The sequence below is a fragment of the Urtica dioica genome, chromosome 8 (assembly GCF_054948205.1).
Source record: "Urtica dioica subsp. dioica isolate 48M chromosome 8, U.dioica_male_clone48M_v1_H2, whole genome shotgun sequence".
NCBI classification, from domain to species: domain Eukaryota; kingdom Viridiplantae; phylum Streptophyta; class Magnoliopsida; order Rosales; family Urticaceae; genus Urtica; species Urtica dioica.
Genome location: NC_142763.1, coordinates 10,842,852 through 10,980,377, shown reverse-complemented (window position 1 = coordinate 10,980,377; position 137,526 = coordinate 10,842,852). Strand labels below are relative to the sequence as shown.

The following is a 137,526-nucleotide window of genomic DNA, read 5'->3' as shown; positions in this document are numbered from 1 at the left end:
AACTACATCAGGTTTCGCTATTATATACCCAAAATCAAGAACCGAGCCCCAAAGCTATACAAAATCGAATACGACAACCAGTAACATCGCGGATTGAAATTAGACCTCAAAAAGTTATCTACAGACTTAAGTCGTTCATCAAAATCAATACACTATTCATTGACAATCAAAATTCATGGTCTCTTTTGCTTGTTCAAAAACGATAGAAGGAAATGGATGTACCTATTGTCGGACGAACCACCCTTCTGGCTGAGGAATGATCGGAAGAGAGGTGAGTTAACGTCGTATCATTGTCGCTCGTTGTCACCGATTCTCAAAACCCTAACCCTAATTCTCTGAGTGCTTTCGACGCAACTATGGAAATCTCTCTCAACTTCTTTGACGTGGTGATGGTGAACTGTTGAAGAACATTTTCGCTAATTTTTATAGCATATATGGGCTTAAAGATAAGCCCAATAGTTATTACACGCAGTGCAGACCATGGGTAAAATATGGGCTTCTGAATATATGATCAAGACCAAAGGCCCAATCTAATAAAAAAGAGTGACTGGGGTGGTGAATTCAGAGTTTTCAAACCTTATTTTTAACTGCTCATGGCATTCATATGCAACACCCTTGTTGTCCTCGTGTGCATGGCCTAAATGGCAGAGCTGAAAGAAAACATAGACACATTGTTGAACTTGGTCTGCCATGCTAGCTCAAGCTTCAATATCTTTAATGTTATGATGGGATTCTTTCATCACTGCTACCTATGTGATAAACACCCTGCCCACTAATGTGCTACATGGTCTCAGTCCATACCAAAAACTCTTTCACAACCAACTTGACTATTCCTTTCTTAAAGTGTTTGGCACCTCTGTTTTTCACACCTTAAGTCTTACAATAGACATAATTAAGTTATAATATAGATCAGCAAAATGTCTCTTCTTGGGGTACAACACATCTCATAAAGGATACAAATGTCTTTATTCTTCTTGTCGTGTTTATATCACAAAAAATGTCATATTTAATAAATCTGAGTTTGCCTACCCAAGTTTGTTTGGTGCCAAGACAAATCCAAAAATTGATGTCACTCCAAATGTTACCAACCTCCCCATTTACCCCTACTTCATAATGTAGCAGTGCATGTAATGACAACAATATAGAGAATCAAGTCAATGACTCTTAGAGGTATCTTCTTTTGTGAATATAGATTCACCTAACATCACATCACCTACATCTCACAACTTTGATAACCTCAAGACCATACCAAACACATCCAACACTCCAAGCATATCAAATCACTTTCCACAAACCCCAACATCTAACTCAAACACATCTTCATCACCTTCAACGAACTCATTATCAGTGTCCAACCCCTCAACGACCAATCATATAGGGCCACAACCCTTGAACACTCATCTTATGACCACTAGAGCCAAAGTTGAAACTTTTAAACCAAAACTTCTCTAAGCCACACAACACCATTTCCCCATATCATATGGCCCAGTTGAACCGATAGATGTGTATCAAACTCTTGCCAATTCTAACCGTAAGGGAGCTATGCAGGAGGAGATCTTGGCCCTTGGTAGGAATGAGACATGGGATCTTGTGTCACATTTGAGCAACTACAAACGTGGTAGGGAACAAATGGGTATTTAAGCTGAAGTTCAAGCCAGATGAATTTCTACACAGTTACAAGGGCAGACTAGTGGAAAAAGGGTATGCTCAAAACCCATGGTGTTGACTTCACTGAGACTTTCAATCCAGTAATCAAGTCATGCAATGCGAGAATTGTCTTTGCAATTGATGTGCACTATGGTTCGGATGTGAAGCAACTAGATGTCAATAATGCATTTGTAAATATAATGCTGGAATATGAGGTGTTTATGAGGCAACTATAAGGCTTTGTGGATGAGGCAAAGCCCAATCATGTGAGGGTCTAATACGGGATAAAGCAAGCTCCATTTGCTTGGATGGGGTTTTCAGAACTCAAAAGCATATGTCTCTTTGTTTATTTTCTCATAATGAAAGGTGTTCATCCTAGTACTAGTATGTTTTGACGAGATACTAGTTACAAGAAATAAAAAAAAAACTGTGGTTGCAAGAATGATTAAGGATATGAACAAACAGTGTCGTCTGTCAAACAACTTGGATCACTACACTGCTATCTTAGAATAGAAGCTTGTAGAGATGGAACATGATTGTATTTGTCACAAGCTTAATATGTAGTTGATATTCTCAACAAAACCAAGATGGTTGAAGCCAAAGCCTATTCTAGTCCATGTACTCCTGGCCACACCCTATCAAAGCATGATGGTGAAGCTATGGCAAATCCCTTAGAATATCGAAGTGTGATTGGTGCTTTACAGTATTTGGGCATTACAAGACCAGACATAGCTTACATTGTAAACAAGATAAGTCAATTCTTTTAGTGCACCACTGACATACACTGACTTGCATGCAAGAGAATGTTGAGATATCTAAAGGGTACAACCAATCGTGGAATAAGCTTCAAACTAGCACCGACTCTTTAACTGACAGGTTTTGCAGATGCAGACTGGACTAGTTGCCCTGATGACAGACTAATGTGTCTATTTAGGTGGTTGTTTAGTGTCATGGAGTTCAAGAAAGCGAAATTTGGTAGCTAGATCAAGCACCGAAGCTGAATACAAGGAACTAGCATACTCAGCTGCAGAGATCACATGGATAAAGTCATTGTTGTGTGAGCTTGAAGTTCAACTACCAGCAACACCAGTGATATGACGTGACAACCTAGATGCAGCGGCCATAGTTGCGATTCCGACGTACCATGCTCGAACTGAACACATTGAGATTGACACTCACTTTGTTCGAGACATGGTATTGAGAAAATAAATTGAGATAAAATATGTGCCAACCTATGATCAGACAACATACATTCTTACAAAGAATTTGCTAATAGCTACATTCGTGAAACTGAAGGACACGTTGCACGTGAGAGCCTCACCGTTTCACTTGAGGGAGAATGTTGAGATGAATGAAGACTAATCATCAACAGTCAAGCAAGAAGGCAGCTAGAAGTAGCTAAGTCAATTAGTCAAAGGAGTTAGCTATAAACTCTAGTTAATTATGTAATTAGATTTACACATTTGTATAATTAGGTTGTAACTTAAGTTCATCATTAACAAAAAATCAATTACACAAATTCTCTATCTCTCTCTCTCTCTCATTATTTCATTATGTTAGATTGAGATTTTCTCTTGTTCATCTTTTGCGAATCTCAACTATGACTTTTAAAATATGCTATAAATTATTAAAACAAAAATTGTATAAATACGCGTGTAACATGTACCTATAACTAGTATACATAGAAGGTGTAACATTTCAATAGATTAGAACACCTATTATAGTGAAATAAAAAGTCTTATTTATAAAATAAACTGAATAAAAATAAGTATTTATAATAAAATAAATACACATTATATGTTTAAATTTTCAATTATACCTTAAAAAATAACCTCATACGTATAGCCACAACTATATTATAAATGCGGACCCCTCCGAAGGTGAAAGTTTTCGCGTGGAGAGCTTTAAATGATTGTCTACCTACGTTCGAGGCCCTATCACGCCGAGGTATTGATTGCGCCACATAGTGTCGTACTTGTGGAAAACCGGAGACAGCGGCGCACATGTTCTTGGAGTGCTGGAAAACACGGAAGATGTGGAGAACATCGATTTTTCGGAATCGCCTCCCGGCTGGTTTCCGTGACAGCGTGGAACACTTTTGGCAAAATTTATCACGGGAAGAACGCGAGAATTTTAGCAATCTGCTTCCTGCTTTGGCGCGCCCGAAACAACTTGGTCCACAGGTCAGAGTACACTCTGCGGGAGAACTTTCCGGCCGCTGCAAGTGAGTGGCTTGCAGACTTCAACGGAGCGCCTGGCCGAAAAGGGCAGAAGGGCGGAAGAAGTGACAGGGAGAAGATGAGATGGCATCCCCCCATACTCGGGGAACTCAAGCTCAACATCGACGCTTCAATCCCTCGATCAGGAGACGGGATAAGATATGGAGGCGTGGTTCGGAGCAGTGAAGTGGCGGTGGTCGGGGCTTCCTGCAAAAAAAGTCTCCAACATCTACAAGGCGGAGCCACGTAGGGACCAGCGGGTGCACGGGTCCCCACTGACTCGGGACAATTAGTAGGCTTAGTTATAATTATTAAAAAAAATTAAATAATGCATATTAATAAATAGAACAAGTACACTAATAATGTCACAAAGCTTTGGCAGCTCAAATGGTCAACCACTTAAGGCAAACGTGGGTTTGGAGTTGTAGCTCAGGAGTTTGAATCCTACTGGGCTTAAATTTGCCTTTTTTTTAAATAAAACCAGTTGAGCGTTTTTAAAAGGAAAGTCCAAAAAAAATTCATTCTTTATATCCATCATCTTCTATATTTAAAAAAACTCCAAATACCAATCATACTATTTTTCTTCTAGTTTCTCATTTCAAGTCCTCTCTCTTTTTTTTTTTTTTTTTTTTTACCATTAACAAGGTAAGTGTTTAATATTATGAACATATGTGCATTGCTCATTATGTATTTTTGTTGTTGGAGTTCTCTAATCTTTTAATGCATACTATGTGTTTGATGAAAGTCCAAAATAGATTTTTTTTTTCTCTAATTATTTGGTGTTGATTTTTTTGATGAGTATAGATATGGAGAGATATTTCAAAAGAAAAGTAGACTCAACAACAACATTAATAGAAGAACACGCTAAAAGTGGAAAGAAGAGAAATGAAGATTTGGAGGTCAATATAGAAGAGCTCCCTACCGATCCGGGGTTGAGGATTCCAATGTTGAATTATCATCCTAATGTCAAAGATGACGTGCGTAGAAAGTATATGCTAAAATGTCATTGCCAACCACACAATCATGATTTTCCAAAAACTCTTTTTGGAACGAAAATTAGAAAATTCAACCCATCAAGATTTCAAGACTATCCTACTTGGTTGGAGTATAACATAGCAAAAGATGTACTCTTTTGTTTATGTTGGGTATTTTTATTATATAATTTGTATCTTTAATTTTGTTTAACTTTTGTTTGGGTCCCCTTGAATTAAATTCCTGGCTCCGTCACAAGCCTTTCATTGCGGAGCTGATCGTCATCAGGGAGGGGTTGAGGTTCGCAATGCAACAGGACCTCCACATAGTTTAGTGGAGAGTGATTGCCTTATTGCGGCCTCGGCCATCGCCAAGGAGAGCCAATACCCGGCTGTTGCAGAGTCGGTAGTCGCGGAGATTCAGCGTCTCCTTAACAATGTCGACGTATACTCCGCGAGGGGGATCTTGTAGCTCATGCTCTGACTGCTAAGTCTTTTCAATTACAATCCACTATTGTCTAGATGTACGAGTGTCCATATTGTATTTATGAGAGCCTCAACATTTTAATGAGAATGGTCATTCCGGTGTATAAAAAAAAAAAAAAAAAAAGCAAAAACAAAAAAATAAATAAATTATTTTCTAAGTCCCCTTCAATATACCATACCATACATGTCCCATATTTAATTTGTTTCGTGTAAATAAAAATGAAAAAAATAAATTAATAACTAAAGTTCCTGAACATAGCCATTCCCCTAATTCCCTCCCAAATCATCATACACGTCGTGTGTGAATTATACATACGAAGCCTCGAATTCACAAAATCGAAATCCGATATTCACAATCGAAGCCCCAGCTAATCGAGCCCTAATCCATCTCCGATCGACCACGGCGGAGCTTCGATGTCAGGTCCAGGCGGCGGCGACGTGGAGGCGGGGTTCGCGAAGCTCCAGGGCGAGGACTTCGAGTACTACATGCAAACCTACTCCATAGTCCTCGGCCGAAACTCCAAGAAGTCCAACGTCGATGTTGACCTCTCCAGCCTCGGCGGAGGGATGAACATCTCCCGCCACCACGCGCGCATCTTCTACGACTTCACGCGCCGCCGCTTCGCCCTCGAAGTCCTCGGCAAAAACGGCTGCCTCGTCGAGGGCGTCCTTCACCTCCCGGGAAACCCCCCGGTCAAGCTCGACTCCCAGGACCTCCTTCAGATCGGCGATAAGGAGTTTTACTTTCTGCTTCCCGTTCGGAGCATCCTCGCCGCCGCCTCCGCCGCGCCACGTCACTATCCTCCGGCGCTGTCTCAGGCTCCGTACGGATACCCCGCCGGCGCGGCCTCCTCCGGTGCCGCTGCGGCCGCGGCGGTTCCTAAGAAGGCGCGTGGGCGAGAGTACTACGATGAGGGTTATGACGATGACAACAACGATGGCGAGAATGATAATGGTATTGGGAAGAAGGTGAGGAGAGAGGGGTATGATGGTTATGGCTATGGCGGTGCTGGAGGGTCTGGTGGTGGTGGCAAGCCTGGTGGAGGATTGGGTTAGTCTTCGATATTATATATTTTGGTTCGATGTTCAATTTACTTCATATACTTGTGCTTTTGTGTTATAGAGTCCTGTTTCTGTAGATGGTGGGACTAATTACAATTGGATTTTGATATATGAAGATCTTTGCTGTGTTTGATGCTTGTACTTCTATTCTATTCCAAATTCCAATTATCAGAGTAAATTGTCATTCATTAGACTGTATCCAGTTTGGTGATTGTAGAGTTGTATCCTGTGTTCCGTGGCTGTGGTTTTGGTGACAAGTTGAGAACTTTGGGATTACGTCTCGACTTGAATAAATGTCTTTATTGATGAGGATAAATTTCGTTTCTGTTTACTGATCTACGATCTATCGGTCTATCCTGAATTTTCACAGTTATGGTCTTTATTGTGCACTGGGTTGTGTAACGATCGAGGTTAAGAGGAGTTTGTTAGTGATTAGAACCTGGTGAAAAACAATTAGGTCATTCTTTAAAACCTGTCCCTGGTGCCAATCTCGTGGTTTAAGATCTTCTACGGTTCTAAGACCTCGTGTCCCCTCACCTTTGTTGTCAACAACACAGTTTATCCAACTCAGAATATTTTTGGCGTTCCTTTGTTTGGTGTTCTTGTTGAATTTAGCCTCTATAGACGAGCTTACAGCCTTGAAAATCGAGACTTGTTCCCAAACGGCATGATCTTTCATTTGTGTCATGTTAACCGTGCAGAGAAAAAGGGAGAGGGAAGGTCTAGAGGGGATCGAGAAGCTGATAACCAACAACTGCTTCAGCTCGAGGAGAAGGACGTGGTTTCTTCTGTTGCGAATGTTCTTTCTGATGTCTGCGGTCCCGGAGAGTGGATGCCGATGGAGAAACTTCATGCCGAGGTTAGTCTCGTGACCATCCAATGCTAGCTTTCACTTCCGTGGGACCTTTGTTTGCGAGAGTTCGTCTGTGAGTTGGATAGTTAAATAGTGAAGTAAAATTGGTTTGTTAACGGATCATAGTCTATTTCGAATTGCTCGTCTTGGTTTTCTTTAGGCATATGCAAAGACCCACCATGCTTTCCTGTTCATCAACGGATCACAGTCTATGCCCGTGTGGGTGATCCATTTGTTTTAGCCTCAGGCCTTCAGATTCTTCTTAAATTGTACTTTTTTTATTTTATTTTATTAATGTGCAGTTGGTAGAGAATTTCGGAAGCGTTTGGCATCACAGCCGAGTGAGGAGATATTTGACATCCGAGGACTGGCCCGGCCCAGAAGCAAAGGGAAAACCATGGTATGGCTTGCTAATGCTGCTCAGAAAGTACCCCGAGCACTTCGTCATCAATACGAGATCCAAGGGTAGGATTACTCTCGAGTTCGTCTCTCTTGTTTCTCTCATCTCGTAGAAGCATGGGACAAAGCTTTAACGCTTGACGCAATTGATCTGTCCGATCTCCATTTGGACCCCAAAAAAAAAAAAAAATCAGCGCACTCTTCTGAGATTAGCCTCTTTGTTTGTACCTGTTTCTATTTTGACGTGTTTGTTTGTGGTATTTAACCTTAGGTACTTTGGCAATCGACTAATTATCGAACATGATCTCAGTGTAGCCGAGTTTTTAAAAAATCACCATAGAAATCGAGCAGGCTCTGAAGAGCTAAGAGGAGTACTTGATCACCAAGCCTTTATTTCAGATCAATATTATAGAAGAATGATTTTTTGCAAGGAAAATGAGTATAGCGAAGTAAAGCTGTTACACAAATAACATTAGCGCAATATATAATGAGATTCAATTATTAGCTATAAAATTTTTGTTACTTTTTTCCTCGAACCAAATGAGACTTGAAAAATACTTTGATCTTTAAAAAAATAATTTTTTTTACTTTTAGTATTCCAAGTTCCAATCGGGCCAACAAAATGGGCAAAACATAGCTCTTTCCAACTTTGTATCCACAGAGAGATTTCTCAATGTGCAAGTTAGATTTCCAAATTTTAAGTGTTTATTCTTTCAGACCCCTCAAATCTCGTTACAATGTAAGAACATAGTTCATCCCAAAAACAAAACAAAAAATTGGTCGATCGAAGCACCTAACACCGAAGGACTTTCGCGGCCTAATCCTCTGACAGCTTCAATGCCAGCTTTCCGGAGTTTGAACTGTCCGTAACAAAAATGACAAAAGACTTCGCAAACAAAGTAAACAAAGTACATCAGTGTTATGACTCCTTTTTGTTTAGGTCACCGAATCTCTGTGCATAGAGCTTCTTTTCCCGAGCCTCTTTGGCAGCAAGCTGTTCATCATCAAGGACTTGGATCGGAGACCAGTCCGGCAGCTTGAAAAAACTCTCGCTCTTCTCTTCTGTCATCGACTCAGTGTATTCCCTCAAACTAGCTCTTACTTTCTGATAGGAGAAATCCAATGCAGTCCCCGCGACAGCAAAGACCGCGGCGTATTTGGCAGCGCCGACCCGACCACCTACATGGCCAATGAGGAGCAATTTTTCAGATGACAGAGATACCATCTTTCATATGAACAATTTTGGTATATTCACTAGGCTAATAACAAAACCCAATAAATATGTTGAAACATTCGAGGATGATATATATATATATATATATATATATATATATATATATATTAAGGATATGATGAAACAACAATCATGCATGTCGAGACCATGAAAATTAGAGGTACGAGTCCATGAGTTAAGAATGGCAGTGGATCTTTGGATCCAAAGCAATCCGGAGTTTTTGGTCTCACAAAAGCTGTTCAATTTAGCAATAGATATGACTGTACCGCGGAAGGGTTTACAATGCCATAACGGCAATACTGCAATATTATTTCACTTTGAACTACTTGGTTAAGCCAATTTCTGATATAATTAAGTGCTTCTTTCATATTGAGTGTTATGGGCCATTTTTCCTTCACAAGAAACGCTACGGCCCAACCCAAAAAGGTGTACACCAGATCCGGCCCAAAGAGAATCGTGACAAGGCAATTGGCCACGTCACCAGTAGTTTTATGTCTGGTGACCCCCTTGGTGAGTATGGCGACCCCCCCGACCGGTCCCGAGACCCTTGGGCACGTCCAGCGACCCCCTTGGCAAGTCTGGCGACCCCCCGACAGGTCCCGAGACCCTTGGGCACGCCCGGCGACCCCCTGGCGGGTCCCATGACCAATGGGTACGTCTGGCGACCCCCCTGACAGGTCCTGAGACCCTTGGGCACGTCCGGCGACCCCCTGGCAGGTCCCGTGACCAATGGGTACGACTGGCGACTCCCCAGACAGGTCCTGAGACCCTTGGGCACGTCCGGTGACCCCCTGGCAGGTCCCATGACCAATGGGTACGTCTGGCGACCCCCCTGACAGGTCCTGAGACCCTTGGGCACGTCCAGTGACCCCCTTGGTGAGTCTGGCGACCCCCCGACCGGTCCCGAGACCCTTGGGCACGTCCGGTGACCCCCTGGCAGGTCCCATGACCAATGGGTACGTCTGGCGACCCCCCTGGCAGGTCCCATGACCAGCGGGTACGTCCAGCGACCCCCTTGGCAAGTCTGGCGACCCCCCGACAGGTCCTGAGACCCTTGGGCACGTCCAGTGACCCCCTTGGTGAGTCTGGCGACCCCCCGACTGGTCCCGAGACCCTTGGGCACGTCCGGTGACCCCCTGGCAGGTCCCATGACCAATGGGTACGTCTGGCGACCCCCCTGGCAGGTCCCATGACCAATGGGTACGTCTGGCGACCCCCCCCTGACAGGTCCCGTGACCCTTGGGCACGTCCAGCGACCCCTTGGCGAATCTGGCGACCCCCCCTGAAAGGTCCCATGACCAGCGGGTACGTCCGGCGACCCCCCGGCAGGTCCTATGACCCGTGGATACGTCTGGTGACCCTCTTGGCGGGTCTCAAGACCCCCGGCAGGTCCCATGACCCGTGGGTGCGTCCAGTGACTCCCATGGCGAGTCCCATGGCCCCGACAGGTCCCGTAACCCCTTGGTAGGTCTCGTCCATCCCCTTCTAAACAGGACCGTCCCTCCAATAATAGCCAAATGACGAGACTACCCCGACCCTCATAACTCTACTATAAATACCCAAGACAAACTCATGTCAAGGGTTGGCTTTTTCTCTCTCTAACTAGACTCTGTGAAAACTCATATTCAGCTATTTCTCTCACTAGAAACACCTTTGAGACCGAAATCAAGAACGAAGAGAATCAAAGCCACTCCACTCACACATTTTCACACAAAAACGATGAACGATCTCCTTCCATTCTCTCTAGAGTGGGAGAGATAAGTTCACTCTCTCTCAAAACCCGAGGCTCCCAAGCCAAATTATATTCCCTCTACGATCGTGTCCGAGAGCTTGAGAAACCAATTCTCTCGTTCTTAATTCGATAAGAGGAATATCCATTTATTAATCTCACAGATTCGAAGACACGTGGCCAAGTCCGCTCACGTCACGTGTCCATACGTGTTGAACCTAAAAAACGGCTTAACATTTTGGCGCTAGAAGGAGGGGATCCCGAGAACAACCACGTACGGGCTCTCCACCAGCAAAAACACTCATTTCTTAGGTACCGAGGAACTCCCACTGCATCAAGAAGTCACCATGTCAAACCGCGCGGCCGTCTCCGAGAGTGGCGCTCCCCGACGAACGGAGAGCGTGGCGCTCCACACGCGAGCGCGGACGCAGGCAAGACAGGGACACGCCCAGGAAGCCCCCCAGGCGGGAGCCGGTCCATCGACGGGCGCAATGCCGACGGCCGACCCGAATGCCGCCAACGCAGCGAACCCCGCCGAATCGGTGTTCATCGAGCGAGACGACCGGATGGAACGCCTCGAGAACAGTCTATTCTTACTGGCGGGTGAATTCGCAAGAGACAGGGAGGAGCGGACCATGAGGCGTCATGCCCGGGAGAGAAACGGACAGGGGCGAGATGTCCACTCGGGGAGTCACGACGAAGGCGGCCAGGACGACGTGCCCGACCCGAGCATACGGGACATCGGACACAACCACCGGGAGGAGCGACGGATGGCCCACGAACAGGTACCGCAGCGCTCGGAGGCTCGCCGCGACGAGGGACGAAGAGACCCGCGAGCGCAGCCTCGAGCCCCCTTACCCCAGGCGTCCCGCTCCACGGCCGGAGTAGGAACCGAATCGCGAAGGTCCGCCTTCGAACGCCTGGGGCTAGGGGAGGAGGTCGCCGACAGCGGGGACGCAAGGAGGTTCTCACCGCCGCGACGTGTCAGGTCGCCGGGGCGCCTAGAGCCAAACGTGGACTTGAGACGCCACCTCAATGCCAGATGGGAGATCCCAAGGCACCAGCCCGCCCCGGGGACCCATGAGCAGCAGGAGGTTGCTCCCCCGGCAACGGCGACCCCGACGCCTCCCGCCCCGCACGCCACCCAGGCATCGAACGAGAGAGGGCGCACCACCAGGTTCGCGCCGGCCGCTACGCAGGTCGGGAACGACGAGTTGACCAACCTGGTCAACGTGCTAAGGGAGGAAGTCCGAGAGTTGCGAGCGGCGCAGACGAGAACCCCCTTGGTAAGGAGCATGATCGAGGGCGTGGCTTCACCGTTCGCGGCACACGTGCTCGCTGACGACGCCGGGGGGAACTTCCGCCCGCCCGCCATGCCGCTCTACGACGGAAGTACGGACCCCCTCTACCACATCCACCAGTACCAGACCAATATGAGGATGGCGGGACAATCCCCGTCGACGATGTGCCAGGCATTTTGCCTGACCCTCACCGGGACCGCGTTCGAGTGGTTCCAAAGACTTGGGCGGGGGACCGTCCAGTCATTTGAGGACCTCCAAGAGAGGTTCCTTACCCGCTTCTCCGCCTCACGAGTCCGGAGAAAGGAAAAATCATACCTCCTGACGATCAAACAGGGCGGCTCCGAGACGCTCCAACACTACCTCAACCGGTTCATCGAGGAGTCCAACAAGGTGGACGATTACGAGGACGGCGACGCTGTCTACGCCTTCATTGACGGCCTACGGGCTGGCGACCTTCTAACGTCACTGGTGAAACAGCGACCCGCTACGATGACGGAGCTCATCTCCCAAGCTACCCAGCATATCTCCGTCGAGGAGTACTACGAGAGTCGGAGGATCCGCGAGAGGGGAAACCGGCGCAGGGACGAGGACGAAGCCGACGACGATCAACGAAGAAAGAAGAGCCGGGGCGCCAGCGCCGCGGCCTCGAACGTCCGACCCCCGCCGAGACAGAGACCCCTACTAGTCGAGAGATTCCAGAGGAACGCCGACTTCACGCCGCTCAAGGCTACGCCGGATCGAATTCTGGCCTTGCACGGGGACATGTTCACCGAGCCCCGACCCATGGCGAAGGACCCATCGAAACGCAACAAGAACAAGTACTGCCATTTCCACAAAGACCACGGTCACCTCACCGCCGAATGCATCGAGCTCAGGAGGCAGATCGAAAGTCACATCCAGAATGGCGAGCTGAAGGAGTTCGTGATGGCCATGGTTGCCAATCCGGACCCCGCGCCAAGGAGACAGGTTCCCCAAAACGACAGGAGACAGGAACGTGGGAAGGAAGTTGTCACGGGTGGAAGCAACAACAACAACAGCAGAGGCAACGTGGCCAACGCCCCACTCAACTTGGTGACCACTATCTTTGGAGGGCCAGAAGCGGGAGATACCGCGCACGAACGAAGAAACTACGCGCGGGCGGCGGCTGGAGAAGGCCCCTCCCACCATATCAATCTCACCCAGGGTACATGCCCAGCTACGCCATACGAAACAATCCACTTCACCGAGGAAGAGGCCCGCCAGGTGATGCACCCGCACAACGACGCCATCGTTGTCAAGGCGCAGATAGCGAACAATATGGTGAAGAGGATTCTCATCGACAACGGGAGTTCGGCCGACATCCTGTTCAAAGCCGCCCTCGACCGGATGGACCTTGGCGAAGTCCGCCCGACCCCAGTCAAGACCCCGCTCTTCGGGTTCGCGGGAGAGTGCGTTTACACGGAAGGTTCCATAAGCCTCCCAGTCACATTCGGACAGGAGGGGGGAGCCCAGGTCACGCGCCTGGTGGACTTCCTAATTGTGGACCGACCTTCCGCTCACAATGTCATCATAGGGCGACCAACGCTCAACAGGCTGCGCGCGGTCACCTCAACATACCACCTCCTCGTGAAATTCCCAACGCCAAAGGGAGTAGGGTTGATGCGAGGAAGCCAAGCCGACTCCAGGGCATGCCACGTCCAGGGGTCTCGCATCAGGAAAGACGACGCCACGGTAGGAGTCATATGCCAGGTCGGAGACGACCTCCCAGGCGAGATCAGCAAGACGCGAGCACTCGAGGATCTGGACCCGCGAGAGGAAGCCGACACCAAGAAAGTGGAGGCGTCGAGCGATCTCGTGCCTGTGATACTCGACGATGCCAACCCCGAGCAGGTCGTCATGATAGGAGCACACCTGTCGTCCGAGTTAAAAGACCGACTCGGAACATTCCTCCGGGAGCACAAAGACGTTTTCGCATGGACGCACGCGGACATGCCGGGGATCGACCCAGAGATCATCTCTCATCGGCTCAACGTGCTCCCCGGAGAGAAAGGGAAAATCCAGAAGAGAAGGTCATTCAACCCGGAAAGATACCTCGCAATTAGCGAGGAAGTGGATAAGTTAATCACCGCCAAGTTCGTCCGCGAGGCTAAATTCCCGAGTTGGATCTCCAATGTGGTCATGGTGAAGAAGTCGAACGGGAAATGGCGAATCTGCATCGACTACACCGATCTCAACAAGGCGTGCCCGAAAGACTGCTTTCCCCTGCCAAGGATTGACCAGCTGGTCGACTCCACCGCAGGACACGAGCTCATGAGTTTCATGGACGCGTACTCGGGGTACAATCAGATCAGAATGTACGGACCGGACGAGCTGAAGACCACTTTCACCACCGATCGAGGCTTATTCTGTTACCAGGTGATGCCGTTCGGACTGAAGAACGCCGGAGCCACTTATCAGCGCTTGGTAAACCAAATGTTCGCCAAGCAAATTGGGAAGACGATGGAGGTCTATGTCGACGACATGCTCGTCAAGAGCCTCAAGGCGCCAGATCATGTCAAGGACCTGGAGGAGACCTTCACCCTTCTCCGAAAATACAAGATGAAGCTGAACCCAAACAAGTGCGCGTTCGGCGTAGAGTCAGGGAAATTCTTGGGGTTCATCGTCAACCAGCGAGGCATCGAAGCCAATCCCGAAAAAATACAGGCACTCCTGGATATGAGGTCCCCAACCAAGGCGAAGGAAGTCCAAAGCCTCACTGGGCGCGTGGCAGCGCTAAGTCGGTTCGTCTCCAAGGCCACCGACCGATGCCAGCCTTTCTTCCAAGCCATCAAAGGAGGAGCCGACTTTAAGTGGACCGACGAGTGCGAAACCGCATTCCAGGACTTAAAGACATACTTCGCCACGCCACCGCTCCTAGCGAAGCCCAGAGACGGCGAAACCCTCTACCTGTACCTCTCTGTGTCAACGAGGGCGGTCAGCGCGGTCCTCGTCCGAGAAGAAGAGAAGATACAATGGCCCGTTTACTACGTAAGCAAAGCGCTCTTAGACGCTGAAACGCGATACCCGGAGATAGAGAAGCTGTCACTCGCTCTGGCTATGTCTGCGAGGAAGCTCCGGCCATATTTTCAAGCACATCAAGTTATAGTAAGGACCGAGTACCCAATCAAGAAAGCTTTGCAGAAGGGCACTTCGACAAGGATGGCCGTCTGGTCCCAGGAACTAGGTGAATATGGGGTGGAGTTCCAGCCGAGAACAGCAATCAAGGGACAAGCTGTCGCTGACTTTATCGCCGAATTCACCTACGATGTGAATCTATACCAAGAAGAGGAAGACAAGCAGAACAAAGGAGTCGCGGAAGACAAGGACGCATGCAAGAAGAGGAAGGCTGCCCCCGACGGGCCAGTCTGGAGCCTGCATGTGGACGGAGCGTCTAACGTCCGTGGATCGGGGGCAGGAATCGTCTTCGTCAATCCGGATGGGGAAAAGCTCAAATACGCCATCAATTTCCAGTTCAAAGCTTCGAATAATGAGGCCGAATACGAGGCCCTCCTGGCGGGACTCGACTTGGCCAGGAAGCTCGGGGCTGAAAATCTCAAGATCCACTGCGACTCGCTCCTCATCGTCAACCAAGTAAATGGAGAATACCAAGCCAAGGAGGAAAACATGGCGGCATACCTGGAAGAAACCAAGCTCCGACTGGGGTCGATCCCCTGGTACGAAATCATACAGGTCCCCAGAGGCTCGAACGCCGAAGCCGACGCCTTGGCTCGAATGGCATCAGGATGCGACAGCGAAGAGCTCGGAAAGGTGCCCGTCGAAACTTTGAAGCTTCCGTCCATCAACAAGGGGGAGGTGAATCTAATCGACGAAGAACCCCAGACGAACTGGATGACCCCGATCACTAGGTACCTCCGCGACAATATCCTCCCCGCTGATCAAGCCGAAGCCAAGAGGGTAAAGTACCACGCGCATAAGTACGTCTTGCGAGGATCCACGCTGTACAAAAGAGGGTATTCGCAGCCGCTTCTTCGATGCTTGGACAGCGCTGAAGCAGACTACGTCTTGAGGGAAATCCACGAAGGAATTTGTGGGAATCACTCTGCGGGCCAGTCCTTGACCCTGAAGACGCTCAAGCAAGGCTACTTCTGGCCGACAATGAAGAAAGACGCGTTTGACTTGGCACGGAAATGCGATAAGTGTCAGAGGTTCTCGCATGTCCCAAGACAGGCCCCGGCTCCGCTATGTCCGATCATCGTGGCGCGACCATTCGCGAAATGGGGAGTGGACCTCATCGGGAAACTCCCCATGGCGTCAGGCCAGCGAGTCTGGGCAATAGTTGCCATCGACTACTTCACCAAGTGGGTGGAAGCGGAACCCCTGGCTACGGTAACGGAAGCAAACACTACCAATTTTATGTGGAAATCGATCATATGCCGCCATGGCATCCCCGCCTCGATCGTCACTGACAATGGTAGCCAGTTCGACAACGCGAAGGTCCGAAGAATATGCGAGCAGTTGAAGATCAGCAAGACTTTCTCGTCGCCACGCCACCCACAAGCGAACGGTCAAGTCGAGGCCGTGAACAAGACGATCAAGGAAACTTTGAAGAAAAAGCTGGAAGAGAAGAAAGGTGCATGGGCCGATGAGCTCCCTCTCGTCCTCTGGGCCTACCGAACAACGGCGCGAACCGCCACCGGCGAGACGCCTTTCTCCCTGACCTACGGGGTCGAAGCCGTCATCCCCGTCGAGATCGGTGCCCCATCATTCCGGACAGAGAGCTTCGACGAAGAGAGCAACAATGAAGCCCTCCGGATGGAACTCGATGTGATCGAGGAGAAGAGAGCCGAAGCCCTTACCCGTCTGGCCGCGCAGAAGAGGATCGTCGAGAAGCATTATAACTCGAAGGTCAAGGCCCGCCGTTTTGCCGAAGGAAGCCTCGTCCTGAGGAGGGTGTTCCAAAACACCCAGGTTCGCGGGGCAGGAGTGCTCGGGCCGAACTGGGAAGGGCCGTACCGAGTCCGGAAGGTGATACACGACGGGACCTATCACCTCGACAAGATGGACGGCACGGAGATCAGGCACCCATGGAACGCGGAGCACCTCCGTCAGTACTATCAATAGGCGACGACATCGAGAAACCCGAAGAATGGAGAACAACAGAGCAAGAGTTAGCATTTACTTTCCAAAAGCGGCTTTCGGCCCAAGTGTAATTTACTTTTCCAAAAGCGGCCACCGGCCCAAATGTACTTTGAATTTCTCAAAAGCAGGCGACGCGCCAAAGCAATGAATGAAGTCGGAACTCGCGTTCAGTTTGCAATACTCAGCTCCTAATTTTTCATACAATTTAACTCAAATTGCATAAAAAACTGGGGGGTTAACAGAGTAGGACGAACACCGAGCACAAAACGCAACGACAAAATAAAAAAGCAAATAAGAAATTTTTTTTTTTTTGTATGGGGGCCTCGCGGTGTCGAGCCCCAAACGCACCTCAAAGCGTCCACGGAACCCCGAGCGTGTCTCAAAGAGTTCTGTGCGACCCGAGATGAGGGGACTTGCGCCATCAAGTCCCCGACCAACCTCAAAGCGTCCACGGAACCCCGAGCGTGTCTCAAAGAGTTCTGTGCGACCCGAGATGAGGGGACTTGCGCCATCAAGTCCCCGACCAACCTCAAAGCGTCCACGGAATCCCGAGCATGCCTCAGAGAGTTCCGTGCGACCCGAGATGAGGGGACTTGCGCCATCAAGTCCCCGACCAACCTCAAAGCGTCCACGGAATCCCGAGCGTGTCTCAAAGAGTTCCGTGCGACCCGAGATGAGGGGACTTGCGCCACCAAGTCCCCGATCGACCTCAAAGCGTCCACGGAATCCCGAGCGTGTCTCAAAGAGTTCCGTGCGACCCGAGATGAGGGGACTTGCGCCACCAAGTCCCCGATCGACCTCAAAACGTCCACGGAACCCCGAGCGTGCCTCAAAGAGTTCCGTGCGACCCGAGATGAGGGGGCTTGCGCCATCAAGTCCCCGACCAACCTTAAAACGTCCATGGAACCCCGAGCGTGTCTCAAAGAGTTCTGTGCGACCCGAGATGAGGGGACTTGCGCCATCAAGTCCCCGACCAACCTCAAAGCGTCCACGGAATCCCGAGTATGCCTCAGAGAGTTCCGTGCGACCCGAGATGAGGGGGCTTGCGCCATCAAGTCCCCGACCGACCTCGAAGCATCCACGAAATCCGAGAAAGGGGTTCCCACGCACCGGAACCCCGAGCGTATCTCAAAGAGTTCCGTGCGATCCGAGATGAGGGGGCTCGCGCCATCGAGTCCCCGACCAATCTTAAAGCCTTTACAAGATCCGAGAAGAAAATAAACTCGCCACTCCGAGACCAGAAACACAATTCGAAGAATCCTATGAAGCCCGAGATAAGGGGCCTCACACCATCGAGGACCCGACCCACCTCAAAACACAAGAAGGGGAAAAATTGCACAAATAATCAAAGACTCGAAGGGTCAACGCAATCACGAAAGAAAGGAAATCTAAAGGCAGCTTGCATTCCATCACCCGAACACCACAAGAGAGTTTAGATAAATATCTAACTGGGTGCACAACCGACCGCACCGAACAAAACCCAAAAGCCATAAACCAACCAGGTGCACAACATACCGCACCATACAACAACAACAAAAAGAAAAACTAGCTAAAAAGTCTCAAAGGCAATGTCAATCCTCGTCGTCAGAATCGCCATCACGACCGCCTTCCTCGTCTCGACCGTCCCCCAAGTCCACGTGCGCCTCGTCGCCTGAGGGGCAATCCCGGCAATCCCCTGGGACAGCGGCGGCAGACAGCTCAGTCGGATCCCCGAAGGTCACGTGAGGCGGGCTAGGAGGGTCGACCGCAGCACCGAGTTCCCCGACCGCGGCGCCAAGGTCATCCACCGCGGCAGCAGGATCGGCGACCACGGGCTGGGCCGCGCGAAGCTCGGCGGGAGCACCGTCAACGTCAAGAAACGAGAAAGTGAGCGGAAGCCCCGCATTCTCCTCAAGAAAGCCACGGTGACACATCAGGGCCCCATTCCAGTACATCTCGGCGGAAGCCTTGGTCCACGCCTCCTCCGTCGCCACCAAATCCTCCTCGGCCAACCTCTCGAGCCGGGCGATGGTCCCGTTCGCCTCCGCCAGGCTATCGCGAAGGGATGCGATCAACTCCTCGCCATCCTTGAGCTTGGCATTCACGGAATCGAGGCGTTCAGCACAGAGTTTCGCCTCGCCTCGGAGGGAGGTCACCTGCACTTCAAGGTCAGAAATCTCATGACGAGCGCACGTCACCTCAACGGACTGCTCTCCGTGCTTCAACATCAACGCCCTCAACTCCGAAGTGCGCTCGTCCAAGTCCTTCCTCAAACGCTCGACTTCGGCGCGGGAAGCCTCCTGACCCTCCTGGAAGCCGACCCTTCGCGCGGCCTCGACCTCCGACTTCAGCCGGTCCACCTCCGCGCGAAGAGAATTCCGCTCCATCGAAACCTCTCCCTTAGCATCCCCGAGATCCTTGATGAAGCCACGCGCGGTACGGAGCAACTGCGCATTGTACGTACACGCGATGAAAAGCTGCGAAACGGGACAATACAGAGAACACAGTTAAAGACAACTACTACGAACCGAACGGAGAAAGTAAGAATATTTACCGAGCGAGAGATGTCCGCCGCATTATCCATAGACTCAAGATCACCATTCGCAATCACCGACTTGAGCTCGCCGCGCTTGGTCGCTTGAAGGTCGGCGACGCAACGGTCGGCGAGATCGTCCACGAGCTCGGAGAGAGTCGGGCGGGTTGGGCCGCGCAGTTTCTTCGCTGGAGGGGGATCGACATCGGAGACACGACTCCCCGAACCACCGTCACCCCCCGAGCGAATGGGAACGCGAGCATCGAGAACGGGAGCGGCCGCTGAGGCACCGACACTCGACGCGCCGCGAAACGCGGCCGGCGGATCCAGCGAGGGTATGAACCTCCTCCTCTCGTCCCTGGCATGGGAGACAGGGGCCGCTCTCGGGCCACGAGCCCCCGACGTGTCACGATCACCGACGGGCGGAGGCGGCAGAGACGTGAATTTTCTCTTCTCACGCGGCCCTCGGGAACCCGAATCCGCACCGGAATCGCGGCCCCCTGGCGTGGCGCGCGCCCCGACAGGCGCCCCAACAGGAGGGTCCAACGAGGGCGTAAACCTCCTCCTCTCACGCTGGTCCCTGGGAGCCATACCTACAAAAGATAACAAGGGAACAATCAGTAATAAGACGTATGTATAAATAACTCAACAAGTGCAAGCAACGAGAGAAAAGTCTCATCGGAGGAATGCTTCTACCATCCCGCGCCCCCGGCGAGGCCGGCGGAGACAGAGTCTCCGAGAAGTCTTCGGGGGGTGGTCGAACGCGCGGGGAAGACAAGGGAGTAGACCCCGACGAACCCAAAGGAGAAGTGTCTCCTGATGACACGAAGATCGGAGACGCGCGAACCGGGGACGCGACCAGAGGATCCTGAGACCCCGCGACGGGCGAAGGCGAGGCCAAAGGTGTCGAGACCCCCGACTGCAGGTCGGACTCCGCCAAAGTAGTGGGAGGAGACGCGAGCTCGCCTACGGAAGCGCCTACGCGACCCCCTGACGGTCCTCCCTGGTCGAGCCCCTAACAAAATCAACGAACGCGCTTATCCGTCGAGTGGCGTCTCCGGGCGGGAAATCCTTCATCACACCAAAGGTCCGGGGGGCAATCCCAACCATCTCAGTCGACGTCCACACCCAGTAAGACTTCCACGGCTTACTTATCTTCGAAGGAAGGTCCGCGAAAATCGACCTACCAGCACGGTCTCGTGGAGAGTACGACCCCGGCGCGCTCCTGTTAGGATAAAACGAGAACAAGGCGCGAAGCTCGTCAAGCGTCATCGCCCGACCGCGACGCTCATGCCAGATGACATGACTCGCAGCAATGTAACAATAGCAGGTCGGACTCAACTGCGCCGCATGTACCCCGAGGGACACGAGGAGATCCTGAATGACCGGCTGCAGAGGAAGACCCATGCCGCTCCGCATGCTATCGAGATGGACGGCGACCAGACCCTTCGGCGGACGGCTCGGAACCTCGCCTCTCCGAGGAAGGCGGAGCATCACGTCAGAAGAAAGGCCTAGCTCGGCGCGGACACTCGCGAGCTTAGCAGGAGTAACCGTGCTCGGGATATCGAGGCCAGAGTAGTCAAAGGGCCCCGGCTCGGGACCCCCACCTCGGATCTGAATGACTTTCGGATGAGGCACGGCCGTGACTGCTGCCGCCTCACCCGAGACCGATTCCTCCTCCCCGGCTGAAATGCTCGCTTTATCCCTACTCTGTTTTCTTCTCTCAAGAGGACGACGTGGCTCTCCCCCCGACCCTCGGTCCTTCCTTTTCCTTTTCTTCTTCATTTTTCCCCTCGCCTCCCTGTCCTCTCTCATTCTCCCCTTCTCCTCGGGCGAAGGACGGTAATCGGGATCACCTCGGCGAGTCGGGGAAAGCGTCGCCCCCGTTGGAGGAGCCCGAGGCACCAATGGCGGGCGTCCATCCGGCTTCGGGACGGGCAGGGACGACACCCTCCGATTCAAGATGAACTTGAGTACGCGAGAACGCGAGGAAGCTGCGCGATCCGACCTGGTAACATCCAAATTTCTATCCAAACAGGGTTCGGAGATAGACGACTTACCCTCTTGACCATGACCCGCGCCCGTCACGCAACTCCGGGGAGCAGTCAAAGAGAATCGGGCCGCGTCCTTAGGAATCCCGAGGCGCGGAGTGGGAGCACATGTCGTCTTCAAGCTTGCGACAACCCTCGCCGGACCTGGGTCGTGTGAAGGGACGGCCGGAGCGCCATGCGAGACGACGTCCAACTCTGTTGGTCTGGGTAACCCCCGAGACTGAGCCATGCGGTGGGGGAACTGGCCCACAGCCCCACTCGCACTTTCGAGTCCTGTCGGGGCTTCGTCCCGGGCCGACGCGACACCAGCGTGGTGTGCAACCGAGGGCGTCGGCACCATGGATCCTGGCGAGAGCTCGGGCTCGGGCGAGATCTGCTCTGGTTGGGAGAATCGCGCAAGGCAAGGCCCCGGGCTGGAAGAAGTTTGGCCCGACGAAGCTCCATCCTCAGCCGGCCCACCATGGACGCCGGCGGAAAAATCAGCCCCCACCGGCGCCGTAGATCCGAGCAACCCCGGCGCCCACGAACTAGATCCAGCGCGGGCTGAAGCTCCAGCCGACGCGCGTTGGACGCTATGAACGCCGACCGACTGGTTTTCTCGGGCGAGGTCGTCGTCAAGCGCTGGAGATCCACACGGCCCCGACACCAGCGAATCAGATCCGGCCGACGCGCGACGAGCTGGGTCCGGCGCTACCATGGAGAGAGGGCGCTGGTCGACTCCCCGGCGCAGATCCGGCTCGGGCAGCAAGGACGGGAGCTCCTGGGTTCGCGATCTGAGGGAGGCGCCCGGGTTGTATCGCGCGCGATGACAGACGACGACGCCCGGCGTTGCAGATTCAAGTAACCCCGGCGTCCGCCGAGCATCCCCAGCGCTCGCGGGACCTCCAGCCACTGCGCGCGACGGCTCCAACGCCGTGGAGGGAAGACAGAGCTCGGCCACCGGGTGCAGACCTGGCCCAAGCGCGCGAGAAGGAAGAACCTCCACGCAGGGTTGGTAAAAATCCTTTCTTTCAGATCTGGAAAAAAGTGGGTTTTCAAGAATGGGTTGTGGCGAATAGGTGTCCAGACCAAGTGGGTGTTGACCTTCATCGGCCGACCCAAGATTTGTATGCGTCTCTCTCACGTCCGGGACGTCCGAAACCATTGCCGGAGGAATATTTTCTCCACCCTCCTCGAACACTTTCGCGGCAGCCTCTATAATACTCTCAAAGTCGTGCTCGAACTCAAAGAAATCGTCTTGAGGTGTGGAAGGGGGAGCAAGACCGACGTTCGAGAAAGTAGGTGAATCGAACGTTACGTCAAGTTCGTCAATCCCGAGGCCATGGGCTCCACCCTCACATGGGTGGTTGGGAATCATCAATGAAAAAAAAAAAAGGGAGAGTGCAAGTGGGAGTGACAAGTGGTGAAAGTCACATGACAAATAGTAAAAAAAAAAAAAAAAAAAAAAAAACAATAAATAAATAAATAATAAGAAATAGTGAAAATGAAGACCCACCTTGTTGAGACAAGCAATGAGAGAAGTTCTCTCAAGTTCTCTCCTCAAAAGCCCCTCAACCTGATGCCTCCAAAAAGACCAAAGGAAGATAAAAATGAGGAATTTATAGTCGTTTGAAGGCGACAGCAGAGGAGGAGTACTGCGAACAGGCCTCTCACCCGACAGCTAATGTGCTCAGAAGATTAGCGACACAGACAACGAAGCGTTGGGAAACCTTAGAGTTTCTCGAACAAACAAGTTCTCCGAGAAACTCGGGGGGTTAATGTTATGGGCCATTTTTCCTTCACAAGAAACGCTACGGCCCAACCCAAAAAGGTGTACACCAGATCCGGCCCAAAGAGAATCGTGACAAGGCAATTGGCCACGTCACCAGTAGTTTTATGTCTGGTGACCCCCTTGGTGAGTATGGCGACCCCCCCGACCGGTCCCGAGACCCTTGGGCACGTCCAGCGACCCCCTTGGCAAGTCTGGCGACCCCCCGACAGGTCCCGAGACCCTTGGGCACGCCCGGCGACCCCCTGGCGGGTCCCATGACCAATGGGTACGTCTGGCGACCCCCCTGACAGGTCCTGAGACCCTTGGGCACGTCCGGCGACCCCCTGGCAGGTCCCGTGACCAATGGGTACGACTGGCGACTCCCCAGACAGGTCCTGAGACCCTTGGGCACGTCCGGTGACCCCCTGGCAGGTCCCATGACCAATGGGTACGTCTGGCGACCCCCCTGACAGGTCCTGAGACCCTTGGGCACGTCCAGTGACCCCCTTGGTGAGTCTGGCGACCCCCCGACCGGTCCCGAGACCCTTGGGCACGTCCGGTGACCCCCTGGCAGGTCCCATGACCAATGGGTACGTCTGGCGACCCCCCTGGCAGGTCCCATGACCAGCGGGTACGTCCAGCGACCCCCTTGGCAAGTCTGGCGACCCCCCGACAGGTCCTGAGACCCTTGGGCACGTCCAGTGACCCCCTTGGTGAGTCTGGCGACCCCCCGACTGGTCCCGAGACCCTTGGGCACGTCCGGTGACCCCCTGGCAGGTCCCATGACCAATGGGTACGTCTGGCGACCCCCCTGGCAGGTCCCATGACCAATGGGTACGTCTGGCGACCCCCCCCTGACAGGTCCCGTGACCCTTGGGCACGTCCAGCGACCCCTTGGCGAATCTGGCGACCCCCCCTGAAAGGTCCCATGACCAGCGGGTACGTCCGGCGACCCCCCGGCAGGTCCTATGACCCGTGGATACGTCTGGTGACCCTCTTGGCGGGTCTCAAGACCCCCGGCAGGTCCCATGACCCGTGGGTGCGTCCAGTGACTCCCATGGCGAGTCCCATGGCCCCGACAGGTCCCGTAACCCCTTGGTAGGTCTCGTCCATCCCCTTCTAAACAGGACCGTCCCTCCAATAATAGCCAAATGACGAGACTACCCCGACCCTCATAACTCTACTATAAATACCCAAGACAAACTCATGTCAAGGGTTGGCTTTTTCTCTCTCTAACTAGACTCTGTGAAAACTCATATTCAGCTATTTCTCTCACTAGAAACACCTTTGAGACCGAAATCAAGAACGAAGAGAATCAAAGCCACTCCACTCACACATTTTCACACAAAAACGATGAACGATCTCCTTCCATTCTCTCTAGAGTGGGAGAGATAAGTTCACTCTCTCTCAAAACCCGAGGCTCCCAAGCCAAATTATATTCCCTCTACGATCGTGTCCGAGAGCTTGAGAAACCAATTCTCTCGTTCTTAATTCGATAAGAGGAATATCCATTTATTAATCTCACAGATTCGAAGACACGTGGCCAAGTCCGCTCACGTCACGTGTCCATACGTGTTGAACCTAAAAAACGGCTTAACATTGAGTAAACACACATATGCCCTTATCGATGATAGTACGAAAACACTGTTATTTCCTTGGTATAGAAGGAATTGCTTTATATAGACCCACCATTCTAGCTATTGACAAAACCAGTGATACTTAAACACAAGTCTAAGCTAATCCATACCTCATCTTGCTCATCGTCATTCTAACGTAAAACATGTTGCAAAAGGAAAGGATTTAATCCAAATTTCTTTCACTCCAAAATTCTAAGCCGGGTTTGTTAAAGATCACGAGCAAGACGAGCAGAAAAGAGAGAGTAGAACCTAACCCTGAAGACGGCCGAGAACAGCACCACTTAACAAGCCGGCTATGCCTGAGTTCAGAAGATCATCTGGCTCTGCTTTTCGAGACGATATAACAAACTCACGAGCGACTGTCAAAGCCAAATGAACAAACCATGCCACTTATAAGGCATTAATTTCAACCAATTCAATTTATTCTCCAAACCAAAAGAACTTCCACAAAACCAAGAGAGAAATCAAACGAAAACCAAACACCGAAACTACTAAACATGGCTATTTGAATACAATTACAAGAATACTTTATTGGAAAAAAAAGTATTTTCTTTTTATTTACCGCAATAGCAACCAGTGACAATGGCGAAATTGGTGGCGTAAGTGGCTGAAATATTGGAAACGCCGTGAACTTTTCGGTGCCTCGACGCCAATCCAACTCCGCCGCCAATAATCCCTGAATTCGTCGCATCAATCGAAGACGAATTAAATGAGCAATGATCACAATCCGATCACAATCCATGAGCGGATCAAATTTCAGCAAAAATCAGAGACAATCGAAGTACCAGCGAGAATGGTGGGGATGAAGACTCGCTCCTTCCAAGTGCCAGAAGAAGACGATGACGACGATGGTCGGTCCTCTGGTTCTAGGGCTTTTGATTCATTCAGCGTCATTTTTGGATTACGACTGAGAAACGCTTTGAGATTGAGATGTTAATTCGTGTCGGGGGTTTTGTGAGTTGACAAAGAATTATGAAGAAGATCCCTGAAAGCTTCATTTCATTTGTGTGTAGGATGTAAACGACATGTCGTGTGACTTGCAAAGAAGCTTGAGAAAATACGTTCAAGAAAAAATGGCATTAATTGCCTTTGTGTGTGTGTTTTTTTTTTTTTTTTTTTTTCCCGAATGGTATATATAGACCCACAGTTTAATCATTTTAACTTACAGTTCCAATTATTGTATTTTTACTCTCCTCAATTCTCCATAAAAAGACATCCTAAGCAAATCGATTATGGTTACTTTGCTATATAAACGAAACGTTTGCTATATAAATACAATAATTGTATGCTTGCATTTTTGTAAAAATGAAACCATCATGTCATTTTAATGATTGGTATCAATCTTAATTCTCATTTACTTTTCATCGTTTTTGGAGATGACTCAACTACTCAAGCTTTTTTTTTAAAAAAAAGTACAAAAGGGATCAAACAAAAAATTTCTAGCAAAAATAGAACAGCAAATGAAGTGTAGTGAAGACGATAATGACACGCATAACATTTCAAAGAAAATAAATAAATGCCTTAACGTGGCATAATGACATGCATAACATTTAAAAGAAAAATAAATAAATGCCTTACCGCGGCGTCCTTGGCTTAGGGGACGAAAGAACAAAGAAATGCCATGTAAAATCAAATTTGTATCAGATTAATTATGAATAATCAGTTAGAACAATTATCAAATACGTCGGGAAGAATGTCCTTCTCCAAAATGAATGTTAATAATAAAAAATAATAATAATAATTGTGGAGAAAATTCTCAGCTACCCCGAAGCCGAAATAATGGTGAGAAAATATTACCAAATCTAAATCATCGGTAGCCGATCGGCAAAAAATACAAAACTAAGATGTGAAAACCAAGACGTCACGATTCTCTCAAGAGTCCGAGATCTCTGGCTCCGATCCAGAGAGATCATTGTCCTCCGAGTCCTCGTTCTCTAAAGCGGAAGGCTCGGACTTCTTCCAGGACCCTTTTCGTCCCTCTGCAAGAAAAGTAAAAAAATATATATATAGAGAGAGCAAAAACAAAAGACAAGCTTATAGGTTTTTTTTTTATTTTCCTTGTTTTGGAGTGAAATGACATACTCTTATGATTTATGGCACGCCGAGTCATGGCCAAGAAGTCGTCCCAGCTGTAGTTTCGAAGCTCTCTTTGCTCGCTCTCCGACAGTTCGAAATTCGGTTCCCTCCCACACATGAACGCAGCCCTGAAAATACAACGAATAATATCGGTGATTTACCTTTCTTGGTAAGCAACAAAAGAAAACTTTCTTTACACTTCAAGGAATTTAAATATTTCCTGAAAAGACGCTGAAATGAATATTATAATATGATTAAGCCTATTATAGCAATCTACCCATTTTGAAACTAGAGTCTTTTTTTGTTACAGAAGATTCAATACTTGGTACTTATGATCATAAATACAAGTGTTTTAATAATAATGATGATAATAATAATACCTGTCGTACAAGCGAGCGGCCTCTTCTTGAGAGCCGACGGTGCCCAAGTGGATCTGCTTCTTCTCGACTTTAATGGCGGCTTGCCATTTCATGTTCTTGAAATACACGCCTCTCATCAAACAAGCCTCTTCGTTTTGGACGCTCTTCCTCTTGTGCCTCTTCCTGCGCTTCACCGGCGACTCTGCCATATATTATAAAAATAAATTTAAAAAAAAAACGGGCAAAAACGCAAGTTAAAACGCCACCGTGAAACCCTAACAAAGTCATAAATGGAATTTAGATATTTCATTAAGCATATAACTATTATGGTCTTAAAATAGATATGCATTGCAATGCCCAAAAACAGATTAAAAAACAAAATATTAAGTAACTAAGGCACTAAAATTTAGAGATTTGCGAAATAGCCAGTTTTTTTTTGTAAATTTTATGTAAATAGACATTACGATGATGTGGCATTGTTTGGGCATTTTAAGCATTCCATTTACGCCTTTGGAGTCTAATGATTTATTTACAATTATTAACGATTATTTACAATTATTAATCTTTTTTTGGAGTTGTTAATAAAGTCTCGTGGCTATTTACTTAAATTTACCGAAGATCGACTATATGACAAATTTTGAGTTTTCATATGGCTATATATCTACAGAACCCATGGCATTTTATCCATTAACTAAGTCATTTTCTATACGCTGAAAATTAATCGACATGGCCTGAGTTGATATTATACATACCTTGAACCATTGGAACATCAGCTTTCTGGTTTTTCTGCTTTTCTTTAGCTTCCAAGTCCTGATAAAGCCACATGATTACATCAAGATATAAGCCCCAAAACAATCACACCAGAAAATTGCATCACAGATTCGCAATGGCTATAACAAGTACCGAAGAATAACAAAAGCCAATATATTTTTTTTTACCTCCTTGTTCTGTTTTGACTCGACTAAATCCATAGGATGAACGGTGCTTGATCTGTACTTGTTGTAGTGTGAATAACTCGGCACTAGAGTTCCATCCTCGGCATAGGCCGATAAGGGAAGAAGGACATTTGTCCCTTCAAACATGGCCCCGAAAATCGAATACAAACTTAAGCTGATTGTTGGATTAAATATATTTTTTAAGAAACAAATATAGATATAACTATGACATACCATAACTATCTATATGGATTTGGGACCGTGTTAAATAGTACGCACCGGCTAATAATCTATAAATAGTACTCACCGGCTAATAATCTGTAAAGCTTACTCCTTCTCAAGCTCACCATCGACGACGCAACACAAGACCCTTTACTCTCTCTCTCTATCTCTCTATACGCCACGAATCGAATCGAATTTCAGAACACTGAAAGAATAAGAGACATAATAAAATTAGCCCGTGATCATCCAGAGACATATTTGTTGCATCGATGAATGTGAATGTTTTGATACAAGAGATCTTTATAATAGCATCGAAAACAAGCAACAAACTTCACTTTTGAATCATGTTACGATACATATCTGTATATGTTGGATCGGCATTGATTGTCATCCATAGATATGTTGGAAATCGTAGAATATATTTTTTCTTCCTTTCTAGCGCAAATATTAGGTCTTTTTTTATTATTCATTACTATGACTTGAATGCTATTAGCAACGCAAAAAAGACGGGCTTAAGGAACTGCGAAAGAAGTTGCTCAAGAGGTAAAATCACGTATTAAACAGCCCATCAGATCGCTAGAAATACGTTGAATCTCATAGAAAGGAATGAAAAAAGAAACAAACTTAAGAAATTTCCAGTTATGGGTTTCTCTTTACACTGCCATTATTAGTTAAACATCAGAGTACTATTAAACAATTACAGTGTCAGGGTCAACAAGCAGAATCACATCTTATAATGGGAAAGAAAAAAAAAATCCATAAAGACTTGCAGAAAGAATGACATTGATTCATATACTACTAGTGATCAATCACATCATTGCATATATAGACAACAATTGTTACAGGCAAATCCAAGATCAAGACCAAGACCATCATTTCGTGAAGGATAAAATTTTGTCTAATTACTCATCAGTAATAAGTGTTCACTGAAACTTCAGAGCGATTGAAGAAATGAGAATAATTTTATACTTGAGAAAAAATAATTAATGGCAAACAGAACATAATACTTGCATGTTCATGCTTTGTTGAAAGCTCAACAACACAGAGAACAGCCAAATTTCCCTTTCATGGTGGTAACAATAGAAGTAAAGTACTTCCACAATGTATTGTATATAATCAACTCAACTCTAATGCCATGAAAAAAGTACTTCCACAATAATCAACTCAAATCAAATGCCATGAAAAAAAAAAAAAAAAAAAAAAACTGGTTTTACAAAACCTCAATATGCTCGGAAAAGTTGAAAAGTCAACCATATGATGAACTACCAACCTACCACCTTTCTAATAATCCCCCAAAAATAATTTTTTTTTAAAACCCCGATGTCCTAAAAATCAAAAATGAAAAGCCAGATAACCAATAACCAAAGAACGCCTCATGATAGCCAAGAAATTGATGTGCAGAAAGAGAAAGAGCAAAGTCGTCAACGCAAGTACAGAAGAAATGGAAAAGCCCATTATTAGTCTATTACGATGAAGCTAACAAGTCGCGTGAAAATTATTAATAAATAAACAAGTCATTGTTTATACCTTCAAGTAAATCAGCCAAGTTGACGACCCAGAAGAAGAGAGAGAGAACGAGAAGGCTCGGATTTTTGGGTTTCGAGAGACAAGGTGACGAGTTATGGTTTGTATCTGCTCATGCATATATAAATATATATGAATGAATATTCACACGCATAAATAAATATGTATGTATATATACAATGTATTGTATATAAATATCTCTCTCTTTTATTTTTCCATATTTTTGTGTCTTTTGTTTAAGGGTGGTCGACGATTGGTTATGGTATTATAGGTTTAGAGAGAGAGAGAGAGAGAGAGAGACTGAGAGAGAGAGTCTTAAAACAAAATTTGATAATTGAGAAAGTTTAATTGAAGAAAAGAAAGAAAGGCCAACAAACAATAACAACAACAACGCAACAACGTATTCTTTTACTCGCTTCTTCGATTCAGTGAACTTTTTTATTTTTATTTTTATTTTTGTTAGGATTTGTTATTGTGTGTAGATGATAATATAGTGGTTGAAATTTCAGCGCTGCCCTTTAATTTGTGCCCATCAAAATTGTCTCTTCGACTCTTTGTAACATTTAATACTTCACCGAATTGCCCTGCCTAGTCATTAATCCAAGATCACCATTTTCTTAGTATATTGTTATTTGATTTTGAAACTATTGTTATCGGACAATGATTATGAAAGCCTCAATTCCCAACTAAACTTCACCGATTATTCGATTTTTAAGTACATGAATATTAACTGTTACGAAGCTCTATCTTTAGCTCGTAAATACTTATCGAATATGCCTCTTCAAGACGATGCCTCTTCGCATGCATTATTTTAGCTCGAATCTCAAACATCAACGGATGTCCGTTAGGACTTGTTGCGTCGGTGATACTTAATGATACTAAAGAAGAAACGATTGAGAAAATGATAGTAAGCATAACACGGGTCATACATGATATAATCGGGAAAGTCCCTTCATCCTCTTTCTACCATTTCAATTTAAAGACATCAAGATTTTTAGTGTCCATTGTTGCCTATTGAGTTGAATCACATGGATTCTCGATGGGAGATATAAGAAAAAAATTGTGGAAAAGGACATTGCCAACGAAGATTGTTGAGTTTGGAAAAGGAGGTAGGGGTGGTAGGCACTTATTAAAGGTGTAAGTCCCTATCAAATAAATTTTAAACGGCGTTAGGCCATATTAAAATAGGTGATTAGTTTTAATTCATTTCAATTATTGATTGATTCTTCAACACTTTGTTCGCAAATATAACACGTGCAGTAATTAAACTGTGAATATAAGTGTGCAGCTAATAATTTTTTTTTGTTATGGAGTATCTCAAATTATGTTGTCAGAGTTAGCGGCGTGCACCTTCCGATTTGGTCTAAAACAAATCTCCATACCATAATAGACTATTTTAAAAGATTTGAAAAAATTGAGACCGGACCGGAATCAAACCATACCAAACCGTTTTAGATCGATCCGGTCAGGTTCAGACCATTTTAAATTGTCTAAAAAAATTAAATATCAAAATATAGTAAGAGATTAGCTAAAATAAGTATTTGTTTTTGCTAAATCCATAATATTTACATAATTTTTTATATTAACTAAGATGTTAAAACTCAAATTAATATGTTTAAATATCTTAGAATTTTATAAAACAAAGAAATTAAAATTTATAACTTTAGGACTAGTCCGGTCCAGCTTGGCAGTTTAAAAAATTAGTGGTACGATTCGGTTTATGATTTTTCAATTTTTGCACACATCTAGGTAGAATCAACTAAAAAAAATAGAGTTAGTAAAGTAACATTCATAAATACGAATAAAACGCGAAAGCTCTTCACGTATTTAAGCGTTTTATTGATCTCGTTGTCATTCCTTTAAAAACTTTTAGAATAATTTACTCTATATAAGAGCGTCAATTAGATTTATAGTTGACCGTTACGATGTTCATGTGATCTTGCCCTTGACCAGTTTTTCGAGGGAGCCGAGCTTTTTTTGTTGTTCCGCATGCTTGAAATGAGCGAAGCGTTAGGCTTTTTGGCAATGCACTCGTTTAGCCACATTGTCTTCATCTTAGATATCATCAAATACGCAGAGCCATTGAAAATTCTTGGAGGTTGGACGGTCTAGATCATTGATGTCTTAGACATGGGGAAGCCCAACAGTTGAGGTGACATTGGTGCGTGTGCGGGTTTGCGTTGGTTCCTTGTGCGGGTTGACGGTTGATGTCAAGTGTAAAAGCTCGTCCTCCAGCATCGGACAATATACTTAAACGTTTGCGTCGTTGGCTCGACCAAGCACAAAGGGAGATAAAATTAAATTTACAAATTAGGTCCCTTGAACTCTTTTTTCGCATATTAGTCCCCCCTCCCCCTAATTTACATCCATGACCATGTCCATGTGCTCGACCAGTAGTGTTTGATCATTGCTCGGTTATCAATGTCGTACGCTGCTTAGCCTTTCAACACTTGCTTAACTCGATAACTTTGTCTCCTTCTACTGCGTTTCCTTGTCGAGATGGGAGGCGTTGCTTGACATTCAAGAATTTTTGTAAAGGACGATGGCGGTGAGTATATGAGGAGTTGTTTGATGGTGAAAAAACATGTTTTTATGTGTCCACGCCATGTTGCGTTGCAGAGTTGTCTTTGGTGCAGTTCATCTCGCTTTAGAGTTTTTCTTTGGATGATGCTTCATCAACGTCGAGCCTATGGATCTCCACGGTCACGACATAAGCGGGGATGATTTTCCTTGAAGTAGTTGCAGAAGCCTCGGTTCGTGGCTTCGGGAACTAGTTCTAACTCGAAATGTTGCCTTCGTGGGATTTTGAGCCATGATAATTAATGATGACGTGTAGAACATAATTTTGTTGAGAGAGACGTCTCAAGTGCTTGTCAAGTGAATCTCATATTGTTCGTGAGAACTTCTTCCTTCTAGCGGGCTTTGTATTATCTACAAATATGAGATTAATTGACTTCAAATCATCGTAAATATTGTTTGTAAAGAGAATATGATCATACAATGTATATATGTATCACATATATAATTAAATTACTAATTTACAATGTGTAATGTGTAGAGTTGTAATGGAGAAAATGTAGGTTTTGCAACACAACAGTTAGAGCCGATCGGAGAGTCCATTTTGCCGCTACTATAGTTTCCTTCCCATAAAGTAAAAAACGAAGTATTTTGACCGTGTGGCTTTTTGCATGGGAAAAGCCGTGTTTTCTGTTTGGGACATAAATTATCGAGCTACAATGAGGGGCAAAATCGTATAGAAGAAAAAACAGAGGAGGGCGTGTACATTTATGTAGAAATGAGCAGGCAAAAGCTATAAATAAGGCAAGTTGGTTGGTATTGAGCGCGTGAAAGACCACCGACGAAATGTTTGATTTGATTGGATGGACGATTTGCCATCTAAGCTTCACATATATTGTCTCATTCCCCCAAAATATACATGTTTTCAATATTATAATCCCATTAGGAATATATATATATATATATATATATATATATATATATATATATATATATAATACGCTACTTTACCTTATTGCTTACCCAATGGCTATCTAATCATATGAAACGTTAGAAATTTTGAAATAATCAACGTTTCGTTAATTTTTTGTAAATATCCACGTAAATCTATTTACGCTATCAAAATAATAAAAAACGCAGAGTAAATTTCTAGTAAATACGGCTATTTGCGAAATATTTACAATAGTTTTTGGCTATCTACAAAAAAATTTAAAAAACGTTGGCTAAAACGCAAACGCTTATGTTTACGTGGCTTATATCGCTAAATTTGTAACGTTACGAATTTATTGTATTAAAATATATTTTTTTATTAACATTTTTTTAAATTTTATCCTTATAAATTAAATAATATAGCCACTAAAATTCAAACAAAGCCAGTGAGTACATATGTTCTACTAAACTCCAAACATATTAAGGTATTAAAATAGATTATAAAGTACATTTACAATGCTGTTTAACTCTATGTTAATAAGTCTCATATAATAATTATTTTAAAATTTTGTAATAAATTCTTTTAGTTTTTTGTTACAAGAAATGGAATTGAATAAAAACTTCTCTAATAAAAACAATTTACATTATCAAGAAAATTTTCTTTATTTTATTACGACTTTCATGTTGTTATGCTTCTCCGTTTATAACAATTCAGATATAACGCAATATATTATATATATAACATAAATAAACATAAATTAGTTTTATCACGTTAGATTTTTTTGGGTATATTTCAAACATATTTGAAACATTAGCTAAATAGCAATGTTAATGTTTTAGTTGATCTAATTTGTTATACTTTTCTATATATCATTTGCGTATCTGTATTATATTTAGTTTTGAGCTCTGTCCGTAAACTTGTATAAAATTTATTCACTTTTAAAGCTAAAAGTAAGCTAAAGATAGATTAATTGGTCAAAGACATATAAAGTCCATTCAAGTATACCAAATAAAGTAATAAAAATGTGCTCAACAACGAAAAAACTAATAAAACAAAATTGAAACATAATTATAAATGGAAGACTTTCTAATCCAATGATTACTGGCCCATCAAGCCAAGTGACACCTCAAATATTAATCTAAATGTGACTTCTAGTTCCGTGTCTTCTTTTAGCACTTATTATATTTTGGGCTTCTTCTTTTTATGTGTCAACTTAGTTTTTTTTTTTTTTTTTTTTTAATAATAAGGTCAGAGTAGTAGGAAATTGCAAATCTGCCCAAACGTGTTATTGTACATCCGGAAGCAAAATCGAGTTCAACGAGACACCACTCGCAATTAAAGAGCTCTATGATACACCACTTACAAAATCGAGTTCACTAATACATCACTCGAAGTCGAAACCAATTAGCTTTTTTTCTAAAGGTTCTTAAATAGCATGGTTTTAAACGAAAGAAATTCAAATGTTTTAAGGTCGGTTAAACTGGGCTAGGAGGCTGTCTTTGGTCGATGAGACCAATCTCAATATTGGTATTTTGATCTCGAGCTTAAAACCCAATGATTTTATATTTAACTGGTGAGGTCTATTCCTATATCAACAACTATTCTAAAAGTTGGATGTTTGAACAAGTCTATTTACTCATTTTTATTCAATAATGAGCTCATAATATTTGACTTCAACTAGTCAAATTCCGTCTCTTCATTAATGGCTCTTCAATAATAAGCTCATATAATTGAATTCAATTAGTCAAGTACCGCATGTTCATCGATGAACTTAAATAGTTGAGATTTGGTACAAATCTGCAGGTATTCAGACACAAGACATAGTTTCTTCAATGATAATTTAGATCGTTTAAGTTATATAGTCAAGTGTTTCCTTCTCATTGATGAGCTTAAATAGACAAGCTTGTATAGTCAAGCGAGCCTCTTCATCAAGGCCGGCCCAAACTCACCGGGGGCTCTAGGCGATTCAATATTTTGGAGCCCTATAATACTAATAAAAATTTAAATTTTCAGGATAAAAAATGTAAATTTTTTAGAAATTTGGTCAAAAGTGTAAATTTTTAAGTTAAAAAATGTAAATTTTCTTAAAAATAGGCAAAAAGTATAAATTTTTTGGGACCCATCCACATATGAGGCCTTAGACCTGGGCCTAGCCCGCCTTAGCCCAAGACAGGCAGTGCTCTTCATTTATGAGCTCAAATCATTGCGATCAAGTAGTAGAGCTATGTGTTTACATTGATGAGCTCAAACGCTGAGATTGGATAGTCGAGTGTAACTCTTTATCGTTTAGCTCAAATAGTTAAAATCAAACAGCTGAGTACCACCTCTTTATCAATGAGCTAAAATTGTTGAAATCAAGTAGTTAAATGTCACTTCTTAATTGACGAGCTCAAATATTTAAGTTCCGGTATACTAGTTAAATAATCTAGTTTGCATAGCCGAGCAAAATCATGAATTTAATTAGTAATTTGGTGCTGAATTAATCAAACATCTTCTCTTCAAGATGAACTCAACTAGATGTAGTCTTGCTCATGTAGTTAAGCATCTTTGATATATAGGCATCTAGTTTTTGGGGCCTCCTATTTATTGGCCATCGTTAAAGCCTTCATGTGTTATTTACAGGTGTCTAATTGAAGACATGATCCTGTAACCAAGTTTAAAATCGGCTATTTTTTTTAAAAAAATAATTGGTACAAGATTTGAAATATTTAACAAATGAGTAGCTGTTAGGTGTGTTACACTCTCTAATTTTTTATTTATTTATTAGATTGGGCCTTTTGTCTTGATCATATATTAAGAAGCCCATATTTTGCCCATGGTCTGCATTGTGTGGTATAACTATTGGGCCTATCTTTAAGCCCATATATGCTATAAAAATTAGCGAAAAGGTTCTTAAACAGTTCACCACGTCAAAGAAGCTGTGAGAGATTTCCATAGTTGCGTCAAAACTCAAAAGCACTCAGAGAATTAGGGTTAGGTTTTTTAGACTCGGTGACTAACGAGCGACAATGATATACGACGTTAACTCACCTCTCTTCCGATCATTCCTCAGCCAGAAGGGTGGTTCGTCCGACAAGAGGTACATCCATTTCCTCCTATCGTTTTTGAACAAGCAAAAGAGAACATGAATTTTGATTGTCAATGAATAGCGTATTGATTTTGATGAACGAATTAAGTCTGTAGATAACTTTTTGAGGTCTAATTTCAATCCGCGATGTTACTGGTTCTCGTATTCGATTTTGTATATATTTGGGGCTCGGCTCTTGATTTTGGCTTATAATAGCGAAACCTGATATAGTTTTGGTTTCTGTTGTTGGAATTTCATTTTTATGATACATTTGTGTATTTGTACCGAATACCAGTGGACGATGTGTGTAATTTTGGTTTAATTGAATGAGTGAATAAACGTAGGTTGTTCTTTGCTCTTCCTGGATTGTTAAACAAGAATCTGATTGAAGTCGAAGTTTAATGGCGCTATAATGTGAATATATTCCTTTTGTGCATTGAATGTATATGATTTAAATCCAGAATCGTTCAATTTGGGTTTGGTTTAGTTACTTTTGTCATCAAGGGATTGGAAATTCAAGCATATGGCTGTATAGAAAACCAGATCAATATCAGTGATGATTTAATGTCTTTGATGTAATTGTTGTGCTCTCTTAAGAGAAATTTTCAAGTACTAAAGTGCTTAGTCGAGACCGCTAGGATCTGGTTGAAAACCAATTTTCGTATTTCTGATCTTATAATGCTGTTATGGTATTTTATTTTTCATTCATTCTCGCTCCTGATGAGTAGAGTCTCATGCTGGCTCAGTTGTTTATGGACAAAGCCTCATTGATGGGTTTGTACTTTCTATTCTAAATCGTGCACTTCATAGGATTCTTTGAATAATGAAAGATGTTTTTACTATCCCAGTAAATATGCTTTTGTTGGTTTTTGAGGGGTCCATTGTTACTGCTTATATTCACGGTGATGTTTTTGACACGTGTTTGCACCTTTCTCTCTCAGGAGAATGGAAGAGCAGAAGCCAAAGGAACAGAGACCCAAAGCAAACGAGAACAAGCCTGTAATGAACGAGTGACAATGTGATATCAAGAAAAGTTATGGATTGATAGTGTTGTTCGAGTCTCAGTTTTTTTTTTTTTTAAAAAGCATATGAACGCTTTAGCTAAAGTGAAAACTGGTACTGTATCTTGTTTGTGCTGGTAATCATTGTCTATTATCTTCTTTTGTTATGATTACTTAGAAAGCTTGAAATGACCAAATTATACCAAGGGTAACAGAAGAAAATCATAAAAGTAATTTTCTTGGGGGTGGTTCAACCACCGTGGTTGTGTATTTATCCGATCTAGGCTGTCTTGTATCTTTCGTCATTATAAGGTTTTATTTTTCTGGAGGAAAATCTTTAAGAATAAATACCACTATTCTTGTATATGCCATTTTTCTCAACAATTGAACCTCCACTTTCGAAACTAGCTGTTACGAATGCTAAGAATCCTCTCAAGTCGCTGAATCGTCTCATCGACTAAGTAAATCTCTTGAAACAATCCCTATTTCTCTTTTGTGATGGTCAATCTGCTTTCTTGACCCTCTTTAACCTTGTTGGTGGGTAAAAAGAAAAAGCTAAAGGCGCAGTAAAAAATGTAAGAATGAAAAAGTATTCCTTCCTCTCTCTAGTGGTTAGAGAAGGGACAGTGGTTTTCTTTTAGGCACTCACTGGTCGGAGCAACAATCGTTGATATTTGAAGCCTTTTTCTTTCTCGTCTTTTTGTGGGACATGTTTTAATTTGTCAACACTGACCCCCTAATCATACTTAAGCCATTGGTCCAAATTATTCTATCACCCATTCATGCAATGAAATGACAACACCATTAATTTGCGTTGTCGCACAAAGGTTTATAAATCAACGCAGAAGTGTCACGGTCACAATATACTGGGATCAATTTTGGTTGCGCCACTAATACACTAACCTATGTTTGGTAAGGATGGAGAATGTGAGGAAATTGATTGTATTAAGAAATTTTGGTGAAAATTATCATTTTACTTGTTTGGTGGTGGAAGGTAGGGTGTTCGTGAAAAAACGTTGAACCGAACAATCTGTTCATTCAAATTAAACCATATCATTTTTTAAACCGTCCTATTAAAACTCGAAGAACTTAGGGTTGTTATTAATCCAAACCGCAAGTTTTTCGGGTGGTTTGGTTTTTAATGATCGCTTGATCGGGTTGAACCAAACCAATCCGATGACATTAATCTTTAATTTTTTTACTATTCCAAATATTTATATGAGCTATTATTTATTGCAGGAAAAGAAACAATATCTATCTTTTTTTAATAATATTAATGTTGCATAATCAAATTAAATAATATTCACTATACGTTATTGATTGAGAGTATATGTAGATTAAGTTATTAAAAGTATGGATAATTTTATTTTAATATGTAGATATTCTAACGATAAACAAAATTTTGATTTTACTTAACATAATGTATTAGATATAGTATATATGCATCATCATGTGAGTTACAAAGTAATATGTCAAGAAAAATAATCCGAAAAACGAAACTAAACGAATCCTATTATTTTGGTTTAGTTTGGTTTGAGTTTATCTTTCAATCGGATTGGTTTGAGTTTTAAAAATAAATAAAAAATTGTCGTACCGATTTGAGTTGAATCTGATAGGAAATGAAAAACCCGATTAATCCAACACGATTACACCCCTAAACATGAAGGGAAATATGAAAGGAAAATAAAATAAGAATGAACATGTAGGAGAATCTCTAATCATTTTAATATTTTTTTCTCATCTAATTTATTATTGAATTAGCAACTTACAAAAATTAAAAATGGCGAGTACTTGAGGTATGCTTCATTGTTCTATTTTATTTTTATAGATATATTAAAAAGAAAGAAAGAAAAAGAGATAGGCATTGGTGCTCTTGTATGTCACTGATGCCCAATTATATTAGCAGACTCGAATTCTCTACATTAACAAAAACAACTTTATGACGACTCCTTTTGGAGAGACCTATTGTTTTTCATTTCTATAAAATGGAAGCAAAAGTAGTATTTCATATTTTTAATTTGGAATTCTTATTTTTAAAAAAAAAAAAAAATCATTTTACATTAATCAATTATATTGCACATATAAACATTTTTTTTTCAAATGAGAACAATTTTTACATTTGATTTGAACATTTGCTCTCTCACATGAGGTCACTACTCACTAGGGTAATTATCTTTTATAATAAAAAATAAGGTTTCAACTTTCAACCCTCAATATATATATATATATATATATATATATATATATATATATACAATCTCTCTTATCAAATCCCAGTTTGGTATCTTACTGCTGTTCCCCTGATAAAATTATTCAGCAGATTCATTCGGTAGTTTTTAGACATTAATTGTTTTCCTTCCTCTGAAATTGATTAGGTGGAAGTGTGGAACATTTAAAAAAAAATATATTATTATTGGTGGATGGAACAGTTCATATTACATAGTGATATAAAGCTCATCTATCCTCCCTCAAAAAAAAAAAAAAAAAGCTCATCTATCCGTTTCTAATAATATTAAAAAAAGCTTATCTATCCGTATGAGTGAGATGAAAAGATTTGCATGTTGAAATGACACTGAGAAACTTTGCCCAATTTTTTTTTTTTTTTTGCCTCTTGGGTGCCAGTGGTATTTAATAAATAATGTAATTATATTTTAAAATGTGTAGCACTAAATTCATTTGATGAGGCCTGTGTGATGTTGATGTGTAAACGGCAATGTGTAATTAAGTTCCTTCGATAGTATAAGTACATGACACGTAATACGTTTGCCCATTCTTTCATTAGTATAAATTTTGTGCTGTTTATGAGAAATTATGTGTCCCCATTCCAATCCCCAAAAGGAAAAGGGAAAACATAATAATAAATAAAGCTTGGTGGGGTATTCAATAAATTTAGTTAGGTGCTATAGTCTATGATTAATTTAACGAACTACTCATTTTAGTGATAAGTTATGCTCCCAAATAACGTCATGAAGACTTTTTAATCGTTTCTATCATTACTTCTACTAGTCATGAACAGTCAATTAGTACCTTGCTCTCAATTTTCTTTCTAATTTGTAAAAAAAATATGTATAGGTTGAGAAGCTCTCTTACGTGTAGTAAAAATAAAATGTCAGATAGTCATTCTCACTTAAAGATATGAAGTTCATTGAAAGTTTCATAATTTAATGGACTAGTGAAAATAATTTGTCATCTAGTCATTCTCACTTATAGAAATAAAGAACATTGAAAGTTTCAAAATTAATATGAGTCAAAATTTTCATGGCATTGTAATGTGAACAACTCTCACAGTGAGTTTATGATTCCACAACGACCTTGATCAAGAAAATCAGGATGATGATGGTTTTGCTTCATCCCAAATAAATAAAAAAAAGAAGGATATATGCTTTATGGATAGTCAAACATGGAGAAAATAATCCACCGATCGAATTTCCATTGATCCAGTATTTTTAATGATCAAAACGAGTAACGACAAACATTAGGGTCCCACGGTAAGGTAAGAAAATAAAATAAAAATAAAAATAAAAATAATAGAAGGAGAAGAAGAAGAATAAAAAAGAAGGGTTTAAGGGACAAAAAGGCGACATTGCATATGCATGGTAAGCACTTGAATGAGCATGCTTGAGTGGCTTCACATGTGAATTGTGATGTCTAATACGAAAACACCTAACCTCTCAATCAACTCTTGCCTTTCTAAAATTTATATATAGAAATAAATAAATAAATGCTATTTTTCTATTTACATATCATAGACTATGCCAATGATAATGGTGTTATGATTTAGTGATATATGGATTATCGACGAGTGGACAAAACAACTGTTTGAAGTACCAATCGATTTAACGATCAAAATAGAGTGAGCTAGTGAGTTCCAACAATTCTTCTGTAAAAAAAATATTTATCATGACTTTAAAGTTTAACATAAATATATAGAATTTTATCAACAAATATATAATTTTTCAGATATATTTATTAAATTAAAAAAATATTTATAGCTTAACGTAAGTTGAAAATATTATTTATATATTGCTTAAATATTGTAATTGCTGATTACTTTTACCAAAAAAAAAAAAGAGTAAATTTCAACCTGATAGGAGTAGAAACTAAAAGATATGGACTAAATTTTGAACCTTTGACCATGCATCATATACAAATATAATTTATGAAAATAAAATCGCACATAACAATTAAGCAAGTAACAAATAACATATTGATACCATACAATGATTGTCGGTGATCGACAAGCTATATTATTATTTTATAACCTTGTCAATACACGAAGAAAGAAAAATAGTGGCATGCATTTTCACGACCCGTCTTTTTTATCTCTAAAATTCATTATACATAGACTAGAAATATTATAAAAGCCGCGGGTTAAATGTGCTATGTAGTTTAGGGTCTGTTAGCTAATTAAGATTTTAGGGAAAATATCAACAGTATCCTCTTTGTTTGAATCAAAATGTACGATTTATATTTTCAGTCTTCTAAAATATCAGATATATTTTGTCAATTCAATATAAATGACATATATCTCCATAAAAATATGATATATTGTAAATATCACCCTAAAAATATGTTAAAAATAAATGAAAAATGTGATATTTTCAATATAATATATTTTTAGGGGAGATATATATAAGTCATTTAAACTGAATGTATATGTCTGATATTTTTTAAAATAAAAATATAAATCACGTATTTCAATTAAATAGAAGAGATACTGTTGATATTTTCCCAAAATTTTAAGCTCGTCATAAAGCTTATGAAATTAGGTTGACAAAAAGTACATATCTTAAGGTATTAAATCGTAATAATAATGCATAGTTAAAAACTACTCTGCTACACTAACACCAGTGAGGTGAGTGATTCACTAAGATCCATATTCATATGATATATATATAAATAAATTAAAAAAAAAAATCACTTGTTAATATACACATTTTGTTTCCCACCCCACCCTGTCCTTCTAGTTAATGTATGTCATATAATCACATTTTGATATGTTTTTAATATATATATATATATATATATATATATATATATATAATTTCGATAATTCTTTGTAAAAGTAATGATATTATCGATCATTGTTTGACTATGATATCGTAAAAGTAATTATTTGATCTATTCTAGTAAGGTCACTCAAGAAGAGTAGAAGACACAAAAAAAAAAAAAAGAATAGAGGATCTAGATCCATTTTAAAAATAAAATAGTAATAATAAAACCGTTACCCTACTAAAGGGCACTAGCAATGTAAATTATCCCAAAAAAAAGTTTATTCTTTATATATTTATTTATTGTCGAAGTAATTAGTTTCTCTTTTCATCTCAATCTGTTTCCTTTATTCACGCCACGCTTGTTCTATTTCATCTTAATTTCACTACTTTCCCTCTCTCTCTCTCTCTCTCTCACAGCAAAAACCTTGGCTAGAATTACACTTCTGCAACAACAACAGCAATGTCAGAATTAATGTCTTCTTCTTCTTCATCTCCGACAGACGCCATGATCTCATCAACGGCGAAGCAGAAACCAGAAGGACTGGTAAGCGTGTTATGGTTTCCTCTCTCAAACCCGCTCTACTTCTCATACCTCATCTTCTTCTCTCCATACCTCTTCAAGCTCTTCTCTTTCCTCTCTCCCCTCTTCGCCACCACAGCCCTCCTCATCCTCTCTCTCCTCACCACCACCGCCAATCTCATCGCCGACGAAGAAGACCACCAACACTTCCGCTACTTCCAATTCGACGAGTCCGAGGTCTACAAGATCGTGTTCGACACCGCCGTCCATGATACTCCGACAATCTCGCCGGAGTCCGATGATCTCTCGGACGAGGAGGTCGTGAAAGAGATGACGAGCTCAGCTCCGGAGTCACAGACTCAGATTCAGGAGAAGGAAAGCATCATAAAGGAAGATCATCATCAGAGTGCAGATACGAAAGTGGTGATAATGGATGGGCACGAAGAAGATGTAATGATAATAAGCGAATTATTATTATCACCGGTCACAGCCACACCCAAGGCATTGTTATCACCATCGCTGACCGACCACGACCAGCCTGGTTTCGCTTCCCCGGAGTGGGACGACGACTTCGAGGAACCGGTGGAAAAGTCAACCGGAGTCAACGATTCTCCGGCGAGAGAGAATCTCGGCGGTTCGATGAGGAAGGAGAAGGAGAAAGAGTGGAGGAGAACCTTGGCGTGCAAGCTATTCGAGGAGCGACACAACGGCGGCGGCGGAGAAGGAATGGACTCTCTGTGGGAGACCTACGAGGCCGAAAACGACAACCGCAACCAGAGAAACGACAACAGCGCGACCCCGAAAAACGACAACAAAAAGAAGCCGAGCAAGATGAGGAGGAACAGCACGAAGAGCAGCAGTATGAGCAGCATCAGCGGAAGTGTCGACGGTGGGGGTAAAAAGGGAATTACCGAGAATGGTGACCAGCTCAGCAATAATAATAATAATGATAATGGTGATTATTTGTATGGTGGTGGTGGTGGTGACGTGGATGATGACGAGGATTGGGATGAGGATGGTACAAATGGGAAGCTGTGTTGTTTACAGGCGCTGAAGTTCTCGGCGGGGAAGATGGGAAAACCGAATCTTCTAAAGTTCTCAAAAGCCTTCAAAGGGATTGGCTGGTTTCACACTGTTGCTAAGCATGCCAAGAAGCGTTACCATTGATTCTTTTTTTTTTTTTAATATGTGTTTGTTTTTGTTATGTATTATGTAAAATTAGTTAGATCAGTCGCACCCATGTGTAATTTTTTTTTGTTTTATGAGTAAATACAAGAAAAATGTGTTTTTTTTAAGATGGTTCGAACAAATTGTTTTATACCACCTACTTATTTTTCTTTTTACGGTAATCAACGAAAGATAGTTTTCTCCTGAAAATGAAAATAAAAAAACGGACGATGCTTTTTTGTTTTTTTTTTTTTTTTTTTTTTGTTTAAGTCGTCAAAAATTTGTTGATTTTATTGCGAAGAAGACGACGAAAGACTAGAGAACGGAATATTTTTCTTCAAAGACTTGCAGGCAGAATTGCCAATCAATCGTATGTACAAGAAAAAGATCATGTGGTTATTACTGTAAAATTGGATAAAGACAAGGTTCTTCACAGCCTTTTGACAGACGGGTCTAAATAATTATTGATTTTGTCTTTGGAGGGTAAATTGATTTTATGTAATATGCTAAAATGAATAATTTGAACATCATTTTTTTTTTTGTTGAGAAAATGGTCAATCTATGCCATTAATATATAGTAATTTTTCTGACTGAATGTAAGCGTTAACTATTCAACAAATTAACTGATTTTGAGCAGCATATGTTCCAACTTCCAAGTATTATGGAATTATAGATTTGATTGACCGTTTCAATTGTATACATTATACAATATGTTTATAGTCAACCTGGCTTGTTGGAGACGGAAATGCGGCTTCCGTCCTTCCTTCTGCGCGTGGCTCGGCTTATCGGCATAGCGGCTTCCGCTTATACGGAAATTCGGCTTTCGCGGAGCCGTTTACACGGAAAGTCGGCTTCCGCGGCTTCCGTGAGAGCCGTTGGTGGTATTTGACCGTTGACTGCGTTTTAATCTCGGCCATTGACTTTATTACCGTTTTTTCATTAATGGTAAAAAAAAAAGGGAAAATAACACATTTATACCCTGTGTTTTAGTGAAATGTCGAGTTTAACCCTCGGTTTTCAAAAATGTCGAGTTCATACCCACTGTTTAACTAAAATGACGAAATTATACCCCATGTTTAACTAAAATGACGAAATTATACCCTGAAATAGACAACAGTGTCACGAATATTCTTTTTATTGACTTTTCATTGACGTTGACTATAATCTGTATATATAAACACCAATTATCTTTATTCATTCGCGCTATATATGTAATTTATTTAAAAACTAAAAAATAAACAACGATCTCTTAATCGTGAAGAACACAGAAAGATGCAAATGGGTAAACATCGATAGTTGATAGTCATCAAAATCGCATATTCGAACAGAGAATCCAGAATTTAGAGTTACAATTCGAACACAAAATGAAGTCATTTCTTAGGAGGTATGAGTTTTATTATTTAATTTCAATTTAAGGGCTATTTTTATTTCAAAATTGAGAATTTGGAAGTTAGAGCACTGATTTAGATTTGATTTGGTTTTTCTTATATAAGAGTTAATATCAATGAAAGGGAGATTTGTGACGCTGTTATTCATTTCAGGGTATAATTTCGTCATTTTAGTTAAACAGAGGGTATGAACTCGACATTTTTGAAAACCGAGGGTTAAACTCGACATTTCACTAAAACACAGGGTATAAATGTGATATTTTCCCAAAAAAAATAGCCGTTATTTTACTGTTTAAACACGGATTTCTTAATTTTTTTTTACACTTTCATCATTTTCTCTATAAATATAACTCATTTCAATCCAATTTTTCACAACATCATCCATCCAATTATCTCTACAATTCTCTCTACAATCTCATCAAGCTCGGGTCGCATTATTGATTATCGAAGACATAGCTTGAAACCCGAAATGGTCGAGGCGCTAACCATTTACAAAGAGTGGTGTCAACACGAATATCGTTCTCAAGAAACGTTTATTTCCGTTGATGAATTTAATAATTTTGGTGTCAACTTAGAAAACATGAGGATATAATCGTGTTTCTTGAATTTTTATAATCCTTTCGTTTTATTTTTCTTTTTATGATATTTATTGTAACAACGGTTTTTCTCCGCCACAAGTGATGGTTCATTAATAAAATTTTCATGGTTCCGTCTACGTTTCTTACTTAAAACAAAAACCTCTCGAAAATATTTTCATTATATAGTTTGTATGTAAAGATAAAATTTAGTTTGCATATTAACCCTTTTTATTAAAAACGTCACATTTTAGTCCTTTTGATTTTACATTTTAATTGAAATCAAAACGGCTTATTGGCTTAACGGAATAATGGCTTCCAATAAGAAACGGAAACGGCTTAATGGTTTAACGGAAGAAAATTTCCGTTAAGCCATTAAGCCGTCCTTATTGGCTTATTGGAAGGTCGATATTTCCGTTAAGCCAGGTTAAGTTTATAGACAACTATATTTAGCTCATAGGGAATTACATATATGTAGTACTCTTAAAATAGTAATTTTACTTTTTTTTTTTATATAAATGAAATTCTTTCACAAATAGTAATTATAAATGAGACTGTAAATGTGACTCTAAATAATAAACAAATAATTTAATAATTCTTTACACTTTTTTTCTTTAAGAAATAATTGTTTACACCTTGAAATCTACTATTTTTGCATGCGATGAATTTCAGAAACCCGCTATCATATTCAATTTCCACTTCTATAACACCTCAAACATTGAAATTGGATTTAAAAGTAAAAATCATAAACCCTATATTTGTTAATTAAGAGAGAGAAAGAGGTGTTTTAGGCTTTACAATGAGAACTCTTGGTTGTGTTTGGTAGTTAACTCAAAAAGTTTTTGTTTTCTGTTTTCTAATTTTTGTAGTTGTACTGAAAAACTGTTTTGTAGTTGTTTTCAAAAACTGTTTGGTACAGTTTTCATTTTTGTTTTTGAGAAAATGAAAAAACTGAAAAAAGTGTTTGGTATAGTTTTCATTTTTGTTTTTGAAAGAATGAAAAGAGAAGATGAGGAGAAAGAGGAGAGAAGAAAAGAATTTTTTTTTCAAAAACACATTTTATTTGTTTTCAGTTTTCTTTACTTTTTTCCAAAACAACTTCAAAATTTTTTGAAATTTTTTTCCAAAAACTTAAACCAAACATGTTTTCAATTTTTGTTTTTAATTTTTTCAACTCAAAAACTAAATATATAAAATTTGTGATAAATTATTCAAAAGTAGGTAAATAACATTTTCTACCGTAAAACAATGTCGGTTTAATAAATAAATTATATATTTAGGCAGTTAGGTGACACCAAAACAGGGAAACTGTTGGAAAAGACTTGGAGTCGCTTTTAACGTTAAATTAGCCAGAAAGAAAAAAAAAATGGGACAATACAATAAAAGGCCTTTAACAAAAACGAGTCTGCTTTGCTCTTCCCATGAATAATGGAGAGTCATGGACTCATGGCTTGCCTACTTTGGTAAATCGGTCACGTGACATGCACGCGATCTCATCCACAACCAAACACTGCATTTCTAACCCAAAAATAAAAATAAAAAATAATAATGCATTACAATCTCAACACAAAACCCATAAGAAAAAGGACATACCCACTTAATATGAAGACACTGAAGCTCTCTTCAATTCAATGTAATTAGAGGCCACACAATAAGCATGTTTTTGGGTATATTGAGTAAATGTTGCGTTCTAACTTCAACGTCCATGACTCCATATTGAAGTGTCTGTCAAAAGTTTGGTAATAGGATTGGTCATTTTAGAGACTTCAATGTTATCATACACAAGGTTCTGGGCCCTATTTCAACACTAGTTATTGGTGGCATCAGTAGATAGATTTACTTTACATGATTTGGGCGTGTTTGTGTGAGTGAGTGAATGACTGAGTGAGAATAACTCTTGTTGGGCCTTTGAGACCATGGGTGTCAATTCAACATATAAAATATATACCTTATGATCCCAGAAAATTGTATATGGTGAAACTTAGATTACAAGGGATTCAGATTGAGATTAGTGCTAAATGGCATGCTTATTCATGTTCATGATCGCATGCTGTAAAAGAAAGGCGCGCTCATTTTAGAATAATATTATATCGACATTCATTCACGGTAATATTTTTAGTCCTTAGTTTGAAGGAGAATATGTATTATAATGATGTCTAATACGGACGAGTGTGTAAACAGATGAGTGTAATTGTAGTTGGGCTATATAAAATATACTGTTTATTGCCAAGTGATTTTGAGAATTTTAAAATCATGATACCTACCAACGACTCTATAACTTCTATAGATGGGAAAAAATCCACAAATGTTTCAAAAAATAATTTTTATATCACGCCTTACGTCCACGAGATCTCCCCGCCAAACGTATTTGCACCTCTGCTCACAAGACCTTTTCCTCGTCACACGTCGTGGCGCCTCCCACGGATACGCTTGCCTCGTGTGCCAACTCTTCGCACACAAAACTCTTCGTGGACGGAACGGTCTAGTCTATTTGCTCCAAGCGCCTAGGTGGGTTCTTTTCTCCACCCAGCGTCCGCCGAGTCGCCCTTTTCGGCCGAGACGCCAGTTCACCTCGCTTTGCGCACTCTTTGCCTCATGCCAGGTCTTCTCGGCCAACGATGAGAGAGATCAAGTTGCTAGCGCTCTGTGGTGAGGCCTTCTCCTCACCAAGTGCGAGGTCAACTTACCAGCGCAATGTGGCAAGACTTTTCCTCAACTCTGCTAAAAATATCCCGCCTTGGCCAAGAATGTGTGAACTAGTTCTCCTCCTCGCCTTGAGCAAACCTTCATGTCCATGTATCTTTCAAAGATGCCCAACTCCACTAAAAACGCTATAAATATTCCACTCAATCCAAGAGTAAGAGAGGTTTTCTCAAACTTAGGAAAAGTATGCCAAAACACACACACGCACATGCACACACTCCCTCTCTCCTCCCTTTCTCTCTCTAAATTCCAGGGACAAAAATCAAGCTCCCCACCTAACATAGGAATCGAAGTAATGTTGATCGTCGGGAAAAATGCTTCCACTCTCTCCTAGCTTCTTTTTTCTCGTCTTGATTAGGTGACGAAGACCAGAAGGCCAGCTATCCGACGAATGAGCGACCATTACCAACTATGTGACGAAGGGGAGACCAAGGCAACAACCACTGGCCACCTCAATTGTATTTTCTAAAATCTCTTGAAGATCGTGATTTTTCGGGTCTAACCCCAATCCACCACGGTCTTCTCGTCGCAATCTCGAGATCCTATAAGTATAGTTATGTTTTAGTTCTGCTCTAAATAGTCACAAGCTTGTCGAGACCGTCGGAAAGCTGCACCGATTACAAAATGACGCATATGACAAGTCTTTACTCTGCCACATGTCTTATAGATGTTATCCGATAAATTGCACTTACAAGTTGTGTTTAAAAAATTCTTCAATTTATTTATTCAAATTTATTTGTTATTTATCAGGTTACTTTTAAAATTCTCTAAGATTAAAGTAAAATTAATATACTCCAACTAGGGAACAAATGATTTTGATCGAGTACTAAGGCCATCTCCAACCACACTCTAAAACACCAAATATACCGTTTTTTTTTCCTCCAACCACACTGCAAAACCAACACAAAATTTGCAGTGTTGTACAGTGCCGCGCCAAATTTGGCGTGGCACAGCTCACACGGCAATTTTTTTTTTACTTATTTATACATATATATAACCTTACAAATATTTATAAAACACCAAAATTCATAAATTGACTACAAAAATACATTAAAACAAAATAACAATACATAAAAATTTAAACAAAGATTACAAAGTTTAAATTAAACACACAAAATAAAATAAAATAAAAACTAAAACAATAACATAATTTTATTTATTTTAGTTTTTTTTAAATATTGGTAAGTAATAAATAATTTTAATCACTTAATTAAAAAATATAAACATTATAATTATTTATTAAACTATTTATTAATAAAGAGATTGTATAATTTTAATAATATAATAATGATGAATAGTATTTTTAGTGTGAAATTTGATGTTGTGATTGGAGTTGGAAAAAAATTTGGTGTTAAATCAATACAAAAATTGTGTTGAATTAACACAAAATATGGGAAATGGGTTGGAGTTGCCCTAATTAATGCAAATAGTAGAAGAAAAAAAAAAGAATTGAGAAATGACGGTTTATTTATTTTGAACTTTTTTTTTAAGAAAATATTTATTTTGAACTTTACAAAACACTCTTCTTGTCCACTTACCGGTTTTCTGATTATTTATTTACTATAATGAAAATTTGAGATGTATCAACTATCAATTATTATTCACTACCGCACTACCACGCTACAGTTTTTTTGTTGTATTAAATTTCTTGGCTATCAAGTCATTATTAGCAAAAAATAATCCAAAAAGATCTCTTACACAATACTGAATTTAAAATACTAACTACATAGTAAGATTTTTGTATCAGAATTCAGAAGCGACACAACTGTAATGACTCTCACTGATTAAATATATACTATAATGATTACGAGTTTTTTCCCATTTTGTAAAGGAAAACAACGAAATTAAGCCAAAGATCTGGTGAGATCTGAACCGTTGATTACCATCTGGATTTTAGTGCGAGACTTTATAATTTATTTTAGTTTTTATTAACATAAAAAGGCCGTCGGTGGAACACAATCCCGCGTATATGCCGTCACTGGTTTGCCAGTTCAGGTTCACATTTTCCCCTTTTTACCAATATTTTATTTATTTCATAAATTAATAAATACTCGTTTATACTTCATAGATCTTTATCGAATAATAACCATTTTTTTATATTCCGATTTGGTTAAGTGAGTGTGTGTGTGTGTCTGAAAAGCAAAGACGAAGAGAAGTTCGAAAATGGCGAATCTGAGAGCGCCTTCGCGCGCTGGTCCGAGAGCCCTCTGGTCTTCTTCGCTCAGAGCCATGGCTTTCGCTGTCTCCATTGCCGTCCTCGTTCTCTTCTCGCTGTCTCTCCTCTTCGCTTCTCGCACACAGTCCTCCGATCTCGCCCATTATGTGAGTATTCTTTCGAGATCCAGCTTTTTTTTTTTTTTTTTTGGCGACAATGAATGGGAGATCAGCAAAACGTAATCTGAGAGAATCGATAAACTTATCTGATTTTTGCTTTCTGAATTTAGTTTTCTTTGACGCATATCTCAACAGTGTATGGTTTATCGCATTTCGCCTTGGCAAGATCCGAATTCAATATGTTATTAGATTTAGTTGGTAAGGAAGAGATTAAATTGGTCAAGATTGCTGATAATTAATTACAGAGAAAAGACTAGATCACAATTTTCCTTTTTGAAGATTAAGTCTGGCATTTAGTTTCGGCTGTTCAATTATTTTTTTCTTAAACTTTTATTAGGGTTCTTATGGAATTGAATCCACAAGGAGGACTATGCTGGCGCTGAAATCCGATCCGCTCAAGCCCCGGCTCGATCAGATCCGCAAACAAGCCGAGGATCACAAAGCACTGGCTTTTACTTACGCAGTATTTGCACGGAAGCTCAAGCTCGAGAATTCCAAGCTCGTGAGGGGTTTCGCCGAGCTCTCACGGAGCTACAGCGATCTCCTCAGCAAGCCGTCCTACCAAACTCTGCTGGCTTCGGAAGCGCTCTCGATCGACGAGTCTGTTCTCCGACAGTTCGAGAAGGAGGTGAAGGAGCGGATCAAGGTGACCCGACAAGTGATCTCTGAAGCCAAAGAGTCCTTCGATAACCAGCTCAAGATTCAGAAGCTCAAGGACACGATATTCCAGGTGAACGAGCAGTTGACAAAGGCCAAGAAGCAAGGAGCTTTCTCGAGCTTGATCGCCGCCAAATCGATCCCGAAAAGCGTGCACTGTCTTGCGATGAGGCTCATGGAAGAGCGGATCGCTCACCCGGAGAAGTACACGGACGAAGGAAAGCCGACCCCTCCCGAGTTCGAGGATCCGAAGCTGTATCATTACGCCATATTCTCGGATAACGTTCTAGCGGCCTCGGTGGTGGTCAATTCCGCGGTGAAGAACGCAAAAGAGCCGTGGAAGCACGTGTTCCATGTCGTGACCGATAAGATGAATCTCGGGGCGATGCAAGTGATGTTCAAACTGAAGGACTATAACGGGTCCCACATCGAGGTCAAGGCGGTCGAAGACTACAAATTCTTGAACTCTTCGTACGTTCCCGTGCTTCGGCAACTCGAGTCCGCAAACTTGCAGAAGTTTTATTTCGAGAACAAGCTCGAGAACGCGACCAAGGATACGAACAACATGAAGTTCAGAAACCCGAAATACTTGTCCATATTGAACCATTTGAGGTTCTATTTGCCCGAAATGTACCCTAAACTCCACAGGATTCTGTTTTTGGACGACGATATAGTGGTGCAAAAGGACTTGACGGGGTTGTGGAAGATTGATATGGACGGGAAGGTGAACGGGGCGGTCGAGACTTGTTTCGGGTCATTCCATCGCTACGCGCAGTACATGAACTTCTCTCACCCGTTGATCAAGGAGAAATTTAACCCAAAGGCGTGCGCTTGGGCTTATGGAATGAACTTCTTCGATTTGGATGCTTGGAGGAAGGAAAAGTGCACAGAAGAGTATCACTACTGGCAGAATCTGGTATGATAATCATTTTGCTTTTTACTGATGCATGAGAATCTTTATTTGTTTTTTTTTTGTTTTAACTAATACTGACATATTCTGGCTTGAAACCGAACCGAACCATATATACATATACACATATATATGTTCATCTGTTGTAGACCGGTTTTTGACTGTTTTTATTAATTGTTCTGAATTTTAAATGTCTAACTAGATATAATAATAGCTCACGAAATTCACTTATCTCAAATCTTAACATACACATGCTAACAGATGAACATGTTTAACTTCAATTAATCAATAAAAGGTATAAGTACCTAATAATTAATATAAAAATTGAAAAAAATAATGAAAAAATTGTTTTTATATTTGAAACTGAATCAAACCTGTTTTGGGAAAGGAAAAAAAAATCAAGAACAGTTTTATAAATACGGCTAGCCGTTCCGGTTTACAGGTTGGCTAGTTTTTGTGGTGAGCAACATTGTCTAGTTTGTCGGTCTGATATCATTATCGGTTATTAACTTGAATAATATTTCGGTGCTCCTATACAATGGTGAGTCTGCGAAGTTGTTTGATAAGAAAGTGGGGTATGTTAAAATGCAGAACGAAAACCGAACGTTGTGGAAGTTGGGAACGCTGCCACCGGGGCTGATCACGTACTACTCGACCACAAAGCCGCTGGACAAGTCGTGGCATGTTCTGGGCCTCGGCTACAACCCCAGCATCAGCTTGGAAGAAATTCGAAACGCGGCCGTGGTCCACTTCAACGGCAACATGAAGCCCTGGCTCGACATCGCTATGAACCAGTTCAAGCCCCTCTGGACTAAGTACGTCGACTACGAGTTGGATTTCGTTCAGGCTTGCAATTTCGGGGCTTAAACCAAACAGGGATTCATCTTATTATTCTCGTTGTTCTTAGTCAAAAGTTTTCTTGTTTGGAGCAGATTTGAATTAATCCAAGTGTAGCATATATATGTTGTCGTCATATTAATTTTAGGTGTTCTTTTCCCAAGTGTCTATAGTAAAGCTGTAATAAGTTGGAGATATTTATTATTTATTATGATGGTTGATATCTAGAGGGTATAGGATAGAGAGAGTGACCAAAGTCGCACAAGCTTGGTTGTAGTTTTCTAAGCCCTAGAAAGAGGATTTCACGAGAAAGCTTTATCTACATTAAATAAGAATTTTGGGTTTTTTTTTTTTTTTTTTTGAAGGATAGTTGTCAGTGCGGATTGAACGAACTTCACTTTGGAAGTGTGGAATTACTAACCTGACAATAAAAAGAATATGAGAAGAATTTTTGGTTTGATGCCAAAAAATAGAGAAATAGTAGTTTTTAGTTTCTTTTGTTCTTAAAAAATGCAGACCAACGAGTCATTAAGTTGCTCGTGTCTTGAATCACATTAAATTAAATCCGTGTCTTAAATCAAATTTTGAATCGTTTATTTAACTGACCAGACCAACGAGTCCATGAGTTGTTCGTGGCTTCGTGCCACCATCTCCCTCGGAACTTGTGTTCGTTTCAAGAATAACACGTACTTCTCTCGTTGCATTTATAACTGCTCATCAAGCATTTATCACAATCTCAATGAACATAGCTTCAAAGAATTTCATGATGAACACTTAGTATAGAATAATAGTTGAAGCAAATCAAGAGTGTCTAGACAAGATTAATCTGTGAGCAACTTTTTTTCAGGGCAACAATGGGGCGGGTAAATGGAAAATGAAATGGCAACACGACGCAAAGTGAAACCCTATTTAGCTTAGAATACTAACATAGATTTAATATACCATCCAACTAAGTAACTGTAACACCCAATCCGCCAATCATATATGAAAATGTACTAAAGATAAAAGTTAGCCTTATCAAGCAATTAATCCATCCTTGAAAATTTGGACATATACCCCTCTCTACTTAACTTCACTTCCCTTTCCTTTTTTCCCCTCCCCTGTGAATTTCCTATCCAACAACTTCACAAATCAGTGAACTCAGAACAAAATTTTCTTTCAATAAAAATTGTTTTTTATAACTCCAAGCTACTTATGGTTCTATTCTCTCAGGCAGAAGCAGAAACCCGGATGGATGTACTCCTCACGGCATTATCGGCGGCACCCAATAAACCATCGCGATTTTCACATCCTCCTCCATTATCATCCCTCGGATACATCGCTCCTCCGGTCCGACCTCCGTTCCGATTCCCGAAATCTCCACGGCCATAACCTCTTCCGCCACCATACCCTCCTCCGCGCCCTCTCATTCCCTCGCCCATCCCCCTCGGACCCGAAAATCTTCCCCTAGAGCTACTGCCTATACTTGCATAAATACACAGAGAATGATTAGATACATCTTTTTTTTTTTCTCGACCGAGTAAGATTTTCAGTTATGAAACTTTTTGATGTATGCCTTTAGTAGATGCTTAACACGGTAAAATGGCTGACTTGCCTCTATAGGTAGACCTCTTCTCCTCGATAAAAATATGACGTCCATTGATTTCAATAGGCGATGCCTACAACACCAACCAAATTAGAAAGAACTTATCATCATACACATGAATTCATGTACTCTTTTGTAGATAAATGAATACTAAAAAAAATTAACTACCAAGCCACCACAACAGCCGAATGGAGAAGAATATTCTCTATGACAGAATAACAAAAAGTTTTTTTTTCTTCTAATCAACGTGTTACTAGAAAATTTTAAAATTTGGATACACCAAAAAGAGAAGTAATGCGTAAAAGAAACAGCAGAAACAAATAGGAGATACCTCTAAAGCACTCTGAACAGCACTAGCCACTTCAAATTCAACGAATCCAAAGCCAAATCCCTGGTGATTGGTAGAAGGGAGATATAAATGTAAAAATTTCAAAGATAAGAAAATTCTTCCCATGGAAAAAAACAAAAAAACATTGAGATATAAAACATACCCTGTTGAACTTCACCTGTATACCATCAGCTTTTATAGGTCCGAATTTCTTGAATTCAGACTCAACTAAGGTACGAGTCGTATTCAAGGGCAGACCTCTTATATAAATCGAAAAACCATCTGTTGACAAAAAAAAAAAAAAAAAAGAACAGATATGATTAGTCCAGACGTATAGACAATAATAAGTGGATATATCACGAGTCTGAGATTAACAAAATCCAAGAAAAAGTAACTGCATACCTTCAATCTCTTGGTCCTTCCCATTTTCATTGATATTCGGGCCAGAAACTACTGTCTCTGAGATCGGAGTTGGAGCAGCCAATATTGGCTCTGGATTCTTTTGAACAGTCTTCAATTGAGCACGTGTAGGAGCTGGCAAAGGCGCAACACTCTCCTTCACAGCCTTAACCTATTAGCATCCTTAACATGTTTAATAAAGGGAGCCAATAGACAGGTAATGATACAACACCTAACATTAATAATATATAATGTATTGCAAGTGGTTGGTACTTTTACACAGCAAAATAATAATAATAATAAATCAGAAGCACAAGATGTTACATGGTAACTACTCAGAATTGAGGCATAAGACTTCTTTGGCGCTTCTTCAATTTTGGAAATGAGTTCAACCGGAGTTGAATCTTTTGGAATTTCAGCAACCACCACTGCGACCGGTGCTTTCTCTTCTTCAACCGCTACTTCCATAGCTCCGGTATTAGTATCACACACCTCGACTTCAGTATCCACCTTCTCATCCGGGCCCACATCATCAGACATTTCAACTTCAGTCTCGGAAACTTGGTTCTGCTGTAGTGTAGGAGAATCTGCAAGATGAAATTCTCATGGTGTATCCGAGACAACGTAGAAGCTTCGCTTATGAACTAGACACTGAATTTCGCGTTACCTTGCTTGGGAGTTAGAGGACCCTCGGGATCACTGGCTAAGGCCCGACTCTCGTTCATATTTCCTCCTTCGACCACATATCTAAACACATCATTGTAGACATAGAATCCGGTGTCCTGCGGTGCTAAAAAGAAGCTCTGAGTGAATTTCTGCCTCGAATTGTCCGCTCCAGTCAGGTATCCAGTAACAAGAACAAGCACACCACCACTGTAGGAATCTTGTGCATCAACTGTAGTAATTTCGGCACTCTGACTCCCGTAGTCATATGAAAGAATTTTTTCATTGATTGCCTGCCAGAGACATAACTTATTAGTTAAGAGAAAATAACTACTGAAAGTAATATAAATCTAATCCGTTGATGCTCAATTCAAAGAAAGAGAAAATTACGCTCATGTTCATTTTCATTCCCTGTGAGATGCAGAATGGTCAATACCACAAATGTAAGTCTAACTAATCCTCCAAATAAAGAAAATACATTGGTAGACAACAAAATAATATCAAGAACCAACTTGAAAATACCATATCCTATTGTGTTATATAAGAGAGAGCATTAAAAATACAAACCTCAAAAAGTTGAAGCGTATAAAAATACAGCATAAGGAGTAAGGACTCACTTGCATGGTGGTAGTGGTACTCATTATTCCCTTTTCATCGGCACGGCTAAGTATACTATGCTCCTGATAAAACCGGTGAACAAGCTCAGGTGACTTGTGCAAGATGAGGTAATACTGATGAACAAATGCACGGCCAACCTACATTCATCGCAACACGCTGTCAGCGACAATAGTTAACTCAACAGAGAAAATAACCACCGAATCACTCAATCATGAGCTATAAGTAGCTGTACAAATCAACTTATAAATGACAGAATGTATGTATTATAATAGAGATAGTACGTACAACATCAGCAGGAGGAGTGGAACTTGGCACGATTTCGACTTGCTGCACTGTAGAAGCCATTGCAGTTTGATCTTCAAAACAAAAAAATTAACAAATCAAAACAGTTAACACATGAAGGTAAAAATGGCTGAACAAAGTAAAATAACACCTCCGATTATACCAGTGTTGCATAAACATCATGAGATCGTAAACTGGATTATAAAATGCTGTAATTGATTATGTACACCATAACCATTGCCAATAATCAAGAAAAATCGCTGTTTATATTCTACATACACATAATATACTTAATATTCCGTACGATTTTTCTTTCAATTTTTCGTAGTTATAACGCAAAGAAACATATGAGGTTGTACGATTAATAACAACAAATTTCATAGAAATATGATGTATAATTCTTAGGTAAAAGTAGCTTTCATTTGGATCCGAATTTTCTCGGGGAACAAACAAGGCGAGATAAACAACGAACAAGCTAGCACGAAAACATCAAATCTCACTAAAATTACTAGCGCTAACAAGTCGAAATCACAAGGAGCACGAAATGTGCGATAGCGATCAAAATACAAAGAGGAGCGGAAACAGCGACGAGCAACATACCTGAGCAAGAGAAATAGACAGAGAAAATGAGAGTCTGGTTTGGTAAAGGAACGAGGTGAGAGAAGATACGGCTATCGGAGGTTTACTACGACTTCTCTCACCTCCAGCAACAATGGAGGTCCGGTTAGGGTTTTGCTAGGGTTTGTGGGTCCTGAAGAGGCGATTCAGTGAGTATGCAGAGCAAAAGGTTGGAGTGAAGAAGAAAGAGAGAGAATGTAAGGGTTTTGAGGTATTTATAGGGACTGAAATATCCGAGTCATGCTTTGTGCGTTCTCTTTTAAGATTTTCTTATTGGTGAGAGGATTTTCTTATTGGTGAGAATATTACAATTATTTTAACCAGTTAGTATTATTATTGCAATTTATTTTTTCTTTGAAGGATTTCTGATTTATTGACAAGGTTTTTTCTTTTAATCAAGTTTGTCAATATCCCATACACCGTGTGATACGTACAAAATTTCGCTTTAATTTCGAACACGTGTGTTCTTGATTGGAATGATTGAATGAATATTAAATAGCAGTGCCTAGAATGTTTGAATTTATGTTGCGTTAAGTGAGTTTTTTAACTGATTAAACATATATTTGATTTTTTTAGCCTACCGTGGAAGAAGAAAAACGACTCTGTCTCTTCACACAGCACGAGATAGTAATGAGTGTAAGCTGAAAAAGAAAATTTTATTAACTAAAATCTAAATATATGAAATTTATTACAGGTCACTTCGGAGTCTTTTTTTTTTTTTTTTGGGTTAATGGTGGCATAAATACTTAATGTTTTAACAAAGCCATACATATGTACCTAATCTTTTTTTTCGACGGCAATAATACCGAACGTTACGTTTTTGGGTTGCCGTCACTACCTCCCCCGTTAACTTTCAAAATGAACGGCCATGATTTGATTTTTGATATATTAACGTGGATTGTTATTTTTTTGTTATTATTTGATTGTATTATTAATTCAAAACAGCACAATTTTAATTACCCTGACTCGCAGGGTGTCCATTGACGACGCGGCAAAAAAACCTCGGGCTCGGACGACTCACCGGCGAGGAATCGGAGAAGCTCAGCAGAGCCGGCCTCTTGTGCGAGCTCGAAGAGAACGACGATGGCGGTTCAATGGCAACGCTGAGGCCTCGCGTAGACGATCCTGCCACCACTGATTTCGCTCCAATCGCGAACATTGTCTCGTGGAATCGGAGAATATCGCCGGCGTGGAATCGGAGAAGCTCAGCAGAGCCGGCCTCTTGTGCGAGCTCGAAGAGAACGACGATGGCGGTTCGATGGCAACGCTGAGAACTAATTTGAAGGGACTACTATCTAAACTGTACCTTCGTTGATCCATCGAGCAAGGCCTTGGCATTCTCGGAGAGATTCCTCTTGAAGATGTGACTCGGATCTTTTAACTGCTGAGGGAGGCTTGAAGATAGGACTGTGCCGAGGCCCGGGATTTCAACGACGTCCGGATTTGGGGCCAAGTCAGACCCAAATCCAAACCCGATTGGGAGACGCGCCGCGATGCAGACGAACCTGACAGAGCTCGTCTGACGACGGCGTAGCAAGGAATCCCGAGCTCGGCGGCGATCGGGGAAGCTGATGACGTCACCGCCAGGTCGGCGAACACGGCAGAGATCGGTAACGTGGAAGATGACGTCAGCAGGAGTGGACGGAGTTGGGCGGCAGCGGAGCGGCGAGTGGCTTCGAATTGGAGGAAGAAAGGGTCTTGTTGTTGGTCGGAGTTAGGGTTTGGTTCAGAGCGGTTTGGATCTGGGCGTGACTTATAGAATTTCACTGGCACGTGGACATCCGTTAGAAGTTAACGGGGGAGGTAGTGACAGAAACTCAAAAACGTAACGTTCGGTATTATTGCCGTCGAAAAAAAAGATTAGGTACATATGTATGGTTTTGTTAAAACATTAAGTATTTATGCCACCATTAACCCTTTTTTTTTTTAACCGTGGGCGGAACCACGGGGAATAATATTAAAACCCTCACTTAAGTGGCGGAGGAATACCGTGGTTACATCAAGGACTAATACCACGGAGGTCGTTCTCGGCTTCCCGAACAACACAAGGGGGGGCCGATTCCAACCACCGAGCGCCCGAATCAAAATTTAAAGCATAACTAGCAAGCACGTGGGCTGCTTTATTACAACCACGGGGGTGAAAGACAAAACTCAAGCTAACAAAATTAGGCAAAAGTAAGAGGATGTCGCTAATGATCGTACCTAGTTCCGTAGCCGGCGCCTCTAGCCTCCGAACCACCGAGATGACCTCAAGACAATCGGATTGAATGATGACCTGGTTCCAGCACATGTCAAGAGCAAAGAGCATACCGTGAAGAATCGCCGAAGCTTCAGAGACTTGGGCCGAGAGACCAAGTTGGATGACTTTGGTTTCCGATCCTAAAATCTCTCCCTTGGAGTTCCGAGCCACCGCCCCGAGGCCAATTCTTCTGTCCTCCGCTCGCACTGCAGCATCCACCGAAATCGCAACAAGGTTGGACGACGGGGGAGTCCATACTCTCGGCGAGGCTTTCTCGCGCACCTCCTTTGGCCCGAAGCAAGCTTTGCGGTAGTCACTGATGAACCCATCCGACCAATCTAGAAGACCTTCCGGAGTCCAAATCTTCTTTCCCGAGCAAACATTGTTCCTATGATTCCAAAGCTCCCACAAAATAGTTAGAAAGAATTCAAGAGTACTAACCTTGAGTCTCGTCGCGGCAAGGAGGAGCATCCCAATCGTGTCGCCGGCCTGGAAGATCTTGACAAGATCCTTGAATCCCCCACATTTCCACACCTTTTTGGCCCAAGGGCAGCCCCATAAAGCATGGAAAATGGTCTCCTCTTCCAATTCGCACACCGGGCATCTGGCGTCAGTTAGAACATGACGTTGTCGGAGAAGGGTTCGGGTCGGGATCCAGCCCCTACACACCCGCCATATAAACGTCTTCACTTTTGGAGGGAGTTTGAGGGACCAAAGTTTGTTCCACCAATCAATATTCCCCGACGGCCTAGATGGGCCAACCACTCTCGTCGCTTCTCGCGCTATCCGGTAGCCGCTACGCACTGAATATTCACCATTTTTAGTATAATGCCACCGGAGTTTGTCAGCTCCTCCTCCTCGACTCTCCGGAATGCTAAGGATCGCGTCAGCATCGTCGGGGGAGAACATCGTCGTGATGAGGGGGATGTTCCAAGCACCTGTGACGTCTTTGAGTTCGGAGACACGCATCTCGCCCGGGATATGAGTAGCGTCAGTGAGAAGAAAATAGGGGGGCCGGGGAATCCAACGGTCGCCAGAAACCGAAGTGGACTCACCGTCTCCGATCCTCCATCTCGAGCCCCTGCAAATAAGATCCTTACCCCAACATAGGCTTCTCCAAATGAAGGAACCTGTAGAGCCACAAGTGGCCGTGAGGATGTCACCGTCTGGGAAGTAGCTCTGGTGGAAGACACGGCCTACGAGGCTATCTGGTCTCCGAATAAGACCTCAGACACTCTTAGCAAGTAAAGCTTGGTTGAAGCCGCCCACGTCACGGAAGCCGAGGCCACCATTAGATTTGTGCTTTGTGAGCTCCTCCCATTTACACCAGTGAATCTTTTTCTTTTGCCCTGTGTCACCCCACCAAAAGCTCGCAATGGCCTTATGAATACCATCAACGAGACCTTGGGGGATCCGGAAGCAGCTCACGACATAGGTGGGGATGGCCTGGAGGACTGCCTTGATGAGGGTCTCTTTGCCGGCATGTGAGAAAGAGAGACCCCGCCACGAATTTATCTTTTCCCAGACACGCTCCCGAATGAAGGCAAAGATGTCAGCTTTCCTTCTACCTACCGTTGTAGGAAGCCCAAGGTAGCGGTTGTGGCAATAGGTGACTGTCACTCGTAGGGTCTCGGCGAGCTCTTTCCCATACCCTTCATCAATGTCAGATTTAGAAAAATTAATTAATTGACCTGAAGCTGCCGAGTAGGAGTCGAGGCAGCGCGCCACTTCCTGGCATTCCTCGGGGTTAGCACGGAAAAACATTATGCTGTCATCTGCGAAGAAAAGATGGGACACGACCAGGTTGTCCCGGCCGAACCTAACCCCCCGAATGAGTCCTTGGCTCTCCCGTTGTCGAAGAAGACACGAGAGTCCCTCCGAGCAGAAGAGGAAGAGGAACGGTGAAAGCGGATCACCTTGACGAAGCCCTCTCTCCGGCACCACCCGGCCTCGAGTCTCCCCGTTGATGTTGAACGAGAAGCTCACCGAAGACACGCAACTCATGACTTTATCTATCCATCTGTTATCAAAACCAAGCTTCGACATCATATACCTCAAGAAGGACCACTCGACTCTATCGAACGCTTTGGACATGTCGATCTTGAGGGCCGCGCACGAGCCATTCCCGAATCGACCTCGGGACATGGTGTGGATGGCTTCGTAGCAAATCATGACGTTATCAAATATCTGGCGGCCCCCCACAAAAGCACTTTGGTTCTCTGAAATAGAGTAGGCCATTGTACCCTTGAGGCGGTTCACGAGACATTTAGAGATAACCTTATACAGAACGTTGCAGAGGCTAATGGGTCTGAAGTCGCGGACACGCTCCGGTTTGTCGATCTTCGGGATGAGGGTAATGATCGTGTTGTTGAAAGGTTCGACCGACCTGCCATTGTTTAAAACACCCAAACAAAAATCGACAACCAAATCCCCAACAATATTCCAGTACCTCTGATAGAACAAGGCTGGGAAACCGTCCGCTCCCGGGGCTTTAATGGCGTCCATCCCAAAGATCGCTCGCTTAACGTTGTTGTCACGACCCGCAGGACACCCGTCGCCCTCGGACCGCGACCTTACCTATACTCACATACTATCAACTCATTCATTATTTATAAACCACATTTTTTGAAAAGAGTAGCATTGAAGTCATGAGTAGTTTGTAGAAAAATACGGTAAAATTTTTCTTTTCTTTTTAAAATGCTTTACAACTACTTATGACCGCTACTCGTAAACACGGCCTAGGCCTTTAGCGCGTGTTTACATTTTACAAAACTTTAGTAAAATACTTACTTAATATCAAATGAACTAGAAACAGAGTTCGAGCTGGTTTTAAAGAAAATAAAACCTTACATGTCTTCCCTACATGTATCCGTCCTTGCCGCAGGTCGTCATGAGATCTACGTTGACTAGCACTTCCGCTTCGCCTGAGCTTCCTTCATCTACAGGGAGGGGGTATTTTGGGGTGAGTCACACCGACTCAGTAAGCAGGATATCTAACCTAGTGCTACATGAGATGCACGAATGCAGATGATGAATACAGACAAAAGATGCTGATGACGAATGCAAATGACAACAGCAGGTAGCAGATTCAGCAGAATATCGATCATTCAGCATCAAGAAAATATCTAACTGGCTAACACGAACAATTCTTACCGAAGTTCATTCATTCATTCAGGAATCCGGCATTCTCCGGTTCCCTCAAAATCTCATCCATCTCACGCATCCCGGCGCCTTACATCAGTGGACTGGGCCCAATCGACACTTCAGTCCGCAGCCGCTCATGAGAGATGAGTAAGCTATTCCGAAAACTCGAGCCTAGCTCTCGGAAAGCCGAAGTTTTAATGTCTGGGATCCACTAGCACATGTAGGAGCGCCTTGACGCGCGTATGGTAGAGGGGAGCTAACCCTCACCAATCCCTGATTAGTTCAGGGTTCATATTTTCCTCAGGACAGGTAAGCCACTCATCGACTTACCTGAAGCCACCCATCGACTTCCCATTAAAGGGACTTCAGGAATGCCACTCGCTACATTGCCGACAAGAGTTCGTTATGTTTTACAGGAGTTGTCTACAGCCTACCTGTCTATCTTATTACAGGAGGAGATCTTATCGGGATAAAGCCCGTCGTTAACATTATTAATTTCACTGTATGGCTCTTTAAGTATTTTACAAGGAGTTATCGACAGCTGTGAGGCTGGACCTTCTCCTAGAACAGTTCCTCTCGGGATTGAATCCGGAGGACACCGTCTTTCCTCCTCCTGTTGTCCTCTCATCAGGACGAAGGGGTAAAACCTACAACAGAAGCTCAACATAGTTTTAAAGGCTTCAAGGTTCTTAACCCGCTAATCGTTTAACCCTACCATTTCATTATCTTATTAGTTAGTGGCCGAAGTCTTATTCGGTCATCTTGTCTAACTGAGTGTTTCTCTTTGTTTTAGGATTAAACGAAAAAACATAAACAATTATTCTACTAGGCACCATTCCCCTTTTGGCGCCTCAAACTTAAATCCCACTTACCCGGAATAGTTCGTCGGAGAACTTGGTGAATTCCGGAGTTTTCTTGCTTTACACGCTTTCCGAGACTCTACACGTCCTGAAGCGCTAACACGTTCCGAAGCGTCGAGAAACTAAAACCCGAAATTGAAATCTCATTAGTCAATGATTCGGGAGGTGATGTCAAGCTTAAGGTTTGTTATCAGGATTCACTGCGAGTCGATTCAAGGGTTCGAGAATTTAATTCACTTATTTCCCGGCTTTTCGGAATTTAAACTTATTCAAGACTCGTACGAATTCGTACCAGAGAACGAGTACGAAATAAAATCCAAATCATTGATTAACGAGTCTTAAATAAATTAAACGAATAATCCGAAAAATCATACAAACCGAGAATTCCAAAGCGAATTAAATTGACTTCTTAAACGTTAAATAAATAATAGTAAATTATTTATTTAACTACAGGAAATATATCACATAACCAAATCCAAGAGTATTTAAATGCTATAAGCGATTTAAAAAAACCTCACGAGTTTATCGAGCTTTAACTACGATAACTCTTTTCTCGAAAATTTCAAAATCCGGCTTCATTGCCTTTGACTCATCCGGTTCCCGCTCGTCCGTGTGAATCTGCAATCAAGTCACCGAATCCGATAACGAGTCAATTCCACAATTTCAAACTCGTATCAACTCCAAAATCCAAACCCTGACATCTCAAACCCGAACCCGAACCAATTCTAGTAAACGTAACCCGAGGCTCATAAATTATGACAACATAGTCAGACCAAAGCACACAGCCAAAACCAAGCCCACGGCCACAACAAACACTCAGCCAAAACAAGACTTTCAGCCAAAACAAACACTCGGCCAAGACAAAACTTTCGGCCAAAATGAGATATTCACCAAAATTCGTCCAAAAAAATCACAACAATTCAAAACGAGGCTTGTCACTCAAGACCCAAACACTAAAAGAGTCATAACACGTCTCAAGATCATTAATCAAAACGCAGAATCAAAAAGCCCCAAATTCAAAACCTAGTTCATTCAATTTTCGGCCAAAATGATCCAAATCCAAAGAAATCCGAACTCAATCCATAAATTCAAGACATAACCAACATCAATCGAGTTTAATGACCACTTATAACCGATCAATTTCTCAGAATTCCTTTCGAATTTCAAAAACCCCAAATATTGAGCATGGACCCTAATTTGAAATTCGATCCGAGAAATTGAAGTTCTCACCTCAATCCGTGAGAATAATCTTCTTTGGTGAGCTCTCACTTTCCCCGGCGTGTTTTCCCCCGCTCCGGCGTCGCCGTGGCTCGCGGCGAGACACGCTTTACTCAACTTGGAGCGCGCGCACAGGTGGGACGGTCCGGCGTCGCGCGATGACTCGGAGCTCGCCGAAATTCGATCAACGGCACGCACACAGGTCCGACGAAGCTCGGGAAGAGAGAGAGATGGCGGCGGCGGCTGGTCGCGCGATCGGCGGAGACGCGCGCACGGGCTCGGGGCTCGGCGGCTGTCGGCCGAGCTTTCTCTTCGCGAGCTCAACTCCGTCTCGCACTCTTTCTCAGTCTCTCTTTCGGCTCTCTCTCTCTCTCTCTCTCTCACTCCCGCTCGGTTCTCTTCTTCTTCTTCTTTCTTTTCTTTTTTTCCTGGTTGCCGATTCTTTTCTTCTTCGCTCGGCCAAGTGATACTTATCACTTTGAAGAAGATGAGTCATAGATGACGTGGCAAGCTAGGAAGAAAACATCTTATTCACAATCCAAACTCTTTTCCTTGTTTTCTTTCAAATGGGTCCCTTAAAAATTGTTACAACCACGTCCTTTGACATAATTATTTAATTAAATCCATAACCGTACGGATTATAATTATAGGATTCGAACCGGGAATTTTCTCGTTTGTTCTCGAATAATTTAAATATATTTAAGGTTTCTCGGAATTAATTATCGTCCTTAAGAATGTCTTTCTTAAATTAATTTCCGGAATATTTTCTCGGAATTAATTTATTATTCGAGATAAACTCGATAATTCCTTTACTCATTCCGAGATTTCTCATTACCTTAATATATTTAAATCACTTGATAAACTCATTGGACCATAATTCGTTCGAGAGACGAAAAAAATATAACGAGGAATCTACTTCACTAATTTCCTTCCGGATTCCTTTCACGTTGAAATCAGCTAGGTCGTTAAAATATATTTTCACTTTCACAATCCTTCTTACATTCGTGAAAATATTCTAAAACCTTATCGACCTTAATATTCTTAATTTCTCATTCTCGATTATTTCCTCGTTCCTTCGAGAAATTCCTTGATATTATTTCCTTTGAAATCTTGAAATCTCACTTGAAATGTGAACCGAGGGAGTATAGAGAAAATCTTCTCGTTTATCTGAGACGAGAGAGAAAATATAATTTCATTTATTTATTTGCGAGAGAGAGAATCATATGGAGACGGCGTTTAGAAAGTTAGGTTGTGCGGGTCTCACAGTTGTCCTCGGTGAAAGGAAGGAGGAGCAACTCGTTCATGGCAGTCGTGACCGTGGGACTCACCGCATCACCCACAGCATCCAGGGTCTCGCGCGTGGGCTGTATGGACGAAAAAATAGACGAAAAGTAAGAGGAAACCGTATTAACCATACTAGACATACCTTCGACCCAGTTCCCGTTATCGTCAAGGAGGCCCCGGATTGTGTTTCTCTTCTTCCTAGCGGAGGCTTTGCGGTGGAAGAGTTTAGAGTTTTTGTCGCCACTCTTCATCCATGTGATACGACTTCGTTGGCGCCAATAGACCTCTTCTTTTTCGAGAAGCGCATCTAATTGTCTTTCCTCGCGGCGGATCTCCTCGATGTTGTCCCCGTTCTCTCTCTCGCTGACCGAACGGAAGACCTCCTTTTGTTTCTGAATACGCTCCCGCATGCCACGCCATGTAGACGACCCCCATCGTTGAAGAGCCGCGCGGCAGCCCTGGAGCGAATCGGCGATCCGGTCCTCGGTATCTTTGGACGGATCCGGGTCCCAAGCAGAACGAATCACGTCTTCGCAACCATCTTCCGAACACCAAGCTTCCTCAAAGAAGAAGCGACGGGGACCCCTGAAATCTCTCGTCGCTGATCCGCCCGTCGTATTAAGGAGGAGCGGCCTGTGGTCGGATCCCCAAAACTCGAGATGGAGAACTGTCGCAGAGGGGAACAAATTCATCCAACTCGGGTTTCCGAGACATCTATCTAACCTGCCCGCGCTGCTACCCGGAGTATCGCTGCGACGCCAAGTAAAGATATGGCCTTCAAAACCAAGGTCGCTCAAGTCGCAGTCCTCCATCATCCTCCGAAACTCCTCCATAAGGCCCGGGCTCCTCGTTCTATTCCCATTAAGCTCGGTATTCGATGACACCTCATTCAAGTCTCCCCCCACAATCCATGGTGAATCCGGCCAAGGTTTCAGTCTCCGAATAAGCTCCCAAGTCCACTTCCTCTGTGACGCAACCGGGTCGCCATAGACCCCCAGAAAATTCCAACACCTTCCTTCCTCATCAGTAACTAATCCCTCCACGTGGAATCTCGAGTAAGAACGAACCGAGAAACCAATGGAATCCTTCCAAAGAACCATAAGGCCTCCACTTCGGCCAACACTGTCAACTGTGAAACAACTATCAAACCCCAAAAAGACTCTAACTCTCTCAGCTGCAAGACTCTTCAACCTCGCCTCCGAAAGGAAAATCAGGGGCGGACGGTGAGAAGTAACGTGAGATCGAAGAGCCCTCCTCGTCCGGGGGCTGCCAAGCCCCTGGACGTTCCAAAAAACGCCTATCATTGCGCTCGGCGGCCCTCGTCGGGGAGGGGCGCCGCTGTAGAGATCGAGGAAGTCCCGCCCAAATCCACCAACGAGGAAACAGACGGAGACGATGAGGAGTTTGAAGCATTCGTAGGAGTCTCCTGCAGGGGCTTCACATCCACAGGAGATAGTTCACACTCGTCGGCCGTCACATCAGCAGAGACCCGTGCCGACTTCCCTTTGCTCTTTTCAATAGCCACCACGCAGGATTTTATTTTGGAGCCCAAACTGAGATTATTTCCCACCAGGTTGTTGCTTTTCTGGGACCTAGATCCTTTCCCATTTTTTTTTGTTTGAGCTCCTCTTTTTTTTGCATTGAAAATAATATCTGAGCCATGAGCAGGTCCAGTAGAGTTCAAACTCAAAAAATCAAGCCGAGACCCACCTTGGAAGAGATGTTGATTCTCAGACGTAGGTTTGCTGCCCACGTTGGCTTCGTCTCTCGCCAACTGCTTCCATCTCGTACCATCACCGCGAACCCTCAGCGCCGAGAAGGGATTATTAGAATCATCCCGAGCCGAGTCCCCCGGCCCTCCCGGCTGCGGCCCCTGCGTTATTGTCGACAACCCACCCTCCTCAGAGAGGCTTGGACTAGTACCCGCCGAATTGCCAGTCGGAGAGTGAGCATTTGTCTTTTGGAGAGCAGACTCTTGGTGGCGGTTAACCAGGAGAGCCTCAGTAACCTCAGCGACAGACTGCCCAGACTTGGGCTGGTTGGAGACGAAGGTAGAGCCCAGACCAGAAGGGGTGGGGTTTGTGGAAATGGGCGGGCCCGAGAGAGCAGGAGGTTTTGGTTTCAGATGGACTTTAGTAACTGGGCTCGATAGAGTATGAGGATTTGGTTTCAGATGGGCTTTTGTATATGGGCCCGATATCATAGATGGGTTGTTACCTTTAAAGGAATTCTTTTTTGCAGAGGATAAAGGGGTGGGGTCCATCATCTTTGCAGGGCTCTTGGACGCGGCCGCACCACAAGTATCCACGTCACCATCCTCTCCAAAAGAGCGTACATTATTACCAGGGTGGATATTTTTGTTTCCCAGGTTGGTGTTCCCCATGCTTTGGGAATATGAGGCATTATGATTAACATCACTCTCATTTGTTGTGGAGGGGTTATTAGCGCCAAAATTCCCTTGATTCCCGAGGTTTACGGAGCCACCAAAGGAATGATTGTGGCGGTTCACTTCCCGAGGATCAACGGTCGGGGAGCGACGTTTGGTGGAGTTGCCATTCTCAGATTGGGGTTTCCCGGCCGAGAGACGGCGGTCGCGCACCTCAATCGCCTCCGTACCCCAGATTTGGAAGGAGCTGCTCGCAAATCGGTTAGGAGCGTCCGCCCTCAGCCACAACCCGAAGGTGTGCTCCGTCTTCAAATCAGCGCTCGGGATTTCGGGTCCGGGCGGTTGTTGTCTGGAGCAGAGTTTCCAGCTGTGACCCAAACAGCCACAGACAAAACAAAAATCCCCTAATCTTTCATACTTGACATCAATCCAGGTCTTCGCCGATTTTGATCCGAGCTGAACATGAAAACCTCTCCGGAGGGGGGACCGTCACATCCATGTTGATTCTGATTCTAACGAAGCTGTCTTTGCAACGACCTTCTTTGTCCTTATCCACTCTAATCACCTTCCCTAAACGCTTGCCGAGGAGTTCACCCATCTTAGGCGTTCTGGCTAGGATTGGGAGGCCGTGTAACTGGATCCAGTAATCAGAGTGAGTGAAAACCGGTGGGTTCCCTTCTCTTCCAGCTGGGTCGTATAGGATAAGGAGAGAGCGATCGAAGAGCCACGGCCCAGAATCCAGAACTTTCCTCTTATCTCCTGGTTTGTCAAAATAGAAACAAATAATATCATCCTCCAGATCTTTAGTTTTGACGTTCCCTGTCGTTCGCCAAAGACCGCCTATCACCGCCTTGAGAACCTTCTTGTTATATTTTTTGTTACAGAGCAATTTCCCGAGCAGTACATCCTCTCCCGACAGCGAGTTTTCGCCGATCTCGTCATCGGCAACCACCCAGACATCATCTTCCTCCCCAGCAAGATCCAACGAGGACCATTTTTCGCAAACATCATCCATGAGACCCAAGAATAAGCCCACTCTTCTCAACTTCCGGCAAGCACGCGAAACTTCCTACCAGTACTCTCCGACAGAAAGCGACAAAGGAAGGAGTCCACGAGGCAGAGCAAAGAAGAGCAAGGCTATTCTGAGAGAAAACAGAGTTTCTTCTTCGCTGACTAGGATAAGTTTCAGCAATCCAGAGACGAGAGCTCTTAAACACCGTCTCTTCAATTTTTTACTATCAAACTCTATATAATTGCAAGAATTCTTATGTAGAAAATGAAAACTGATGTATTCGCTACTAATAGCTGGTGTGAGTAGATTTCCAATTACAGAGTTTCTATGAGGATTTCATAATAAACAACCATTTTTCAGGAGAAGAAGAATTATCTCTGAAAAGTACTAGTCAAATGCTAAATTCTTCTTCATTTTTATGGAACCATATCAAATTTAATTTTACGATTATTTTCAAACGATCGAAATACTTTCACTGTTACCTTTCCAGACTAAGATTTTACTGATATATCATGGTAAACCAATGATACACCATGATATATATTAAAAAAAAATGGTAAACTGTGTTGGAAGAATTGTTAATAATATAGTATTTATTAACAAGTGTATGGGTGATTTGTGGCTAATATTTGAGTGAGGACCACTCATCGGAATCGGTTAATTCTTGCGTATTCTTATTCCTCGTTGAGACGGGTATAAGATTGATTATTTGTTTGCCAAAATCATTACTATAATGAATGAGAAATTGATGCTCAAAATATGCTTAAAAACACATTATGGATATGTAAGTGAAGTGAAATGCAAGAGTCCCGCATTGCTTGGGAATGAACATATTGGTATGGTTTATATACCATTATAGTTTATGAGTGTTCAATAGAGTAATTGGACCAAGGATATTAGCCCACCACACACGCGCGTCGCCACCGCCGAGCCGAACGGACTTGTAACCTACAGAGTTAGTGAGCATTAATGGATTAATTGGCTATTATGGCTGAACATTTTGGGTGGTTCAAATTAGTGTAACCACTGCCATGCTTCATCTGTAAAAGGTCTTGGGTTCTCTCATTCTGAACACGCAACAAACACCAACTCTCTCTCATAAATTGTTTTCTTTATTTACTTGTAGTCCGGTGGTAGTTTCTGAAACTCGAGTTCTAGTTCGCCGAAGTCGAGTCTTGTGGTGCATTGCTCGTCTTGTTAGTCGTTGTATCCTGGGAAACTTTCACTCACGAAATCCAGCACCCGTGGGAGGGCGATAAAAAGCTTCAAGGAAACCGTTCAACGGGCCTCGACACTTTCCTTGTCGAACTCTTCTTCTTTTTCCTTTTTCGGTTTATGTTCTGGAATATAACTTTTATTATTTCCTTGCTTTTGTCTTTAATTTCTATCAATATTATTTGTAATATTGCTAACAAAATGTAACGTTGAATTTACCGTCACCATCGTGGTACACCGTCAAATACCGTATTTATCGAGGGATATACAGTGAACAAATATTTATAAAAATTCATACATAATATAGGATAAAAATGTAAATAATCTACAATACATTCATTACATTACAAGTCATAATTCAAATAGTTCAAAATAAAACCATATGAAGTAGTTCAACACAAACTCAACACAAATCAAATGGAAATAATTCAATACAAAGTACAAACTAAAATGAAAAAGTTAAACACAATTTACCAAATAAGATAGTTCAACAAAAACGAACATATGTTATAAACTAGATTAGTGCCAATAATCATGTTACAAACTAAGAAATTGGACTTAAACATTTAAAAAAAAAAAAAAAAACAACGAGAAAACTCATCAAAAACACAATTTTTCATTAAATCCTCAAAGTTAGCGGAATCCAAACTCTCTCATGCTCACACGCGCTTTCCGCCGGTACGCAGTGAGGATTCGACGTTAGATTGCCGGAAAGATAAAGGATTCAACGGGATTAAACGGTAAACATTGAAGATCCCTCACAATCGCGTCGAGAAATGAACCCTAAAATGAGATTTTTTTTGAATTTTCTGTCCCGTTTTGAACTTTAAGCCTTCGGGTTTTAGTTTCGGCTTTATTAGATAATTGATCGTATCCAATTTTTCGATCCTGCAAACTTTGAGAAAAAATTGTATCTCACTCCTAACAAAATTACTCCAATATTTTGATTATCAAATTAATTTTTGTCAAGTCATTTCTAGCGATTTTACTTTGACCGATAGTTACTATGTTTGTCATTGTTCTTGTGAGAACAAGTTCAATATTTGTACGCACCTTATCAGCACATGTAACATTTGTGTATATTTACATTTTCTCATTGAAGGGTCTTCGGGAAATGATCACATAGAAGGGAGAAGATCTTGGATGCAAATAAAGTGTAGCTCACCGAGAAATAAAGAATCAAGTTGTACAAGAGGGAGTATTTAGAATCTAAGTCTGTGTAATGTATCTCTATTGATTTTTAGTGAACTTATTTCCACCATGGACCACAGTGCCTACTAGATAAATTGTTAGTCATTGATAATTGTGTTTAATACTAACTCATCATGTGCTTTCAAGCTTAAATTGAAGTATGTCCAATAATGTTTTTGACAATTTTTTGGTTTTTTTGTTTTTGTTTTGTAGTTTTCATCTCTTTATTGAGGTTATAGCTTACTAAGCTTAATGGAACGAAATCGGAATATTGTAAGGAGATTCGGATACAATTTAAACACGGTTGAGCAAGACAATGAAAGATGCTTCATAATGTACATGATTTTGAGGTTCTAAATAAAGTGGGTGGAATTATTTATTTGAATGATCATATAGGGCTTTAAATAAGCTTTTCAATGCATATACATTTGCAAAATTTGTACATCAGGATAGGAAGTTATGGCGCGCCGAAACATATATTCGCACAAAGGCACATTGTATCGCGCCGCAAAGACCTCATGCCACTCTGCACGGTCACTTTGATGTGAAATAAGCTATTTTTACTCCTTGTATACCCTATTTGACGTGCCCTAACCGCAATTTGACATGTCATTAATAAGTGCAATTCTTTCTCACTTATAGCTTTTAAGCAAGAATTGTTACTTGTTCTTATGTATTTTTATGTTATTTTGTAGTTTCTAGGGCTAATACATGTATTTGAGCTAAAATGACTATCTATAGCTTATTGGAGCTTGTGGGAAAGCATTTTTGCGCACCTTGGAGACATTTCATAAGTCAACAGAGTATTGGGACAACAAATCGGCGCACAAATGACAGACCTTGGAGACATTTAATAAGTCAACAGAGTATTGGGACAACAAATCGGCGCACAAATGCGTCATTTATGTGCCAACGCACTAGAAAATAAGGTGTGGTGAACCGTGCTAAGTTTGCACGCAAGAAATATGCTATTTTAGAGAATAGCCGTCGCGCCAAAGCGAGGCTACAGTAAGGTGCGCCGGATTACCGTTGGGCACGGCATGCCAACCCGAACACTTTAAAGTCACGCACCACGCCGATGGTTGGCATGCCGCACCGTTTCATAATATTCTTGTGTTTCCTCCGTCATTTATGTATTTTTGACCTTTGATCATATCCAAGGGCCCAGTATGCTCCAGAAATTACACCATATATATTCTTACTTTAGGTTTGATTTTAACATTACAACACACATTACATTACTTTGAGATTGCTAGTGCTATGGGTATTGAGATTAAAGAGGGTCATCGAAGGATCTTGAGCTTTAAGAATGAATAAGAAGAATAAGGATGGAAGCTTGTGAAAACTCCCTCAATTCTTGTCCGCTACACTCCCATTCCATCTGTTTTACTCTTCGCTCTTTCTCTTTTTCTTGATTGTTCTAGCTTGAACTTTATTTTCTTTTTACTTTAATCTTAGATTCATATCTTTTTTTTTTTTAATTGTATTTAGATATTGAAAGTCCTTTTGTTGATTTGGATTGGATTTAGATTTTCATTATTGCTACTATTGATTTGAGATTGTTGGATATGGAATTGAAACTTTGATGTTGCTTGTTTTCGGTGTGATTTAATAGAATAGATTCCCTGTTTCTTATTGCTTGAATGTTTTTACTCATTTTATTTTGTTTTGGTTAATTAACATAATGATGAGCTAAATATTTAGGAGGGGTGCGATGCACGCGAGTGATTTGGTTCAAATAGTATATCATTTTACGATTGTGATTGCATTTGGTTTGGTTTATGGTACTCGAGGGAATTAGGGTGTTTAATACCAGTGCCTAGCGTAGCTAACTAGATAGTAAGCCTCTAGACCCGTTTTACTACTGAGATGTGATAATCGAGTGTGCTCAACCACTTCTAGTTGTATGAATTCTCGTAGTAAATGCAATTGTTTGTTTTAATATGACGTAAGCCGAAAGATGTAAGTTTATCAAACAATAGTCTTCTTAACATTCTCCGAGCAGACAAAGTCTAAAGTGAGGGCCAATTCATTTTTCACTTGATCGCCAACGAGATGAAATTACTTTTAGGACAGTTGGGGGAGTGAAAAATTTTAAAGATAAAATTTGTGTACTAAAGTTATAAGTTGGTCAAATTTATTCAAGGTTTATATGACATAGAGTTTTGATTCCCCGCTGATAATATGAAGTCTTTCGTTCAAAATTAGCAAATATCGATATAATAGTCTTCCAAATCGCTATTTGAGCAGAAGTGCAGGCCAATTCTTTTTTTCACTTGATCTTGCCAACAAGATGTTCATAAACCTAATCACATTTTAAGACAGATGGAGAGGTTAAAATTTCAAGATATAGAGAAATTTGTTGACTACTAAAGTTATAACTTGGTCGAATTTATGGGTTATATTATTTATAGCTTCCAAAAACTCAGAATGCCTACTGTAATTAAGTTCTGCTCCGCAATATAAAATAGGCAAATTATTGTACGCCGCTGAAAAATCATTCCACGTATACGTCCTCAATATTAATATCTGCTTGTGAAACGGGACTGAATTGTTAAACTAAAAAGTGCATCGGCAAAAGATCAAACATACCGAACATTGTTTCCTTCAATACAATGAAAAACACTCCCGGTCATCTTCTTGGCCAAAGACTTTATGAAGCCAAAAGAAGATAACTTTACTCGTCTAAAAAAAAAAAAATCTATAAACAAAATGTCCTAAGAAAAAAAAAAGCCTCTCTTACTTGCGAAAGAACTCCGTTTTTAAAAAAAAAAAAAAATTCAGAGATAATTGAAGTCAAAGAGGCGGGTTAGGGATAACGGTAATGTGGCGGAGCGGGTGAGAGACGTCGGTGCCACCGGCGTGTTTAACAAACTCCGCCGGAGAGAAAGTGGTGCCGTGGCACACGCACACTATGGTGATCTCTGAGTCGGTGCTGTACCGGTACAGCAGCCCCGTCACCGTCCTCCCCGCCGGCCCGTCTCCTCTCGCCGCCACGTACGGCATCTCCGGGAACACCGACGGCGGTGTTGTTGCTCTGCCCTGGGGTCTCGGAGGTTTCTTGCTTCCACTTTTGTTGTTATTATTCTTATTCTTACAAGCGCTTTGTGCGTCGGATTGAAGCTTGGTGTGGTGGTTCTCTTTTTCATGACTTTGTTCTCTTGAGGATTGACTGGAGTTTTGAGTTCTGGTGTCACTGCTTCCGTCAACTGGAAAATTATAAAAGGGAAAATACATTTCAGTTCATTTATGCTTTAAAACAATACATGTACATTCATATTATGAAAAAAAGAAAAGAAAAAGAAAACTAGCAGAATGACATTTCAGGTTTACAGCTAAAACTGGCAGAAGTTGATTAACGTTTTTCTTTTACCTATTTGGCTAAATGATTTAATATGAAATTCGAAAATGAAAGTTGAATAAGGTTTAGAGCGAGAGTTTTGGTGATCCGATGATAAAAATAAAAGAGAATAGTTTTAATTAAAAATAAAAAAAAGGACGTACCTTCTTCTAACGAGGAGCTACGGCTCTGATGATCCGATGCGGTCGAGGTACTGCACAACGGCGAGCATTGTTCCGACGTCGTTTTGGTGAGAACCTCGACGTTTTTCTTCGAAACGTTGAGACCGAAACTCGGGTGCGCGAGAAACGGCCGTAGTTTCCCGCACGGCACGGCCCGAAACGCGCTCTTCTGCGTCGTCGGCAACGAGGGCGTCCAGTACGGAACCATGTTCACGCACGGGTACGGGAGTCCGCGCGTGTAAGGCACGAACTGTACCTGCGCGTGAGGGAACTGGACCGGGACGAAACCCTCCGTCTTCTCCCTCTTGGCCGGTCGTTGCTGACCATCCGACTCGCTCGCGTGACTCACCACTGACTCAACTGCCGGCGATTCCGTAGCCGAACGACACCGTTTCGCTCTCTGCTTCTTCCTAGCTTCCTGTCTACGCAGTGCGTGTATCTCACGCACCTTCTTCGAATCAACCGCGTCGGACTCGGCTGGACGAACCGACGCCAGGTCATCGTCTATCAGATCCAGATCGAATCCACTGCCGTTTCTTCTCGAATCGAAAGTTCTTTCCACAGGCTTCGTTGTCTCCGATCTCCTGAAACTACCTCCGATCGAGAGCCCTAATTCAAGCTCAACCTCGTCTTCCTTCAGCATTACAGGAGCAGAAACCTCCATCATGATCGTCGTCAACCTTGGATGAAGAAGAAAAACTGTAATGTGATGTCGAAACCAAACGGAATAATATCTCGAAAAGCTATAGTTGAGGAGATTTTCTAGGGTTCTCGGAGTCGCAGTTTATATGAGTCAAGAAGGCGAGAGAGAGAAGGAAGATAGGGACACGTGTCGAACATGTATAAGATACCAAACACGATTTGTTTGACACGACAGAGACGGATTATATTTAGCGGGTGCGATAAGCGAGCTTTATCGCCACACGTATTATTTTATTAATAGCCGAAAAGTGCTGTATTGGTATACAAAATAACCTCTCAAAGAAAAAAGACTCTTCGCTTCGTGGAGCCCACAGCGCGAAGACTCGCCGGATATGTGCTCGCCACGTGGCCCATTTGCATGGAGAGCTGCCGAGTGGGACACGCGTCGGCTTCTCAGCGCTCCCACACAATGGTGCGATCTCCCGAGGCCTGTCTCAGAATACTGGACACGTGGTGGCAGATCGTGGTGTCGCGCGAGAATCTACGCCGTCGCTTTCGGAGTGCAAACAAAAAAGAGCCACGTCTACACGTGGACGTACGTGGTTGCTATGGGACCCACCTGCCACGCGAACCGAGAGAGCGACACATTAGCGGTACCCCTTGCGTGTAGCAGATTTCCAGCTCAGCGGAGGTACGGTATTAAGCTAGCTGTTCATGCAGCTTTTTTTTTGGCGGGAGTGATGGGGACGTGTCTACATGGTTTGACACGTGGAGAATTAATAATGGATAAGATTCATTTGTGTGACACATTTGGAGGGGTCTACCGCTCTAGGCTAGGCTAGCTGTTGAAAATCAATGACAGGCTGGCGGGGATGAATGTGTTCGCATGAATGCCACGCGTCTCGAATCTCTTCCCGGCTGACTGTTGCTTCGTGGGGCATATAAATTCAACAGTATTGGTACGATATGTTTAATTACTCGTCTAAAACTTATGAGATCTTGCGAGCTTTTAATGGTATCTCGCTGTTAATATCGCCAGAAAGAAAATAACGAGCTAAGTGAGAGTGAGACTTTATGAAGAAATCTGCAAGATCTCAGCCTGAAATCGATTTGATACGGAGAGAGTGGGAAGTGTTACAGGGTTTTTACATGAATATGTCGTTTCAAAATGTAAATTCTCGTCCTTAAAAAAAAATGTTAATTCTCTAAGAGCACTCTCTAACAAAATAGTCAAAATAAAATGTTAAAATTTCATTCTGGCCAAAAAGGATTGAAACTAGCCAATTATATTAATTAACGGCTTAATTTTTACACAAATGAAGTATAAAAGAGAAATTGTCCCATTTGTCACCAATTTCATAACATTTTCTCACTTTTCACTAAAAAACTGATTTTTCCCAAAATGCCACCAAGATGTCAACATTGTTCACATAGATGTCAACAATGTTGACATCTCATAGTGAATGACAAAAATAGATGTCAACATTGTTGACATAGATGGTAGCATTTTGGGAAAAATTAGTCTTTTAGTGGAAAATGGGAAAATGTTATGAAATTGGTGGTAAATTGGGCAATTTCTCCTTATAAAAATCAAACAATTAGCTACTTAAGTCACAAAAAATTGATGAATGGCTAGTTAGTTAACATTTCGTAAATTTTTTATAAATAATCACCAACAATCTGCCTAATAAATCTAGCCAATTATATTAACTAATTGCCTAATTTTTATACACAAATGCACTTCTAAAAATCAAATTATTCCTTTCAAAAAAAAAATCAAATTATTAGCTAACTAAGCCACCAAAAATAAATGAATGACTAGTTAACCAATGTTATCATAAATTTTTTATAAATAGTCGCCAACAATAATTTACACTGCTGAAAATACGTAAATACCAGCAATTATTCATATTTGAGGCGGAAAGTTTCGGTGGGTATTTATGTACTTTCAGCAGTGTAAATAATTACTGCTAGCTATTTACCAAAAATATACAAAACGTTGGCTATATGACAATTTTCAATGTTTCATGTGGCTATATATCCACTGGACCTTATAAAAATTCCATACTCCCATAAGAAATCCAAGAAAAAAATAAGGCTATCTAGATGTGACCTCCAGATATGGACAGACCGTTGCGTAGAACCTTCAAGCGGCCTTCTTCTTTGTGTCCACCGTCGTACGGAACCCACATCTGGCCACGCGCGCATCATCGACGCTCGACGATGTCCTGCTGGCTGCGTCCTCGATGTGCGGTGCCTCCACGTCTCCGCCAGACGACGAATGAGTTCCGCCGAAAGAGAGAGATAAAGAAAGCGATTTGAAAAAAAAAGAGAAAGAGAAGATGGATGGAGATAGGAGAGAGAACGGGATATTTAAATTGCATTATCGAAAGAGAATCCAATGTCAAACCCGTTAATTGGTAAATAAAAGAAAAACTACTAGATATAATTTAAAATAAATAAAAATGTCCAATAGTATATTTGGGATTAAAAAAAAAAATATGATGTGATTGTCACGTAAATTAGATCGGCTATGTAGAAAGCTTGACAACTTTCCCTTGTACTACGTGGTACATATGGTCTTACACAAATTTCCCGATCCGACCTTTCGTTTTGCAGAAAACTCGATGAAGCCCCCCGGGTTGGTGACGCGCTATCTCCATTAGTGTGGGGTGGAACAATCGACACTGTTGGCTAGAAGTGCTTCGTTGCCGCGTTGGAGGTATTTTACGTAATCACTTGAGACGTGCTTTACAAGCTTTAATTGTTCCAATTGTGAGAAGGTATTTTTCGTATTAGTTTTGAGTTTTGTTTTTTGTGGTTTTTAAACCCGAATTTGTAATTCTGTAGCTCATAAAAAAAACTTGTTTATTGACAAAAAAAAAAAAAAAAACACCCATAAAATTTTGGTGTTGTATAGACCAACTACCATGCTTTTGTTTCATCTGCTCTTGACTGTCAGATTCACATCCCACGACAATTTTACTCTTTTTAATATTAATTTGTTTATGTATTTATGTGTTTGCTTCAAATTACGCCATTTCATTTTGGAAATCAAATTTTCGTTTATTATGACATTTTGTAAACTGGTCTTCAGAGAAAGTAAAAGCGAATTCCTCTGATATAAAAAAAAAAATAAAAAAAAAAGAAAAAAAAAAGAGAAGAAGACAAATGCAAGCCATTAAGTTAGAAAGTCCAGAAGATCTTCATAGTTCAGACATTGATCTCAGGAAAACAAATTGTATGTTCAACACTGTTTCCTACAAAGTTCGGGATTTTTTTTCCTTTTCTAAATTGGCATTCTCATTACAAGCTGGCCTTCCATGAAACTGCAAAATCCAAAAGCATTATTGACAATGATTAGTTTTAGCAGTCCCTAAAAAAATGATTAATTCTAGCATTAGTAACAAACAAATACAGAAGTATTTATACAAATAAAAGTAAAAAAAAACTACACAGACAAAACATTTTAAACAAACTAGCCAATGTTTATGATGTGGTAATTAATAATTCAAAATTTACATTCCGATTCCATTTTTTTATTCCTGCAATTGATATTAACCAATATATATTTTAGTAAACTGTACTATCGTTCAATTTGGAGGTTTGAAGTTTTAAATGATTAATTTTTTTTTGGTTAGTTGATTTGATTTATATTCGTGTAGGAGTAATTTTCCTCAATTTACGAAATTTCAAAATTTTGAAAGCCAAGTAAGTGATTGTTTTAGCTACTTTTTCTTTTAATTTTAATTGGTAATAATTAGTGTAATTCTATCAAATTTATTCCGTTTATTTTAGTTAATGGTTATTTGCGTTTGCTAAAGAAGAGTAAAATAAATTAAAAAAAAAAAAGAATAATTACCTCTTGGCATAGTAGTAACAAAAATCGGTCAAGATGAACGTTTGAACCATCTCCGAGAGAAACACCGCCATTAACCAAAAGAACCCACTACCAACAAGGTACAAGTATCTCCCTCGAGTTTCATAGATCTATACATTTATAACAAAAATTAAATAGCAATTCCACTGTCTTTTCACTTGAAGTAATCGGAGTTACCTGAATAATCCAATGTGCACACGACAAGAACCTCGAGATTCCAAGTGCAAAGACGTAGTGCGAGGTGAAAGGCTCAACCATCTAAAAGGGTTTATAAAAACGTAAAAAATAGGTACAAGAAGAAAAACATAAATCTCGACGATTATTTTTATAGCAAGTAGAGAGTGGAAAAAAAAAAGAGACAAAGGTATGAAAAATAGAGTACCTTGGCATTTCGGATCATGCGAAGCTGAGGCAGCACCGAGAGGGCTTCGATGTACACACCGAGGGCCCATAGAATTCGGCTCGCCAAGAAATGAGAGGTGTACGGGTGGATCAGCACGGCAAGAATCGCAGTCGGAACGAGCTAAACATCGAAATTAAATAAATAAAAAATATTTGATTACATTTCAACAAAGTTATAACTAAGCAAAAGTTTGGTACATAAGGGTTAAAAAAATAATCGATGACGTTTCAGCAAAAGTTTGGTTAATAATTGAAAATTAGTCAATTTGACGACGTGACAATTTGGTTAATAATAGGAGTGACTAATTTCCAATGACTACCTAGACGCTGGCTAAACTGCAATTTCAACATTTCGATAAGGTTATATAGCTACAGAACAAAATGGATAAGATTATAATACGTTACTCGTCCTATTGTGAATTGATCGGAAACTGAATAGAGAAAATAAAAGTGACACATAACAAAGAAAATTGTGAAAGACCATATGTTAGATAAAGAATGTAAAATGTACCACGTAGTACAAGGGAAAGTTGTCAAGCTCCTTGATGTAGGTTGACTTGAGCCTGAAGCGGATCATGTAAATGACCCAAACTGTGGAGACGAGCGTTACGAAATCGAGCAGCGTGTGAATGTCTCCTTCCATTATTGTGCTGCAAAACAGCCTCACTGCTAAGAATATTGCTGTGAGTTCTTGCGACTTCGACGACAGGCCTGTCATTCATACAAAATTCAAAATCGTCACATGTAAATAAATATGTGTCAAACATATCCTTTTTGAAGTACTGCAAGAGTATATGTGTGTATGTTTAAGGATTAGAAATCAAAACAAACAAGAGTCTTAACTGGTAATTAGTTTTTTTTTTAGAGTAAACAAACATGTTTTTAATAGAATATCGAGCACTATACCTAATAAAATGTAATCTAACAAAAGTTATAAGTTTGTGCACAATGATGATTATTTTTATAATTATATAAATTTAGTACATAAGGGTGAATAGTACATGGGAGTCAATTCATTTCATCAAATCTTATACACACTACTCAATGCAATGATCAGAGAATATAATCAAATCTAAATAACCACGGTGTTCCAAGGCCCTTTTACAATGATCAGAATTCATAGAAATCCCAAATCGCAATCAAGTTAGACTTAGAGCAGAACAGGTATGAAATTTGGTAGATATGATTATGATTAATTACCAGAGCAAGTCTTCTGGGTTTTGAGCTTGTAAATCAGGACCATAATCCCTAGAAAATGTATAGCCTCGGAGGCGACAAAGAAGTGGTTGCGATTGTGAACTGTGAGCCACAAAGTGGCCAGAGAAACGAGAGCGATTGTTGCTCCGATGAGGGCCTTCACTCTCACCGATTGGCTTCTCAGCCACCCAAAGATCACGTTTGCCGGCGAACTTCTCTTCCGTCCCATCTTCTCTTACTCAGAAAACGATTCAGAGAGGAAAAAAAAGTGAGAGAGACCAGAAATAATTGTTGGCAATAATTTGTATGACTCGAGTATGAAACGTGGATAAGTGTTTTGACAATAAGAAAAAATGAAAAATTTGTACTCGAGAGACTGATTAATTAAGAAAAAAAATAAAATAAATTCCGATTTTCGAGATAGACACGAATCGGGCATGCAATCGTTTGTTTGATGTGTAATGATATTTTATATTAATATTACGTGGCAATGTATTTATGTTGTTGCCGATTTGTTGATATTATGTGTAAGAAAAGAATACACGAGAACAATGGGTAGGTTAGTTAATTTATTGTTGGTTAATTTATTGTTGGTTAATTTATATGATAAGATGTGATGCGATTGGATATGGTTTTTTTTTTTTTTTTTGAGGAAAGATATGGTTTTTATTTGTTGCATTTTCTCGTATTTTTTATGGATTTTTATTCGAGGCTGCTGGGTTTTGGTTGCAAAATAAGCTGTTTTTGAACTTTGAGGTTGACCTAAATTTCCTACTTTTGATCTGTATCTTATTTTCTTGCCTTTTGAAAGGGTTTCGTGATATTGTTTGAGATTTCTATGACCAAATATAAGGATTAATTATATATTATCAAATCTCTTATATACAATATTGAAAACATAATTAGGTGCTTTTGGTAAGTAATCCATGTGTACTTAATTAGGTACCAATACGCCTTAAAGTTATTCAAATATAAATACTGATACGATCCTTCAAGATACACAAGCCCAGCAACAAGAGCCCACTTCCAACAACCCACATGACGAACAGGTAGCAGACGAGGAGGGCCCAGTACCTTTGGGCCGTGGACTGCGTGCGACGAAGAAACCCATTTGGCAGAGGGATTACATTTGCTGATGCATCATATGTTCTAGAATATTTTATCTGCTCTTTTCTTATTGGTGGATGTAATAATTCTGTTAGAATGTAAGGGAACAAGGGGAAGAGAAAGGTATCAGACTATTTTTCTTTTGGGTAATGAATTGTTGTGGGTTTTCTCTCTTTTTTTTTTTTTTTTTTTTTTTGTCAAGAAGCTTTGCAATAGAGAATTCTGGAGTTTGCCTCAATCCAAAGAGGTTTATCTAATACTTCTTGTAGCAGGGTGTATCATTGGTTCTTTCATTTCTCGCCTCCATGGAACTCGCCGACGTCCTCGCCGCGATGCAGGCTCAGCTTGAGACGTTGAACGCCAAGTTTGACTCTCAGACGGATTCCTTCCACAACACGATGAAGTAGCAAGGATTGGCCATGGAATCGAAGATCACCGATCTCCGAGATGAGATCTACCACCACCAGCCCCGTTCTTCCAGGTCCACCACCACTGGCGGACATTCCCAGCCACTCAATTCCGCAACACACCAGCCTGGCCGCATCTCAGATCTATCTTCTGCAACGAGGGGTCTAAAGCTTGACGTTCCACGCTTCGAAGGTGACGATCCAACAGATTGGCTTTTTCGAATTGAAGCTTTCTTTGATTTTCACGGTACACCGGAAGACGCCCGACTTCAGATCGTTGCGTTTCACCTCGAGGGGCGCGCAGCAGCGTGGTTTCAATTCGCGCAGAGGAACAGGTTGTTGACGACGTGGCCATTATTTCTCGCAGCCGTCAAGCAGCGATTCGGCTCGTCGATCTTCGAGGACCACGAAGGGAAGCTGACGAAACTTACCCAAACAGGGTCCGTGGCTGAGTTCCAAGCTCAATTCGAGGAGATCCTCAACAAAGTCAGCGGGATCTCGGAGTCGCTGCTCATTAGCTTCTTTGTCACCGGTCTGAAGCCAGCGTTGAGTCGAGAATTGCAGTTCCACCGTCCAGCGACGCTCATGGAGGCATTCTCCATGGCACGCGCCTACTCCGCGCGTTTCGAAGCAGCTGATAAACCATGGTCTCGCCAGCCTAGTCATCACTCCCAGATAAGCCCAAACCACAACCCAAACACTATTTTTTCAAGCCCAATACCACGTTATAGCCCACAACAGTCATCATTTCCAAATCCTAACATTAATCTGACCCACCTCACTCCTAACCCTAATTCGCCCAACTCATCTCCTTCACCTCTCACTTCGGCTACCACTCACCCAAACCTCCTTGTTCGCCGTCTTAGCCCCACCGAGATGCGTGACCGTCAAGCCAAAGGTCTTTGTTTCTCGTGTGACGAGAAGTATGGCCCCGACCACCGCTGTCAGAGCAAATGCCTCGTTCTCCTCGGCACAGACGATACAACGAAGGACAATGCTTCGGATCCAGCCTCTTTTGACGAGGAACCAGTGGACGACATCTTTGGTGACATCTCCAGTTTGCACTCCCTCACAAGCCACCGCAACCAGGGTCGTTCTCTCCGAGTTACTGGTTCCATCGGGCCCAACTCCTTCATCGTGCTCATTGATAATGGTAGCACGCATAATTTCATCAAACCAGACTTGACCGAGCGCCTCAATCTCGCACTTACTGCGATTCCCCGATTCCGGGTCGCTACGGGAAGCGGTGCCACCCTATTGTGCCAATATGTGTGTGAGGGGACTCCGATGTGCATTCAGGAGATCCACTTCGCTGTCGATCTCTACGTGCTTGCGGTGGAAGGACCTGATGTGATCTTGGGATACCCATGGCTCGAAGGCCTTGGTCGGGTGACTCACGATTACCCCGCTGTCACCATGGAGTTCTCGTGGAATGGAGCCCCGGTGGTCATCCACGGTGAAACTCGCCTCCAACCGTCCCTCATATCGCTCCACTGTCTCCGTGCACTAGCGCACGACCGAGATTCTGTGACGTTGTTCACACTGTCAGCCGAACCCGTCGCACCCATGCCATCGACGAACCCACCTTCATCCCTGGCCAGCACATTGCCACCTCCGATCGTGACTTTGCTAAATCGTTTTGACGATATCTTCCAACCTCCGAGTGGCCTACCACCAACCAGATCGATCGATCACCGAATTCACCTTGTGGAAGGTACGAGACCTGTTAATGTGCGGCCTTATCGCTACCCGTATTTTCAGAAGGGCGAGATGGAGAAGCTTATTCGAGAGATGCTTGACCAAGGCATCATCGTCCCTAGCCAAAGCCCATTTTCCTCGCCGGTCCTCCTCGTTCGGAAGAAAGATGGCACGTGGCGATTTTGTGTCGATTACCGAGCCTTGAACGCTGCAACCGTGAAGGATAAGTTTTCGATTCCCACCATCGACGAACTTCTCGACGAGCTCGGTGGAGCATCGATTTTCAGCAAACTCGATCTCCGAGCCGGTTACCACCAAATTCGAGTGCACCACCGCGACACACACAAGACAGCGTTTCGTACGCCCGAATGGCATTACGAATTCCTTGTCATGCCATTCGGCCTCACGAACGCGCCATCGACGTTTCAAGCTACAATGAATCGACTCTTCGCCGAGCACCTCCGCAGGTTCGTCATCGTGTTTTTCGATGATATTTTGGTTTATTGCTCATCCTTGGCCAAACACGTCGCTCACCTCGAGACGGTGTTCGCTTGTTTACAAGCTAACCATTTCTCTGTGAAGCTTTCGAAGTGTCTGTTTTGTCAGTCGGCCGTCGAGTACCTCGATCACATTGTATCCGCTGAGGAAGTCCACGCCGATCCGGCCAAGCTCGAGGCCATGACACAGTGGCCGAGGCCCACGACCATCAAACACCTTCGCGGATTCCTCGGCCTTGCTGGATACTACCGCCGGTTCATAGCGGGTTATGCCTCGATCGCAGCGCCATTGACAGACTTGCTGCGACATGACGCGTTTGAGTGGTCTCCCGTCGCCGAGGCGGCCTTTGTGGCCTTGAAGACCGCCATGTGTGGTGCTCCAGTTCTGCGCCTACCGGACTTCACGCGTGAGTTCGTCATCGAATCGGATGCATCAAACGTTGGGATTGGAGCAGTGTTGATGCAAAACGGACACCCATTATCCTTTTTCAGCAATAAATTGGGTCCGAAATTCCAGGGTTCTTCGGCTTACCTCAAGGAATTGCATGCCATCACAGAGGCGGTTATGAAATGGCGTCAATATCTCTTGGGCCACCTGTTTGTTATCCGCACCGACCATCGGAGCATCAAAGAATTACTTCAACAAGTCATCCAAACACTGGACCAACAAGTGTACGTTCGGAAACTGCTTGGCTTTGAGTTTCGGATCGAATACAAACCAGGCGTCAAGAATAGAGCAGCCGATGCTCTTTCCCGAGTTCCAGCTGAGTGGACAATGCCGGACCTGACTACCGATGCCACATTGTTACCACTTACCTCGGGCCCTTCATTCGACATCATGCCACAACTCCAAAGTGCCAACGTGAACGACCCATACCTCCTCGATCTACACCGACAATTTGAAAGCGGGACGTTGTCCCCTTCTTTCATAGTCCGCCATGGCCTATTGCTTTTCCGAGGTCGTTATGTGCTTAGCTCCACTTCACCGATGTGTACTATTCTTGTCCGCGAGTTTCACGACACACCGAGCGGCGGTCACGCTGGGATCAAGCGCACCTTAGCACGTCTTTCGGCCAACTTCTTCTGGCCGCATATGCGCCAAACCGTCACCGATCACATCGCTGCATGCATACTTTGTCAACAGATAAAGTATTCGACACAAGTGCCGACAGGCCTCCTTCAACCTCTCCCGATTCCCGAGGCGGTGTGGAAAGATGTCACTATGGATTTTATAACAGGTCTCCCTCCTTCTAAAGGACTGACGGTTATCATGGTCATCGTTGACCGTCTCACCAAGTATGCACGATTCGCGCCGCTGCCTACAGGATTCACAGCAGCTCGAGTGGCGGAGTTATTTGCTGATACGGTGGTGCGTAACCATGGTTTTCGCCGAACAATAGTGTCGGACCGAGACCCTATTTTTACCAGTGCCTTTTGGAAGGCATCGTTCAAGCTTAGTGGCACCACCTTTGCCATGAGTACCGTTTTCCACCCGCAAACGGACGGGCAATCGGAGGTGGTAAATCGGGGCCTCGAGCAATACCTTCGAGCGTTCACTCAAGACAAACTGACGGCGTGGGTGTCGCTTCTCGGGTGGGCCGAGCTACATTACAACACTAGTTACCATTCCGGGCTGAAGATGTCGCCGTTTCAGGCTGTGTACGGCCGCTCTCCACCGTTCATTCCGACTTACACGCGGGGCTCTAATTCAATCCAAGCAGTCGACGACGAGCTCACGTCCCGCGACGACCTCATTCGCTCACTCAAGGCGAATCTCCTCGCAGCACAACAACGAATGAGAGCCAAAGCTAATACCCATCGCCGATAGCTCACTTTTGCGGTGGGCAACCACGTCTTTGTTTGACTTCAGCCGTATCGCCAGATTTCGGTGGCTCGGCAACGTCATCACAAACTGGTTAAACGATACTATGGGCCGTTCCCAGTTGTCGAGCGTGTCGGCGAGGTCTCGTATCGCCTTGCTCTGCCGGAGGGTAGTCGTATACACCCGGTGTTCCACATCTCCGTGCTCCGACCGTTCCGCGGATCCACCACCACTCTCGGTCGTGATCTTCCGGAAGCCGCGATCAATAACCAGCCAGTGGAAGTCCCGATGGCTATCTGCTCCACCCGCACGATTCTTGTGCAAGGCCAGCCCCAGCAGCAAGTTCTGGTGCAGTGGCAAGACGCCCCCCTGGAAGAGGCTTCGTGGGAATCGTTCACGGATTTCTGCACCACTTACCCCGACTTTCACCTTGAGGACAAGGAGGTTTTCGATGGAGGCGGGGATGATACGATCCTTCAAGATACCCAAGCCCAGTAACAAGAGCCCATTTCCAACAACCCACATGACGAACAGGTAGCAGGCGAGGAGGGCCCAGTACCTTTGGGCCGTGGACTGCGTGCGACGAAGAAACCCATTTGGCAGAGGGATTACATTTGCTGATGCATCATATGTTCTAGAAGATTTTATCTGCTCTTTTCTTATTGGTGGATGTAATAATTCTGTTAGAATGTAAGGGAACAAGGGGAAGAGAAAGGTATCAGACTATTTGTCTTTTGGGTAATGAATTGTTTTGGGTTTTCTCTTTTTTTTTTTGTAAAGAAGCTTTGCAATAGAGAATTCTGGAGTTTGCCTCACTCCAAAGAGGTTTATCTGATACTTCTTGTAGCAGGGTGTATCAAATACTCCCTCAATAAATTTGAATAACGTCTCAATTTTTTCTCTCAAGTCAAACGAAAACCTTGTGTTTATAAATAAAAAAGAAGCAAATTTACACATTGGCCAAACTACCTAACTTAGTTAAAATATATGAAAAAATAATTAACCATCTAAAATAATTAAAGATTTAACCGATTAATCTTTTCCCCATCTTTAGTTACAATCTTCTTCGTGAGTGCTTTCGTTCGTCATGGGTCTTCCACATCGTGAAGCAATTCATAGCAAAGCAACCTTGAAGTCCATGTTCACATGATTTAGATCAATTTTCACTGTGACTATCATAATGACTTTGATAATGTGTCATAACAATTCATTAAATACCATATCTTATCAAATTTAATCCATATAGTGTATCATAATGACTTTGATAGTGTGTCATAACAATTCATTAAATATAATATCTAATCGAATTCAATCCATGTCGTGTACAAACTATTTGCACATAATGTTCTCACCAAAGCGAACCTATAGCCTATATGGACCAGGTATGTGATATCATATCTAGCTACCAATGCATAGATTAATCACCAACAAAGTTTTAGCATTCTACCGTGATGGATATCCATATCTCTATATAATATCTTTATCAAGTTAGCGCATACTTATATGGGTGTGATAAAAGTGTTATGCATTTTTTTTAAAATAAGCGTTATGATCGTTCATAATAATGTTCACTTATTTTATATTTATTTTAGCTACCTAGGGGTAATTTTCAATATACCCTTTTGTGGACAATATTCTTAACAGTTAAATGGGAAAAAAGATAACGATTTGGGATCAAAGCTATCAATTTCTTATTAAAATAATTCACAAAGGTTGAATGTTGAGAAAATGAAGAAAAACTTCACCATGTGGCTTCCAGCCATACCACAAAGGCGCTGTGAAACTTGTCGGCCCCGACGATTTCTCCAAGCCTGTGCTCAAGACGTCCACTTTGACCTCATTTGTCATGAAGGGAAGTACTAAGGTAAGGTGTAGAGATACGAATATACTAGAATTGACGACATCATGAAAATCTCAAAGTCACCGTCACTAAGTCAGAATAGTTGAAGATGTTGAAATATCATTCTACAATGAAGTTATTGTGCTTGTTATGCCATTAAGCTCTCTGATCTATAAAGATACAAATCAGATTATTTTTATTCTTGTTATCGCGACAGAGTGAAAAGACTTCATATATGAATCCATGAAAGCAAGACACTCAATTTTCGGTTAATCTACCACACTAGCGTTGATACCCTGAGAAGCATAAGACCATGATGTTATCCTCAACAATTATCTATCAAGTGTGTGAGAACGACTATCGTGCTGTTTTTCACGCTTAATTACAAAAACAAACCATTCATAAATGTAGAGCTTTATGCTTTTTGCCCCTAACCTGTCACCTCCACTATGTTTCCGAGCCATTCTCCTTGGGACACCGATACATTGATAAGACTAGACATGTAGTCCCTCGTGGAGGCTCAAGTGCCCTCGATCGTGGTACCGAGAATGGCTTCCCCAAAAATGGTAAGGTGTTAATTTACAACGCTACGAAGATGGTGGACAATAGTGATAATAACTATACCAAAATTCGACATGTTGAAGGAGATCCTGGCGGCAAGTGGGATTTCCGTTGCCATCTTGGATTGGAATCGATCGAGGGCCATATTTTTTTTCTTTTTGGTATGTGATATTATTGAGAATATGACAAACAAATGTACATAATTGTTCGAAGACTCAAGTCTTCAATTTTACAACAACGAGTCGTTTCCACTGCTTTCTCTCTCAATTTGGTTAAAAGGAATTAGTGTTTTTTAACCCATTTCGGCCGCCGCTCCCCTTGGGTATCGGACGTTGCCCTGGGCTGACCAACGACATAGCTCCGTCCTGGGTGGAGTCTTCATGTTTTTATTTATTTCTCTCTAACCTTTTTTCTTCCTCATCTCCTTCACTAGCCAGATTTTTTTTTCATCTTCCTCTCTCTGGTCTTTGTCTTCTACGATGGTCTATTTCATGGCCGCGCTTATTATTAGCTATCGTGGGTGTTTTTTTTGGTCGAAGATATGAAGATCCAACGACACCCTTTCTGGTGGTCTTCATCTGTTCTAGGTGGCCGTCAATGGTGGGGTCTGCCTTCACCGATGAGATACCCGATTTGTTTTCCGATCTCGTCGATCTTGATTTCATGTTCCTCCCTGACGATGCTGATATTGTGCAACAACTCTACCACTCTTTTGGCATGGACCATTGGCTGTGAACTGATTAGAGTTCATTTAAAGTTAAGATTGCAGTTTGGGTAACAGAATATTGGCATATGTGGGAGGTGGATGAGGTACATATCCAAGGATTTTGGGTTGTCGAGGACGCAAATTTTAATTTATGCGTTTTTCTTTATTTTAGTGTTATTTTGTTTGGTACTTTCATATTTCAGTTGTGGTGCCATGTCGAACTTGTTTTGTTTTGGATTGGAGATGGGTTAGTCTTCTTCCACTATCCCGGTTTGGGTTTCATGTTGTTAATGTGGTTTTTCGCACAACATTTGCGACGTATATCACACCAAGGATTATGGCTTCAACACGTCGTGAGGGCGAGATTTCTCTCTTAGATCCGAGGACTAGAATCACCGAGGGTTCGGAAACCACATGACTTCCACTTCTAAAACTCTTTGGAGGGATAGTCTTGAGGCTAGCAACGGCTTCCTTCAGTCACAAAGAAATCAAGGCGGATGGGGACAAACCTAAAATGACCAAAATTTCCTAAGTTTCCTAGGAGAGCGATTATAGGTGGTGGCGAGCTCTTTCGTCCTTGAGTGGTTCGCCATATGATCTCTTTTGGTTCTTATACTTAGCCAATATATGACAAAAAGAGAAGAATAAAAAGGTCAATGATGGTAAGCATCTCTATGTAAAGTGAGGAACTTGTGAATATGGTTTCAACAAGCTCGACCTTCCGATCGTCGCCATATCCTTCTAGATCGCTCGCAACACTCTCTGGTCCAAATCATGGGGAAAGCTCGACCACTCCTTCCTCGCCCTCTCTGCTGCCAACTCTGCCATTCTCTCCGCCTCCATCCCCTCCCCCGCCACAGACAAACCGTGGGACTGAAAGCTCTCTGTCTTCCTCTCAATCGATGCCGCTGCTCTGCCGTTCCCGCCGCATGCCCGGCTTTGCTCCACCGGACAGGGCTCCGCCTTGCGCTACGAAACCTGGACGGGGGCGGTGGCGGTGGCGGCGATGGCTCCCAACCTCTTCCCACGGAAGAAGTTCGCCGTCGCGGAGGTCCCCGGGAAGATCTACGTCCAGATCTGTAGCGCCGCTCTACTCTCATGTCGGAGATTCATCTCGATCGCGTCGCTCTCTCCATCGCCGTCTCCAAACTCGCCGATTCCAACACCAACACAATATATATATATATATATATATAGAGAGAGAGAGAGAGAGAGAGAGAGAGAGAATAAAAAAAGGAAGATAATATTTTTGTTATTGTATATCGAGTTTATCAATAGATTTGTCTAAATTATAATTTTGGTTGAAAATGAGAATTGAATTATCAAATGATAATAATGGAATGATCAATTTCTCAAAAAATAATTAAAAATTGAGTGGGAGCTATTCTCTTACCTGCCTTCGTGCCTGCGTGTAGCGAATGGGATACAAAATCAGACCCTAGCAAATTGAAATTAGAGACAGCACTAAGGATATATTCAAAGTCAAATATATATGAATTCTGGTCGCAAAATCAGACTCTAGCAAATTAAAAGTAGAGATAACACTAAATATATATTTATTTCAAAGTCAAATAAATATGAGTTCTCTGTATTCGGGCCCGTCTCATCAATTCCTAGCCGACTACTGACTTGTTAATTTCTTTGGGTTGTTGTCGTTTTGTCTCCACTGTTCCCAAATTTATTCGTCCATAAAGAACCACGTGGCGCACATAGCTAGTATTGATTTTTTGTGGCTGTCGTTTGACTGCACTATTCTCAAATTTATCTACGTCCACAAACTAACGTATAGAGTTTTATCAATCTTTGAATATGCATGAATCATGATCGTATCGGATTGAAGTGAAAGGCACGATTTATCTCCACCGTTTACGTGAGAGTAATACCGAATATTTTTTATTTTGCAAATAAATAATTAAGTAAAACATATATTATCAACTTAGAATATGTTTAGGATAGCCTAGTGGTAATTCCCCTGCTAGCTTCAAAAAAAAAAAAAAAAACACCACGCGCAACACAGAACTTGTTGGGAAACAGCTATCTTTGAAATATTAAAATAGACATATTTAGAGAAGCAATAACAAAGTAAATATTTTCTAAAGTGGACAATTTACATCATAAAAACTGATGAGAAAATAACCAGAATAAGGTTTGTTAAGTGTATCATTTTTATAATATAGGGGCTATTTTTTATATTTATTTTTTAAATCGTGATAATTAGTTGAAATACTATTTTTAAATGAAACTTCAAATTACATAAAGTTAAATAAAACTTAAAATAGTAAACAAAAGAAAAAATTAATCTATAAACATTTAAAAGGGTGATTGAGCTAAATAATCAATTAAAAGTAATGAATTTGTAATATAGCTAAAGATTGTCTAATAATGGCATCGTTTGGCATAGCTTTGTTTTAAAAAAAACGCTTTTAGACTGTTTTTTTTAAACTGACAGGTGTTTGGTAAGCTGTTTACAAAACAGTTGTTGCTGGTAACAAAAGCTGATTTTGCGTTTGGTAAAATAAATATATTATAGTAAAAAGACTAAAATAGACATAAAATAAATGTTTAACAATGCTATGGATAATTACGTGAGGATATTAAAGTAATTTTATATCAAATACAAAAACGCTTTTTCTAAAAGCTAAGATTCGTAGTTTTTGTGACTCGTGTACAATTTTTAAAATCGTTTTTGAATTTTTTTCTAAAACTATTTTACCAAACAGTAAGATTGCAGTTTGATTTTTGCTAACAACAAAAACAGGCTTAAAAAGCTGTGCCAAACACGCCCATTATAGCTAAAAAATGCCATAATTAGGTTTGAAAATAACTGACCATAGGATTAATTTTTTAAAAAGGGATAAATTGCTTATCATAATAGTAAAAAAAATTAGTATTTGTGTACTTTTTTTTTACAATGTAATTTTATCTACTTTGTTGAAAACTTGAAACTTTGATTATTTTGTAAGTAAATTAAGTTCAAATTCCTATTTTGCATAATGTTTACTAATATGATTGTTTAAGGATTATTTATACCGATTTCTCTAATTATATATATATATATATATATATATATATATATTATATTCTCTTAATTATTAAATTTAATGGCCTTGGAATAATTATAACGGTGGACTTCAATAATTAGACCAAATTAAATCAACGCATTTGTGCTTGTAGATCTACAACCATTCTATTCACGATCATGTGTATGAAGAATCATTTAAAATACAGTTATTACTCCACACTCAAATTAATTAGATACATTATAGTACACACTAATTAGAAATATTTCTTATCTTACTAAAATCCATGAAAGGGCTATTTGCGACGTCTCTTAATAAATGACGTCCTCATTGTATGCGTCTTAAACAATAAATAAATCAATCAAATCCTATTTTCGTCTCTCTATATAAACCTACCAACCGCGAACAACACTCCCATGCAAATTACAAGCATCATGGAGTTCATTATTTCCTCTGATCCCAAAACCCTAGTAGTAGTCGTTCTTCAAATAATAATTGTCCTAAGCCTAACCACCACACTTGTCTACGCTTCTTTCAAACTCGTATTAACAACAAACAAATCATCTCCACATAAATATTCCAAAACCACCCCCGAGCCGTCGGGGCGGCTTCCGGTGATCGGCCACCTTCACCTCCTGGGCGGGCGGGACCCGGTGGCCCGGACCCTGGGGGCGATGGCGGACCGCCACGGCCCGGTCTTCTCCCTCAGGCTGGGCCGCCAGCGGGCCCTCGTCGTGAGCGGGCCCGAGCCAGCGCGAGATTGCCTGGCCACCAACGACCGGCTCTTCGCGGACCGCCCAGCCACGGCCATCGGAAAGTACGTCGGCTACGGCGGCGCCGCCTTTGCCGTCTCCTCGTACGGAGACTACTGGCGAAACGCCCGGAAGCTCGCCGTCCTCCACCTCCTCTCCGCCCGCTGCCTCCACTCCTCTTCCGCCGCCAGAGTGTCCGAGATCGACTCCTTTGTCGCACGCCTCCACAAACTTTGCCAGAGGTTTTTTTTTTTTTTTTTTGACCTTTTTCATGTGTCTTAATATTCATGTAAAAAGACTACAAATATACTCCATTAATTTTTTATTATTATTATTTTAAAATAAATTACCTTTGATTTCCCCTATATTTCGTTAAACTATTACTCATTTTCCTTGGTTTTGAGTTTACATTTTCATTTTACGGTTTAGCTAAAATTTGTCATAATCCCTGTGTTCTCTTTAACCACTAGATCCATTATTTTTTTTAATCTCTCTAGCGCTTCATATATATCTCTTGCCGAACACGTGTTCTAAAGCTCAGTTGAGTTTGTCGATAAAATATTTTTAGCATATCTTTCCATTTATTCATAGAAAAAGTATAAATTTGTCACTACCATTAAATTTTTTGACACTGTAATATAACACTTTCAAACAATTTAATCACACAAAAAAAAAAAAAAAATTGAGACTTGGTACTTACGTTACACACCGAATATATCTAGACATATATGTAAGGAAATGAAGCGGGTATTAATTAATGCGTTGTTTTTGGTGTTTGTATATCTGTAGCGGCGGCGAGGTGAACGTGGGGGAAGAGTTGGAGAGAGCAACGTTCTCGATAAACGCGAGGCTGGTGGTGGGGCAACAAAGCGGGGAATCTCTGAAGCGGCGGTTCATGAAGGCCATCCAGGAGGCGCTTTATCTGAGCGGCGTCTTCGTGTGGTCCGACGCCGTGCCGTGGCTCGAGCCCTTCGACGTGCACGGCCACGTGGCTTCCATGAAGAGGGTGTTCCGAGAGCTGGATTTCGTGCTCCGGAACTGGCTTGACCAGCACCGCCCAAGTCGAGCTTGTCAGGAGAGAGATCTGATGGGAGCCATGTTGGAGACCTTCCAAGAGGACCACCCAGCCTTGGCGGCCTATCCCCGCGACACTGTCGTCAAAGCCACTTCTCTTGTAAGCCTTTTTTTTTATTAGCTATAATTTTCATTTACAATATTCCTTCCACTATTTGATTTTGATATAATTTTTTCTTTTCAAAATTTGTCTATATATTTAAACAATTTTTACTCTTTGAATTTTTTTGGTTGCTTTGTTTTTATCAAAAGAAAAAGTAGCTAAATAGCAAATTTAAAGTTATTGATTTGCAAAAGAGCCAAAATTTATCTAAAATTAGTGAAATAGTCAAAATGTGCAATAATTTGGTTTAAAAAAAAATTGACCCAAAGATTAATTTATTTGAAAGTGATAAATTGTTTATAATAATCGTAAATAATTTTAATGTTTTGTGTAAAAAAAATAATTAGAAACGTAAATTTGATTATTTTAATAAAAAGTTAAAACTTTGACTATTTTGCTAATCAATAAGTTTCAAATGATTATTTTGTATAATTTCCCTAGAAAAAAACTCTCAGGTGCTATCTGTTTTTTCTTCTTTTCACTTGTCAACGAAATTAAAATTAAAATTTGATGAAAAATGTAATAATATTATACCGATGTGTACTAAATTGATAATAAATTAAGTCATACATTTAAGAAAGTCTTGGTGTTGGACACAGATATTAATGCTGACAGGGTCAGAGAGCACGTCAGTGACTCTAATATGGGCGATCTCTCTCCTCCTAAACCACCCAAGCGTCCTGAAATCGGCCCAACAAGAGCTGGACCGCCACGTAGGGCCAAACCGGTGGGCCCAAGAGTCCGACCTCGAGAGCCTCAGCCTCCTCAAAGCCATCGTCAAAGAGACCCTCAGGCTCTACCCTCCGGGCCCACTCGCTGGCCCGCGCGTGGCCACCGACAACTGCCACGTGGCGGGCCACTTCGTCCCCAAGGGCACGCGCCTGATCGTGAACATCTGGAAGATCCAGCGCGACGCGCGAGTATGGGCCGAGCCAAACGAGTTCAGGCCCGAGCGGTTCTTGGGCCGAGGGATTGATGCGGGGTTCGATTTCGGGTACGTTCCGTTCGGGTCGGGTCGGAGATCTTGTCCCGGAAGGGGTCTGGGGCTTCTCGTGGTGGAGCTGATCTTGGCGAGGCTGGTTCAGGGGTTTGATATGAGGACCCACGATGGCAAAGCCGTGGATATGAGAGAAGGCTTAGGAATCGCTTTGCCCAAGCTTAATCCTCTCAAACTCCTTCTCTCTCCTCGCCTTCCTGATCATCTTTACGTGTGAAATCATCATGTAAATAAATGTGCAACGTTGTTATAAGCTATATATATTAAATAAACTGAAGTAATGTCCATGGTGCTGATGAATTTGTGCTCATAAAATTATGAGAGTACAATAGTGTGTTAAGTCTAATGAATATGTATATATTTTTTTAATGAAATATTTAATATTTAATGATTATTCACTGTGTTAACAGTGTTTTAACCATAGTGTAAAAAAATTATGAAACATTAATCAAAATAAGTTTACATGTATAAACTAAGAAAATAAAACGATACTTACATGCTAATTTCATTTCACCTCATTTTCCCAACGTTTTCCAAGACATTGGCTTTTCAAGTTTGTCCTTTACATGTAAGGATTCTCAAATCTCAAATGTAATCATTATTTGTGATGATAACTCTTCCTTTTAGTTTAAGCATGGGCGGAGCTACTAAGCAGACGAGCGGGGCAAATGTCCCTCTTGAACTTTTGAAAATTATAATTTTTACTCTAAATTTTATAGGCATTTATATTTTTAGCTCAAATTTAATTAATTTTTTTTAAACTTGTCAACCTTGATTTTTTTTTAATTTACCCCTCATGTCTGAAATTCCTAAGTCTGTCATTGTGTTCAAGACTTCAAGCACATCGAATTTTAATACAAAAGCTTGGACGCCTTTGCAGTGAGTGTCGAGGAGATAGTGCCCTAATGGAATAAATTTGTATCGAGGCCATTCATTCTTAGGATTATGGGAGGTCGGCCGACAAGGACATTATCGTCCGCCTATCTATACAAAATCTAAATTGATAGGTGTTAGTAGGTCAAAACTTAAATTTAAAGGCCCATATATACAATAGTCATTTGTTGTTCATTATGTGTAAATATAAATTAGTTGATTACTATAATGTTTAAATAATTTATTTTGAATTGTTAATGAAAACATATTTTTTTCACAATATTCGTACGAGAAAAGAAAGAAAAAAAAACATAGATTAATAGATAACTTTTGTCATAGACATAGGGGTAATTTAGTTTGGAAATTCGACTAGAGTAAATCTATCAAATAGACTTTTTATTATTATTATTATAGTTATTTTTAAAAATAATCAAGGTTTTTGAAAAAAAATTCCCGCCCCCGATATCAGTATGACGGAGAGGAAAAAGAGGCCCCATAACATCTCATTCAAAGATGACATCAACCGATATGATCTCCTGCACAAGGGCGGGAGTTCCCTCACATTACAAAATCCAGAGAAATCATATTTACTAAACCATATTTATTTTAGGGAGCCCGAACAAAATAGCAAAGTCAAACGTTGTAATAGTCAAAATAGCCAACTTTTGGTTTATTTTTAATGTGTAGCCAATATACCACATTAACAGTAAAAAAATAAAATTTGCCCTTCATTTAAATAATATCAAATCAAAATATTTGGAAGATTCTCGCGTCCAAAAAAGAAAGAAATGAAATTGGAATCGCGTGAATAAATGCCAACTAAAACAGATTCACCGTGATAAATGCATATCTGACAAATCCACCGTGATAAATGCTTATCTTTCAAACACGCAACTAAACCTACACCACACGAGAAAAAATTCAAAAACAAAGTCAATTAACAGCAATTAACAGATATTAACGTTAATTAACAAATATTAACGTTAATTAACAGGATTGAAATCGTTCAAAAACCTACATAACAGCAATTAACAGATATTAACGTTAATTATCAGGATTGAAATCGTTCCACACATGAATCAATGAGTGAAAAATATTCAATCAAATCTCTAATTTAACATCTAATTTACGTTGCAATCAAATTAAATAGGCAAAAAAAATTTATTGTCTGCGATTTACTGATACAAACAGATTAAATACAAAGGACCAACACCAGATTGTCAACAGCAATTAACAAGAATTAACAGAAATTAACATGATTGAAAACAAGATCTTTAATTCCTGTACAAATATCAAACATAGAATTAACATAAATTAACATGATTGAAAACAAGATCTTTAATTCAGAAATTAATATATTAAAAATGAATATATTACATTTTCTCTTAGCAAAACTTAGAGAGATGTGATTTTCTCTATCACCTTCACCTGCAACTCAGAAAAGAATTGATTTAAATGAATAAGGTATTTATAAACAAACAACTTCGTCGAAAAAAAATGTTACTTGACGTACCAGAAGATGTACATTTATACATGTTTGACGAGATGATTCACCCAAAAACCATGAAAAACAAGCACACCATGGCGGTGTAGGCGTGGGTCCCGACGCTGGGCCTTCTCGCTGCGGTGGGGGTACGGACACTACGCGTACATTCGAAACTCGTCGGAGGCGAAGATCGCCTCTTCTCCGACGCCAAACTGAGCTTGGTCGACGAATTCGTACAGCCCCGCTGGGCTCATCACTCTTCTCAACATTGTCGTTGAATTGTTTTATTTTTCTTCTTTTTGTAGTAATAATAATATTGGGCAATTAAAATAGAATATCTTGGCAATCAAATCATAAATATGTTGGCAATCAATTTTGATTTTTTTTAATTATATATTTTTTAAATTAAAAAGGGCAAAACTGGAAGCAAAAATATTGGCTTAAACGTCACGTCAGCGAAATTGACTATTTCTCTAAATAAATGTAAATGTTGGCTAATATGCAATCTCAACGTTTGAATGTGGCTAACCCGTCTAATTTTTCTTTATTTTATTGTAAAATATTTTTGCCCATTTTATTTTATTTAAATAAAATGTAACTTTTCTTATGTAGATTTATAAGACTTAAAATAAAAATAAAAAACTCTTTACAATATCCCTTAAAAAAAAAATCATTTTTTACGCTCAAAATTCCTACATATCTTTAAAATTGTATTTGGGCACAATACTGGAATATCTAGTAAAAAAATCATTTGAGGCAAGTTTAAAAGGTTATTCAATTCCACTTCGTCGGTGTTTTATCATCTCTACGGCTCTACGTCGAGAAAAGCTGATCAGCCAATCATTCAGTCGCCCAGCAGCCAGAATCGCGAATCCATGGCCACCAATTTCTGGACCTCCTCTCACTTGTTCGTTCTCGAGAAACAAATCCTCATTACTTTTCCCCTTTTATGTTCCGATTTTGCCCTTTATGATTTCTCGTCTTCTTTGTTTCTTTTCTTCAGCAAGCAACTTTTGGATCAGGAAGAAGTGGATGTGGTCAATCAAATGGACAAGGAGAGAGGAGTTACGCTTGAAGACTTTAAGCTCATCAAAATGCACATGGCGATCTGTACGTGCTGCGCTATAATTTCATTCTGTTTTTTCTCTTCCAAATTTCAGTTTGTTTTATGATTTCAAATTTCCATTTCAGATATAGGAAAATTGGCAACGCAAGTTAAAGTCAGACAGAGGTTAGGTTTGATCTTACTTTTTAATTTGATTGTATGTTCTTTCATGAGATATCTCTTGCTCTGCAATGCTTCACAATATATTCACAAGTTCTTGAATAATAAGAGAAAAACGCCTTTTTTCGCAAACTCTGTGCTCAATCCGGAAAATAGCTGTGTGTGATCACAAAATTTAGCTGTAGCCTGGCTAGTTATTTGTATTGTTTATTAACTGAGAACATACAAATGTACTCGATGTTTCGTTTTTGAAAAACAAATGGTGTTTGCTACTCATATGACATTGAAATTCATTTAAAAAACTTCCTTTTTAGGGTTTAGGGAAATCTGAATTCGATACATCATTTTGAAACATGTCGAAAATCTTTTACTAGGAGTTAATTAGTAGAAGAAACATTTATAACCTTATATCTGAACTCAAACAATGAGCTTTTTTTAATATATGTATATATATATATATGTATGTGTATATATATATATATATATATATATATATATATATATATATATTATTTTTGTTTCTCCAGGGTTGTAGCTACTGCAGTGACGTATATGAGACGTGTGTATACCAGGTAATTTTATTGATCGATTAGTATATATCGAAGAATCCGATTAATAGTTACATAGCCCGACGAAACCATCTGTGAGAATATGTCCTTATTTCAGGAAGAGTATGACAGAATATGACCCGCGTCTTGTAGCGCCGACGTGCCTATACCTGGCGTCGAAAGCCGAGGAAAGTACTGTACAAGCTAGGCTGATTGTATTCTACAACAAAAAACAATGTAATCGTTTCTTAAGAATGTGATATATTTGAAGTTTATTACCCTTGAGAACATAATTCCTGTTATAAAAAAAAAGCGTTCCATTTTGGGTTGCAGATTCAGACGACAGGTTTAAATACGAGATCAAAGACATACTAGAGATGGAAATGAAGATTTTAGAAGCTATTAACTACTATCTTGTTGTGTTTCATCCTTATCGTTCCTTGACTCAGTACGTTTTTTTTTTAATATATTTTTTTTAAATTTGTGAAACACTCAATTCCATATTTTCCCGGTCGTAGTGTTGAGTTAAGCGCATAGCAACTAAACGAATACACGGGTAATGAAACAAAAACGAATGAAAAACGAGAAGAAAACTTATATCGCACACAGAAAATGAAAGATGAAGATAGTGAGTATCCTTGATTTGTGGATCAACAATCCTACATCCAAGTCAGGGCTAGAATGACCTATTTCGATCCACTATAATCAGTGTTTTAGTACAGGCCTTAATTGAACACTCTATTAAGAACAACTGCCTAATATCTTATACAATACGAGCTCACTCTTCTCAGTATCTAAACAATATGATATGTCTACGACACAGCTCTTTAAAATCTATTATTTGTGTATTATTTTCTTGATCAGATACACTCGCTGTCTCTTTTGGCAGGCTCCTTCAGGATTCAGGCCTGCATGATATCAGTATGACCCAATTGACTTGGTAAATTTCTCCAATAATTTCTTCAAAATCGTGTTTAAGTTTTTAGAAGATTTCTTTGTTCTTTTGTCTTATTGGTTGTGTGATTAAAAAAATTAACAGGGGAATCGTGAACGACACATACAAGATGGACTTGATGCTTGTTCATCCACCCCATATGATTTCTCTAGCTTGCATATATATTGCCAGCGTTCTCCGGGAAAAGGACGCCACTTCGTGGTTCGAAGAGCTTCATGCTGATATGAATGTGGTGAGTTATTCTCTGGCGTCTTTATTCTTTAGTTAGAGAGTCTAATATATAACTGTTTTAAGCTATTTGACTCTGATGATAAAGATTGCTTTGGTAGAAAGTGTAAATATTTCTGAAAATAGTCTGATTTCTTATAGAAACCGACCCTACGTGATTCAGTTATAGTGTAGTATTTACTGTTTACTTAGCTGAAGGTCTCAACAGGAAGCTTATTCAAACGGAATAATAAGATCATATCTGAGGAATTAGATATTAAAAAAAATATAATATGAGTATTTGAATGATTAAATCCTATTCGGACAGGAATGATAAGATAATATGAGATTATTTGAGCATTAATATAATTTTCTCAAAAAATTTAGTAGTAAAAGAATACCATTTCCATATTTGATTCCGGTTAGGCTAAATTCAGATTATCACAAAACCTAAATGAGAAACATGCTTCAACAAGAAAGAAAATGCTACTAATACTATGTTCTGCTCCCAATTAATTTCAACGACCATTGTGTATGACGAGCTTTCATTTATTTTGACGATTTCTTGCAATGTAGGAACAAAATTAGTTACAGCAAATAACATTCTGTCGGACTCTACGACGATAATTGACATTTCTTTGTTTGTTTCTTCTTTGATAATTGACCAGTTCTCTTTTCATTAAAAAAATGTATGCAGTCATATGGTAGTTTGTCCCTAAAATAAAATGGTAATATGTTTGTTTTATGAATTTAAGTATTGAAGTCATTTGCAGGTGAAAAATATATCGATGGAGATACTAGACTTCTATGAAAACCACAGAATGGTCACGGAGGACAGAGTTAATGTTGCTCTAAGCAAGATCACTCCGAAGCTATAGATTTGGTAAACTAGCCAACCGAGTTCAGAACTGTCATAGTTTTCGATGCCCAAAATTTTTTATCGGTTGAACAATCTCTGAAAAGAGTAAAATGGCTGTGGCATCAAATAAATCTCTTGTGAAAACTCTTGGCCTTTACAGCAGAGTTTCTTTTGCCATTAGTTAACTTGTTTCTATGAAGTTCATTTTTCCTGTTCTTTTTTAGCTGTAGATATCTTTACTGTGCCACTTATATGCTATGCTCTTGAGCATTTGGTACTTATTATAGTTCTTGGATTGGAATAAAGCAAAGTATTAAGAAAATTAATAATAATAATAATCATATGATGTCAACAAGACCAGAGATCACTTTGAGATACCCTCGGAAAGACATTGATAAAGTAAATTATATAAACTAAAGGTATAATATTTTTCAGCTGAAATCAAACATATGCCTCCAGCTTTCATCTCATTTAGTTCTTCTTCCCCTTCTTTGCCAGCTTTTTCTCTGTAATACATAAAATTATTTGTTCAGAAATAAGAAATCAAATTAGAGACAACAAATACACAGAACTTCTTGAACGTGACATCCATGTTCTTGCCGTGTTTAAATTTTACTCCTCTCTTTACGCGATCTTTTACTTTGACCCTAATGTATACCTACATATTTAAATTATTAAGCAATTTATTTGTACTAGCGTATTAGCTTTTAGTATAAATTATATTTCCTTATATTTTACATGTCTCTCGGTTATTATAATCTTATTTATTTATTCATTAATTAAAATTTAAAGGCCACATAAAGAAAAATGAAGTAGAAAGTGTACCGAGTTTCCTCTTCGCTTCAGATTTTGCAAAGAAATCTCTCCACTCGTCAGTTAGTATGAACACAGGATCATCGTCGTCGTCCTCAAATTCCTCTTCTTCTATTACTTCATTTTCCTTGTCCTTTAACATCGACCTGAGAAACGAAGCCCAAGCCGCGTGAATGAATCTCATACGAAATCGCGAATAATTCGAGGACAGAAGTACTGTGAAATTACGATTGATGAGAATCTGGATATTGGCCGAGCTCGGAAGTTTCAGCGGGGACTACGACGACGTCGTTTGGATTTGTAGGCATGGAGGCGAAATTAGGGCATACGTGGCGGCGGTGGAGTATGTTATGGGGGCAGAGGAATAGCTGAGAGTGATGGCCATGGTGATGATGACGATGGCAATGATGATGATGGCAATGATGATGATTATGAGAGGGAACATAGCATGGTCTCCACATGATTACCGTGGTGGGTGTTAAACGTGTCGTGTTTTGCACTTTAAATACAAATTTCCTTGTGTGTGTGTGTGTGTTTGGCGAACTTGTTTTCTCAAAGATTTCAAAATAATTAATTTAAGTGTCCAAATATTTAATTCACTATTCTTTAATACACTTTTCATATATCAAATAGTTTTAAAACTAATTTCATCATCAAAATTAGGTGACAAAATTAAAATTTTTTTTTATCATGTCTTCAATTTAGTTAATTCAATTTTAAAATACGCAAACATGTTACATAATTTCAATCAAGATAACATGATTTCAAAAATTTTAACAGTGTCTTCAAAAAATTTAATCCACTTATAACATAAAAAAATAGTTAAAAATCAAGTTTGAATCCCTCATCTAAACTAATAACAAAATATATGAAGTCTAATCATTTGCAACGAAGTGTCAAAATATTTAATCCTGATTTCAAAATATTTAATCCACTCATCTATAATAAAAACTCAAACCGAAGAAGAAGAAGAAGAAGAAGAAGAAGAAGAAGAAGAAGAAGAAGAAGAAGAAGAAGAAGAAAACGGCGATGGTGGTAGTGATGACAATCGACGACGATGGATATGGAAATCGAAGAGGGTGGTGATGAAAATCGACAACGATGTTCGACGGAGATCGACGACGATGGATATGGAAATCGAAGAGGGTGGTGATGAAAATCGACAACGACGATCTCTAGATCACCGACCTAAATTTAGTAAAAGGTCGCGTCGGCTCTCCTCTGGTAGAAGATGGTCGAATCAGTCTGCCGGAGATTCATCGTCGTCATCGACGATTCCAAACTCGTCGACCAAATCGAAGCCTTAGGCCTCGCCATGCCCGTCAAGATCGTCCTGTTTTGCTTGAGCTTCACCGCCGAGATGAAGACAGAATTGAAAAAGATGGTGATGGCGTTCGGCGAAGATGATGACGACGATCAAACGACATGTCAAACTAGGTTCTGGTACCGAGAGCGTTTTTGCATATAGGTCGATTGAAGTATTTCGGTAAACAGAGGTATTTTGTGTATAAGGGTTACTTTGCCTCAACTTTGAAAAATTTGGTTATTTTGCCATATCCAAACTTTAAAATGGTTAGATAGCCGCATCGTCCATTACAAAAATACGCTATTTGATTTATTTTTTTAAAATTTATTGACATATCAGGTCACCAGTTTATGTGCCTTCTTGACTTTGTGGGTTCTTAGGTATTGCTCCAGATTTTGAGCTCAATTGCAATTGGTGAAATTCATGGCTCAACACTCAGGTTTAGAAATTACAAATTAGGAATGAATATCTATTCAAGAACCTTGTGTCGAAAAAGGTGGCATAATAAAACAAGCTTCTAAAACGTGGTGCTTATTCTTCTCCTCACACGAAGAAAAAATCCCCACGTACACTCCATCTCCAAGTTTACAAAATTGTTGTCGTTTTCAGAGTGGATCATCACCTCATATACTCTCAACCCAACTATACTTTTTTTAGCATAAATATGGACAAACAAATAAGTGACAAGTAGTTTTCTCAGATGCCCTTTTAGCCACTTGCGAAGCTTTTCTTTTTAATAAAAAAAAAGTAGCAATGAAGGTTTTGAGGTGTAAAACCAATCAGATTCTAATATTTCCACACCACATAATATATATATTAATTTTAAAGATTATTTACATACACAGAACGTTCGATTGTTGGAATATGCTAATTGACTTAAGATACTAAACTCTTAGATAATTTCAAAACATCTATTTTGGGTGACACTACTTTTTATCTGTGAGGTCTCTTCGAGAGTGAAGACATGAGTCAAAATCTTCGCAAACGCAATTTGCAAATTAGTTGTAATTTGAGCTTATTAAATTCTTTTATATAATCAAATATAGAATGTATGGACGAAAAAATAGTAAAAAAAAAAAAAAAACTCCAAGATGACGTGACACACATTACACTATAATGAGCGTAAAATTTTAAAGAATTCGTGTGCCTTACGTAATTTGACTGCTCTTGGTTGGGTTGGTGAACTTGTACCATGTATCTCCAACCTTTGACTAATTAAACATACGAATAAATGAAATATAATAATATAAAGCTAATCTATGAATACCTTACAATATGATCATGGACACACGACATTTCCATTGCACAGAAATAAAGCATAGAGAAATTTCATAATATAAACGAAATAATTTTAAAAATATTAAGAAAGAATTTCTTATTTGTAAAATATCTAAAGATAAATTTTTTACTAAAAAATAGACAAAAATATATTTTCAAGACATTTAATTTTAATTTTTTTTAAATTATTTTAAACTCTATCATTGAAAAAATATTAAATTTCATCGTATTTTATTGTAATATAACGTACTTTGTCGTAATTTATTGAAATTAATTAAAGGTAAGATAAATAGAGCAAATATCGATTTTTTTTTCCAACAACGACTACAAAAAGAGTCATAATTCATCTTATTTAAATATACGATAAAATATTTTATAAAATACAATGCATTACGATCACCTTTGAATATCATCATAATTCATAGTATTTTATGGTATTTTTTGGAATTTATTTGAATAAAAAGAAACAACGATTCTTTTTTTAGTCGTTGCAAAAAAGAGTCGATGTTTTCTCTATTTTCCTTAGTTTTTATTAAATCCAATGAATTACATAAAATACGATGACATTTAATATTTTTCAATGATACAATTAAAAAAAAATTTGTTTGAATGACCCGAAAGGTATTTCGTCCGTTTTTGGGTAAAAAGTCTATTTGTTGATATTTTACAAGTAAGAGGTCAATTTTTGACATTTCTTAAATTATTAGGTCTATATCATGAAATTTCTCAAAGCAAACAGTATAAATATATCTATACATTTTAAATTAAATCGAAAATATTTTAAGTATAAAATATTGGTAATTTATTTTTTTAAGGAAAATATTGCTATTTTATTGGTTTATTATTATGAGTGATTTATTTCAAGAAAGTATCATGTTTTAGCGAAAATGTGATGTTTATACTAGTTTATTTTAAAATATTACTTTTGCTTTACTATGCTTTACAAATTCCCCTGGAAGAACTTAAATATTTGATAAAAAGCTCTTTGATATAGTCATATAAAAACTCAAACTTTGCTATATATCCAACCTTTGATAAATTTAAAGTAAATAATCACGAGATTTTATTTAACAAAACTAAAAAGATATTAATAATTGTAAATATTTATTAATAATTATAAATAATCATCAGACTCCGATGAAATAAATACTAAAAAGTCCAAATAATGCAATATCACCATAATTAATATTTATTTAAAATTTACAAATCTTCAAATATTAATGACTTAATTACTCAATTAATTGTTTTATAAATACAATATAATTATTAGTAAAAAAAGGGTTTAAATTTAATTAGGAATATCAATGAATTACAGGCTAAAAGGTTGAACAAGAATACAAGATCCTTCTCAAACAATATCTTTGTTTTATTGTTATACTTGGCATTTACTTTAAATATCTTTTTAAGAAAGGTGCTTTCATCTTTTAAAAATAGGGATTAAATTTCTTAATAACAGATCTTATGATTATTAGGCCACTCCAATAATTTTTTTTAGAAGCTCTCAGTGAGAGGGATACTTCCTCTTTGAAAGAAGCCGAAAACTGAGATGGTGGTGCACTTACAAGGTCTACTAGAGCAACTTCAATGTATTCTACAAAATCACTTTTATAACATAATTTTGTCTGAGTCTGAGTCTGAATTTCTTAAAAATAAAATAGGATTTTTTTTTTCATTTTCTTTTTTAGCGGTGGAAAAATAAAGATTTTGGTCGGACAAGATTACAGATACATCTCCTAAAAATAGATAGGGAAAAGCGAATGTAATATCAACAAAGGTATTTATTATTGCTTTTCAGAAATAAAAACAATGGAATAATTATAATAATAATATTGACAAAGGTAACCGGATCTATAAAGCAACCCTCACTTCTCATCCGCAGCCTCTCGTACCACACCACCAACGACCACGAGCGTCTATATCTAACCACCATATCTATTCATTTCATCTGTGTACACATATAAAAACACACATACATACATATATATATATACATATACATACATACAGGCAATACATAAAAGAGGAGGAATTGCCAAATCTATGTTCCTCTCTCTAACTGGGTTCTGCTCGTTTCCCCGGAAATTCTCGCTTTGATTCGGTTCCGCTTTGTCGTTTTGTTTTTGTATTGAATTCGAGCCTCTTCCTCCAAAAAAATGGGTGCTTTGGAAGAGGGACGATTCAATGCAGAGATTGAGAACGAAGTCGAACTTTGTTGCCACGGTGGCGGCGGCGACGAGGTGGTGGGTTTTGAGGAAGAGCCTGAGACTATAGCCATTAAAGAAGCCGTGAAAACTCTTCTTCACGGCTTGAACGAAGACGTGAACAGAGAAGGCATCAGAAAGACGCCTTTCCGCGTCGCCAAAGCCCTCCGACAAGGAACCAGAGGTGAAAAAAAAAAAAAAATTATCGCTTTACCATTTTAGGACTTTGAGATAACGTACGAATTCAAAATACTAAAAAAAAAAAAAACTTGTGTTTGGATCTCTCTCTCAAGTTCAGCTACGGACAAGCGGTGAGTCACAGTTGATATGTTGGGTCGAACTGAGATCTAGAGCTGAAAAAGCAGTTGGGATTTCTTTTTTGACTGTTTTTGATAGGTTACAAGCAGAGAGTGAAGGAGATAGTCCAAGGCGCTCTGTTTCCGGAGGCGGGCGTGGACCACGGAGCGGGTCAGGCCGGTGGGGTCGGCGGGTTCGTGGTGGTTCGGGATCTCGACCACTTCTCGTACTGCGAGTCGTGTCTGCTTCCGTTTCAGGTCAAGTTCCACGTGGGTTACGTTCCGGCGGGGCAGCGCGTGGTGGGTTTGAGCAAGCTCTCCCGAGTCGCCGACGTCTTTGCGAAGCGGCTCCAAGACCCGCAACGGCTCGCCGACGAGACCTGCTCGGCGCTCCACCACGGGTTCAGGCCCGCCGGCGTGGCCGTCGTTCTCCAGTGCGAGCACCTCCAATTCCCGACCCTCGATTCGCCGGCCTCGAAAGGACGGGTCAAGTCCGTGGTCTGCTCCGGCTCGGGGGTCTTCGAGGCCGGAGGCTCCGCGGCCTGGGCCGAGTTCCTGAGCCTGCTTAAGTTCCGAGGGACCATGGTGGACCGGGACCGCGATCGGAGCCGGCCTTGGTGCCCGTTCCGGGTCCTCGGTGGTGGGTCCTCGAAGATCGAACCGGCTATGGCCGCGGCCGTGGCTTCGATCATCGGGTCGCTCGGGGAAGACCCGACGAGGAAAGAGCTCGCGGGCACGCCCGCGCGGTTCGTCGGGTGGCTCGGAAACTTCCGGAACGTCGAGATGGAGACGAAGCTCGCGAACGGGTTCGGCGGCGGAGCCGTCGGCAGCGGCGGCGGCGGCGGCGGAGAGAAGCGGATCGAGTCGGAGCTGAACTTTCCGTTCTGGTCTCAGTGCGAGCACCACTTGCTTCCGTTCCACGGCGTTGTTCACATCGGCTACATGTGCGGCGGCGAAAGCGAAAGCGAAAGCGGTCCCAATCCGGGTCGGACCTCTCGTCTCCGGTCGATAGTCCATTACTACAGCTTCAAGTTGCAAGTTCAGGAACGGCTCACGCGGCAGATAGCCGAGACGGTCTCGTCGTTTCTCGGCGATGTGATTGTGGTCGTGGAGGCGAGCCACACGTGCATGATCTCCAGAGGGATCGAGAAGTTCGGAAGCAACACGGCCACAATAGCCGTGCTTGGCCGGTTCTCAACCGACTCTGCTGCGAGAGCCAAGTTCTTGCAGGGCATTCCGGTCACCACCGCTTACTAAGAGGTCAAGGCGTTGGAGGATTTCCATGGACGCACGCTCTCGGTCCTCGGAAAGACAGAGACACTGTTCGGCGCTCTTCTGTTTAGACTGCGGAGAATGGGAAGTTTTGTTTGTCTCCTATAATTTTTACCTAAATTTTTGGTTCTTGTGCGTTGTTTCTGTTGTGGTTTTTTTCGCCAAACATTTTGTTTGTAGAGTACCCCCCCCCCCCCCCCCCCCCCCCCCCCCCCCCCCCCCCCCCCCCCCCCCCCAAAAAAGTAGAATAATCCTTCAAATCCTGAAGTATGTTTCATTTTTTTAGTTCTTATATAAAACGTAATCCTTTTCAACGATTTATCATACTTGTTTCGATTACCTGTCTTTGTACAGACATGGATACATACATATTTTATTTACTGAATCCAAGATACTACACCGATATTTCTTTACTTCTATGATATGTATAGATAGAACGGTTCAGACTTGTTTATACATATAACACACACACACACACACACACACACACACATCGCGTACCATGATTAAGCATCCTCGCCGAGCCACAGGTGGCGAATCTCATGCCACTGTATTTGTGTTTCATCTTTCGCCGGAGTCTTCACCAATTTTGCCTGTCCTTGTCTCTTGTCCTTCGCATCGACTTTCAGATTTTCTTTAATCCCTTGCATCTCATCTTTCTCTTTAGGTTCTGGGAATTTCGCCTGCCTTCTTTTTTTTGTCTCATCTTTTCCCTGAGGTCTCGGCGAATTCAGTGGTCCTTGTCTATAATCTTTTGCCTGAGGTTGTGAAGGTTTTACCTGCCCTTGAATGTCACCTGTTTCCCAAGGTTTTTGGTATTGCTCCTGAACTTGCAAGTCATATTTTGCCCGGTCTTTTGGAAAACACGCCATGATGATAGAAATTCCAAGCACAAGTAACATGAGCGTAGTCAATACCAAAAATGGAGAGTTAACCTGCACAATCTCACCAAAAGCCGGTCAAATTACAGCTTAAAATCTAATTGTAACACACTATGCTCAAACCATGTCGTGTTTTCAAATTGATTAACTGGACATAACTCAGGCATAGCAAGAGCACCGTGGATTATCCAGAACATTGAGCAGCCGTGGATTATCCAGAACATTGAGAAATAAATTAAACTCATTGCGACTTGGCACGTATGAAATTGCTTAGAAGAAATAAAAGAGACTCGGTGTATTGGAACCAGCCAACCTTGTTGATCTTGTTCCACAAGCATCTCCGGGGTAGATTTTTGTCAGCGTGCTCAAGAGCGTAGCGTAGCATGTCTACAATCGCTGACTCGGTTTCTTGATCAAGAATGTCTGCTGGCATTTACAGATCCACATATGACACTAAACAGTTAAAATCTATAGTAGTTACGTCACAAGACTAAAGCGGAAACTAATCAAACCTGGAATATCAAATATTTGTCTTGTTGGTGGGATTCCCAGTAGCTCTCCCAGATGAACGCGGATGCGAGCTCGATCAAAGTGAGAGAGTAGATCACCATGAGTTACAGCAACAAGAGGTTTGTCATCTAATTAAAAAAAGAGTAATTAATTATACATTAAGATCAGAATTACTGATAAAATAACAAAAGAAAAATATCACAAATAGAAACCAAAATATCTTGATACCCCGAAACGATACATATGGAGATTTGAAAGCGGAAGCGAATACTTCAGCGTATAATCCATCTACATCTTCAGCCCTATCCAGAGATTTCAAAATTGAGAGACCGTCAACGACAAATATAACAAAGTTGACATTTCTGATCTCATCGGAAACCCGCCCGTTGTTGCATTTTATCCTGCTTTTCAAGCTCTGATCATCCGAATCCCTGATAAGCAATTCACAGAGGCAGAGAGTCAAGGCATGTAAAATTTCCCGACCAAAAAAACGTTAAACTCTTTGTAGACTCAAAATATCGGGACCTTGTAACAGGCTGTCCGTTGCGAACGCCTCTTGTCATCCAACGCTCCAACATTTCGGCATTCTCTTTCGAGTCATCAGATAGGCTACGAGTGTCGTAGAGACAAAAAGATGTTGAGCCTCTCGGGATCATGTACTCCTGAAGGAACAAAGTTCCCTCTCCAGCAGACGAATTATCTGTCACAACAAAAACTCAATTTTTTTTTTTTTGTTAACCAATAGCGTTCTTTTACAATATAGCAGTAAGGCTAAGTACTGTACACGTCACTTGGGCTCTTTCCAAAGCGAATTCGTCATCTTCAAACACTCTGGAAATCCGATTCACAAGGCTACTCTTTCCAGCTCCTTTAGGTCCTACCAATAGTATAGATGTAGTGACCGGAACATCATAATCACTTGATTCCGTGCCACCCGACTTTTCGATCCATGCTCTGGGCTTGTAGCTGCTAGGTTTTATCACACCAAAAGTTTTTTTTAGCTTAGATTTGATCAGGTCCTAATATCGAGTATATACTTCTCTTGAACATTTCCTTTTTTGTTTTTTTTTAGTTTATGCTAGAGTGTGAAAGAATACCTAATTTCATTGCGATCTTTTAACAAAATACCTCAAGATTTTGGCTTTTGCTTCTTTCAAGCCCTGACTCCGATCCTGAAAATCCTCGTGACTCCGCAAGATTTCTCTCAAGTCTCTATCTCTCCTTTTCTGTTTAGTTTCGAGGTCCGAATTAGCCACAAAACGTCCAAAATTATCACGCTTCATGCTTAAACCACCATCCCTAGTAGTACCAGTAATAGCAGTAGTAAATTGAGAAAGAAGCTCCGATTTTCACAAAATCATCTCGGTAAGAGAATAATGAATTCAGTCTATGATATCGTACCAAACAAACGAAGAAGAACAGTGGGAAAATTCATGATCAATTGAAGAAGAATCTTCTCCTGAGAAGAAGAAAAAAACATGTCAGCTGTTACAGCGATGAGTCGAAATCAACTATATTCTCATCGTTTTGGGCGTGATAAGGAAAATAAAAGAAAAACTCCATATGCTTTTTACACATTATTGGTACCTGGATACGAGACGGCCATGTTATAATCAATATCACCTCCCATGATTGTTCGTGAAGCTCAAACTTTTTTTTTTTTCCCTTATTTTCTCTTCTTTTTTTTTTTTTTTTTTTTGGTAGCATAAATAAATAATAAATAGAGGGGACATAGTTTTGGTCCTTTTGGATGGGAAAAAGGGATTATAAAATTTTTATTATAGTAAATAATAATATCTATATATGTACACAATGAATGAGGCTAAACTATCACGGACTACGCGGGTAACATATTAATTCGTTGAGTAGCATAGTTTTAAATTTTTTTGTAGCATTTTAATATGTTTATTACGAGAGAAATTACATTATTTTTTTTTTAATATTATAGAATTACACTTAAATAGTTTAGTATTTTGACAAATTTCAGTAACTTGGTTATATATATATATATATATATATATATATATATATATATATATGTTATTTTACTCTAAAATTGCTCAAAAGTATATCCTCTTCTGGCTTACCTTCAGACAAATTTTTGTTGTTGAAAGAGTCCAAAAAAAATTCTTGACAGTCCGAGTCTTAAGCCACTTAGACAATGACCTGAAGTCTCAAATTTTGTGTAGAAGAAATTCCTAAAAAAATGCATCAAATTTTAGGAAAAAATTCTCAATTTTTTTGGAAAATAAGTTATTATATCTAATTTCTTTCTAATATATCTTTAATAAACTATACGGAAATGGCCGGATCTACTACTCATTTCAGTAGTTTTGACCAAAATATAGAGTTTCTTGTTTTGGACACTTTTAATAGTTGCTTAAGTGAGCAAGTACATATTTGCCCTTCTTCTTCATTCTTCACGTTATCTTCTTCTTCTTCTCTCCTCACCCGCGCGACATTGGAGAGCAAACAGAGCAAGGAAAAAAAAAATTCCAGACCACATCATCCAAGCTCTCTTCCCGGCCGGCCACCCAAAATCATCACCGCCACCTTTCCTCGCCTTCCTTCTTCTTTTCCTATTCCCGCGCGCCACCACCGAGTCTCCTCCATCGCGCGACTCACAGCCACCGATCCTCCACCGCGCGCGCCGGCCGAGAGAAGGGAGAACGCTGCTGCCGCCGAGGCCCAGCTTGGACGCGCACCTCGACCACTCCGATCATCTTCTCCTTGCTTAGCTCTCTCGCGTGGATCGCTGCCAAGGAACGAGCCCAGGCGCGCGACCACCGAGTCTCCTCGAGCGCTTGACCGCCGTGAAGTGTGCGCCGCCGCGAGCTAGGAGAAACGCCGGGAGGGAGAGAGAGCTTGTAGAGGAGGCTGGATTTCAGGAACATAGAGAGGTGATGAGATTTCTTCAGATTGGAATACATGTTGATTAGGGTTAGGTTTTGATTTGGGGGTTTTGGTTGTGAACGTGTTTTGATGATTTTAGTTGAAGATTTGAATTGCCTTCGGTGATGATTCTTCTGGTTATGGGTCTGTTCTTGGTTTTGGACGAGTGTTGTTTTGGATTGGGTCTTGGCCGTGAGCTTGGTTTGCTTGTGTGTTTTTGGCCGTGAGCTTGGTTTGCTTGTTTTTGGCCGTGTTTTACGTTTTGGCCGTGTGGTTCTTTTGGCTGGGAATTCTGAAATGTGTTGTTGTTGATATTGTTGTTTAGTGTCTTGTGATAGAAAATCTGAGCCTCGGGAGTTCTTTGTGTTTTAGTTGATGAATCGCTCAGTTTGATTTGATGATTGATTTGGAAAATGGATTTGGGAGTTGATATTTTAATCGAGATTTGATATTTCGTTCGGGCTCGGGTTTCTGTTAGTTATATTTTTGTATGGGACGTATGAGATTTCAACTATTGTCATTTATGTTTAGGAATTAAAGACGTAAAAAAGACATAAATTACTGAAATTGTAACATATAATTAGTCATTCATCCATTATTAAAATACACTCCAAGTTTCAAAAAGACATATAATTAGTCATTAAACTATAATAACTGAAATTAGTTCCAAAAACACATACAACTATAATAATTCATCCATTCTTCTCGGACAAAGGAACTGGACTGTTGCATGTAGTCCGATTGTGACCAACTTCTCCACATCGCGAACACTTCCTAAGAATAGGCTCTTCCCCTTGAGAATGTATCCGTCTCTTCTTCGGTCTACCGACGACACGTGATCTGTATGTCGGAGGCTTGTCTCTCATTTATACAAAAAATATGTTCACTCTCATACCTGAATAAGAAAATTCAAAAATCTGAATAACTTTAGATTGATATGTATAATTGTAATAAAAACTGTCATAAATTGTAGACTTATAAGTCTACAGTTAACAACAATTGTAGATATCGACGTCTAGAGTTGTAGTAACTGTAGACTTATAATATCTACAATGAGACTATTTGTATATATGTATATCTACAATTACACCAATTGTAGATATACATGTCTACAATTCTTGTAATTGTAGACATATAGGTCTACACTTTCAACAGTTGTAGACTAATAAGTTTACAACAGCTGAAGGTGTAGACCTATATGTCTACAATTACAAGAATTGTAGACATGTATATCTACAATTACAATAACGACGTATGACGGGGACAGTCTACAATTTCAGAGATTGTAGACATGTATATCTACAATTCAAGAACGCGAAAAAAAACTCAAATGTCCAAAAACATGAAGAACAACACACAAACAAACCCAGCAACAAACAACACAGAGACGGCGGGTAATGGCACCAACAAACCCAGAACGACACAGACTCGAGAAGGATTCTCCGATTGGTTGAAATCGCTGAAGCTCTTGGTTCGAGATCGGTCGCCGGATCACCGCCGGATCGCCGGATCAACGCCGGATCGCCGCCATGAACAGCGTCGTGATTTAGAAACAAAGCCATGTGCTGAATCTCAACAAGGTTCATCCTCATGTGCTCACGCGCTCGAGCTCGTCGGTGGTGAGCGAGGACGACCAACATAAAAAGGTAAGCTTTTTTTGTATGTCAAAATGAACGAGAGAGAAAAACAGAGGAGAGAGAGAGAGAGAGAGCTGTGAGAGGTGAGAGCTTTTTTGGCTTTATGAGCAAGTTTTGGATTAAAATGAACAAAATTAAAAATTAAAGGGCAAAGAGGGTAACAAAGATTTATCTCTCCTCAGATTGGTAGTATAATTGTCCAAAAACATGTACCACAACATTTTGGTCCAAACTTTCCAACTCACTACTAGTTGTGGCCATTTCCCTATTTTTTTTTTTTTTACTTTTGCCTAAGGCAACATAATAGCTTGGGCCGGTCCTGTTGGCGGATTATGTCTTTACTCGACAGAATAGATCATTATCTCTTGATTTTAGCTGCCTGTCTTTTGCTATTCATTTTCAATTCAATATATTTAATTGTTTTGGTCTCTATTTGAATCTTTGTAGGCTATTTTTCTGTTAATGAAATCATTCATTTCCAAAAAAACCCTCTTTATATATATATATATATATATATATATATATATATATATATATATATATATAACATTAACACGTTAATGAAATTTGTAAATATGTTTTAAGTCGCGCAATAGTTGAATTTCATAAGGATATACTCACATACACATAGAAATACATATATATGTACACACTGATTTTGTATAAGATTTTAAATTTAGAATACTTCTTAATATATTTTTAGTTTAATTAAAATAAATTTCTATAATATGTTAGGGGGGCTATTTTGCCCTAAAATTCCTAATTAAAACTTTTGAACATCATTCAGTATAGGATTTCTTAATTTTGGAGTGCTCAACTAGACCGCAAATATGCGTAGTTAAAAAAAGATTTGGAACATGGTCTGTAATCAGGATTCGACTCTAATACGAACAAAATAGAAAGTAAAAAAAAAAAAAAAAAAAAAACCAATCGTTAAATGACAGTTGTGTGATAATAAATGTTGCAACAGAAAAAGAGATCAAGTCAATTTCTCCTTTTTGTGGACCCAAAAAAATTGTGCTCATTAGATGACTTTGGTTGTAATATGAATTGAGCCGCCATGTATTTAAATACTAGATCATTCTTCTGCACTGAGTCAAGACTCGAGAAGATAATTCTCCATAGAAAATAACATTTTTCTCCATTTTTTTAAATGCATATTAACTAGTAATCTAAATCAAGGCACAGTAGCACTTGAGCAAGCGGGTAAGAAGATTTCTCGTATAAAAATCGATCCAAAAGTAAAAAAGTTATTAATCCATTACATGTTTATCCCCGGAATCGGACCTCACTTCCTTGGTAATAAAAAGGAGCGATTATCTGGGTGATCAATATGAGCTAGAAGCTGTACAAAATTATATGAAAATTAAGAAGAAAAAACGGGCTCGTGTTTATCAGAGAAGAGATCAACATTAGATCATTATTTAAAAAAAATTTAAAAAAAATGAGAGAGAAGTCAACTAATCACTTAGAGGCAATGTTCTTCGCGGGAACGGAGAGGACATGCCCAGAAAAGGACCCTCCGGGATTGAGAACCCGGTTGACTGAGATCCTCTCATCGCTGGGTGTTGAATTGAACTGTTAAAATGGAAAATAAAACTTTATCTCGAGTTGAAAATGACAGCGAGAAAAAAAAAAGGATGAAAAACCTAGTCTTTTGAGCTGTTTATGACATTACCTGAACGACAATGAAAATGAAGAAGACTCTACCGGGGCACGCAGGCCGTTTCTATCAGGTGAAATCAGTGACCAAAAAACTGTAGCAGCAAAGTTTACAACAAAGAATCAGTGATGTTGGGAAAAACAAATCTGATTTTAAATAGTATCACCAATCAATACCTGATTGTTCTCTACGATCCTCCAACCCAGAGCGAAACAGCGAGTCCTGAGAAATAAAATTCACTGAATGTTTCAGAATTCAGGACCTCATTTGGTGAAATACCGAGTCAAACATTATCATGGTCACAGACTAACCTTGTCCCTACTCTGAGATGTATCTCGAAACAGGTCTGCAGAACCTGTAACATGGTCGAAGTTAATGAGAGTAATATCATGTCATAATCTCATACAATTAAATAAATATAATAACTATAAGCTTTTAAATGGAAACGACCAAGCAGGATTTCTTTCCCATAATACAGAGAGAAAAATTACCCAAGAAAAAAAAAATTACCCAAGTTCGGAACACTAGGCTTCACGGCCAGCGTCAGGCCAAGAAAGCACTCCTCAGATTCAGTGCCGAAGTCTGATAGTTTCAACTCGAGATTGGGCTGCGATCCTGTTGGCAAAAAAAAATGGAGATTACTCATCACATGAAACATCAAAGTGGAGAAAAGAAAATTGAAATAACATGATAAATGAAATAGATATAGAAAACAATGCTTACCCACGTAACTCAAGTTCAGCTCAAGTGGGTCACGCAGTAAACGAGGAATCCAAGCCACCTATCCAGAGAAAAAATTATATAAATAAAGCTAATTCTTCAGATAGAAACGGACCAGCCTTGGAAACATCTTACATGGAAAAAAGGATGTTGCAATGCCTCTTCTGCTGTTGGCCTCTTGGCTGGGTTCCATGAAAATATTTTCTACATACGATCAAACACAAAGATTAAAAAAAATATCAAAAGGCAACACTCAGTAATTAAAAATCATCTTTGGGAGATACAGCATAACCAAAACCCACCATCATTAAATCAATAGCTTCCGGGCTTGCATTTGGAATAACATCAGACAGGTTTGCTGGCAACATCTACGAAAGAGTATGGAACAAAGTTAAAACTGTCAGAAAAGATACGAAAATTCCGAACTCTTAAAACATAATCTTCTCATATAATATTAACCTTCTCGTAAAACGTTATCTCGCGTAACCGAGAAGTATTGGTCCCTTCAGGAAAAGAAGTCGAGTCTGGTGTGCCAAGAACGCAGCATATCTTGAACAGCTGATCTATTTCACTGTCATGCAGAAATTACTTCAATGAGATTGGCAAAGAAAAAAAGTTTATTATATTCAAAGCAAAATCACGTTGTATACATAGTTAATTTCTCGTGTCACTTTTCAGTGCATGAGTTTCTACAAAGATATCTATTTCTAGATTAAGATTGCACTGCACATGAATATGTATTACAATTGTTGACAGGACTTCAACTGGAAAAAGTAGAATCATACTCGCAGACGCATCATTTGTTATCAAGACCGAAGACAATAATATTTTGATGAGAATATTACCTTTCCCCGGGAAAAATAGGGGCCAGAGTGAAAAGCTCCGCCAGGATTGCACCAGCTGCCCACATGTCTGCAAATTTCATTTGTCAATATTATACAATATAATCATGGATTAAATAAATGCATATAAATGCCCTAAGCTTCACAAAAAGGTTAAAGGATATATTTTTATGATTAGTTGACAAGATTGAACCCCCAAGAAACTCCCTCAGCGAAGCATATATAATAAAAAAAAAAAAAAACCTGCTCAGAAATTGGATTACTAAAAAATAACGCATCTACACACGCTCCTCATTGAGGAACTATAAATGTACTACATTGATACACAGATTGAGGCTCTGTTGCCAAATGATTGGGAAGGGTTAGCACTTACCAACAGCGGGAGTGTATAACCTGGAGTGCAGCAAAACTTCAGGTGCTCGATACCTATGGTACAACCAAACAGAAATGTAGGTAATAGTTAACGTTATATCAACCAGTGCACAGACGGTGCATTCTCGGTACATTATTGGTGATAAGACTCACCATCTTGTGGAAACATATTCGGTATAAGGAGGCATGGATGACAATTCTCTAGCAAGTCCAAAATCAGCAATTTTAAGGACATCACTTGTCACCAGCAAATTCTCTTTCAAAACAAAAAGAATGATTAGATATTTTCATTCAGTGCAGTCCACTACAAGGAAAAAAGGCCAAACTTTAAATTAAACTAATAATTATAGATAAAGCACTTCTGGATAAACATGAATATAATAACATAGCATACCAGGTTTTAGATCTCGGTGAAAATATCCACTTCTGTGGATGTGATTGAGACCATGGAGCATTTGTGACATAAAGCTCCGAATCTCATTTTCTGAAAAGGGCCTTTGGCGTTCTTTCATTATTTGGTAGAGATTAAAATTCTGAGATATATGATCAAGAATCAAGTTAGTGATGATTGGCAAAATAATAACTGGAGTTCGTATAATTCCAATGTAACTTGCAAGAGCCACCAAGTTGTATAATTGTTTTGATGAGTTTATTATTTGCTACAGTTCTGACTTAGTTTGAAAAATTAGACAAATCATAAGCTCATTTCTGTTATGTACACAAAACCAGAACATTATTAACATACATAAAACCCATGAGTTATTGGCATGATTTCTTTAGAAAAAAGGCCGTTAGCAAGAACTCGAAGAAAGTAAAAAGTTCTCACCATGTGCTCAAATATGAGGAAAACCTCATCGTTTTCCTTGACGACCTCCTTCAATTTTATGATATTGGGATGATTCAATCTCCGGAGGACCTGGAGAAGGTACCTTTAATCAAGTAATCTACAAATATATATATATATATATATATATATATATATATATATATATATATATATTTACAACGGTAGATCTACAGGAACAAGCTAAATACTTGTTAGGAATAAAAATAAGACCTTTTGTGCTATAATATGATGATACACACTTACCTTAATTTCTCGCAATCTCCAATGCTCCTCCCAGAAGTAGAACTTTCTCTTCATCTTTTTTACAGCAACCTGAAATCACGAGATTCCGAAATAAATTTTACAGCCAATACAGTAATAGAAGCTTTAGATTGAAGTGAATAGAAGGCATAGTTGACACATGAAGGAAGGTTTTAAAGAAAACAATTCATGATTTTAATTCTTGCACCAGAGCCGAAGATCTGACTGATTATCCTAACCTTTCCTAAATTATTTTTCAACACTTAAATACTTCAACAGCTTTCAATTCAAGCGGGTTCATGTCATTTGCTACAATACTTTATACAGAAGCCCTCGTTAGACATAATCTCACAAATAACGACAGCTATTTAATCCTGAAAGTTCTGTAGTTTTGTTTACAAGAAGCAACATACAATCTCCTGTGTTCTATTATCGATGGCCTTATATACAGTGCCGCAAGTGCCATCTCCAAGCTCTTCCAAAATCCTATATCTGGAAAGGGAAACATATTTATGAAATAAAAAATATATCAAAATGAGAAGGGGAAAAAAAAAAAAAATCTAACATCTGATTCAGGGATCGCCCAAAAGGTACCTTTCCATATTGAATGGCAAGTTATTACGAAACACAATCTTTCAGTTGAATTTAAAAGACCTCCAGGTAGAGGTATCTAAGCGGTCAACAAAGTGTTGTCCGTTATCTAATAGGCCTGGTTTTGTTCTACAGTCTTGAACAGAGCATTTCTCATCGTCAAAAACCGACTTTTCATCAATGGAGCAATTGAATATCAGGGAGAGATTTATCAGCATTTTGCGGCTCCCCACTTGAATTCCAGGGACTGAGCATCAAACTTAACCAGCCAGATTTGTTAACATGACTTCTTTTCCTTTACAATTCACTCCATAACCACCATGGTCTGATAATCTAGGTCATATGAACTGCAATACAAAATAAATTCAATCAGATAGAGAAAAGTTATATATTAATATTAAAATAACGTATGTATATATATACACATACATATATAAACAGACACCCACACAAACGTATATAGATATATATAATAATATGTATGTATACATATATATATATATATATTTCACAAGCTGAGGAAAAACTATAACTAAAAAGCCAGAAATTTTTAAAATTAATTTTTTTTTCTTTCAGCCTCTCAACTCAACCAAAAGGCCGATATAAACTATATGCGCGGTACTTTAGAGCCGATATCAAAGAAATAAAATGAAAAACTATTCCGTTCCTTTCATCCGTTTTCAAGCCAACGAAACAGGTTAAGAAACGCCAATTCAAAATGCATTTTCGTTGGAGTATAACTTACAGCTAAAACAAGCAAGGAAAATCAATCTTGAAATATTATGCAAGAACTGGAAGACTCGTAACTAAGAAGAAGAAGAAGAAAAAAAAATGGACTCACCAATTGGTGCTCCGTCTACAAAAGCACGCCAAAACGATCTTGAGAGGGAAACGCAAAACTCAAGATAAGAGAGAGAAACAGATCGCAATGCGTTTGAAAATTTCTCGGGAAGAACGAGAGAGAAAATTTAACAGAGAAGAAATTCTGTGGAAACTTTTCTGGAGAGAGGAAGCGATTTGGATTACTAATGAAGCAATGAGAGAGAGAGAGAGAGGATTCCGCTAAAGAAGCAAAGGAGAAGAAACCAAAGAAATAATAAAATATTAATAATAAATATGAAATTATACTAAATTATATTTAAGACATTAAATATCGTTCTAATAATTTTTTCTTTTCTTTATTAATATTAAAAGTATTAAAGGGAAAGAAACTGCTTGGCTGTGGTGGGGAAGGAAAGAGTGGTCCCCAAGCTTGAGATATATTGAAATTATGTAAATACCCTTCATAACTTTGGAGGGCATGCAATCCCGTTTACGAAAATACCCTTATTTGTTCGGTCTTGATTGGCCCTTATATTATTTTTTTCAGTGGTAGTTGGAGATAATCTTTGGGTAGAAAGGTCATTAGGGGATTCGAATCGTAGGTTGATTTTCTTTATTATGACTGTTTTGCCCTTTTGTCAATTTGCGATTGGACTTATTGGCGATTTTGGCCCATCGCATTCCCGTGTGCTTTTTATTATGGCCCGGTGACTCCGGTCCAATACCTCGAACCGGGTTCATCTAGAAGATAAGTGCTCTATGAGATGACAATTGGCCATTACTAATTGGGGAGTAAATTAGGTCAAATTTTCTTTTTAACATTGCAACAGAAAACGAGTGATCTGTGATTATGATCACAAAACACTCAATATTGTGATAATATTATCATAAACATGCTCTTTTCTAATATTAAAAAAATGAAATTTGTATTTAGTTACAACCTCAATTTTGTAACAATATTGTCACAAAATGATCATATTCGTGCTCATAGAGATCTTCGTCTTCCGATAATCCTTTTACATAATTAAAACCCGACTATATACTGAAATTTTTCTTTGAATGAAATTGTTAACCAATTACCAACGAAAATTTAGTATATGTATATGCTTAATTGATAATATAATTTTGTTATATTATACCTAGTGAAAAAAAAATATGTTCAGGCTCAATCAATAATATAGGTTTCTCATTTTAGCATATTGTTTTTAGTTTTTCTCTACCTACCAAAAAAAAAAAAAGTTTCAGTTGTTCTTTGTGTTACCATGATTATTGTGTTTAACATTTTTTTTGGAATGGAGTGTATTGTCCAGTGATTTTAATATGGATAACCTATTAAATAATACATTTACTTTTTTTTTTAATAAATTTTCTGTCAAATAATACCATTAACTTTTATGCAAAGAAAGCAATACCTTCACATTTTTAATTTAGCAAAATAATACCCTTATTTTTTAATTTTATAAATTTATATAATATGCTCAAGGTTAATTCAAGATATTCCAACATAGTCCCAACCACTCGGCCTATCAAGAGAACGAGGCTAAAACCTGCGCCCAAGTTAAGCCTTGGCACTTATGGCTTGTCACGTTAAGTCTGAGGCAGGGATCACCCTTGACGTGGTTTCCAAGGAAGGCGTGGGTTGATCAGATGTACAATCCAAACGGCAAATGAAACTGTGAAAGGTGTATTGTTCGGCCTAGAATAAGACGATCAGTTAGAAAATTTCACCATCATCTGACCCACGTGGGGGTTATAAGGTCTGATCCTATATCAAAACTGCATGCTAATTCAAGTGTTGATATAAAACATCATTAACAAATTTTAATTTTATTTATTCAAAATCGAATGAAAAATAAAAGATACAAGATACTATATGTTTTTAGATATTTAATGTCTTTTTTTATATAAAAAATTTGGGTTCAACATATCAAAAATAAAAAATAAAAATTATACACATTAAGTCGTTTAAGTAAAAATAGTAAACTTGTTAACAATTAGATATTTAATTTTATAAGATAAATATTTATCTTATAATTCTGATTTCTGTTAACTTAGGGCCACTCCGATCGCATGGGAAAACGCCGAATATAACGTAAATGTAGTTCCAATCACACGGTAAAAGGCATATTTGGAGATTTGTACAGTGGCACGGCATGTCGTGTCACTGTATACACGCTATAACCATCTTTTGTTTTAGAAATTAAACCCAAATCTTTATTTTTATATATATTAATCTTATAAATATATATAAAACACAAAAACTCATAAATTGACTACAAAAATATTAAAACAAAGTTCAATTAAACATAAAAATTTAAATATAGATTACAAAGTTTAAATTAAACACACAACAATTTGGGGAGGTCAATATGCTGGACGTAGTGGATCTCCTATGATTATTATAGACGCTGTAGCTGATTATGATATTTGGATATGACATGCATATTTCGATCTACCGGGATCTAATAATGATATTAATGTGCTAGAGGCATCTCATCTTTTTGCTAATCTTGCTTAGGGTACTATTCCACCGGCCAATTATGTCATTAATGGAAAAGAATATAACATGAGTTATTATCTAGCTGATGGCATATACAAAAAAAATGGTCGACCCTTGTTCAAACTATTCATGATCCACGTGGTCCAAAAAAAAAAGTTATTTGCAATGAAGCAAGAAACATGTAGAAATGTTGTAGAGCGCGTGCATTTGGAGTGTTGAAGTCAAGATTTGAAATTGTGGTCGCACATTCCTGCTTTTGGAGTAAGAAAGTGTTACATGATATAATGACATCGTGTATTATTTTGCATAATATGATAATAGAAGATGAACGCGATGTTAATCCAACCATTGAAGAACGAGCCGAAGTTTCAAATGCTGAAGTTGAGATGGCGGGCGATGAAGATGCTCGATTTCAACAATTCTTAGCTCGACACCGACAAATCAAGAATAGAGACTCTCATATTGAATTATTTAAATGTAATTTTTTTAGTAATGTTATTTTTATTTCTCTTTTTTTTATTTATCTTAGTTTTTGTTAAATATTGGTAAGTAATAAATAATTTTAATCACTTAATTAAAAAATATAAAAATTATAATTATCTATTGAAATATTTATTAATAAAAAGATTATTTTATTTTAATAATATAATAGTGGCGAATAGTATTTTTAGTATGAAATTTGGTATTGTTGTTCAAGTTGAAAAAAAATTTGATGCTAAATCAACACAAAAATTGTGTTGAATTAACACCACGGTATATGGGTTGGAGTTGCCTTAGTCAATACATGTTTGCTTTTGAGATTTCTTTATAAACTTTTGATTAATTGGAATCGAATCCCTTGTGTAAACAGAAACTACTGCCAAATGGAAGTCAACTATCGACAAACGGAATAAGATATATATATATATATATATTTTTTTTTGTAAAATCAGTAAAAACAAAAATTCAAGGAATACCAAATAGTCTAAAAAAAAACAATTACAATAAAATTAGTTATAATATAAGTCTCTAAGGCTATAACCGAGAAATGATAAAATATCCTGACCATAATAGTAACATATACTAAAATCCTAGTACATACTATGTAAGAGAACAAACAGCTCTAATCATAATTACTAAAGATAGTGACTCGTAGAACAACATTGTTTCGTTTTATCAGCTCATAAATGCATATATCTCCCGGAACAAGATCGTTGTCCCTCACAAATTTCACAAAACCAGCGCTGAATTGATGTCCAGATGCGAGTCCAAAGCATAGTCCCACGGGCCACGATTTGCCATCCTTTTTAAGCTCCACAGTCTGATATCCTCTCTTGAGGTGCTTCTTAGCAAATGAAGCCGGCACATTCTGCAACAAAATTATAAAGGAGAGAACGATATGACGAAAAATTGATTCGATCATCCACACACCAAGTCTTACCGAGTAATTGTGGCTATTGTTTTTAATGACTGCCTTGAAAAATGGATACGGAGACGTGAATTTAGCGGCTTCTTCAAAGGCCATAGTACCACGAACAGTCATGCGAGTCCTTTGTTGTTTTCGCTTTGAACCCGTTTCTACACCATTCTTCTTGGACTGAACTCCGGTAACTGTAAAAATAAAATAAAAAACAAAAACGAAAAAAATGTAACGAGCTGATAATTTAGTAACGGTCAAAAAAGGTAGAAATTAACCAACTGCTATCTAACGACACATAACTTCCAAGTATTCTACTTCAACGCCTTACTTATAAACTTGTTATTAAAATCCTACTTTTCTTTTACCGAGCTAAGAGAAAGGAATTACCATCAGTAGTTCTGGCTCTCTTTCCAGGAGCTTGCTCAAAAGGGTGTATCTCACAAAATGATCGGTCGAAGATCGAGACTTGGAAAGCGGAGTTTGGGATGTATCGGAAACACAGCAAGTGCCCGAACTCCAAGCGGTAGTGCTTCTCGAATTCTGGCCATCCTTTCTGCAACCAGATTCTTCTGTGGCATTTGACCACTTCGACCTTCCATTCAAGGCCACAGTGAGTCTTGAGGCGCACCGATCTCGGTAGACTTGCCCCGTGTAATGACACAAACTTCTTCGGAAGTTCCTGAATCGGCTCAGCTTGTGTTATATACATTAAAGCATACACAAATATTACAGCTTCCAATGAATATAACCAGCCAAAATTTATAATAAATATAGAGACATGATCTGCCCTCAAATATCTCTCACACCATCCATATTTAAAGCAAAACAAACAAACTAAGAGCAAACAAACAATATTCACAGTTATAAATTGCCATTAAAGTACTAAAGGAAATGGATAAACTTTCTCCACCTATCTGTATCATATAACTTACCATTCACGGATTATATAGACTAATTAATTTATAAACGGTTCAAGCCGAGCTAGAAAACAAACAAAAAAGACTAAGATAAATTGAGTAAGACTTACAAGCTCGTTCTGGGACACGTCTTCGTCTAAGATTATCTTGTAGAAACGCAACGTAGTCCTCGACATGGCTCGCCGGTGTTTGATGGGTTCTGAATCATCATCTCCGTGATCGTCCGTGTCTGTGTCGTCAGATTTTTTTGACAAATCCTCAGAGACGACGTTGAGGCTTTGTCTGTCAGATTCCAAAATAGGCTCGACACAAAGTTTGTAATTCTCGTCGTCGCTTTCTGACGAGACATGAAGACTCGATTTTTTCTCCTTCTTCTTCTCTTCCTCTTCTTCAAGCCACTTTTTCTTCTTCTTCTCTTCCGCTTCTTCTAGCCTCTTCGCCATTGTCTTTATCCTCTCGCTGCTCTGCTTCTCCACAGGCGGATTGTTTTTCTCGTATTCTGCACATCTTCTCATCATCTTTTCCCAAATCATATTCTCGAAACACACCTTATCTTCCATTTTCTTCAATCAAAGTTATGGAGAACTCAAAATAAAGGAGAGAGAGAGAGAGAGAGAGAGAGAGAGAGAGAGAGAGATTTGCAAAAAAGTAGAAATAAACCGTAGTGGAAGAAATTGAAATTTGGTAATGGAGAAGTAAAGGTTTTTTTGATTTGATATTCCGTAATTATTTATTGCGTGTGCCGAAGATAAAAGAGAGTAACAACGCTACAGCTATTCAAAGTTGTTCATATATGAAAGAGGTCAGATCACCTTTCGAGATTTGCAGACTAATAGTTGCTAATTTAGGTAAATCGACATCAATTTGTTCTGAGAAAAAGAAGATGATGACGATTTCATGCAGTGAAAACCTTATCGCAATGGTACTGATGCTCTCCAAGCTGGGTCCCACCAGAGAGGCCGCTCGGAACTCGAAATCTCTGGACATTATGACTCGCCGGAAAAATTAAATCCGAATAGAAATCTTGGCGCTTTGATGGAATGGCTGTCGCAAGGAATCCAATCACTCACTCTCAGTGAGAGAGTGAAATTGGCGGGAGCTCTGTGGAAAAATAAAAGCACGGAGAAAAAAGCAAAAGCTTTAATTGACTCAATTTTGGACTTGAACCTAAACGATGTGTCGTTTTGCAATATGCTAAAATCTAATAATAAATTATTGTTTGGGGTTTATTGTTTTTTGGATATCTCGATGTATTTGTACTTAATTTTTCTATTCTAATAATAAATTATTGTTTGGGGTTTATTGTTTTTTGGATATCTCGATGTATTTGTACTTAATTTTTCTATTGTTATGAAAAAAAGTTTAATTAATTTAAATTGCAATAAATTTACCAAATAAATTAGTGGTGGGAGTTGGTACATTTGAATTTATTACACCGAAAAGACGAAGTAGAAAGACTATAATAAATTTGGAGATAAGGTCCATTAAATATATATTTATGTTTACACTTTTAGATTGTCATTTAACCATCGTTTGATAAATATCTATATCCACGCATTTACACGTTTAAATTAACATCTCACTTTTTTATTTCAATAAAAAGATAAAGCAGGAATGTCATATATATGACTTTATGTCAAATATTTATCAAACGTTAAGTATATAACAATCTCAAACGTCTAAACTAGCTAGTTACCTAACTTTGTTTAATGATAATAATAATAATAGTAAGTGTTTTAAATTGAGCTAGTGTTCTACGGACGAGATCATGATCGGGAATAAACTAGGGCATATGAAGTTCTATGGAATTTCATTATGCTTTTATCAAATCTTCGGGACCGTTCCGGTCGATTCCAGTAGTGTTCATGGTTTAAAAAATTAAAACTAAAATATCCACCATTATTCGAATAAAAAAAATTTAAAACAATACCAAAATATAGTCGAAATATTTGTCATGTGAACAATACTGAAACATAATTCCGGTAGAGCTAACGGATTAGAATTATGATTTATTTCCCAAATTTAACCAGGATAACAAATTCATGCTTAGTCGCATCCATTCTCAAAATCTCTGAGTTTGTGCTATGAAGCACTAACAATATTCAAGACTCTACTCTGAATTTTGAAGACGATGGGATATTGAGAGTGAAGAACAGAGAAATTGATAAGATGTGATAACACTATTAAAAGCGGGTAAAAGAGTATACGCATCATATAGAAATAGACACATCCTCAAGCTTAAACTCAAAGACGGTTTGCAACAGACTTTTAAGTTTTGGAAAAGCCTCATCGATAAGAGAAACCTTGAGATTGGCTTGGTCTCGAAACATCCGGTAGCTAAATGCACTTTGATTATACAGTATAAATATGATATTTTTTCACCGGTTTCATTTAATCTCTAACTATTTTTTAATAAACTAATAAATTTAAAAGTACTATTTTACAAAAAGCAAATTCTCATATACACTCTTAACATGAAAATGGGCATGAATGATACACAAACAGCTGAAAATCCTCCACACTTGATAGAATAGAGAAACGACTATTTATAAGAAGTACACATAAAAGAATCAAAAGCCACCTGAAAAAAAAAAAAAAAAAAAAAAAAAAGATTCTTACGGCTCGACAACGATCTTCCCCGTGGCGTGACCATCGATGCTCTTAGCCCAAGCCTCTTCGGCCCTGTCGAGCGGGTGCTTCGAGTCGATCACCGACCTAATCTTCCCTTCTTTGACGAGCTCGACGAGATACTCCAAGTTCTCGGCTTTGGGGATCAGAAGCAGCGGAACGAGCTGCTTCTTCGCGAACGTGAGCTTCTGAAACGCGTAAGAGGCCAAAGACCCGACCCCGGGAGTGATGTCGATCACTTTCCCGTCCTCGGTCAAGTTCGGCTCGAAAACCGACCACGGGATTCCGGTGGCGCAGTGGACCACGGCGTCGTACTTCTTCCCCGACGGGCTCTTCAGGGCTTGCCCGTCGGGGGTCTTGTAGTCGAGGACCTCGTCGGCGCCCAGGCCGCGGACGAGCTCGGCGTTGCGGGCCCCGCACGTGGCGGTGACATGGACGTTCCCGAGCTTCGCCAGCTGGACTGCGTAGGCGCCGACCCCGCCAGAGGCCGCGGTGACGAGGACGTTCTTGCGCCGGCCGCTCCCGTCGAGCTTGCACCGGAAGACCCGCCGCCTCCGCCGCCGAGACCTCCGGCGGCCTCAAGGCCGTCACACTCGCCTTCGGTGACGCGTACTCAGCTAGTCCGCCCCCGATCTGAAACGTCGTCGTGTATTAGTATAGATTTCGAGATACGTACGAATGTTCGACCAATAGAACGTGCAATACTACTCTTCCGTGATGGTGTGTAAAATAGCAAAATATAAGTAAAATAAAAATTTAACATTTTAATTTTAGAAAGATATCAAACCATTCCAATGACACAAGACTAGATTATGAGCCTAAGTATCTATCCAACCCTGCAGATATAAGCGTCTATAATTTCTGTTTGATCGGAGATTTTTTTGACGTATATCGGCGACGGAAGGTTATTCTGTTCTACTGATGAAAATGCCAGTGAAAAACAAAATTCCTGAGCGATACTTTCAATAGCGAAATCTCAGACGGAAATTCAAAATAACACCTATTTGACGTGCAATTTGTTCAAAATTAACACCTATTTTGACGTGCAATTTGTATAGATTTAAAAAAATTGCAGCAATAAAATTTGTTCCCATCGCCTGCGGTAATTTCCTTTTATATGGAAGTGGAGCCAATTAGTCAGTTACATAGTAAACCTCCAATGTATGACCATGGTTTTTTTTTTTTTTTTTGGGAGCAAAACAGTGGATATTGAGATTTTAACAAGGCATCAAAGCAATAAAACAGAAGACAGAGAATTGATTAAAAAGCGAGAAAACTCACACGAGGGTTCACCATAGACACAACTTTGTCACCCTTTTTGAAGTTCGAAACTCCCGACCCGACCTCTACAACCTCCCCGGCCACATCAACGCCTTTCAAAATATATTCAAAAATCTTAACCAATGTTAAACATGTATAGGCAATGTACCTCAAATTTATGTTTTATTATTATAATTTGTTTTTGTTTTTCGTTTTAGATACAGCCATGTTTTCAAAACTAGCAGTCCTTTGAACAAATGATCAGAACCACAGGTGAATTGAGAATTCAAGAATGACTTAGAAAAATTATCAATGGTCTTCAACACTAAATGTACTTTGCACAAAATATCAGAACCACAGGTTATAATTATCAATATCACAAAGACGAAAGAGCGAGGAAAATGAGAGCTAGTATAATATACATAAAAAAAATAAAAATAAAAAAGGTGACACAACGAGAAGAAATGTTAAAATGAAGATAACTTACAGGGAATGTGGGGAAGTTTTCCGGGCAAGAAAGGTCTGAGCAATCCTTTCTGAACCTTCCAATCGAAAGGGTTAATACTCGCCGCTTCCACTTTGATCAATATCTCATCCTTTTTAGCATCTGGAATCGCCACTTCAACATGCTTCAATTCAGCACCCACAAACAAAAATTAAAATAAAAATAAATCAACCAAAATCATTAAAGCAGTCAGTCTAAGTTCACACTTATTCAACAATAGAGCAAAGGAAATTAAGCCAGGGAAAACGACGATGGAGAGTGGGAGAGTGAAATCACTTTCAAGCCGGAAGGTCCACCGCCATAGCCGTTGTATTGAACGGCACGCATAAGCTTCCCCGCCATTAAAGCCTAGAGATGCAGAGAGAGAGAGAGAGGATTGAGTGTGTGGATTTTCGAGAGGCGGTTTGATTTTGAGTTCAGTCTTCTTCAGTGGATTGAGAGAAAGAGTGGTGGCACGTACGTGGACAAGGCACGGCCTTTATATTCCATTATATTATTTAAGTTATTTATTTAATACAAAAAATTAAGAAAATAACTAATTTAAACGTTTGATATTGTTAAATAATCAATATTTGATAAATCTCAAATAAATAATCATAAATGACGACGTGACTATATATGACAGTGATTATTTACTTAAGATTTAAATTTGTAAATATATGAAATTGATTATTTATCTAATAATTATCAAACATTATCTATTTAGCAATATCAAACGTTTAAATTGTCTATTTTCCTAAAGAAATCTTTAATATCACTATTAATAGAATTAAAGTCAAACTTATTTATGAGCATTTGGAATTGGATGGAAGTTGTACTTGTATTAAGTAGTAACCTCTATGAGATGACAATTGGAACATTATATGGGTCCGTCTTAGCGTTAACCCGCCCGTTTCCCACTTCCCACTTATCGTATTGAATAATAAATATATATATATATATATATATATATATATATATATTATTTAAACAGTTAATTATTTTTAAATTGATGACAAATGAGTTCTTTCTCCGGCTCTTAATTCGTGGGGTGCATGCATTTATAGGCCTTGCCTATCAAGTTATCCTATCCTATCTTATCCTATGTATAATAGCTATAATATACTTATTCCAGTTTTGTGTTTTAATTTTTTATGACTTTTTTTAAGTCAACTACGACGATTTGGACTTTAGAGTTGATGTGAAATTACAAACTAAATTACCTTATGAACCACATCACGACTTGTACTTTTTTAATTGTTTGTGACAATTGTTTTTTTTTTTTCATAAAAAAAAATCTAGGGAATAGACTACTTGAAACGTTGAATTTGTAATATAGTCAATATTTTATATATGTTTATAATTTCACCATATTTGATGACGTGACTTCAATAATCACATAGAATTTTACATGATTGATCCTGACATTTGCATACATTTATTTTAGTAAATAGCGATAAATGGCTAATTTACTCAAATAAACAAAACGTTGACTAATTCATTAAAATCAAGTTTGAATTGACTAGATAGATAGAATGCCCAAATTTTTTTTAAGAAAAGAAGGAAGCTTAAAAATATCTTAGTACAATGTACTCCACAAATTTAAGTCAAGGTGAATCAAACATTATATACATATAGTCGTTTAATTTGTGGACACTGCTGATAATAGAAAGACAAAAAGACACAATAAAAATCGAACACACATAAAACTCTTTCAATATACTCATAATGGTTGATGGAAAAATTTATTCAACCGCGGTCCGACAATCACAAAGAAAATAGATATTCAACTTGTATAAATAAAAATTTAACATAGACCAAAAAAAAGGATAGTGGACAGCGAATAACCCGTAGTTTTATTTTATATTTTGCATCTCTATTTTGTTTTAAATTTTTCCTCTCCTTCACAATATTTGTCGATGTTAGTGCTGCGGAATAGGTCGTCATAGACGGCTATTTTATTAACTTGTTTTGATGTTGTCATTTAGGTCAGCTTGCTTGTTTTTTTTGTTTTTTTTCCTGTCTTTCAACCTGATAGTATTTTGAAGATGTTGCCTAAAGGATTTGTTTCAAATTTACATTTTTGTTTGTACTTGTGCTTCAACATTTTGTCAATTAAATTTGTGATGTGCAACTTTAAAAGTATTTGCTTTTGTGTTTCGTGGCCTAATCAATTTTGACTTTTTGTTGCTTCATCAATTTTGGTTTTGAGTATGATGTGTAAAAAATTTCGTTTAGAAACACTTAATATCCCACGTAGTAGTGCGGACATTTAATATCCCACGTAGTGGTGCGGACATTTAATATCCCACGTAGTAGTTCAGAGTTCATACTAGACTCTATGATCGCATGTGAGATCAAATTGCGGTGGAATCGAGTTTTGCGGTGGAATCTTTAAACTCGAGCATACGACGATACAAAAGACGGACTTAACATGTGCAGTTGAGGTTGTTAACATCGATTTTCCGACGGTCTCAAGAAGATCCAAAATGCCACGAGGCCGCCGAAAAAGCAACTTTTGAGTATGATGTGTATCAATGTCATTTTGATTAACTTGTTCGTCATTGTCTCGTAATCGGTTTTGATTTTGAATATGATGCGTATCAATGTCATTTTTCGGCTGCACTATTCTATCTCTGTCCTACTGTTTGTGTTAAACGACACTTAAAAAAAAAAAGGTTACGCCAAAGACGGTTCACTTTAGAAGCAGGTCGAAGACAAGCTTCTCAACATCCAAACTCATATCTGTAGCAGTAAAGAAATATAAACAATGTGTATATAAGCCAATATTTGACATCCCAATATACAAACTGGTATTTGCCCATTAACAACTTCCTAAAGCACATCTCTTTATTTCATACCCGTTTCATAAACCAAAACAGATCAAACACCTTCTATAGTATCTGAAATTGCTTTCGCTCATCTTATAGTGTAAAGCCAAAAAGAGTTTCAGAGAACACACCATATTTACATTTCAGCAAGCCCTCGTATTATGATATGAACAAACAAAGAGTTTTTTTTTTTTGGACCTGCATTATTACACACAACAAACTCCCCAAAAAAACCAACAAGGACTAATTCTCTACAACGATCTTCCCGATGGCATGACCGTCGATGCTCTTTGCCCAAGCCTCCTCGGCTTTGGCCAGCGGGTACTTCGAGTCGATCACCGTCTTAAGCTTCCCTTCCTTGATCAAACCCACGAGGAACTCCAAGTTCTCGGCCTTGGGGCTCACCAGAAGCGGGACCAACCGCTTTGCCGAGAAAGTCAGCTTCTTCAGGGCCGAAGTCAGCAGCGCGGTGGGCCCGGGAGAGAGGTCAATGACAATCCCATTCTTCCCAAGGTTCGGCTCGAAAACCGACCACGGGATTCCGGTGGCGCAGTGGACCACAGCATCGTACTTCATACCCGACGGGCTCTTCAGGGCTTGCCCGTCGGGGGTCTTGTAGTCGAGGACCTCGTCGGCGCCCAGGCCCTGGACGAACTCGACGTTGCGGGCCCCGCACGTGGCGGTGACATGGACGTTCCCGAGCTTCGCCAGCTGGACCGCGTAGTGGCCGACCCCGCCGGAGGCCGCGGTGACGAGGACGTTCTTCTGCTCGCCGGTCCTGTCGAGAGTGATTCCGGCGACTTGGGTGAGGCATTGGAGGGCTGTCAGGGCGGCCACGGGCAAGCTGGCGGCTTCGGCCGCCGAGACTTCCGGTGGCAGAGCGGCCGTCAGGCTCTCGCTGGCAACCACGAACTCTGCGAATCCGCCCCCATTCTGACATTTACTTTATTAGTTTATATAAAAAAGAACTACTTTAATTTTAATACAACACTAATAGAAGTTAAATGATTTTATATTTTTTGAAAATGTTATATTCTTGATTGTATCTTAGTCAAGATGCTTGTTGGAGTTGATCTCATCTTCACGGTGAAGCCAAGTCAGCACTGATGCCATCAGTGAAGCAACGTCAGCGTTTTCAGTTTGTTAGTTAGGTTGTTACAGGATTACTTGTGCAGGAAGTAATCTGGTGTAATAGGTTCTATCTTGTAAATTGCTTATGCTATGGTTTATAAATAGCATTGCAATGTGGATTAGAGTCTAAGGGGAAACATAAAACAAACTAGAGAGAGAATTGGGATAAACACTTTGAGTGAATCTTGTATGGGTTTGGGAAAGTGAGAAATCTCAAGAGAGACAAAGATCTTTTTGTATTGTTGATTGTTTTCATATAGTGGATCATCGTGACAGAGAGGCTGAATGTAGGCAATTGCCGAACAAGGATAATTTCGAGTGTTCTTGCTGTGTTTGTTACTAATTTGATCAGTTGCTTGTGTCCTAAGTAATCTGTTCTTGTTTGTTTTTTGAAAGAACTGGTTAATTGCTGCAACAATGCTTCACAAACAAGAATCTTGCAGTGTTGGTTTGTAAAATCTGATACTTACCCCAATGCCAGAATAAGCTACAACTTTTTCACCGGCTTTGAATTTCTTCACTCCTCGACCAACCTCCACAACTTCTCCAGCCACGTCAGTACCTGCCCAAAAGGAAACCATTTACTTTACATAATACCACTAATTAATTTTATGATTTCAAGATCTCATCAATTTAAAATTCAAAGCCTAGTATTGGACTGACTAAATGATGTTCTTGATTAATCCAATCCGTCATTGAAATCTTGCTCGCCGTGAAGAGGATTCATATCTAAAAGAGGTAAACTTAAAAAGTTCCACAAGAGCAAAAAGATAAAAGCAGAGTGAATTACAAGGAATATGAGGAAATCTGCGAGGGCAAATCGGCCTGATCATTCCTTTCTGAACTTTACAGTCGAGAGGATTAATCGAAACAGCTTCCATTTTCAACAAAACCTGGTCTTTCTTCGGCGCCGGAACAGGAACTTCCACATGCTAAAGATAAATTCACAATCACACAAACGATCGACTCAGTAAACAAATCAATCGGTCTAATTATACATTTAGAAGAGCAATTGATCAACATCGCAAATAAAAATTACCTTCAAGCCTGAAGTTCCACCGCCGTAGCCTTCGTATTGAACGGCGTGCATGAGCTTGCCAGCCATGGATGCCATAAACCAGAGAGAGAGAGAGAGATTGGGAAAGAAGAATTTTGAAGAGCGTGAAAGCGATGAATGAAAAATGAGATGTGTAAATATCTGGATATATTTATTCAAAAAAAAAAAAAAATATCTGGATATATTATATACAAGTAAAATGCCCGGGCGTTGTTGCTGCGGGTTGCTTGGGAAAGAAGAATTTTGAAGAGCGTGAAAGCGATAAATGAAAAATGAGATGTATAAATATCTAGATATATTTATTAAAAATATATATATATATATATATATATATATATATATCTATTAAAATATAATAAGCGTAAATGCAAAAACACTGTTCATAAGGGTTTATCCAATTAAAACATGCCACGTCAGCCAACTCCTTATGCAAACCGATTTTTTTTTCGTTTAAAGTCGTAACCGCTGGTTTCTTTATACAAGCCGATTTTTTTTTTTAAAGTCGTAACCACGCGTCTCTTTCTTTCTCTTCTCTTTCTTCTGTCATTCGTTCTTCTTCCGGCTTTCATTCTGTACGGTTTTAGTTTGGGGCTTTCATTCTTGCTCTTCAAATATGAAATTAATTATTGTGTTCGTTTCTCTAATTTATGTTTCATACAGGTTTTGCTCAAATTTGCTTCTAATTTGGGGTATCGTTCGTTCTTCTAATCTGGATATCCATAACATTGTTAATAAGAGGCAATGTCTCTTCAACTTGAATCCTAGTGCCGCCACGTGGCGCCGTAAGGCGACGACACCTTTTTTTTTTCCCTTCCGGTTTTGATTTTTTTTTTTTGCTTTCCAATTTTTTTTTTCCTTCCAATTTGGATTTTTTGTTTTCTTTCCAAACATCAATATATTTTGTATAATTTTTTATGTATATTATAATCATAATTATTAATACTATATTATACTATATGAATAACATATATTATCCTTTATTTTTATTTTTTTCCGATCTTTAATTTTTTTCCCTCTCTCATCAATAT

At 40.3% G+C, this 137,526-nt stretch overlaps 19 protein-coding genes and 1 pseudogene across 29 annotated transcripts in view; 7 read left to right on the top strand and 13 right to left on the bottom strand.

Moving 5' to 3' along the window:
* DPMS3 (dolichol-phosphate mannosyltransferase-like protein) overlaps window positions 1–389 on the bottom strand; it is a 3,724-nt gene extending 3,335 nt beyond the window's left edge. For all 4 annotated transcript variants that reach the window (XM_089621514.1, XM_089621515.1, XM_089621517.1 and 1 more), the window contains exon 1: window positions 223–389. The gene's annotated coding sequence lies outside the window, so the exon portion shown is untranslated. The remainder of the gene's footprint in view (window positions 1–222) is intronic.
* A 5,128-nt stretch (window positions 390–5,517) lies between these two features.
* On the top strand, window positions 5,518–7,938 carry FHA2 (SMAD/FHA domain-containing protein). The gene is made up of 3 exons (XM_089624565.1): window positions 5,518–6,374; window positions 7,087–7,244; window positions 7,541–7,938. The coding sequence occupies exons 1-3, from the start codon at window positions 5,738–5,740 to the stop codon at window positions 7,748–7,750; spliced, it is 1,005 nt and encodes a 334-aa protein (XP_089480691.1). The 5' UTR covers window positions 5,518–5,737; the 3' UTR covers window positions 7,751–7,938.
* Window positions 7,939–8,275: 337 nt separating this feature from the next.
* LOC149388055 (Mitochondrial import inner membrane translocase subunit Tim17/Tim22/Tim23 family protein) lies at window positions 8,276–25,934 on the bottom strand. Its single transcript, XM_089623622.1, has 4 exons — window positions 25,755–25,934; window positions 25,532–25,645; window positions 25,224–25,328; window positions 8,276–8,816 (listed from the first exon to the last, which is right to left on the bottom strand). Exons 1-4 carry the CDS (start codon window positions 25,861–25,863, stop codon window positions 8,557–8,559), a joined length of 588 nt encoding a protein of 195 aa, XP_089479748.1. The 5' UTR covers window positions 25,864–25,934; the 3' UTR covers window positions 8,276–8,556.
* A 657-nt stretch (window positions 25,935–26,591) lies between these two features.
* Window positions 26,592–30,363, bottom strand: LOC149388054 (Integrase-type DNA-binding superfamily protein). The gene is made up of 7 exons (XM_089623743.1): window positions 30,089–30,363; window positions 28,647–28,766; window positions 28,343–28,476; window positions 28,157–28,214; window positions 27,426–27,606; window positions 27,052–27,173; window positions 26,592–26,948 (listed from the first exon to the last, which is right to left on the bottom strand). Exons 2-7 carry the CDS (start codon window positions 28,687–28,689, stop codon window positions 26,842–26,844), a joined length of 645 nt encoding a protein of 214 aa, XP_089479869.1. The 5' UTR covers window positions 28,690–28,766; window positions 30,089–30,363; the 3' UTR covers window positions 26,592–26,841.
* A 6,058-nt stretch (window positions 30,364–36,421) lies between these two features.
* On the top strand, window positions 36,422–37,831 carry LOC149388053 (wound-responsive protein-like protein). Its single transcript, XM_089623635.1, has 2 exons — window positions 36,422–36,612; window positions 37,542–37,831. Exons 1-2 carry the CDS (start codon window positions 36,542–36,544, stop codon window positions 37,612–37,614), a joined length of 144 nt encoding a protein of 47 aa, XP_089479761.1. The 5' UTR covers window positions 36,422–36,541; the 3' UTR covers window positions 37,615–37,831.
* A 5,102-nt stretch (window positions 37,832–42,933) lies between these two features.
* On the top strand, window positions 42,934–44,410 carry LOC149388052 (acidic leucine-rich nuclear phosphoprotein 32 family B protein). The gene has a single exon (XM_089624684.1). It carries the CDS (start codon window positions 43,056–43,058, stop codon window positions 44,280–44,282), a length of 1,227 nt encoding a protein of 408 aa, XP_089480810.1. The 5' UTR covers window positions 42,934–43,055; the 3' UTR covers window positions 44,283–44,410.
* Window positions 44,411–50,883: 6,473 nt separating this feature from the next.
* On the top strand, window positions 50,884–54,040 carry QUA1 (Nucleotide-diphospho-sugar transferases superfamily protein). 2 transcript variants are annotated; one of them, XM_089622851.1, is made up of 4 exons: window positions 50,884–50,943; window positions 51,064–51,270; window positions 51,620–52,855; window positions 53,441–54,040. In XM_089622851.1, exons 2-4 carry the CDS (start codon window positions 51,112–51,114, stop codon window positions 53,714–53,716), a joined length of 1,671 nt encoding a protein of 556 aa, XP_089478977.1. In that variant the 5' UTR covers window positions 50,884–50,943; window positions 51,064–51,111; the 3' UTR covers window positions 53,717–54,040. The 2 variants fall into 2 exon arrangements, with proteins under 2 accessions (XP_089478977.1, XP_089478976.1); XM_089622850.1 differs by lacking the exon at window positions 50,884–50,943 and having other exon boundaries at window positions 50,973–51,270.
* A 413-nt stretch (window positions 54,041–54,453) lies between these two features.
* Window positions 54,454–58,388, bottom strand: LOC149388050 (Nuclear transport factor 2 (NTF2) family protein with RNA binding (RRM-RBD-RNP motifs) domain-containing protein). The gene is made up of 10 exons (XM_089624426.1): window positions 58,162–58,388; window positions 57,565–57,635; window positions 57,279–57,416; window positions 56,666–56,954; window positions 56,323–56,585; window positions 56,002–56,170; window positions 55,763–55,881; window positions 55,603–55,662; window positions 55,277–55,344; window positions 54,454–55,141 (listed from the first exon to the last, which is right to left on the bottom strand). The coding sequence occupies exons 2-10, from the start codon at window positions 57,622–57,624 to the stop codon at window positions 54,895–54,897; spliced, it is 1,413 nt and encodes a 470-aa protein (XP_089480552.1). The 5' UTR covers window positions 57,625–57,635; window positions 58,162–58,388; the 3' UTR covers window positions 54,454–54,894.
* An 8,496-nt stretch (window positions 58,389–66,884) lies between these two features.
* LOC149388049 (uncharacterized) lies at window positions 66,885–68,228 on the bottom strand. Its single transcript, XM_089622347.1, has one exon. It carries the CDS (start codon window positions 68,226–68,228, stop codon window positions 66,885–66,887), a length of 1,344 nt encoding a protein of 447 aa, XP_089478473.1.
* Window positions 68,229–75,312: 7,084 nt separating this feature from the next.
* Window positions 75,313–77,066, bottom strand: LOC149388048 (nuclear transport factor 2/RNA recognition motif protein). The gene is made up of 2 exons (XM_089621819.1): window positions 76,233–77,066; window positions 75,313–75,937 (listed from the first exon to the last, which is right to left on the bottom strand). The coding sequence occupies exons 1-2, from the start codon at window positions 76,915–76,917 to the stop codon at window positions 75,525–75,527; spliced, it is 1,098 nt and encodes a 365-aa protein (XP_089477945.1). The 5' UTR covers window positions 76,918–77,066; the 3' UTR covers window positions 75,313–75,524.
* Window positions 77,067–80,050: 2,984 nt separating this feature from the next.
* LOC149388047 (ER lumen protein retaining receptor family protein) lies at window positions 80,051–82,732 on the bottom strand. Its single transcript, XM_089624496.1, has 6 exons — window positions 82,375–82,732; window positions 81,686–81,885; window positions 81,155–81,295; window positions 80,950–81,030; window positions 80,755–80,882; window positions 80,051–80,221 (listed from the first exon to the last, which is right to left on the bottom strand). Exons 1-6 carry the CDS (start codon window positions 82,598–82,600, stop codon window positions 80,182–80,184), a joined length of 816 nt encoding a protein of 271 aa, XP_089480622.1. The 5' UTR covers window positions 82,601–82,732; the 3' UTR covers window positions 80,051–80,181.
* Window positions 82,733–94,448: 11,716 nt separating this feature from the next.
* On the top strand, window positions 94,449–97,348 carry CYP82G1 (cytochrome P450, family 82, subfamily G, polypeptide 1). Its single transcript, XM_089621804.1, has 3 exons — window positions 94,449–95,023; window positions 95,571–95,955; window positions 96,558–97,348. The coding sequence occupies exons 1-3, from the start codon at window positions 94,464–94,466 to the stop codon at window positions 97,170–97,172; spliced, it is 1,560 nt and encodes a 519-aa protein (XP_089477930.1). The 5' UTR covers window positions 94,449–94,463; the 3' UTR covers window positions 97,173–97,348.
* Window positions 97,349–100,036: 2,688 nt separating this feature from the next.
* On the top strand, window positions 100,037–103,323 carry LOC149388045 (cyclin-C1-2-like). Its single transcript, XM_089623837.1, has 9 exons — window positions 100,037–100,221; window positions 100,318–100,424; window positions 100,506–100,545; window positions 101,067–101,111; window positions 101,206–101,324; window positions 101,421–101,535; window positions 101,977–102,027; window positions 102,127–102,274; window positions 103,023–103,323. Exons 1-9 carry the CDS (start codon window positions 100,190–100,192, stop codon window positions 103,125–103,127), a joined length of 762 nt encoding a protein of 253 aa, XP_089479963.1. The 5' UTR covers window positions 100,037–100,189; the 3' UTR covers window positions 103,128–103,323.
* Window positions 103,324–103,371: 48 nt separating this feature from the next.
* LOC149388044 (uncharacterized) lies at window positions 103,372–104,452 on the bottom strand. Its single transcript, XM_089623839.1, has 3 exons — window positions 104,150–104,452; window positions 103,934–104,067; window positions 103,372–103,614 (listed from the first exon to the last, which is right to left on the bottom strand). The coding sequence occupies exons 1-3, from the start codon at window positions 104,380–104,382 to the stop codon at window positions 103,580–103,582; spliced, it is 402 nt and encodes a 133-aa protein (XP_089479965.1). The 5' UTR covers window positions 104,383–104,452; the 3' UTR covers window positions 103,372–103,579.
* A 3,849-nt stretch (window positions 104,453–108,301) lies between these two features.
* LOC149388043 (GTP cyclohydrolase I) lies at window positions 108,302–110,467 on the top strand. The gene is made up of 2 exons (XM_089622006.1): window positions 108,302–108,890; window positions 109,103–110,467. The coding sequence occupies exons 1-2, from the start codon at window positions 108,659–108,661 to the stop codon at window positions 110,257–110,259; spliced, it is 1,389 nt and encodes a 462-aa protein (XP_089478132.1). The 5' UTR covers window positions 108,302–108,658; the 3' UTR covers window positions 110,260–110,467.
* A 228-nt stretch (window positions 110,468–110,695) lies between these two features.
* Window positions 110,696–113,412, bottom strand: LOC149388042 (uncharacterized). Of its 5 annotated transcripts, XM_089622005.1 has the most exons (10): window positions 113,253–113,412; window positions 113,067–113,124; window positions 112,794–112,964; window positions 112,450–112,634; window positions 112,191–112,365; window positions 111,894–112,096; window positions 111,668–111,793; window positions 111,469–111,581; window positions 111,054–111,209; window positions 110,696–110,987 (listed from the first exon to the last, which is right to left on the bottom strand). In XM_089622005.1, exons 1-10 carry the CDS (start codon window positions 113,293–113,295, stop codon window positions 110,781–110,783), a joined length of 1,437 nt encoding a protein of 478 aa, XP_089478131.1. In that variant the 5' UTR covers window positions 113,296–113,412; the 3' UTR covers window positions 110,696–110,780. The 5 variants fall into 5 exon arrangements, with proteins under 5 accessions (XP_089478131.1, XP_089478127.1, XP_089478128.1 ...); XM_089622001.1 differs by having other exon boundaries at window positions 110,696–111,209; XM_089622002.1 differs by having other exon boundaries at window positions 110,696–111,209; window positions 111,469–111,578; window positions 113,253–113,411.
* A 3,983-nt stretch (window positions 113,413–117,395) lies between these two features.
* On the bottom strand, window positions 117,396–122,524 carry MHK (Protein kinase superfamily protein). 2 transcript variants are annotated; one of them, XM_089623543.1, is made up of 18 exons: window positions 122,311–122,524; window positions 121,473–121,816; window positions 121,292–121,370; window positions 120,882–120,950; window positions 120,618–120,707; window positions 120,186–120,324; window positions 119,945–120,047; window positions 119,793–119,845; window positions 119,423–119,489; window positions 119,037–119,148; window positions 118,880–118,945; window positions 118,713–118,781; window positions 118,581–118,638; window positions 118,368–118,472; window positions 118,169–118,212; window positions 118,034–118,079; window positions 117,873–117,951; window positions 117,396–117,772 (listed from the first exon to the last, which is right to left on the bottom strand). In XM_089623543.1, the coding sequence occupies exons 2-18, from the start codon at window positions 121,478–121,480 to the stop codon at window positions 117,655–117,657; spliced, it is 1,305 nt and encodes a 434-aa protein (XP_089479669.1). In that variant the 5' UTR covers window positions 121,481–121,816; window positions 122,311–122,524; the 3' UTR covers window positions 117,396–117,654. The 2 variants fall into 2 exon arrangements, with proteins under 2 accessions (XP_089479669.1, XP_089479670.1); XM_089623544.1 differs by having other exon boundaries at window positions 118,169–118,203.
* A 3,293-nt stretch (window positions 122,525–125,817) lies between these two features.
* LOC149388040 (putative B3 domain-containing protein Os03g0621600) lies at window positions 125,818–127,708 on the bottom strand. Its single transcript, XM_089624394.1, has 4 exons — window positions 127,218–127,708; window positions 126,578–126,869; window positions 126,212–126,381; window positions 125,818–126,139 (listed from the first exon to the last, which is right to left on the bottom strand). Exons 1-4 carry the CDS (start codon window positions 127,665–127,667, stop codon window positions 125,894–125,896), a joined length of 1,158 nt encoding a protein of 385 aa, XP_089480520.1. The 5' UTR covers window positions 127,668–127,708; the 3' UTR covers window positions 125,818–125,893.
* Window positions 127,709–129,492: 1,784 nt separating this feature from the next.
* Window positions 129,493–131,959, bottom strand: LOC149388039 (chloroplast envelope quinone oxidoreductase homolog; annotated as a pseudogene). The gene is made up of 4 exons (XR_016300689.1): window positions 131,777–131,959; window positions 131,483–131,624; window positions 131,017–131,108; window positions 129,493–130,368 (listed from the first exon to the last, which is right to left on the bottom strand). The product of XR_016300689.1 is annotated as a chloroplast envelope quinone oxidoreductase homolog (transcript).
* Window positions 131,960–134,304: 2,345 nt separating this feature from the next.
* Window positions 134,305–136,635, bottom strand: LOC149388038 (chloroplast envelope quinone oxidoreductase homolog). The gene is made up of 4 exons (XM_089623305.1): window positions 136,481–136,635; window positions 136,232–136,373; window positions 135,912–136,003; window positions 134,305–135,243 (listed from the first exon to the last, which is right to left on the bottom strand). Exons 1-4 carry the CDS (start codon window positions 136,553–136,555, stop codon window positions 134,554–134,556), a joined length of 999 nt encoding a protein of 332 aa, XP_089479431.1. The 5' UTR covers window positions 136,556–136,635; the 3' UTR covers window positions 134,305–134,553.
* Window positions 136,636–137,526: the final 891 nt, after the last annotated feature.

What these genes read in the sequence shown, in the direction of transcription:
- LOC149388040 (XM_089624394.1), bottom strand. Translation starts at nt 127,667, where the DNA reads ATGGAAGATAAGGTGTGTTTCGAGAATATGATTTGGGAAAAGATGATG. An exon ending in GAGAGCCAGAACTACTGATG is followed by an intron (nt 126,382 to 126,577) that starts GTAATTCCTTTC and finishes TTATTTTTACAG; the next exon opens with TTACCGGAGTTCAGTCCAAG. An exon ending in ACAATAGCCACAATTACTCG is followed by an intron (nt 126,140 to 126,211) that starts GTAAGACTTGGT and finishes ATTTTGTTGCAG; the next exon opens with AATGTGCCGGCTTCATTTGC.
- LOC149388045 (XM_089623837.1), top strand. Translation starts at nt 100,190, where the DNA reads ATGGCCACCAATTTCTGGACCTCCTCTCACTT. An exon ending in AGTATGACCCAATTGACTTG is followed by an intron (nt 102,028 to 102,126) that starts GTAAATTTCTCC and finishes AAAAATTAACAG; the next exon opens with GGGAATCGTGAACGACACAT. An exon ending in TTCATGCTGATATGAATGTG is followed by an intron (nt 102,275 to 103,022) that starts GTGAGTTATTCT and finishes AGTCATTTGCAG; the next exon opens with GTGAAAAATATATCGATGGA.
- LOC149388055 (XM_089623622.1), bottom strand. Translation starts at nt 25,863, where the DNA reads ATGACGCTGAATGAATCAAAAGCCCTAGAACCAGAGGACCGACCATCG. An exon ending in CATCCCCACCATTCTCGCTG is followed by an intron (nt 25,646 to 25,754) that starts GTACTTCGATTG and finishes CGACGAATTCAG; the next exon opens with GGATTATTGGCGGCGGAGTT. An exon ending in TGTTCTCGGCCGTCTTCAGG is followed by an intron (nt 8,817 to 25,223) that starts GTTAGGTTCTAC and finishes TTGGCCATGTAG; the next exon opens with GTGGTCGGGTCGGCGCTGCC.
- LOC149388043 (XM_089622006.1), top strand. Translation starts at nt 108,659, where the DNA reads ATGGGTGCTTTGGAAGAGGGACGATTCAATGCAGAGATTGAGAACGAA. An exon ending in CCTCCGACAAGGAACCAGAG is followed by an intron (nt 108,891 to 109,102) that starts GTGAAAAAAAAA and finishes TGTTTTTGATAG; the next exon opens with GTTACAAGCAGAGAGTGAAG.
- MHK (XM_089623543.1), bottom strand. An exon ending in AGATAACGTTTTACGAGAAG is followed by an intron (nt 118,946 to 119,036) that starts GTTAATATTATA and finishes ACTCTTTCGTAG; the next exon opens with ATGTTGCCAGCAAACCTGTC. An exon ending in GCTGAACTTGAGTTACGTGG is followed by an intron (nt 118,473 to 118,580) that starts GTAAGCATTGTT and finishes TTTTGCCAACAG; the next exon opens with GATCGCAGCCCAATCTCGAG.
- LOC149388047 (XM_089624496.1), bottom strand. Translation starts at nt 82,600, where the DNA reads ATGGGACGGAAGAGAAGTTCGCCGGCAAACGTGATCTTTGGGTGGCTG. An exon ending in AACCCAGAAGACTTGCTCTG is followed by an intron (nt 81,886 to 82,374) that starts GTAATTAATCAT and finishes TATGAATGACAG; the next exon opens with GCCTGTCGTCGAAGTCGCAA. An exon ending in GTGCACATTGGATTATTCAG is followed by an intron (nt 80,883 to 80,949) that starts GTAACTCCGATT and finishes ATAAATGTATAG; the next exon opens with ATCTATGAAACTCGAGGGAG.
- LOC149388053 (XM_089623635.1), top strand. Translation starts at nt 36,542, where the DNA reads ATGATATACGACGTTAACTCACCTCTCTTCCGATCATTCCTCAGCCAG. An exon ending in GGTGGTTCGTCCGACAAGAG is followed by an intron (nt 36,613 to 37,541) that starts GTACATCCATTT and finishes TTTCTCTCTCAG; the next exon opens with GAGAATGGAAGAGCAGAAGC.
- QUA1 (XM_089622851.1), top strand. Translation starts at nt 51,112, where the DNA reads ATGGCGAATCTGAGAGCGCCTTCGCGCGCTGGTCCGAGAGCCCTCTGG. An exon ending in CCTCCGATCTCGCCCATTAT is followed by an intron (nt 51,271 to 51,619) that starts GTGAGTATTCTT and finishes AACTTTTATTAG; the next exon opens with GGTTCTTATGGAATTGAATC. An exon ending in ATCACTACTGGCAGAATCTG is followed by an intron (nt 52,856 to 53,440) that starts GTATGATAATCA and finishes GTTAAAATGCAG; the next exon opens with AACGAAAACCGAACGTTGTG.
- LOC149388052 (XM_089624684.1), top strand. Translation starts at nt 43,056, where the DNA reads ATGTCAGAATTAATGTCTTCTTCTTCTTCATCTCCGACAGACGCCATG.
- LOC149388049 (XM_089622347.1), bottom strand. Translation starts at nt 68,228, where the DNA reads ATGATAGGCGTTTTTTGGAACGTCCAGGGGCTTGGCAGCCCCCGGACG.
- LOC149388048 (XM_089621819.1), bottom strand. Translation starts at nt 76,917, where the DNA reads ATGATGGAGGTTTCTGCTCCTGTAATGCTGAAGGAAGACGAGGTTGAG. An exon ending in TAGCTCCTCGTTAGAAGAAG is followed by an intron (nt 75,938 to 76,232) that starts GTACGTCCTTTT and finishes ATAATTTTCCAG; the next exon opens with TTGACGGAAGCAGTGACACC.
- LOC149388038 (XM_089623305.1), bottom strand. Translation starts at nt 136,555, where the DNA reads ATGGCATCCATGGCTGGCAAGCTCATGCACGCCGTTCAATACGAAGGC. An exon ending in GTGGAACTTCAGGCTTGAAG is followed by an intron (nt 136,374 to 136,480) that starts GTAATTTTTATT and finishes ATTTATCTTTAG; the next exon opens with CATGTGGAAGTTCCTGTTCC. An exon ending in TAGCTTATTCTGGCATTGGG is followed by an intron (nt 135,244 to 135,911) that starts GTAAGTATCAGA and finishes AGTAAATGTCAG; the next exon opens with AATGGGGGCGGATTCGCAGA.
- CYP82G1 (XM_089621804.1), top strand. Translation starts at nt 94,464, where the DNA reads ATGGAGTTCATTATTTCCTCTGATCCCAAAACCCTAGTAGTAGTCGTT. An exon ending in CTCCACAAACTTTGCCAGAG is followed by an intron (nt 95,024 to 95,570) that starts GTTTTTTTTTTT and finishes GTATATCTGTAG; the next exon opens with CGGCGGCGAGGTGAACGTGG. An exon ending in TCGTCAAAGCCACTTCTCTT is followed by an intron (nt 95,956 to 96,557) that starts GTAAGCCTTTTT and finishes TGTTGGACACAG; the next exon opens with ATATTAATGCTGACAGGGTC.
- LOC149388050 (XM_089624426.1), bottom strand. Translation starts at nt 57,624, where the DNA reads ATGGCTTCTACAGTGCAGCAAGTCGAAATCGTGCCAAGTTCCACTCCT. An exon ending in TCCTCTAACTCCCAAGCAAG is followed by an intron (nt 56,586 to 56,665) that starts GTAACGCGAAAT and finishes TTCATCTTGCAG; the next exon opens with ATTCTCCTACACTACAGCAG. An exon ending in GAAGGACCAAGAGATTGAAG is followed by an intron (nt 55,882 to 56,001) that starts GTATGCAGTTAC and finishes TTTTGTCAACAG; the next exon opens with ATGGTTTTTCGATTTATATA.
- LOC149388054 (XM_089623743.1), bottom strand. Translation starts at nt 28,689, where the DNA reads ATGGTGAGCTTGAGAAGGAGTAAGCTTTACAGATTATTAGCCG. An exon ending in TGATGTTCCAATGGTTCAAG is followed by an intron (nt 27,607 to 28,156) that starts GTATGTATAATA and finishes AATATATGGCAG; the next exon opens with AGTCGCCGGTGAAGCGCAGG. An exon ending in GCCGCTCGCTTGTACGACAG is followed by an intron (nt 27,174 to 27,425) that starts GTATTATTATTA and finishes TTGTATTTTCAG; the next exon opens with GGCTGCGTTCATGTGTGGGA.
- LOC149388042 (XM_089622001.1), bottom strand. Translation starts at nt 113,295, where the DNA reads ATGGGAGGTGATATTGATTATAACATGGCCGTCTCGTATCCAG. An exon ending in GGAAAGAGCCCAAGTGACGT is followed by an intron (nt 112,366 to 112,449) that starts GTACAGTACTTA and finishes TTGTTGTGACAG; the next exon opens with ATAATTCGTCTGCTGGAGAG. An exon ending in AACGGACAGCCTGTTACAAG is followed by an intron (nt 112,097 to 112,190) that starts GTCCCGATATTT and finishes ATTGCTTATCAG; the next exon opens with GGATTCGGATGATCAGAGCT.
- FHA2 (XM_089624565.1), top strand. Translation starts at nt 5,738, where the DNA reads ATGTCAGGTCCAGGCGGCGGCGACGTGGAGGCGGGGTTCGCGAAGCTC. An exon ending in CAAGCCTGGTGGAGGATTGG is followed by an intron (nt 6,375 to 7,086) that starts GTTAGTCTTCGA and finishes TTAACCGTGCAG; the next exon opens with AGAAAAAGGGAGAGGGAAGG. An exon ending in TGGAGAAACTTCATGCCGAG is followed by an intron (nt 7,245 to 7,540) that starts GTTAGTCTCGTG and finishes ATTAATGTGCAG; the next exon opens with TTGGTAGAGAATTTCGGAAG.
- LOC149388044 (XM_089623839.1), bottom strand. Translation starts at nt 104,382, where the DNA reads ATGTGGAGACCATGCTATGTTCCCTCTCATAATCATCATCATTGCCAT. An exon ending in TATCCAGATTCTCATCAATC is followed by an intron (nt 104,068 to 104,149) that starts GTAATTTCACAG and finishes TTCGTTTCTCAG; the next exon opens with GTCGATGTTAAAGGACAAGG. An exon ending in TGAAGCGAAGAGGAAACTCG is followed by an intron (nt 103,615 to 103,933) that starts GTACACTTTCTA and finishes TATGTATTACAG; the next exon opens with AGAAAAAGCTGGCAAAGAAG.